General features: G+C 41.9%; 2 protein-coding genes across 2 annotated transcripts; both read right to left on the reverse strand.

Moving 5' to 3' along the window:
* Positions 1-22546: 22546 nt before the first annotated feature.
* Positions 22547-60655, reverse strand: gfod1 (glucose-fructose oxidoreductase domain containing 1). The gene is made up of 3 exons (XM_084048848.1): positions 59782-60655; positions 27254-27447; positions 22547-26695 (listed from the first exon to the last, which is right to left on the reverse strand). The coding sequence occupies exons 1-3, from the start codon at positions 60032-60034 to the stop codon at positions 25949-25951; spliced, it is 1194 nt and encodes a 397-aa protein (XP_083904974.1). The 5' UTR covers positions 60035-60655; the 3' UTR covers positions 22547-25948.
* Positions 60656-66929: 6274 nt separating this feature from the next.
* On the reverse strand, positions 66930-108631 carry LOC311038580 (uncharacterized protein). The gene is made up of 32 exons (XM_084048153.1): positions 108591-108631; positions 105564-105791; positions 104280-104459; positions 103693-103767; positions 103127-103198; positions 102832-102912; positions 101653-101742; positions 99723-99821; positions 99507-99593; positions 98257-98316; positions 93992-94125; positions 92754-92808; positions 92493-92544; positions 92211-92344; positions 91447-91683; positions 89701-89825; positions 85793-85806; positions 82757-82890; positions 81617-81796; positions 79843-79917; positions 79663-79734; positions 79478-79558; positions 77340-77429; positions 75816-75914; positions 75484-75570; positions 74809-74868; positions 74575-74708; positions 74330-74384; positions 73231-73282; positions 72427-72560; positions 71667-71903; positions 66930-68282 (listed from the first exon to the last, which is right to left on the reverse strand). The coding sequence occupies exons 2-32, from the start codon at positions 105729-105731 to the stop codon at positions 68139-68141; spliced, it is 3297 nt and encodes a 1098-aa protein (XP_083904279.1). The 5' UTR covers positions 105732-105791; positions 108591-108631; the 3' UTR covers positions 66930-68138.
* Positions 108632-109759: the final 1128 nt, after the last annotated feature.

The raw sequence follows: 109759 nt of genomic DNA on the forward strand, positions 1-109759 counted from the left end.
TTTGATAAACTGAACATCATTAATGTTCAGTTTTCAATTTAGATATTATAAACATGAAGATACAGTATAATACCTGCATTCTGTCGTTTCAGTGCCTCCACTTCGTTGGACAGCCTTGCAAGGGTGGCTGAAATAAGCACAGCATTGATTTAGCATTAATTCAATCATAAATACTCATGCAGTTTAATTTAAAAGTGCCATCAACTTTAGCGGGTAATCTTTCCCATGTGTTTATGGATCAAACATACAGTAAATTAAATTATCAAAACGGTATCTATTGTCTGAACTCAACTGAAGTAATTAACACATTTTCTACACTGCATTCACTGAACATCCTTCTGTTACCTTCACTTTCTTGCTTCAAATCCTGCAGCTCTTTCTCACTAGCATCCAGTCTGGTTTTAAGGCCTTCCGTCTGGTTATCACTTGCACTCAATTTTGCAGCCATTTCTGAAAAAGAAGAAGAAAAAAATCACAGAGAATGTTAAACTTTTAAACTTGAGATATTTCAAACTGTACATTTGTAATTTCTTCAAGCTTCCATTTTTAAATCCTGTTTTGCACAACAAGCAAATAGTCTATTGATCATGCACTAGTGGTTCTCAGTGTAGACATGATTTTGTTTTTTGGGGGGAGGGGCCCCCTAGATGACAGTAAAGTGACAATTTAAGGACTTTTAAGACCATTTTAATACCCCCCAAAAAATGAAATGCATATCTGATATCTGGGGAACATTTTTTTAACAGCATTAATGTTCAGTTATCAATTTAGATATTATAAACATGAAGATATAATACCTGCATTCTGTCTTTTCAGTGCCTCCACTTCGCTGGACAGCCTAGCAAGGTGGGCTGAAATAAGCACAGCATTAGTATTAATTCAATCATAAATACTCAGTTTATTAGTGCCATCAATTTTAGTGGATATCCCATGGATTTATGGATCAAACATACAGTAAATAAAATTATCAAAACAGTATCTAGTATTGTCTGAACTCAGCTGAAGTAAGTAACACATTTTCTACACTGCATTCACTGAACAGCCTTCTGTTCAAATTACCTTCACTTTCTTGCTTCAAGTCCTGCAGCTCGTTCTCACTAGCACCCAGTCTGGTTTTAAGGCCTTCCGTCTGGTTATCACTAGCACTCAATTTGGCAGCCATTTCTGAAAAAAAAGAAAGAAAAAAAACTTTTGAGCCATATTTCAAACTGTGCATTTGTAATTTCTTCAAGCTTCCATTTTAAAATCCTGTTTTGCACAACTAGCAAATATAGTCTATTGATCATCCCAACCTGCATTTTCTTTTGCCAGTCCTTCCATCTCTTTCTTTGTGATGCCCAGGTCTAACCGAAGATCGGTCACTAAGTTCCTCTGCTCTTTGGCTTCTCCCTCACTGACTGCCACCCTGGCCTCTGTGTTCCTCAGCCTCTCTCTCTGTTCTACCACGGTGGCTCCCAGGCTATGAACCATGTCTCTAAGACCTTTCAATTCTGCCCATATATCAGGTGGCGAGGGGGTACCTAGTTCAACCTTGCTCTCCCTCTCCTTGACCCATCCACCCTCTCCCTGAGCCCCAGCCTCAGACAGAAGGAACAGTAAAACAAGCAAAGCCCCACGACCCATTCTGACACCAAGTCACTGTAGATATTGTGCAGCTGACTTTTATACTCAACCACGTTCTAAACAAACAGTGGACAAGGTACTGTGCAACCTGCACACTAAATAAAGTCAAGGACCATCTGAGAGATCCAACATCTGTGGTACGTGATAAGAGTGGACAAGGCTGCATATCCTGGCTCTGAAAAGAGCGAGTGTGAATATATTTATTGTAATCAGCTGTTGTTATTTAAAAAAAAAAAAAAAACATGTTCTAGAGTTGTTTTTCTGGTGTGGTGCTTCACTGAGTTTAAAGTGTGCCTTGAGATGTTCAGATGAAAGAAACAATCACTTAAAAATAGATCGATATTCCTTCAATAGACATGAACCACAAATGTTTTCTGCACATGCACATTCTCAATCTAAATGTGTTGATGCCACTCCAGCTTTTATTCTCACCACTGACCTAAGTAGAATCAACTTTATTGGCACATCACAGTCTACAGGTGTAAATAAAATTGAGTGAAATGTGTGTTTTGTGCAAGCTCCATTGTTTTTGTTACTTGCAGAGAGAAGAAAAGAAAAAGAAGAGGGGACCAGGGGGGGAAGGGAAAAGAAATCAGACAGTTAGAGAAAATCATGTCAACGTGAGGCAAAAATAAAGAATATCTACATACACGTAGCATATAGATCCATAAGAAAAGGCAAAGAAAAGTCCATGGGCAGCCTGGTGACAGTCGGTGATCAGGCCTTAAGCACATACACCATTGAGCCTGCCTCAAAGTTAAAGGAACCCCAAATTTGGCATTTGATCTTCGCAAGCAAAGAACCAGGCTCTCTAACAAACAAACTTAAATCATAGAGAAAATGCCCTCAGTTTTAGTCTTTGTCAGTACTATCCAATATTGTTCTTTTAAAATAGCAAAGATAACCAGTCTACACAATATATTTTTGCTATTATTGAACAATTTTGATTATCAGTTATTATTGTTATTATTATTGTATACATTGATTAGTTTGATTAACTGTTGCACTCCTAGACATGTTCTTCCCATGTTCTGTCTGTCTGTCTCTCTCTCTCTCTCTCTCTCTCTCTCTCTCTCTCTCTCTCTGCACATTGAGGTACTTATAAATCTATCCAAGTGTGCAGTCGCTTACAGAGCAATCACACATTGGAACTGTTTAACAAATCATATTCTTAAAACATACACTAGACTAAACTATAGAGCCACTTTACAAAACAACAACAAATGAGTATTGAATGCAATCAATGATATGACCCTGACATAAGGTTTTCATCTTATCAATAAATATTCTATTCTAAGTTTCACTCCCAATCCAGTGCTGTGCCTGTTCTCCTGTCACTTTCTCTGCTATCTGACCTACTTCTTATTTGACACCTGTCATTGTTTGTTTTGTGCCCAAACTCAGTCTGGTTTGTCTGTCTTTTTGTTATCTTATGAGTACGGATTAGATACGTTTGGGTACCCTGCCCACAGCACACGTAGGACAGTCAATTTTGATTGAGGTGCAAAATTTCCTATACAAAATTATAAAATAAAACATTAAATCCCATGTAGGCATAAGATACCCTACAACAACCCCTTCCATATATCAAAGGAACACTCCATATGAATCCAATAGTCACAGCATTATTCCACTCCACATATGGTCTAAGTCAGGGGTCTTCAACAGGGGCCCAGGGGTCCGGGACCCCTAGGGGGTCCTCAGAGTTACAGGGGGGCTGCCAAATCTTTGAGTAATAGGATTTTCTTTTTTGCATTGAACCATTAGCATCCCTATTTTCGGCAGAGGTTTGGCGTAGAGGGAAAAAAGCACAAACAAAGTACAGAGCCAAAGGTCAAGTTTTGAGAGTTTAAGTGGTTAATTGTCTGAAATAAACAAAGAACATTAATTTACTCAACACTGATAATAGTAAATTAAGCTATCTATGAAAAAGTTTAATCTGCAACACAATTTTAAACAATATGTAGTGGGGTCCCTGCCCACAGCACACGTAGGACAGTCAATTTTCATCTCCCTCTCAGCTAGGGGGTTCTTGCTGAAGACCCCTGAGCTAATAATGACCAGAGCTCATCATTCTGTGTATATACCGACAGTCACAGACCAATACTCTATTAAACACAACCATAACAACAGCCTATTACACACTGTCTCCAGTGCTTTTCCCTAGGTCTTCTTACCAAAATATGCCCCTCAATGCAACAATAACAACAAGACTCCAAGATAACTGCTATGGTGTTATAATATATAATATAATATGTAAATGCTAATGTCAGTGCAACAACAGTAAAATAGATGTCAACAGCAACTTCAACATAATATGTAATCTTATGTTAAGTAACATTAAACAACTATAAGAGACTAGTAGCTATTATGTTTGTGTTGGGATGTAACAGTACCACAATAAACCACAGACAAATCTGCTATTATAGTATAAAGGAATAATAGCGATAATTAGTGAATTGTTAAATAAATGAGTTTATTAAGTTAAATTAGTTAATTATTGAATAGTGACTAATGGAATAATGCAATAAACCTTTGACAGTAAGAAGTAGTGCCTCACTGTTGTTATCATTACAGCTATATAGAAGAGCCATGTACTGTACATTATCACCTGGTGTTCATGTTATGTTAACAAGATAAAGTCTGTAGTACATTGCTCACTTGTCCTTGCATTAGCCTAATTGAATGAGTATCTCCCCTGTATTGCACAATAACCAAATAACCTTCTCAAAAGTACTGAAATGTTTGCATTTTGGTCAGTGATTCTCAGCCTTTTTAATTTCACTGGATGCCCAGTTTGATATGCATAATGGTGAGAGTGTACACATTTGTAAGGAGTCAGGACCTAACTATTAATCTTATTATTAATATCTATCATTAATATTAATGGTTCCTATACTTATTCATCATTTAGCAGGCCTCAAGGACCCATGAGCCAGTGTTCTATGTAACTTAGTTGCTAACAGCAGCAACTTTTTTTTACTGTACGCTGGGGGCTGTGAATACTGAAACATTTGGCTGCACTCTTTTCTAGTAGTGTAGGATAGTTAGTTTGGCTGGTTGGGAAGCTGTGGCCACTGTGGTGCATTGGCAAAAATGCAGAGAGGCTTCTTCTTCTCTTTGAGGGAATTTATTATAACACTGGATTACAGAAGACTGTCCAAAACACAGTCCCAAATTGCAAATAATAAAATAATATGTATCTTCTGAGGTACAGTCCAAAACACGATTCAAACAAGGAATATTATGTCAAACAAACTAAAGCCCCACTATCAACACACCTGGGCTAAACTAAATTGAACACACCTGGCCCTGTATTGCAATTAGCTGCCAGTCCCTCTCTCTAGGCTGAACACAATTATCAATAAGGTCACTGTGGGTACAAACAGACATGTCCGTTTGCTGGCGGAAAACGGGTCGCTACGAAACGGAAGCTCTTGTTCCGGATCCGGCCATTTCTGTCTGTTACTCAATGAAAATCGGAACACGGATGTGCTTTTTCCGGACCGGATCGCGTCCGTTTTATCCGTTTTTTTTTAACATGGGAGTGGATGGGACTTCCGGCCGTTCGGTCGGTCGCGAACGGACAAAAACGGACATGTCTGTTTGTACCCTGTGACCCACATTTCTTGTCTCTCTCACTTCCCGTGGTCTTTGATGGCCAGATGTGAGTTATTAGGGGCTAGAACAGCTACTGTAAATAATAATAAAGAAATTGCCGGGTTATTGTGTAAAAAAAGACATATCTAGCCACCTGCCCAAATGCCCCCGCCCACTGTAAAAAAGATTGCGAAAATTGCTAAAACTATGTTTCCTAGGCTGTGTGTTTTCCACTTCCTGTCGATTTGATCCAATGAAATCCAATGAAACTGGTCAGATGACCAATGATATCCAATGAAATCGACAGGAAGTGGAAAACACAGCCTAGGAAACAGGTGAATAGAAAGGGGGTGCTCCTTCCATTCCGACATCTCACCACTCCGACTAGTGGCTTCCGCGTGCGGTTAAGGTTAGGGTTAGGGTTAGGTATAGGGTTCGTCAACGTCGGAAAGGCGACATGTCGGAAAGGAGAAATGCACCCAATAGAAAGCAGTAAATGAAAATGTTTTAACACTCATCTTTTATTTACTTTAATTACAAGCTAAAACATAAACCTAAAAAAACAAAGTTATGCCACACCCCCGACCCCCGTGGTGACAACACGTTGCCAAGCACTATATAGACAGGAGGGATTTCAGAAAAAAGGCCTTCTATAAGGAGGTTAGAGGCATTTGGGGGTAAAAGTTGGGAACAAGGCCATTTTACATAATTCAAGGGTGCTGAATCAGAAAAACACTGTTCCCAAGCAAAATTCTTAGTGCTTAACCTCCTAATTTGCATATCAAAATGGCTGCCGATTTTGAAGTATTTCTTAAATAACTCTATAACAAAGCAATCAAATCTGACAAATAAAGTGTATATATTTATATTCTGAGGGTCAGACAATGTGTGGAAGGTATTTATAATGTAATAGATGTAAATAAATGTAAATAATGTAAATAAATATGCAAATTAGAGGCCACTATTACAGAAAACGGTTTCGTACTTAAAGTGATCCATCCGCATCCCCCTTATTTTATTTTATTTCTACTTATCTGTATTTTTACCATCCTTAGGACATCTAAAATAAATATTTAGATGATGTAAAAATCCTGGTACATTTGGCCCCTGATGACCAAAAAATAAATGTGACGTTCCATAAATACGCTATCATGGGGATTTCTGCCTTGTATAACTCACCCCCAGGAGGAGTTAGAGCCACAGAACTGGTACTGATAACTGAACACAAACTACTTTCAACACAACTATATAGAGTGGGATGGGGATGGCTATAGGTACACTTAGATGGCCAACAGGGAAAAAAAACTATTGCTCGTGCACACACAAGCTATTGCCCGTGTACACAGTGGTTAGTCCCTATGGGTTTAGGATCTACAGGGTGGACAAGAGCTTAGTACAGCCTAATAGAGCCTATTAGAGTCTATTAGAGCCTATTAGTACAGCCTAGTACAACCTAGTCTAGCCTAGTCCAGCCTGTTCCATGCTAGTATAGCCTATACCACCCTCCCCTAGTCTGTTCTCCAAAAAGGCTGGACTAGTCTTGGATGTACTAGGCTGTACTGTACTAGACTCTACTGGTCTCTAATAGGCTGTTTTAATCTCTAGTAGGCTTTGCTAGGCTGTACTAGGCTATATTAGGCTTTACAAGGCAGATCTGTACTATGGTCTACAAAGGTTCATGCAAAACTATTGCTCGTGCACACACAAGCTATGGCCCGTGTACACAGTGGTTAGTCCCTATGGTCTGAGTATCTACAGGGCTGACAAGGGGCTAGTAAAGCCTAATAGAGACTATTAGAGTCTGGTACAACCTAGTACAACCTAGTCTAGCCTGTTCCATGCTAGTATAGCCTATAGAAATGATTTCATGTGCATGACATAAGCAATGCACAACACGTCGTTGCAAATGCCGGAAATCTGGGTTACGATGCACAGCCATGTGTGCATGTCAGCAACGAAGTGATGATCAACCTCCTTGTATGAATGTGGTCTAGTGTCTAGACTTTCGTTCAACAATGGCCAATACAGAGTACTAAACCGTTATCTGTTATGGGGGGCGCTATTTTGCATATTTCAGAGTAGGCTGATTATTATATTATATTATCATATTATATTACTTACAAATTCTTTACTCACATTGTAGAAAATGTATATAGACACTTCATTTGTCAATTTTGCTTGCCTGGCCACAGAGTTATTGAAGATAAAGGTGTGAATTTGCCAATTTGGCAGCTATTCAGATATGCAGATTAGAAGGTCAAAAACTAAACATTTAGCATGGGGAAAAAGTGTGTATTTTAGATGTCCTAAGGATGTCAAAAATACAGATAATTAGAAACAAAATAAGGGGATGCACATGGACCCGTTTGAGTACTACGGTAAATCGTTTTATGTAATGGTGGCCTCTAATTTGCATATTTATTACATTATTTACATTTATTACATTACAACTACCTTCCACACATTGAATGACCCTCAGAACATAAATATATACACTTTATTTGTCAGATTTGCTTGCTTTGTTATAGAGTTGTTTAAGAAATACTTCAAAATCGGCAGCCATTTTGATATGCAAATTAGGAGGTTAAGCACTAAGAATTTTGCTTGGGAACAGTGTTTTTCTGATTCAGCACCCTTGAATTATGTAAAATGGCTTTGTTCCCAACTTTTACCCCCAAATGCCTCTAACAATCACATATTTCAGAAATCCCTCCTGTCTAATAGGCTAGTAGTCTAGTCCCTAAAGCGAGAACATTGGGTTGCTTGGAACGCACTTCCAGAACAGATTGAAATGCAAAATCAAGCTCCAAAAACAACTGTAAATCCAGCTAGCCCAAAGTTTATGTCGCACACACACACATAGGCCTACACACATCTATGATAGGAATAGTACTGAGGGCAGATGATCTTTTGGGAAGTAGTAGATCAGTAGTGTCACGAAAAGGTATTGACATTTTCAAGTTTTACTGGTTTCATTGGTTGTAATTGTCTTGTTTGCTGTCATGTTTTTGTGATGTGTGTAACCCCACGTTTTGTACTTCACATGTTGGTTATCTGGGTCAGTGGTTCTCAACATTTTCAGGGCGTGACCCCCTAAATAAAAATATTTGAACTGGGGACCCCCACCCTGACAAGCACTTGGAATTGTAGGAGTTTGGGCATTCAATTTAGTTTGACTCTGTTGGACAGATAAATATTGTGAAAATAGCAGATCTACAAGGTCGTTGCGAGCTTGTAAATCGTCTATTTTCACATTTTTTTTCTCAACATTTCTGATATTATTCGACAATTTGGCCAATGTTTGACCAGTTTCATAGTATAGTTAGTCGATTACTTTTGATGCAGTAATGGTCATTTTCTTTTCATTTCTTTTTTTTTTTGGTATTAAAAGGTCTTAAATTATCACTTCACTGTCATCTGGGGACCCCTCTAAAATCATGTGGGGACCCACAGGTTGAGAACCACTGATTCTAGGTATTGCTCTTGTCATGCACTAGGGTTGTACATGGCAAAAGAGGGAGTCCACACAAGGTCAAACGTTTTAAATTATATTTATTGTTCTGAATTAAGTAAAGAATATAGATAATCAAAAAGCAATCAAAAGTATGAGGTGTGAACAAGTCAGTAATCAGTAATGTAATGCAATGTATGGATGTGTGTAATGTGCTGTGCGAGTGTTGTATAAGGTGTAAATGAACTGAAAACAAAAGGGTTAGGCCCCACAGGCCAGCTAGCAGAGATCCTGCTATCAGGGAGGAGAGAGAGAGAATGAGGGGTTGAGGGAGAGCTCTCTATATACTCTCCCAAACCACCCCACCCAGCTGCACCCAGTTGATCTAACGGCCTGCTCCACTCCGCCCTACTCACTCAGGCTGCCGGCTAGCCATCAGTGAAGGCAGAGGGGGCAGGGCCGTCACACCCCCCTCCATAAGAATGTGGTTCCACCACATTAACTATAGAAATACAAAAAAACAAAACAATTAGCAACCAACAAAATCAAAGTGTCAACATTTTCCTGTACACTTTTCTATTAAAGCAAAAATAGCCACCTCACTATCTTTCAATTATTATAACCAAGCCCCTACAGCCCAACATATCAAATTTCAAACTCACCATTACTAAGGTTTTACCAAAACAAATTTTCAACTGTATGCTATCCATACAACCACCCACTCACCCCCTCAGTCACCTGTAGGAACAGAATTAAGAGTGATGAGTGACAGTGCATCCATAACTACCTGTTACTCCACTTTGCCACACCATCCTGCCTCAGCAACCTTGTATACAGGAGCAATTTAAGAGAGCCGAAGACAGGATAGTCTATAGTGGAGAAAACAAGACATTTACGTTAAATAACATAACAGTTCAACACATAAGACTAATGTACCCGTGACAGTGCATCAGCAATCACGTTTTGAGAACCTTTAATATGGCGAATATCCATGTTATAGGGCTGCAAAAATAATGGCCACCTCATTAGCCTCTGATGAACGGATGTCAGTGTATTGTGATCTGTCAAGCATTGAGAACTGTTCAAACAACCATGTAAGGTGAACTCTGAAGTTGCACCCTTTTCTGGTATAACTGTTGTAGCAAAGGACCTAGCCACTCTGGCAGTACAAAGAGAAGCATTTATAGTTCCCCCATTTCCCCCTTTACCAACAGTTTGACTTGAGTAACATGGCTTTGTCACCTGTCGCCTTGTTTTAACTTTTTGGTTTTGGTTTGATGAACATTTTTTCTGAACTGACCCAGGCCATTTTCGAGTGATCATATTTGGTACCTGATCTGCCCACACTCGCTCTCCGCAGAGATCGTTACCAAGAATTATGTCCACACCTTCAACTGGCAACTCTGGCCGCACCCCCATGTGAACTTCTCCACTCAACAAATCTGAAACGAGACATTTTATGAACTGGAACTGGAAAAATACCCATTCCTTGAATTAAAATAGTCTCTCCCGTGTCTGTTTCAGACGAAAACGGCAACACAGAGGCCCTCACAAACGAATCAAGTGTACCACAGTCTCGCAGTACCTTTACTGGCACTCTTTTGTTGCTTCCTTTGACCGCTAAGAACCCCTCCGAGATGAATGGTCCATAACCATTCATCCACGGCTGCAAGAGCGTACTCTGCTGAGGCAACGCAATTGGCCTGAGTGAATTGGCCAATGCAGCAGGTCTAATCTGTGAGGTGGAGACATTTTCTTTAGATCTGAGAACTGGACATTCATTTTTCCAATGTCCATTACCTTTGCAGTAATGACATACACCAACTGAGTTGTCATTCGTGTCTGGTGTCACTCTGTTGTCAACTCTGTTGTCAACTCGGTTGTCGAACCTGTTCTCAAACCTGTGGCCATGAAACTCTGTTCCGGTCTTTCCCCAGGGAAATCTCTCTCTGTACACGTTCTCTGTACTTTGACCACTGTAATTACTCTTGTGAATTAACACATGCTCATCTGCTAAAACTGCTGCCTCGGCTGGAGTTTTTACCTTCCTCTCTGTAACATACGTGGCGACATTAGCTGGTAGAGTGTTCTTAAACTGTTCCATTACCACCAGGTCAAATAGTTGTTCGAAGTTCTCAACGTCTGATGATGAACACCAGCGTGCAAATTGTGTGGTCAAATCTCTTACAAATTCCACATGAGTCTGTTTGTCACATTTTTTCCAGGTACGACATCGCTGCCTGTATGCCTCTGGCACCAATTCATACATTTTTAACACTGCTGCCTTGACTTTTACATAGCTCCTACTATCCATAGGACTTACGCAGCAAATGCCTCCTGAGCTTTCCCTGTGAGTATAGATTGTAACATTAAGGCGCGATCGGTGTCTGGCCAATTACGTGCATCTGCTACTCTGTCAAATAATAAAAAAAATGTATCAGGATCCTTTTCATTAAATTTGGGAAGTAATCTGAGGTTAGTGCCAATGTCAGAAGTTTTTACACTCCCTCTCCTTTCAGTATTACCAGTGAACAGTGCATCTGATGATAATTTCCCTTGTTGGATCATGTCTAGCTTTTTGTATTCCACATCTAACCTAGCCATCTCAATTTGTTGTTTTATTTTTTCCACTTCCAACACATGCTGCTGTTTTACCAACACATGCTGCTGTTTTAACAATAAAAGCTCCTTTCTCTTTTTGAACCCCACACTGGATTCTCCCACAACTCCATCTTCCTCATCATCTTCCTCATTTTTCTCATCATCTTTCTCAACTTCTTCAACTGGCTTAAGGATCCCCTTTTCCACTAAGCCTGTCAACATACTGGCCTTCACAGGTGCCTTGAGCTTTTCTGTCACATGAATGTCATAATAACCGGCTACCAACATTAACTGTTCCTTGGTACAGAGGTTCAACAGTTCCACTGATGGAGTTTTAACAAACTCTTCCATGACTAAAATTTGTTTGTGCAGATTACTCAAAGCCGAAACTCAGTGTTGGGACTGTGTAAAACAAGAAGCATGAACGTCACAAAAATAAATAGGAACAAACCCCCCCCTAACTTATCTAATATCCAGTACTAGTCTACCTAGCTACCTTAACCTACCAGTCGGCACCCGAGCATGAGGAATTGTCCCCTCCAGCCACCTAGTGTGACCCTCAAGATCCGCCGCTATTCAAACAGTAACATCAAAGAACCACATCAAAGAAAAAAAACAACCGGTACCCTACCTGACACCGGTCGCTCAGGTATTTGTTCCCAACATTTTGTTTGTTCACTACCCCCTGTAATACCCATCCCAACACTTACCTTGTAGTCTGCACACCGGGGCACAATGCTCTCTCTCCCCAGCTCCTAACAAATCGAACAAACTTGTGTGAAACTCCCAACAAACAAATTCCAAAGCAATTTCAAATCAACTGAACAAGTCTAAATTTTCAAACAAACTAAGTGACTTTTGAGACGAGCCCCCATTTTGTCATGCACTAGGGTTGTACATGGCAAAAGAGGGAGTCCACACAAGGTCAAACGTTTTAAATTATATTTATTGTTCTGAATTAAGTAAAGAATATAGATAATCAAAAAGCAATCAAAAGTATGAGGTGTGAACAAGTCAGTAATCAGTAATGTAATGCAATGTATGGATGTGTGTAATGTGCTGTGCGAGTGTTGTATAAGGTGTAAATGAACTGAAAACAAAAGGGTTAGGCCCCACAGGCCAGGTAGCAGAGATCCTGCTATCAGGGAGGAGAGAGAGAGAATGAGGGGTTGAGGGAGAGCTCTCTATATACTCTCCCAAACCACCCCACCCAGCTGCACCCAGTTGATCTAAAGGCCTGCTCCACTCCGCCCTACTCACTCAGGCTGCCGGCTAGCCATCAGTGAAGGCAGAGGGGGCAGGGCCGTCACACTCTTTCCCACACCTTGTCTAGCCAGTAGCTACTGAGTTCTCTGGAGCTGTCCAAGGTCCTGAACCTCCTCTCGCTGCAACAACCGTTGGAAGTGTGCATGCAAAGTGCACTATCTATCTATCTATCTATTATCTATCTATCTATCTATCTACTGTATCTATCTATCTATCTATCTATCTATCTATCTATCTATCTATCTATCTATCTATTTATCTATCTATCTATTACACACAAAACCTCTGTCTGTCTGTCTGCCTGTCTGTCTGATGCTGAATGAGTTGAAGGAGGCCGAAGAATGTGCCGACATTGCTGAATCCCAGGTCAACAACCTAAAACTTGTGATGCTGGCAATGTAAATAGGCACACATTGATTCATCTTTTCACAGGGAAAAGAAGCTGCTGAATAGCTTCTTCAATTAAAGTAACCATAAGAAGTCATAAAGTATTATAAATATAAGATTTTTTGTCTCCGCCAGAGGTGGAGAGTATGTTTTCGTTCCCGTCACGCTGTGTCCCCCCCCCCCCCCCCAACCAAGCTAACATTGGTCAAGCTTCACGTGACACGTGACAATATGTTGTCACCAATGCTTTTGATTGGCTAGCGAGACGCATGACGAAATAAAATCCTATAAATAGGTGTGTCACTTCCAAAAAACATTTATGTTTTTGGAAGTGAGGTAACATTGGTCAAGCTAACGGGATCAAGCTAACATTGGTCAAGTGACACGTGACAATATGTAATATAAATAGGTAAGACAGGATTAATCAGGAACAGTACTGGCGGAGACCTGTGCTCCGAGGAGCACATTTTCTAGTGTTAATTCTTGTTTTCATTATCTCTGTCGGGCCAAAGGCCGGGGCGAGAGATTTTGTTTTCACCCCTTTCTGTGTGTCCAGCGCTATACTATCGCAAACTACTAGACTACTAAGCAAATATCTGCATGTTGCCAGTAGGCTAAGGAAGGGGATATTATCCATTTGAATTGTGAATGTAATCACATGGGTTGCAATACCTTAAAGAGGTGGTGCCATGGTTTTGCACCTTTTCTGTTTTTTATGTGTCTATGAGGTTGATAGAACTTCATTAAGCCCCCTGGTGCTGTTTTTATGGTGTTTTATGTCTTCTCTGACTATTTTGAATTTCTTCCTGGAGGCTGAAACCTTGAGGGTCAAACGTGCCAATAGAAAAACAGCGCTTTAGTGACATAGTAAAAACATACCCTCCCCCTCATTATCATAACACAACAGGTGTGGGCATGAGGAGGAGGAGGGACTAGGACAGGTGGGTGGTGCTAAGGTGGTGGAGGAGGTGCTAAGGTCAGAACCAAGTATATACTTAATGAACTGGAGGCGTGTCCACAGAAAAACATAATTTTAACACTTTCTGTACACTTTAAAAAAAAAAACTTCCTCCTCTATAACCATAATACCTGATGATTATGTTTTGGGGGGGGGGGATCACTGAAAATCACGGCACCCCGTCTTTAAATTCCAATTCCTACAACTAATTGGATTAAGAAGCTAAGAAGTAGCTTGGGAGAAATTGGGTGAAATGCAAACTGTCTGTATAGCTTTGATGTACACAGCTGTAACTGAGATGTGCGAGTTTGGGTACTGTCACTGTGCACGATGAAATGGTAGGCTATGGTGGAAGAGGAAAATGCCCTAAAATGGGTTATTTATATAGCTCCCCCAGCAGAGGGAGCCAAAGATTGAATGATTTGTTTCATCTTACGCAAGCAAATGAAATATGACTTCCTCTAGGGTTGTCCCTGCTTCTTAGGTGTTGTAAGTGTTCGTTTTTGGTTGAAAGTTATAGTGTATGTTCAGTAAGAGGGGTCTCTCCGGCTCTTTAGGACAGTGGTTCTCAATCTTTTTCATGTAAAGGGCCTCAAAATTATGTAAAATATGTATTTGGTTGCAGACCCCCCTCTGAAAATATTTTGTGCCAGAGACCTCCATACAAGATTTGTGTTAAACTGTTTAAAAATACCCCATTTTTAGAACCACTACTTAAGTAAACAGAAAATACATTTTCAGGTTGGTCACCAATTTCATCCATTTAGGAGAGAGACCCCCACTCCCCCACTCCCCCACTCCCATCACTCCAATTTCACTTGTTTATCCTGTGTACATGTATATTCTGTGAGATGGTGATTCTGATTCAGTCAGACCCACCCATGTTACTGAACAAACACACCCTGCACCCAGTTTTAAGTTAGAATCATGATTAAGCACATTGCATCTAATTCCTATATAAATATTTTGAGCATTTACAGTCTACCGGTATGTATGTTTATCAGTACCACTGACAACATGTCTTCTTGAATGGCTTCGACTATTGATTTTCAATAAACTGATTTGGCCTGAACTTCTCACCCTCCATCACACACACTCTTCATGTGTGATATTTCATTATTCTAACAAAAGATCATATTGACACACACACACACACACACACACACACACACACACACACACACACACACACACACACACACACACACACACATGCTCGCGACTTTCTTGTCCTTCAAACATTATTATCTCCACCAGGCAGAGATCTATCTTTGTGTGTGTGTGCGTGTGTGCGTGCGTGCGTGCGTGCGTGCGTGTGTGTGTGTGTGTGTGTGTGTGTGTGTGTGTCTTCATATAGCTAATTGGCCAAATCAGTGTCATATTTCTTGTGCATGCTGGCAGCAGGGCAAGAATCTCAAATCTCTACTATGTAATCCTATACGTCACAGCCCATTGGCTTGGCCTGCAGGGCCTGTGTTGTCTGTGGATGGTGTACTCCCCTGGCCAGTGCTCCCTGAAGCCCTATAAAAGAGTGGGTGCCAGCCATTTCATTCATTGATCACACATCCACACATTGCTGACATTACTGATCTTACTGAATTGCAAACCTCACACTTTTTGTAAGCATTATTAAAGTTACTTCTGTTAATAAATTATTGTTACTTTTAGCACTACCACCGTGTGATCTCCTCAATTTGTGATGGGGTTGTGCCCCTGGGAGGGGCCGGCCGGTGGACCAAGCATGCACGGATTAAAGTGAAAATGCGCCCTGTGCACAAAATCACCAGACCTGTGCACAAAAGGACCACGGCCACGTCACTCTGACTCAGACATGACCATAAACAAACCCGATACGCCCATATGCAGGCACATCACTATGACTCAGACATAACCATAAACAAACCCCATATGCCCATAGGCATAAATGGAGATCCAGAGCCACAAATCTGACCGCTATGCCCATATATGGTTATGTGCATATATGGGACGCGGTCGAGGGAGCGCGGTGCCCGAGTCGTTCGGATATGCTGTTGTCCCGAACCGCCAATCCAACCGATATGTCCATATATGGATATCCAATTGTCCAGAACCACCGATACAGTCGTTTTCACGCATGCATTAATGCCTCTGCAAGATCTAGCAGAATCTGTAGCCTATGGTCATCTGGTAGTTCTTCTGGGCAGCGGCGAGTCTCTGGGGGCCATAGACAGAAATTCCCAGGGGGACCCTCCAACGAAATGTATGGGGCCCTTGAGGCCATTTTGGGGTCCTTTTTTGTTTGTTTTGGGGGGGTTACAGCTATGTTATAACTTCACACGAGAAATGCATACATTAGCCTGCATGCAATGGGAGCAAGATGTTCAACATAACTTGGCCCTTGTCAGACTCCTTAATGAAGATTGTTACTTTGTCAATTGTAACTTCCACTTCCTGTCTCTCATAAGGGTATTGTAATCGTGGAAGTCGATCTTAGTGGATATTTTCAAGTCCCTTAGACTGATGGTACACACCTGTTCCTGACACTCGTTTATCTCTCTCCATCAAGTACCACTGCCAGGGAACTCGTGCGATCCTCTTTTCCTTCCCCCCGTTGGTGAATTTGTGGATCTGTGCGGTTGCAACGCCAGGGATGATCAGACACACCGTCATGATGCCAAATGCGGGCAATATTTCATACCACATACTTTCAGCTTGTATGAAGCCACATGCAAACTCAATGTATATCTGTTGTCTGTCGAGACGCCCTAAGGGCAACTTGGTGGTTTTATCGGCAACAGATCAAAGCTAACAAAATGTAGAACGCGCTGAATTCCGCAGTCACTTCTTGCACCACAGTAGCACTCTTCAGACCTTAATGAAACCAGCTTCTCCGTCAGCAGCTTTTATAGCGGTGGTGACGTCACAATTAGTTCCGACCTCACATTATGATTGGCTCAGACCTATTTTCAATATTTCCAAATATAGAAATGAGAGTGTGCCGTGTTTACCTGTATCTTAGCAACACCTCAGCCTGTGCAGTACGACACAATCGCGGCCTGTGCCAGGTGTGTACGGAGGGGTCGTAGTTACGCTCCATGATTTTGTGAATGGGTGATTCTTCAATTAAGGGAGGTTCTGTCCCAAGCAAACTTTTAAGTTGGACGTCTGGTTGGTGATTGTGGACCCACTCTCTCGGGTCCTCGATCGGCGATACACATGGCGAGTTTGAAGTCGATGGTCAGACAGTTCTCAAATAAAATGTAATCTACATATATGGGCATAAAAGGTACCCAGAAAAAACAAATAACGCACATCCTCCGTATTTTTGGTGCTGAGCTTTAACTGTAGAAACAGTAACAATGCAAAAAAGAGATGAGGCTCGCAACTCACTTTTGTGCTCCAGGGTTTATTCAAACATGACAGCTCATGATACGACGTTTCGACCCTTTCGGTCTTTTTCAAGTATGTATATACTGCCTCATCTCTTTTTTGCATAAAAGGTACCCAGACAGACAGACAGATACAGAGATCTCCATATATGCCCATACTGTATATAGGCATTTGGGTTGGATCGCGACTTTCTCATGGTCGAAAGGTCACATGATTCTCAAGATGCGTGAAGGACATGCAGTATACACACACTCACTCCAATTCCAAATGTGTCTGCTCATTTCTTTGAGTGTCATCACTTCCAATTTCAAGTGTTTATCCTGTATCCTATTTGTGTTCTATCTCCTGACTGGATAAAATTGAAAATGCATTTTATGTTTACTTAAAGAGCTGGAGAGACAGGGAGACCTACTGAACAAACACTATAGTATAGTAGATATATCACTTACTGCACCTTTAATAATGTAACTAGGCCATCTGCAGTGGCTGGAGGTGGTCCCTCTACTCCACCTCTTCAGACTCCACCTTAGCCCGTAGCACTTGCACTAGCCTTCCTTGACGACCTTGAAGGCTTATGCAAAGGCTATACATTTAGATAGCATGTTATGTAGACAGATGCCAGGTCATTTGTAGACCTGGCATCCTATAGTATGTATAGTTTCAACGTACAGATTATTGATTTAAAAATATATATATTATACTGTTTAGAATGATGATAGGTTCTTGGTTTACCTATGATCCTATATTACTATTTCTATGCACTATTACCTCGTGTTTTCCTTGCTTACTGTAAATCACTCTGGATTAAGAGTAATTGTAATTTAATCCCATTGAGAAATATAGACCCTATAGTGTTGGGTAGGACATGTACCCACTGGTTGACAAGTAGGACTGTCTGAAGCTCACAGGGCAGTATCTCCGCACAGATACTATTGGAACAAGCAGGGATTTCCTCCTGGAAGAACAGTAGAAATGTGGTCTCCCACTCCGGAGACCGAGGTTAGAATCCTGTGTAGGCCATGAAACTTACAGATCACAGCTTTAAGAACATGTTTTAAGCTAATTAAATTCAAATGGGATAAGGAGGTGGAAAGCAAAATGGCATTGAATGATAGTTATACAGACCGTGTTAACAGACATAAACAGGACTCTTAACATAATGTAATGTATACATCTTTTTTTAATTCCATAGAAACAGCATTAGACACACACACGCACGCACGCACGCACGCACACACGCACACACCCACACCCACACACGCACAGTTATCCATATGTTCACATTCACACGCACGCTCCCATACAAAACGATGCAGAGCACAGGCGCTGGGAGGTGAGACATTTAAGCAGGGACACAGGATTCACAGAGTGAGTCTATACCCAGGGAAGAAGCTGTGCTCTCGTTCAGCGGATGCAAACTATCATGCCTTACTGCAGTGAGAATTCAGAAGCACTGCTATTTCTATATATACGACCCCCACAGCCAACTCTCTAAAACAGAATATTGTCCTCGGAAGATAAGATAGAAAATATAGATATATATACACTATTCCTACTAGGTAGATTCTCTAGATTAAGACAGATAAATATGCTTCAGAATTCAAGTTACAGTATGTACAGAGGTCCATGCGTCCACAACATACAAACATCACAATACTTAGGATATAGTGAGTGAAATGTCAACATGGCAAGATGGATATTTTTGTTCTTCAACATGAGCAATGCAGCAACATATAGGAGGTACCAGCTTTTACAAACTAGTTGGGGGGAAGGAATTGTTGTGTCTGTGAATGTTTGTTCACGGTAGTCCTCAGTGGTTGCCATGGTAACTATTGCTCTCATCCAGTGAGAAGCAGGTGGGACAGTGGTGATAAACTGATTTAGAGGTCAAATGTTGTATATTTCCATATATTAAAAAACAAGATAGAATGAGAAGATAATCTATACTGTGAGCTACTGTAAACTAGCGTACAATGAGAGAGAGGGAGAGAGATAAATGGATAAATAGGAAAATGAGAGATAGGAGGGGAGGAGACCCATGGAGACCTGTAAATGTCGGATCAATAACAAGCAGAAGAAATCCATCTTCAATACAGTTTGAAAAACATCTTGTTTCCAGTCGGTGTGTGTGTGTGTGTGTGTGTGTGTGTGTGTGTGTGTGTGTGTGTGTGTGTGTGTGTGTGTGTGTGTTCAGATAGAGGGAGAGAGAATGAGGGTGAATGAAGCAAGTCCAGTGTGTTAGTGCAAAAGAAAAAAGAAAAGAAATAAAGAACCCAAGGCAGGACCTCGTTTTGGCATCGTGGATGTTGGTTGCTAGGCAACGGTCTTTGAGAGCAGAAGAAGCAACTCTTTGAGGTTGTTCTACTCAAAATGAACAATTTACACCCCTCCTCCCCTTCCCATTTAATGTGAAAGAAAAAGGCAAGTCCTTGCCTCAACCGTTTGTGAATGCTGGCAGAGCAAGGAGAAGCAATAGTCACCGTTTTCAGCACACAGTATTCAGAGTGCAGACAAAGCAAAGTGATACTGTTTTATCTTCTACTGTTCCTAGACAAGCTAAGCGGAGGCAGGATGACAAGATATTTGCAATATGAAATCTGGACACATTTTGTATTATCATATTGCAGAACAGATTAGGTATATAAGAGACCCACGTGCACCTGTGTTTTGTAATATCTTTCGGTATATTATTAGTTCACAACCCATACCCTATGTTCTTATAGTTTAAATGGCAATGCAGCAAGAGCTCACTTCAACGTCAAATTGATGTCAGAGCAAAGTCATTATCAATTGTGACCTAGAGAGCAACTTTTTCTAATTAAAGTTTTAAAAATAAAAATGACACATAGGAAAGGATAAGACACTGGGATATCAGCCAGCAGCCAATTAACAAAGAGAAATAGGGGAACACATTACACGGACTACTATTTTTAAAAACATGAAATCTTCATAGAGTACTGGGCTCATTGAAATTCCACTTGTTAAATATTCAACACTTTAAAGTAATCTAACCAGATACTGCCTTTTCTGTTCCAGTGATCCAACTTTATCATACGGCAGTGTTGTGCACTGAAAATAGATCTACAAGCTCACAACTCATTGCATCGCAGAGTATACATTTTGAATGCGATGCACAGCTGCTTCCCTCTACAGACCAGAGAGAGATGCCATTAACTGTACACAGTCTCCTGTCAGCAAACTGGATTGGTGTCCAAAGTAAACCATTATACAGGTTACACTATAATCATTGAAACATTACATATTTGACCGCCACCTTGGACTTCTGAACATCAGGTACTTGTAGCATATTTTAGGAGGTGATGTATGCTCATTTTTGTCGTTGTACTTAGTTTTAAGTCTTTTTGCCATAAAATGTAATCTAATTGCCTAAGATGTAGACACTCGACCTGGCAATGAGAGTTAAAAACCCACCACCTCGCTCATCAGCATGACTGCTGCTAAAGCAAGTTAAAGTAAGCTTGCTGTTCCTGGATTGCGTTTGGTCATATTTTGTTTAAAGAAAAGCCCTCGAGACAGTGATATTCTCAGTTCTGATCAGGTAAATCAGCTTTTTTTTTTACACAACTGTATTTTCACTTCATGACACATATATTTTGAATTTAAAGGAAACATAGAGTACAAGTGCAAGAGCAGTATTAACAGCAGTATTAGGTGGACCAGGTAAACATACATTGTTTGGTATGGTAGTATAGGTAGATTTAATTTAATTTGATTTGATTATTTCTCAAATGTATTTTTTTTTCTGGGAACTGAGGAAATGGAGATTCAGTAGTATGTAACACATGATCTGAATGAAAGAATATTAACTTTTAATGTTAATCTTGTAATTGTCTGTGTTAATGTAATATTTTTATGTTATGTGTGGACCCCAGGAAGATTAGCGGCTGTTATGCAGCAGCTAATAGGGATCCTAATAAACTCAATAAACACACATATACAGTATATTGAAAATGCATTTAGAATATTCTAAAACACACAAGGAGTTCTTAATCAAGCTTATAAATCATGTTACTGCTTTTGAGGCTGTTTGAAATCAAGCTGAAACCGGGCGAGGGCCAGATGGCTCTTTTTAATTGTGACTCTATTGGAGGTTGATGATTATGTCCAAAATAGGCCAGGTTCAACATGGTTAACCTGGTTAACAATTATGAACTGATCATTATTATCATCATTATTATGAATGTATTTATTAGATTTTATTCCATTTTCCTATGCTTTCCAATTGCCTCCCCTGGCTGCCTCCCACTTTGAAAACCTGTGTGCTAGCCTGCTCTGTATTAGAACTGCAGAAGTTTCAAATACATCCACCAGAGGGTGAAGTGAGTTGGCAACATAAGCACAACAGCAAAGAAAAAAAAGTGGAACCCCAAAACAGTCTTTGTTCATTGATTGAGGCAGTGGTTTCATTACATTTACATCTTAAAGGCAAGCTGCTAAACCGCTAGGTTTGATTCCTGTTAAGCTTAAGGATTAGCTCTCTGTTTGTAGCTCTGACACTAACTAACGTGTAGTTGATAATGATCAGCTATATCACCTCATGGTTATAGGCTAAAAATAACATATGAAAATGAACCAAAGCATGAAAGAGGTCTTTGTACTCTTGCATTGTCTATTCCAGTTTATTGCCAGTTATTCCATTCTCTATACCATTTTATTGCCAGGCACTTGTCCTACTTAAGTGTTAAATGTTTGTGATAACACAGGATAACACAGGAGAATATTCCTTTGTTTATGGACTTGTACCACTGTCTCTTTGACCATTTCAGCTCTGGCCGCTCTGTTCATTTGTCAAATATTTATATTTCAAGCACTCTTGTCAGACAAAGGGGAAAGTCTATATGCTGTTCTGATAAGGCGCTTGCGATGGAGGAAGCGGTACTAGAGAGCATAATATTTATTACGTTATCTTAAAACAGCGATAGCTTATCAGTGCTGTACTTCATTTTGAAAAAACACACAGGTTTTGCTGAACATACTCAGTCGGACCCCCGGATGACGGTGTTTTATAACATTGTAACAACAATAGCGTGTTGTGCATTGTTGTGGCTAGGTGTTGCTGATCGCAACCACAGCACGCCTGGTAATACAACACCACAGCATGACTGCACTGACCTCGCTGCAGCACATGATGTGACACAATACACAATAAAGAAAGGGCTCCCCAATGACTGCCGAATGTGTCTGCTTTGCCCACTCCAACCACTGGCCAGTGGCCACAGATAACCAGCTATTATTCCAGGCTGATGGGACCGAAATCAAACAAACACTAATGCATGTGCAAACGTTGTTGTTGTTTTTTATGAATTATTCATGATGCATCTGTCTGAATGCAGAGAGGACACGTAAAGCTTTTCACAATAAAACATTTGTTTAAAAAAGGGGAACACTTTGTTCATTATTTCAGACATAAAGGAATTGAGTGCTCCAAGGCCTCGTCTACCTCCCTCCAAATACAGTACAGATCAGTCTGAACATAAACAAAAATAAAACACAAATAAATACCCTTACTCTCTTAACAGTGTTTTTCAAAATGTGTTCCAGTTCCTTGGTTTTTACAAATAAAATACATACAGTACTTGTCTATTTATTTGGACAAATCCACAATAACATTTGTATAATAGTTTCATAACTAAATATCATATTTCAGCACAGTCAGATAACTTAAAACCTTGAGAGGGAACAAGGATACATTTGAGCTGCTAAAAATAAAATAAAAACAATATATAATAAAAAATACATCTTTTGGCTCACGGGTCAGGGTGTTTGCAGTGCTCTTCCTTTAACCGCGTGTTAAATACAAGACTTGGGTCCAACTGTATTGGCACATACTTTTTAGCATAATTGTATTAAATCGTATGCCATTTACCACACAGATCAATAAATAACAGTAACACCCTCACAGTAAATTGCTTATTCAGTAGTCACTTACGGACAATATTCCATGACTGACAGCTTACCTGACAGTATCTGAATTGTCCTGATGCAGGTAAGGCCCTCCAACTCATGCTCCAAACAGATTGCTTAAAATGCTAAAAATGATCTGCCAATGTGCTTCAACCCAGGTCTACATGATATGCATTGAGACTTTTTTCTCTTCAACACATACGTAACAAAAGAATCCAGATTTGTTTCTAAATGTCACTGAGCATTAACACAAATTGGAATAGAACAGGACACAATATGGGTTTTCCTAAAACATGTTAGCTGACCAGGCCAACTATTAACCAATATGTGATCGTTACTCTGCCTGCAGCAATATGTGGTCCTGTCCATCTGCCTGGTAGCAAAATAACTCGAGAAGAAATGGCCGGACTTTCATGAAACTTAGAGGGAATGATCAGTAGGCTGGCCAGAGGAGATGAATAACTTTTGCGTTTGAAAAGGTCCAGGTCATGGCCATGGTCACACGTCAAGGTCAAAATAACATCAGTCACATGTTTGGAATGGAGGGACCAAGATCAAGAGATGTTGGAGCAGGAAGTGTTTGCACTTCCAGGTGCGTTTTTTATTTGTTATTTTATCTCTACGAACAGGTCTAAAGATTTTTTTCCTCTTTGGTGGCTGTCATTTCATCATCTACAGTGAGTACTCAACACCATTGGGAAAGCTTGAAATACGACTGCATGCGTCGTCATTGCTCAAGGTTTAAAAACGGTTTTCCAGTGTATACTGATTAATGATCCATGCCGCCATGACACCTCTCCCAGAAGCCAACCTATGCAACAACATCCCTTCATTTTGCTGCACATTTTTGACTGCAACTGCGTGTGCCTTGGGTTCTCATCTCAAGCAGAAATCCACAGAATGGACGTGATGCTGTAGATAGCCTGCACTAATACCTGGGGGCTCCTCATATAGTTCCAGTGTATCTGTTGGGAGCTTTATAAAGCGTGCTAACATGACCCTGTTAAATGATACCAAGCTTGCCAGCAAGACGACCCTCTGGATTAGAATTATGAGGATAAAACCCCACGTGACTCAGCTTTCACTCACAGCATAGTGCAGGATTGTCTCACCACACTGAATTCTGGGAATTTCATTATAATACTACACAGCCATCTTGGTCAGCAGATAATGGGCATTTGAAATATATATTTAAAAAAGAGGGACACAACCAATAATCTGAATTTATGCCTCATTTGAGAAGAATCTGAAGGAAGTATTAACAGCACAAATTAATCATCGCAAAGGCCATGCATGCATTCCAACTGGCAGTGCTACAGTAGCTTAAGCACTGATGCACAGCTTGGTCTAATTCAGTGGTTCTCAAACTTTTTAATTTCAAGGACCCCCATAGATCAAATGGAACCAAAATGGACCCTTATGGGTCCATTTGGTTTCACTTGAATACGTCAGAGTATACTTGCGTTATTGGACCCTTACAGACCCTTATGGTATTAGGACCCTTGGTATTTCCAGTTGAATACTCTCAAGAGTTACAGACCTGTAAGCGTCCATTTGGATCCCCCCCAAGGAACCATGAGGGCCCCTGCATGGACCCCACTTTGAGAACCACTGGTCTAATTGCATATAAGCACAGCACTATATGAGCCTCTTTTAAATGAAGAGCAGGCGAGGGGTTCTTTCCTTACTAAAGGCAGGATGATGCACAGTAAGTCCACAGGGATTTCTAGCTTAGATATATTGCATACTTAAAGTGACCCATCTGCAAACCGCACCAGCCAAGCTATTGATTTTTTTCCTCTCCCTCTCTGGTTTCATACATACAGAGGCATACATGTACAGAGCAGGCCGAGACAAAGACCGAAGTAGTCAAGCACACTAATGTTCAACATTCACATTTCCAGAGGAGGAATTACAACTATGCAGCAGTCCAGAGTATCGCAAACAGCTTAGTGGCACAGTTATCTTTCCAGACTTCCCTTCTTCTCCGTCTATCCTCCTCACTCTGACCCACAGTGTGAGGTTTTTCATCCAGACGAAGATGAGGGGGGGAAGAGAAGAGAAGAAGGGGCGCGTGCTTCACTTTATATTTGACATGAACACAGCTAGCGTGGTGGTGAAAACCTTCTTTGACGAATCAACAGTGTCTCTTTCAAATGAATTATAGGAGCGAATCCTGGAAAAGAAAAGTTAATCTTTGTTCACATAATCTCATAACCTTTCCATCAGGACGAGCAGGATGAAAGGGTTGTTTTCCAGGGCTCCTATTGGCTAATCAGCTAAATTGGCTGATGAGGTAACAGGAAGTGCCGTCTCTCCCTGAACTGCTTCTTGACAGAGGATCGTCAGTCAGAATTCCTCATAGAGCAGAAGTATGTCTCTTGTTTCCCACAGCTTGATGAACATCTGTCTCAGAAGGACAATGGTCATTAGTCCATTGGTGGAAGAAAGCTTTCTTATAAATAAAAATGTGCCTTTTTAAAACACTTTGCTATTCCTCTGCCTCTGAGACAGGGGTGTGATAGCACTCAGAGCCATACCGAAACCATAACCATCTGTATCACATTACCACTCTCTGCACCTGTAACAGTACTATTACAGATTTGAAGGTCTTGAAGAGATGGATGTGATTATGGGAACCAGTATTGAAAAACATTTCCTACAATACCTCTTTCACCACCACCCCTGGCCCGTACGGGACCATAAGGAGTGGGGGGTCGGCCATCTTGGTGAGGCGGGAGTACCATCGGTCAGAATTAGGAGGACTCTTAACAGTAGAGGGACATCCGACTCCGCCGCATGGCCTCGCTGATCAGGTAGGCGGGGCTGATCTCCGGCTCCTCCGTCATCACCACAATGTTCTGCCACTCCCCGCACTGGTTGGACTTCTTGATGGTGTCCACCACGCAGAGAGCGTAGAGGCAGTCCTCGAAGGTGGCCGCCATCGTCAGCGGCCTCCCATCCCACGTCCGCCTGTCGTCCTGGTCCTCGAAGGCCTGCCGGACGGCCTGGATCATGCGGATGGTCCCGGTGAGGAACGGCGACGGGATGTCGCTGAAGGCCTTCTCCGGCAGAGAGGCCTTCTCCAGCGGCGTGGTGTCCTTCAGGAGCAGCTCCGGTCCGCCTCCTCCGCCCTCGGCCCCTCCCCCGCTGTTCTTTTGCCCGTAGAGGTCGGTGCCCGTCACCGTCAGCCTCCCGACCGTGCCCACCACGATCACCTCCTGCCGGAACTCCCCGGGGACGTTGAAGTTGAGCGTCACGGTGCAGCAGGCGCCGCCCTCCAGCACCATCTGGAAGGTGCAGAAGTCGTCGCTGGTGATCTGGCGGATGCCCCGGATGTGGTCCGTCTGCTTGACGAACGTCTTGAGGAAGCCGTGGACCTTGGCCGCCCGCTGGCCCGTCAGGAAGGTCAGCAGGTCGATGATGTAGCTGCCCACCGAGTGCAGGCCTCCGCCTCCCATGAGGTCGTCGCAGCTCCAGTTGTACTTCTTGCCCAGCAGACTCCCACTGTGGACCTGAGGCACAGAGCAAGGTTATTGTAGCTTTGCATTTTTCATTAGTTTTATGTTCGTTTTCAATTTCCGTTTTGTTTTGAATGTTTTTTAAAGCGAGTTTGCTAGTTTAGTTAATGTCTTCTTTTTTTTTAAGGCATAGTTTCAGGTTAGTTTGGATTTTTTTTTATTTTTTTTATAGTTTAGTCAGGACCACCTCCAACCACTGAAGATGTGCCAGTTATATTATAGACTTAATCTACCATACAGAATGGTTGAAATAACATTTTATTTATTAAAATAAGTCCGGTATGGTAGTTGTAATGTTTATTGGTCTATTAGGAAAAATATTTTTTCGCCAAATATGTCATAAATAACCCAAATAAATATTAGCAGTATATATATATATATATATATATATATATATATATATATATATATATATATATATATATATATCTCATGTGACAATTTGTCATTGAAAAATCTTGAATGAATTGTAATGAATGTATTCCCCCCATCCATCCAAAGATCATAAATGGTGGACAGAATCCCTGCAGGATAAAAGTCTTGTAATTGTACCTGAGCCTCACAGACCAGCAGCTCTCCCACGTATCCTTCCTCCAGCAGCTCCTTCATCCGCACGAAGGCTGGCAGGAAGCGAAGAACATTTCCCATGATGCTCAGCAGCTTGGGGTAGTACTGGGCCGCTGACATCATCCGGAAGGCATCCAGAGGCGTGGCGGTGCGGTCACAGATCACATTCTTGCCGATACCTTCAGAACCAGGAGAGAGGAGATAGAAAACATTTTTTTAAATATATATACGTACATATTAAACCACTTTCAATTAGGGATGCAAAGTTAATCAAATTAATCGATTATAATTTAATAAAATAATCAATCCCTATTCTGGGATGTTTTCACTGGATCATCTATTTAAATAACTAGTAATTTTCATTGTTGTTGACTCTCATATTCAACCAGGTTCAGTAAAGCTCTTTAAAAGTAACTGAGGGAGGGAGTAACACTACACATAAGAAACACAGAGAGGAGAGGAGAGAGAAACAGTAAAGTCAAAGTTTATAATGTCCTCACGCAATCCTCTGGTTGTCCCCTGTAGAGACAATGCTACACAGCAAAATCTCCCAAAATAGCTGACTCAACGATTCTCCCTAGAGCCAGATGGGGCCATTTAAAACAGAGGGAAATCCTTATGATCATGAAACACAATGTACAGTAGCTTCAAAGCTCTGTGTGTGTGTGTGTGTGTGTGTGTGTGTGTGTGTGTGTGTGTGTGTGTGTGTGTGTGTGTGTGTGTGTGTGTGTGTGTGTGTGTGTGTGTGTGTGTGTGTGTGTGTGCGTGCGTGCGTGCGTGCGTGCGTGCGTGCGTGCGTGCGTGCGTGCGTGCGTGCGTGCGTGCGGCTTTGTCAGAGTAACCCATTGTACCCGTCTGTCTGTGTCCCTTTCATGGGGATACCTGATGTTATTAGTATATGCCCATATTCACCTGTTTCCTAGGCTGTGTGTTTTCCACTTCCTGTCGATTTGATCCAATGAAATCCAATGAAACTGGTCAGATGACCAATGATATCCAATGAAATCGACAGGAAGTGGAAAACACACAGCCTAGGAATACTCTGAACATTGGCATGCCCATATATGGGCACATTGGTTGGATCAGCGGTTCTGGACAACTGGATATCCAGGTATGCCCATATATGGACATATCGGAAACAGCATCGGATAAAGGTGAGCCTAATCAATCCTAATTAATCCTAACCTTCAAATATTGAAAACATTTCGTTGACTATACTGCTAGACGTCATAAATAATTGTACAAAAAATGGAATGCCGAGGAGAGAGAGGCTAAGTCATTCAAGTATGACCTTGACCTAGAAGGGCTTATGTGTTGGCAAGCAGGCAGGATGTCCTACAGTCCTTTGACACCTATGTGGTAATACCACACTGCTTAGTGATCTGCATGTACTTTACTGAGGTCAGAAAGAAGGATATTGTCACTGTCAGGCAGAAACCTTGTAACTCAAATTTTCAACCCCCTCGGGCCGTAAAATAATGCCATACTTGGAGTCACACAAGAGTAGCAAAAATATTAGCTTATCTACAAGCTCACAAGCATGTAGATCGGCTATTTTGGCAACATTTTAAACCGATGAAAAGTATTAACAAAGAGTTTGTGACTAAATATTTTTTTTTAGCTGAACATTGGTAGCCTGGGTGCCAGCCTGCTTCGCTACGTTCGGCGGATTTTTTTTCTCTGCGCTTCTCAGTCTGGAATGCCTCCTATCTCCAGGAGGCGGGACACAGCAGCCAAGGTTCGAAACCTACCGTGGCTTCTGATTGGTCTGTGGTGCGGGGCGGGACAAAAAAAACGGTGTGATCGTTTTGATTCGTCATTCGTTTGAACAACATCCAATCAGCAACGACATTGCCTAACGTAACATATGTAGTTCCAGTGTAGTTCTACAAGACGAGTCAATCGGGGGCATTCCAGACTGATAAGCGCAGAGAGAAAAAAAAATCCGCCGAACGTAGCGAAGCAGGCTGGCACCCAGGCTAGAACATTGGATCCATTGGAACACAGGTTCTTTTGTCCATTTCCTGAAAAGTAGCAGTTTTGCGACAATATGTTTTAATGGCTTCCCTTTCTTTTTTTAATCTGCCAGTACAGAGACAAAGACAGGAAAGTCAACGGTGCTATAAGCGATATTGTTTGGTTAAAAAAAAATCACACCCTGTGTGAAGGAAGCGGTGCCTTTGGGACGGGGCTTAACGCATTTCAGTTCGTCCCTATTGGTGGTCTGAGTCCACTTACCAAATTTGTACTTGGTAGCATGCTGCAAACTGGAATGATGGCTGTTTAAAGCCCAGCCAATGGGCAGACAGAGGGGGCGGGGCTTAAGTAATTACAGTTCGTCCCTATTGCTGGGTTTAGTCCATGTACAAAATTTGTACTCCGTAGCATGCTGCGAACTTGAGTTATGGCTGTTTGAAGGCCAGCCAATGGGAAGACAGAGGGGGTGGGGCTTCAGCAATTCATGCTGGTCCCTATTGGTGGTCTAAGTCCACATACCAAATGTGGACTTGGTGGCATGCTGCAAACTGGAGTTATAGCTGTTTAAAATCCCGTGCTCATCCCGTGCTCATACGGGCGGACGGACATAACATACGCTGGGGGTCCCTGGAGCCCGCTTTGATAACTTCATCAATTCATGCTCGTCCCTATTGGTGGTCCAAGTCCACATACCAAATGTGGACTTGGTGGCATGCTGCAAACTGGAGTTATAGCTGTTTAAAATCCCGTGCTCATCCCGTGCTCATACGGGCGCTGGGGGTCCCTGGACCCCTCTTTGATAACTTCATCAATTCATGCTCGTGCCTATTGGTGGTCTAAGTCCACATACCAAATGTGGACTTGGTGGCATGCTGCAAACTGGAGTTATAGCTGTTTAAAATCCCGTGCTCATCCCGTGCTCATACGGGCGCTGGGGGTCCCTGGACCCCTCTTTGATAACTTCATCAATTCATGCTCGTCCCTATTGGTGGTCTAAGTCCACATACCAAATGTGGACTTGGTGGCATGCTGCAAACTGAAGTTATAGCTGTTTAAAATCCCGTGCTCATCCCGTGCTCATACGGGCGGACGGACATAACATACGCTGGGGGTCCCTGGACCCCTCTTTGATAACCAGTGGCACGTGTGGGCAATGAGAGGAGAGATGGCATAGGCAGTCTCCACGTCCGTGTGTGTGTGTGTGTGTGTGTGTGTGTGTGTGTGTGTGTGCGTGTGTTTGTATGTGTTTCTTCTTTGCCGTGCTCATCCCGGGCTCATACGGACGACGGACGGACGGACGGACGGACATACGGACAAAGTCAAGTGTAGAGCGGTTGGCACCGCTAAAAAGTCTTGTTAAAAAGTTAAAGCTTGATATTCTGATAGTAAATCATTGCTACAGAGTGTTTAGTAAACAGAAAAAAAAATATCAGGTGGGGCATTCATTTCCTCCAATCAGAAGAGAGAATCCATTTATCAGTTTCAAATGTGTCTGCCCATTTTTTTTTGTTTCATCACTTCCAATTTCACATGTTTATCCTGTATCCTACAGTATGGGTTCTCTCTCTCCTGACTGGATGAAATTGGTAACTCAACCTGAAAATGTATTTTCTGTTTACTAAAGACAGCTTGAGAGACGGGACCTGAAACCTGTTACTGAAAAAACAAAACAAAAAAAACTCTATAGCAACGATTACTCTATATGTTTATAGAGCTATTTAATGGTTATTTTAACAAAACATATCACTTACAGTACCTTGAGGACAGAGCGAGAGAGAGGATGACATTCAGCAGAGGCTGTTACAGTATAACTAAAACCCCACAATGTTGAGAGTATTAGGTTGCCCCCACAGAGGAACTGTGCAGTACAGAGAGACGAGCAGTAGAAAAGAAAGGAAAATGTCAGACTCCTGGGGGAGAAAGAATGTGACATCTACAGTATGCAAACATGGGTCGTGTGTGACAGCCACTGCATGCCAAGAAATACATGACCTAACATGACAGTGTCACGAGACAAGATAAACCATTTAGCAGTGTTAGTTATAGGTCACAATACCATATGCAGCACCATTTATAAACCCAGGGTATTTCCCTCAAGCCAGGGAGTGTGGAATACAAGGCCCCAAAATACGCTCGCCCCGGGTCAAATACGGCGACCTCGGAATGGTCGCCACCAGGTATTCCTAAACTTAACCTCAGTAAAACTATGCCTAAACCTAACCTTATTCCTAAACTATGCCTAACCCTAAACGTATTCCTAAAGAATACAAGAACCACTGGGAGTGAGCAGTCCGGAAAAGAATGGGGGCGAGTGTGTTTTGGGGCAAGCGTTCTAGTTGCCAGAGTGAATCATCGCAGTTAACCAGCCAGCTACACTTCATCATACAACAAATAGAGAAAATAGCAGATATGAAAGCTCCAAACGTGTCGTGGTGAGACGCGTTGTGAGCTTTTTGATCGGTTATCACAAAAAAATGTAATTTTCACCTGACCAGGTTTAAAGTGGTTAAGGGAATGGGTCCACACAGTAATGCATGCTAACTATGAGAGATAAAATGTTCTCAAATACAACATTATCCTGAAAGCGGAGAAAAGGATTCTTTGTAATCCAAGTGAACCAGAGAGGTGCTTGAACCAAAACACGATTAATGCCAAAATGTCTGTCTGCATTTGCTTTCCATCTAATTAAGTAAAAGGACAGTAAGCGTCCTTGTTGTGTCAGAGCCAGGTCAGATTTTGACTAATGTGATATTCAGATAAAAGTAGGCTAGCAGTCAGTTCCAGTACTCACTGGAGCCAGACTGATATGGGATGTTTGGAACAGACACCACTTCTATTATTTGAATGGTAAATATACCTAATTGCCAATACATTCTTGAAATTCTTACAGTTGGCATAAAAATACACCTTCTCCTGCATGGATCGTACCAATACATCTGTCAATATTTCAATGTATTGAACGAGACTGAAAGACTGTTCAAGTTCCTGTATGGACGGAGTTCAGAACAGATAGTTCACTAGTGTGCCTGAAAGTACATCGTTGATACCGATGTACATCTGTATCATCTAGCTTTACCACTCAGACCAAAAAAACAACAAACATTAAATCAAAAGAAAAAACTAACAAAACAGGAATTTACTGTTTCAAAGCTGCATTACAGGTCCAGCCAAATGACATCTGACCAATCAGCTTTGGCACGGTCACCTCAAAACTTACTTTTCTGGTCACACATAAACAACAGGGGGGGAAATGGCAGACCCCCCCCCCCCAACCCCTGACTCCCTGAGCGTGTGAAAATCAACATACCGCCACACTTCCACTTCTAGCTGGGGTGGCGGTGCATTTTTGGAAGTGAAACTTCTCATGCTAATCCGCTATTAGCTCCGATTGGCTACACCCAGCCACACCAGCATATTAATCCCTCTGACCCAGTTCTGAGGGAATGCCCCCGCGGGATACCCCCGCCCACAGCCTCCCCCACCTTCCTCAACCTCAACCACTCACACACTCACACACAAACACACACAGTCAGCCCCATCGTAGATGCATGTATAACGAAAGTTACATGTTGCAGCTAAATACTGATACTGATTGATAAAAGCTGGGTCTTTACCCAGCTAGTTTGCTACAAAAGTGCAACGGTGGTGTAAGTGCTATTATTTGTGTACAAAGAAAAAAAGAAAAAGATCGGCCTCAATTTGAAAGTGTTCCGAAAGTTGAAGTTAATTTTTTTTCTGCTCTCACTGCTGATTGGACCCGATAGGTAACCCAACCTGAATATGTAATTTTTAATTTTTAATTTTCTGGAGACATGGGAAACCCGTGTTTTGGTATAACTCATCACAGTCTCAGTCGACGGTCCCGTCCCCTCGGGCTACGGGATTGAGGGCTCGACTGTGTGTTTGTGTCTCGTCGTGCAGGGATTTAGAGAGATAGAGATATGCACTGCAGACGCACGTGTACCGCATTGCTTATTTATTCAGAATCAGATACATATTTTAATGTGCTGTTTAAGTTTAAAACGAGTAATGCACTGTCTGGCAGTCATCTTGAGTTGGATAAAGAATGTAGCAGCCCAAGAGTGTCTCACTAATAATAAGGTATGTCCTCATTATGACCACGGGTATGTGAAAATGTTGTTTTTAATTTCATTAGGTCTTTAACACCATGCCATTTTATTTTGACCTACGAATAAATAATACAATACATTACAATATATGAGAAATCCAAAAACCCTGGTGTGTTATCCCATTGTATTAAGATGCGTGCTATTCCACTGTGGCCTTCGCCTCTCGGCTCACTGATGACCTTTTGACAAATTAAACCGCTCACTCTTCAGATCAACAATGACCTTTCATCTCCTCTCTCCTCCGAAAGGTCACAGCTGGCTTAACCAGGTCAGCCTGTTGAGTCACCAGAGCTACAGAGCAGCCATATCTCAGAGAGAAGGAGTGTGTGTGTGTGTGTGTGTGTGTGTGTGTGTGTGTGTGTGTGTGTGTGTGTGTGTGTGTGTGTGTGTGTGTGTGTGTGTGTGTGTGTGTGTGTGTGTGTGTGTGTGTGTGTGTGTGTGTGTGTGTGTGTGTGTGTGTGTGTGTGTGTGTGTGTGTAACTACTGTAACAGTACTGTGATAGCGGAGCAGAGAAAGGTGAAGTGACATTAGATATGCTACAGTAGAACAACAGAGATGACTTCTCAGGTCAACAGAATGCTGTGGCAGAGAGAGAGAGAGAGAGAGAGAGAGAGAGAGAGAGAGAGAGAGAGAGACGGAAAGAAAGGGAGGGGGGGGGGGGGTCATGGGTGCAAGAGTTAATCAAATTCATCTATTTAATCAATTGTGAAATCAAGTCTGAAAAATTATACAAAAATAGCAAAGCTCATAGCCGAGTTTGTGCACCACACAATTGTATATGACAAAGTATAAAACAGGACTTAAGAGGTCAATCAGACTAATGGATTTAGAAAAAAGTAATGGCTAAGAAAATTATTGATTGCAACCATAGGTGGTTAAAGAGAGAGAAAGATGCGACATTATATGAAGAAAAAGAAACGGATGGAAAAGAGAATGGACACAGCCACATGAGACAGAGATCGTAGACCTGAGGCAAAAAGGAAAGGACGTGTCTAGGAGAAGACACGGAGTGGGTTGACATGCTTGATGAAATGTCATTTAGCTAGTCTTGCTTGGCCAGACGATCAGCGTTCGCCACCTACCCATACGTCTGGGGAAATCTACATTTAATGTAGGGTCTAGAACAGCAGAGAAAACCTCAGCGAATAAACAAACAAACAAACCACACACTACTTTGGACGTATCGGTAAGCGGAGAGCTCCGATCATCTGCCTACAGTACATAAGACTACTGTATCATCAAGCTGACATTTGCATTGTGCGCGTGTGCCTTCGCTCCCACACAAGACCCTGATCCCATAGACTGTTTACCTGGCTGCCTGACATAATGCTGATTACACACACTTCCCACAAAGAAATTATGATTTGGCTTAAATGTGATCACGTTCTTTTATTTTCATTTTTTACCTTTCTCAGTTTAGCAGTCAGGATTCAGGGTCAGTCCCTCCCTACCAATGTAGATGTGAGAGGTTAGGGCCATAACTAGCTAACACACACTACGGCAGTGGTTCCTAACCTGGGGTCCGATACTCCCTTGTGGGAGGGCCGTGAGGCCTTGTCTGTTTGGAGGTAGTCCAAATTGTTAACTTTAACATAGCTAACTCCGAATGTTGACTGTCCCAACTCACAATGATGCAACATCATTGTGAAGAAAAGTACTTTTACCACTTTCAACCTGGCATCCCTATTTTGGGTATAACATTATATTGTAAAAAAAAACAGCGTTTTTTTTTTTAGCGATTCAAAAATCGCTAAAATACTTTTCGCTATTAATTGTACGAGGTGAGATGTATAGGGCTTGTGTGGCTAACACGTCTGAAAAATCTGCATACACATGTGTGCCAGCGTACATGTGTATGCGGATGTGGGGAGGTCTCAGATTTAGTCAGATATCAGAAGGGGGGGCTGCCAGGTAAAAGGGTTGGGAACCACAACCACTGCACTTGGGGGCTGATGTTAGTGAATAAGAGAACAGTTCGGTTAATGCTAAGGTGAAGTGGAGCTCAACAGGCAGGTAATGCTCCTGGCCCGGTGGGAGCATAGTAATGGAGCAAAAAAAAGCCTCTAGCTTAGCAGCTCAGTCCCTGAGCATCAATAATGCACACACATCCAACCTAGAGACTTCAAACACTTTGCCACTAGCGAGAGAGAGAGAGAGAGAGAGAGAGAGAGAGAGAGAGAGAGAGAGTGAGACAGAGACAGAGAGATACAGATAACTGTAGGGCAACGGGTATCGCATCCCTGTAATGATAGCGTGGTGTGTATGCCGTCGGCCTGCCCACAGTACGCGCCATCTTGATAAAAGAATACTGTCACAGAGAACGGTGGATTGCATTTTTTAATTCAATTGGATTCATTTGACGAATTTAACCACCCTAGCGTCCCCATTCTGGGGTGAACAGTCTGCGAAAATAGCCAATCTACAGTACAAGCTCACAACGTGTCACAACGCATTGAGAGCTTGTAGATAGGCTATTTTCTGCAAAGAGATTTGGTGTAGAACGGAAAGAAGGAGCAGGCTAATTAAAGAGCTCTGGGGAATCCCAGTCAACTAAGTATATAGGGATTAAGTGATTTAAAAATCACATGAAAAACTACAATAATTGAGGATGCCACAATGAAGTCCTAGTGTACTGAATGGCATGAATGACTACACTGAGGCTTCAGGTGTCTTTGATGAGAAGGAGAATTGACGTCTTGTCAAAAGAAATCACATGCAAGCGGAAAAACTCGAATCGTATCGCTAGAGACCCCAGGCCTACACGTCATCAAGCTAATTGAGATCATGATAGAACACTTTCAGCTATGTCTCAGAAGCCATTCTGTCAGATCCTGTGAAAGCTAATGGGATTATTATGAGTAATAGGCTACTTTGACATGATAGTATAAACATAAAACATTAACGTTGGCAATCATCTCACTTATCTGCCAATTATAATAAATCAACGACGATGTCAGCTCCTTCACGCCTTGTTTATTGAAACACCTTATCCTGTTTATAATAACGTGAATATGCTCTTATCCTGATTATGAAAAAGCCATACTGTGTGTGGGATGTGTTGATATCCACCTTGGCACTGTAGTATGCTCTAGTGCTCCAGGTTTCATTTCAATTAAAATTTTGGGAGCTATTATTACTATAGGCACTAGCTATTAACTATTTATGTCACAGGCAGAAAGAGATATAACACACTCATTCTAACAATGAGTCATTTCCAGACCATGCCACTAATGATTGTGCACTATATAGAAATAGAAAGGTGTACTGTAGTAGCATGGATATTTCCAATCATAGTAACATTGTGCTGTGTGAAGTAATCATTCCATGGGCGCCTCTGTGACATGTCTGCTCGATCAAAGATGCCTTGGTTATTGTATCCATAACAATAAGTGTCATTGAGTCCCCCTGCAAAATAGGTGGCTGTGAACGAAGACATCTATACTTTTATATCAATGCTCTTGCTAACACACACACACACACACACACACACACACACACACACACACACACACACACACACACACACACACACACACACACACACACACACACACACACACACACACACACACACACACACACACAACAGGCAATAATGATAACCATAGGATGATTGGACAATTAGTTAATAACAGAAAGAGGCAATTTTATCAATAGAGGACATTTGAATCTACTGTTTGCTGAGAAGGATGGTAAAAATAGAGACCTGACAGGAGAGAGCTTATGGAGAGAGGATGAAAGGATCAGAGGAAAGGGGAGAGAGACAGAGAGAGAGAGAGAGAGAGAGGGGGGGGGGGGGGGAGAGGGAGGGAGACAGAGAAAGAGAGAAATTGACAGATTGGTACAGAAAGCCAGGAAGAGAGACAAATTGGTACAGAAAGCCAGGAAGAGAGACAGATTGGGAGAGACAGGCAGGAAGAGAGACAGATTGGGAGAGACAGTCCGGAAGAGAGACAGATTGGAGAGACAGGCAGGAAGAGAGACAGATTGGGAGAGACAGGCAGGAAGAGAGACAGATTGGGAGAGACAGTCCGGAAGAGAGACAGATTGGAGAGACAGGCAGGAAGAGAGACAGATTGGGAGAGACAGGCAGGAAGAGAGACAGATTGGGAGAGACAGGCAGGAAGAGAGACAGATTGGGAGAGACAGGCAGGAAGAGAGACAGATTGGGAGAGACAGGCAGGAAGAGAGACAGATTGGGAGAGACAGGCAGGAAGAGAGACAGATTGGGAGAGACAGGCAGGAAAAGAGACAGATTGGGAGAGACAGGCAGAAAGAGAGACAGATTGGGAGAGACAGGCAGGAAGAGAGACAGATTGGGAGAGACAGGCAGAAAGAGAGACAGATTGGGAGAGACAGGCAGGAAGAGAGACAGATTGGGAGAGACAGGCAGGAAGAGAGACAGATTGGGAGAGACAGGCAGAAAGAGAGACAGATTGGGAGAGACAGGCAGGAAGAGAGACAGATTGGGAGAGACAGGCAGGAAGAGAGACAGATTGGGAGAGACAGGCAGGAAGAGAGACAGAGTGGAAGAGACAGGCAGGAAGAGAGACAGATTGGAGAGACAGGCAGGAAGAGAGACAGATTGGAAGAGACAGGCAGGAAGAGAGACAGATTGGAAGAGACAGGCAGGAAGAGAGACAGATTGGGAGAGACAGGCAGGAAGAGAGACACAGAGGCAGAGAAAACAGCTGCATCGTGATGACCTCTCACTCTGCTGCATGGCTGCACAATATTCTAATGAACACCCATCCTCTCTGTGCACAATATTCTAATACACACAGACATCTTCATGTCAAATTAAAGCTGATCCACAAGCCCACAGCGCGTCACACCCACAACACCCACAACACGCTGTGGGCTTGTAGATCAGCTATGTCTGGCACGTGACGCGTCTCGGGGTGAAATGGTGATTTTATTTTGCCGGAACGCAATTCTAATGACGTCACGCGCACATCGCGCACATTTTATTTTACCTTAAGGTAGGAAACATGTTTGTATAGGATATTACTAGTTTTTTTCTTAGTTTTAGTTTTTTTAAACTAATAAAATAATTCAAGGTATGTCTTGAATTATAGGAGCTGAAACTAAAAGTTTGCTTTGAACAAGTATCTTCCTCTTCTTCGATGATGGCATTGTTGTGTGCAGATACTGTAGGATACAAGCAGCAGCGGGTACTGAAGCCATTCAGCCAAAATGCTGTGTTGCTTGCCGTGTATGCGAGGAGTGAGGATGCATTTGCACACTCACTTGTAAACCTGTTATGCAAAGTAGCCATTTGGGTACTTGGTTGTAGCTCATGAATCGATGGGGGGGCGCGTTCTATCTCTGACGCGCGTGCACATCTGTACCGTACTGTACCTGCACGTGAAAAAAATAATGCCCCCACGCCGCGTGAAGCGACCAGTGCACCGCTGGAAATGCCATGCAACGAATGTAAATATAAATCAGGCTCCAGTGCAGAGACCTTGAAAGGAGCAAGACGTGGATTCAAAAACAGTATAGTAGTGTGTTGTTTGTGCATGTGTGTGTGTGTGTGTGTGTGTGTGTGTGTGTGTGTGTGTGTGTGTGTGTGTGTGTGTGTGTGTGTGTGTGTGTGTGTGTGTGTGTGTGTGTGTGTGTGTGTGTGTGTGTGGCTGCGCACGCACGTGTAGAATTAATACTGGTGTTCTGCACACCTGCACACACAACACAAAGAGGTCAGAGGTCTAAGGACCGTGCACAGCAACAATAATACTAAGGAAGGAAGGACAGGAAGCGCTACTGTAATCTACACTACAAGTGTTTGCCAAAAATAGGGTCGCGACCAATTTTGGGTCACACAAACTTAATTTTAATTTTAATATATATATATATAATCACACCCACACATACATACACACACACACACATATATATAAATATATATATATAGACCAATTATTTGTTTACTAACAGTGAGACTGGATGCACAGGTGATTGTTTCACGCAATCAATTCTCAATTATTTCGGGGTGCGCTGGTTTCAGCACACCCCAACCCCCTCTTGTGTATTGGCTAGTGAGGCGTGTCCTAGCGAGACCTGATAGAATGGGTTTCATTGCGCGCATACTGGTTGCACGCATACTGGTTCTTATCAGTGTGACGTCGTCTGTTAAGGGGTCTATACACACACACACACACATATAATATACACACACACACACACACATACACACATACACACACACACACACACACACACACACACACACACACACACACACACACACACACACACACACACACACACACAGTACTCGTCTAGTGGACAGTTGTGAATGTATTTCAAGGCTGAAATCAAGTTACAGTAAATTAGATAACAAAGGCCCATGGCAACAGCTGGACTGAGGGGAAAAACCAGGTGGCTTAACGAGGATGCTAAACTCTTCAGTGTGACAGCCTAACACAATAGACCCTCCGCTCCAGAACGCCACAAATAGATCGACCGGGGAAAACCGGTCAGTCATGATCCTGACACTAGACATCAGTGATGCTACCACGTGTTTCTCCAGTCTCCACCAAGACAGAGGGTCAAGAGGAGGTTACAGAGACTGGATATTGCAGTGTCGGAACGTAAAAGGGTTTATACCAGTGTAAAAATTGACCCGCAAGAGAAACAAATTTGGATTTTTACTGTGGTGACATGTTGTAATATAATTTTAATGTCCAAAATCGTACTCTCACTGCCTCCGTATCTACGTTAGACAGAATATTATGAATTGCAAAAAATATTCAGTGTTATGGCTTGGTAATCACTTGCACTTCCCTACTAACCCCCCGCCCCGTCCCAATTAAAATCTCAGTGGAATCAAATTCTGAGCTCCCCGAGCGCTCCCACCTGTCCTGTACCAGACAAGGGATGCCATCTGCCAACTCCCATACATCTCAGTGAGACAGATTTGATTATATATTCCCACAGTTTATTCTATTTTAATTCACCGACACTAGATTCCTACACAGATTCAAAGCAGTATATATACTACACTGATGTATATAGAGCATAAATGGGTAGCTGCCCCTGACTGTGAGTTTTGGAAAACAGGCTCAAAGCAGAGATATGGCTTTATACCATAACATATCTGCCAATACAATGACCCATGTCCACATCCATCGTAGTTGTCCTTTGTGATGGGTCTGCATGTCCAGCATGCATGTGCACTGGGGAATGGGGTGTGTACTAGTGATCTCACAGTCACACACACACACACACACACACACACACACACACACACACACACACACACACACACACACACACACACACACACACACACACACACACACACACACACACACACACACACACACACACACACACACACACACACACACACAGTGTCATCCAACACCGAGTCAGCGGAAAATTAATTAGCTCTGGCATTAAGAGCTTCAGGAGGCCTCAGCATTCTACAGATCTCACACAGGTTTGTCTAAGTATACTATCTTTCTGGGGACATCCAAAGCATTTTCATGCCATTTTAACAGAATGACCCATCTAACTCTAACATTAACCGTAATCACTGCCACACTGAACCTCACAATCTCTAACCCTATTTAAAATATGAAATCTTTCTTAACCAAAGAAATTACCCTTTTCTTCATGGGACCAGAGAGTTCCCATGAGGTCTACACCCGTTTGATCCCCACAACAACAATAGTAAAACAAAAGACAAACACACATCCCCATGCTCTTTGCATGGGGAGAAAATAGGCTGATAATGGCTAACATTGAAGCCAAATATTCATGTGATTTAATTAACGACATGAACGGTAGCTTCCCTATTCTGGGCATGTCATAATAATCTGCCATTGGGTAAATAGAGAAAAATTTGTCAAAAATGCAAATGTGATGCATTGTGAGCTTGTAGATTGGCTATTTTCGGTTAAGAGATTTGGTGTTGAGGGGGAAAAAAGGGAACCAACTACAGATCCCTAGGGGACCCCAGTCAACAAGGTACAGTATATTGGGTTTAAGTGGTTGTAAAAAAGGTTGTAAATATATATGACCCTCTTGACCCTTTATATATATAAAACAGCATGTGTTGTTGAAAATTGATCGTTTAGAGTGGCGTGCTTCTAACCAAAAGGTTGCCGGTTCACTTACCACTGAAGTGCCCTTGAGCAAGGTACTAACTCCACAACTGCTCCAGTGGAGCTCCCAGTGTGAATGTGTGTCGCGGTATGAGTATATAAAGCAGGATACCTTGGATAGATACACAAATAAAAACAGTAACCTAAAACAAGATCAGAGGCAGAATAATATTGTCCAGCAACATTGGATGTCTAAGACCAGTTTAGACCATTAGGGGTTCCAGTGCCGTCCAATACTGGTATGAGATTGGTCTCAAAGCAGGATTCACCAAATTATTGATAATTCAAGGTACAATGTTAACAAGTCAGAAGCTAAAGTAGATTTTCAGTTGTTTTCAAATGCAGAAAGATCACAGTCCCTTCATCAGGCAATTATAATAAATGCATGATGGAAATGTGATAGTGTAAACATACCACTGACAGAAATACGAAAAGAAAGGATGTGGCATTCTGCACAGGTTTACAGGTAAAACAAGGTCACCCGTTCTTTTCCAAAATATTTCAGAAGATGTTAGACCTAAATGCTTTTATACTGTACTTTTATAAATCAATCAGGTCTGTGTACAGAGATCCAGTTGCTCAATAAAGAAGTGGCCTTAATTTACTTCCACTCCAATCACTAAAATGTCAAATACAGAATCATTTTACCATGAAAATATTGTCATGTAAACAATATAATAAACAGAGAATGGGTATTCTTATCCTGCAAGTGCCTTGTAGTATCTATTCACTCTGGACTGAATGAACTGAAAATGAAATTATGCCTGAATGGTATATAAAAAAAATGTACGTAGCCTGAAAACTTGGCTACAGTATATACTGCAATCAATTTTCAAACTGTGAAAAAGTCAGCGAGCCAGTGAGTTAAAAAGCCAGGGAGCACATCAACTGACTTGGCAGACGACAGGAACAGAGCAGAAAAGAGAGCCAGAGGCCCATAGTAACAGACTCATCTTTCTGCTGATTATCCCAAATTGAATCTACCTTAAAGCAATTACAAAGCACGAGAGCAGACGGAGGGAGACAGAGACGAGAGGGGAACCAGACATTCTTGCCAGCATTGCTTTCTTGTCGGATTTGCCGAAAACAAGCTTCCCAGTTGACTAATTGGCTCTTATTGTGCGGCTGGTGTGTCTCCTCAGTCCGAAATTTGCATGCAAATAGCATGCTTTGATAGCATTGATGGATGAACTCCTCTCTGACGGCAGAATAACATTTGACTTGCCTGTCGCCTGAAACAAAAGCGGCACGGAAAACAGCGTCCCTGAACGGCAAAGGGAAAGGCTGTATTATGTTCTGAGCCAGGGGCTGGTATGACTGGCAATAATTATATGGGGTCACCGGCAATAAAAAGACAATATGCAGTTTGCACTCATGCGTATTGTGCTCTACAGCAGATTACAAGTCAAACATGAAACTATACTGGGAAACACACATCTACTAAAGCAGTAAAGCTAGATATAATAGCAATTACTGTACCCCTGATGCACGTTGGTGGTAGGCTCAGGTCCATTAGTAAATGGTAGGGCCTGTGGTACCGGTGTCAAAGAGCATTAGCCTCACTTATAGCCGGCTTTCCCCTTCAGTTAATACTCTGATGCTGCAAGGAGTTTAGCATTCCCAAATGTGTGTAAGTGGTGCCATTATCCCATGTTACAGAGCGGCTGGCTACTATAAGAGATGGATACTAACTCTCTCTTTAATTTCAAAGACCCTCAGTCTGATATGCATTAGGCCACAGACCGCCATTTGATATGCTTTTTATCTCTAGGAACCCAATCTACAGTAAATACCATTAAATCCTCAACGTTAATTCAACTCTGAGAACATAGACTACAAATGGAACCAAATGGACCCAATAGGATCCATTTGGTTCCATTTGTACATATTCAGAGTAACAGACCCGTAAGTGTCCATTTGGTTCATAACTATCAATCATTTAGCTAGGGACCCCCTGGAACCTCTTCAAAGACCCCTGGGGGTCCCCAGACTCCATATTGAAAACCAGTGCACTTATTTTAAACTGAAAATGCATGAACACCTCTAAAACATAGGCTATTTCATGTGTTTGTGTAACGCCCAGGATTAAAAACCGGGTCTCCTTTTAGTTAGGGATGCTAAAGCCAAACATCTTAACCACTAGCCTCCTAGGCTAAGAGGGAATCCCCCCTTGGCCGGGGAGATATTAGGCACTTGGTATTCAGGCAGAGGCTCGGAGCCACTCTGCTACATTTTGCATGTGTGTTGGCACATTTAACTGATTCAATTTGTAATTTGTAATTCAAGCGTTGTTATGATAATAAATATATGCAGAGTTATTGAATTGCATAAATTAACTACACCATTCAGCCCTCTCCAATTAATTATTGTGGCACCATAAATGTCACAATCATTATAGGGTGGCAAAATGGTTGCTATGGTGCTCCATTGTGTGGCTAATTGGCCACCACAACAGTGTTCACGGGTATGAGCATCCCTGCACATTATGCCAATTGATTTCACACTAGGAGTCCCAGAGAATTAGTTGATTGCTTCAAACATAAGTAAGAATCTAACGAAAGTATGTCTTAAAGTGGTCAGCATACAGTAATGACGTACATTTACTTGAGTACTGTACTTAAGTATCTGTACTTTACTTGAATATTTGAATTTTTGGATTCTTTCAAAGACAAATATTGTACTACATTTCTTGACAGGGAAATTATTAATTAAACACTTAAGCCGTATTTCAAATATAGTGAAAATAGCGGATCTACAAGCTCACTATGTGTCGCATTACAACATATTGTGAGCTTGTAGATCTAAAATTATTCACTATTATTGATATATGATTCTAAATGCATGGAAAATCTTTCACTTTTTGGGGAAAATGTCTAGATTTTGCAACACACAGCAATGCATTGATATAAAAGAAATGCACTTTGTAATTTGTGCTTTTGAATACATTAGTATTTTTAAAAGCATGCTTATTAAAAAAAAACAAGTACTCCAGTACAAATTTGACAGAGCAACTTTCAGTTGTAGCGGAGTAATATTTAACCAGGAGTATCTATACTGTGACTCAAGTACTGAGGTTGGGTACTTCGTCCACCACTAAAAACATCCATGCTAGGTACACTTGCCAGTGCCCTTGACCAAGGTACTGGCAGTGGCATTAAAACTGGAGTTGGTCCCTGAGCGCTTGCACAGCGTCCTTGCCCACTGCTCCTTAGGATGGGTTAAATATAGAGGACAAATTTCCCCACAGGAACAATAAAGTGAAATCAAATTAGATATCTTCCTTTCGAAGACACACACATGCACGCACACAAACACTCTACAAAGAGCGCATGACTTGTCACACGTGATATTGAGTTGATTCCTAAATCTTATTAGGTCCCTACTATGACACAGGAGGTAGCAGAGTGAACGGATTATATAAGCTACTCACTGTTAATTTAACTCACAGTTTAAAATTATTATTTTTTTAATTAACTGGAGCTAATATAATTATGTAACTTATCATCCATTCAATACTTCACTGATACCGATTGTCGTTTGCACGGATATTGTTTCTAGTGTTATCAGTGTATTATCTTCCTCACTGACACTGACTGTACAGTGCTGTTACTGTACTGATGTATATTGTTGATACTGTATTGATACTGTGACTATATAGATATTGTTAGATTTTTCTTTTTTTCCCCCCTCACCGTTTTTGCTCAGTGCTGATACTGTATCCGGTACGGTCCTATATTCAATGCCGCTTTTTAATATTGTTTCTTAACTCGTAACCTTAGTTATCTTGTCGCTACTCTTAGCTGTCTACTTTTTCCCTCTGTATCTGTACTCTAACTGCTGTGCTTAATGGCCTGTCTGTCTGTCTGACTTTTCAATTATGAATGAACAGGGCGGTACTGTAGTTTCAGAGTAAAACAAAGTGCGATAAAATATAGTTTACGCACTTCTCGCATGTTGGAAAATACGTTTTGAGAGGCCAAACATGTATGTATTTCCCAGGTTGCAAAACACATTCCCCAATTATGCAGATTTGAAAACACTTTTTACCCCCCCCCCCCCCTGCTTGAGCACAGTCCAATTAAAAGTCAACAAGTGTTACAGGCAGTCAGGGTCAGGTGATGTCTTCATTAACTCACGTCCACCAGAAACAAATGACCCCTCTTTAGCCCAGGGGTTCTAAAACCTTTTAGTTTCAAGGATGCCTAGTTTGGTATGCATTTGATCACAGACTCCCAGAATCTCCCGGAGATTTACAGACCTTAAAGGGTCCATTTCGTTCTTCTTAACTATCAATAATTTAGCTAGGGACCCCCTGGAACCCCCTCAAGGACCCCATTTTTAGAACCACTGCTTTAGCCCATGATGATCTTCAACTAAAATTAACTTCCCTCTTTTATTCACTGCAAAAAGATTACTGGAAGGACAGATTAATCAGGACAGTTAATCCAAGGAAAATCTTCAGGGGGAACGCTCGTTTTTGGTTCACTCACCACGTCCTACGCGCAAAGTTTTACAACAAAGGCGTGCTATTTTAAATCATTTGCGATTAGAGAACAAGGTCGGCGCTCCGATAGCGAGGCCCTAAGGCTTGTGAATAGCGTGCACTAAAATCAGTGCTACCTCCATGGGTTCAGTCAATCGCAGTGATTGGGGGCAGGATTTTGAGGTGATTTTTGCTTTGGGATAAGCATAGATGCTGGAGGGTCGAACGGAGGGGGGAGAAAAATGCTTGGTTAAGGTGGTGTTGTCGGCATGGTGATGACACCCCTGTGCATGTGTCATAGCTGGGGTCAAAGGATGAGCAGGGGGTGGGTGCAGTGAGAATAGAGAGACCATCAGAATAGTGGGACTTTATTTTGGCAATTCAAAGCAAAGCAATACACTATCCAACACTGGTCATTATGAAACAGAGAAGCCTAATTATTCTAGAAACTATGAAAGGTTAACAGAAGAAAGTTAACTGTCCAATCTTTACTGTGGTCACTGATAATAAAGGGGTGACCATTTGTGAACAAACATAGCTTGAAAGTCATACAGTACTTGCACATGACTGAAAACACAACTGAGTGTGTAGACCTGAGCCTTATATGAATGTGAGGTTCTGAGTCACTGGCATCATGAGACTATGAGATAAACATTGACATTAAGTCACCCAAGTTAACCGCCAACAACAGTTCAGACATTGCTAACTGGTGAGACAGGGGGACGAGTTTGAACATCCTGTTTCATATTGCCTTTACCACTTTCAAAATAATAATAAACATTTTCGAAAATAGGCAATCGACAAGCTCCATTTTTGTCTGTTGCGAGTTTACAGATTTGCTATTTTCACCATTTGTCGTACGACGAAGTATACAAGGGTTAAGTGGGTAAATGCTGCCTTTGTGAATCTGCCCATGGCCGTTTGTTTGAGGAGGCATTTGTCCGGTTGTTGTGTGCTCTAATTTGCTTTGGCGGAACATGTGTCTCACTGGCTCAACTTTGGCCTGGTACGGCCAGATAAGGGAACAGTACAATGATTCATTTATTAGTCTGTCGCTCTGTGGCGGAAGATAAACACGGGGGGAAAATAATGCACAGCGTCTCTGGAACGAAGCAGAAATAAACACATTGAAACAAGGACAGAGCAAAAACAGCAGTAGCTGGAAGAAAGGAGATAATGACACACGTGAGAGAGGGGATAGGATATTGTAAACGAAGCTGATTCAAAATACACGACATTGCTGAGCACGTGGCACACACACCAAAGACCACTGAGAGACACACAGCCAGGCACCCCATGAAGCAAACAGCAAAGCACCTCAAATCTCTCACCTCTCCAAGAAAAAATAACAAGGTGCTATCTAGTGCAGTGGTTCTCAAACACTTTAATTTCAAGTACCAAATGACTCTGAAAGTGCGAAAATTGAACCATTTTTGCACTCTCAGAGTTATAGAGACATGTAAGGGTCCATTTGGAACCCCTTCAAGGAACCCTGAGGGGGCCTGGACCCCACTTTGAGAAACATTGTTATACTGTAGTAGTGGGTGGTTTGTCTGAATAGCTGCAGAGATAACCCTCCCTCCCTACTGCATACAAAAATCCTTTCTGTCCATCTCCGGTCAATATACTGTTAGTTTGATATCTGATTACTCTGCATGAATAGAGAGATTGTTGCCTCAAACTGAGCTTCATGGCCATTAGACTGCTATTTTTGTCTGCATTTAAAGTGTATATTCTGTGTTTGTAGATTTTACTTTTTTACATTGTTGTGTAAACCTGCTGGCTTTGCCTGGCTTACTATTCCACTGGCAGGTCGGCGGACAGACTGAAGTGGGACCATCTGCATTTGATTGCCATTCAGAGACCTGTATTGCATGTTGTCAGATACCCTCCCACTCTCCTGTCTCTCTGTATTGTCCTCCTATGATGAAAAAGCAACAAAAAACTGTCAAATCCCAGAGAGAGAGAGAAAGAAAGCCCTCTCCAATTCATTATTGTGGTAGCATAGTAAATGTCAGTCACTACTTCAAAAAGGAGGAAAGTGGAGGAAATATTTCAAAACTGATATTTAGAGCCCAACCACTACAACCGACTTATTTTTGCTCATGTATAGTAGGTTAGTCAAATAATCAAGAAGCAATTATTTTCTCTGTATATAAACAAATTGGCAAATCATTTCCAATTAATCAGACTAATCTAAATTGATCGAAGTAACTTGATGGTTTTAGTCGGTTCAAGTCAGGGCCTTGAACCTCACATCAACATCAACGTTGACGACGTACACAAATACATTCAACATATTTGTTGAAATGGTCTCTCCATTTTCCCCTTATGCATTCCACAGTACAGATATGTGTACATGCGCCATTTGCGTACATTACCTACAAAAAAAGACCTTTCTCTTCACTCTATCCTCCTCACTAACCAAGCCACAAAAACATACAAATCAGAGTGAAGATACGATTCCCACAAGGGACCTCGGCACCAGCTGTGTCATCTGATCAGCAGCCATGACTGCTGCCTCTAATGTCTCCTTGGTGTCACACGTGCACCTGCCTCCTGTCCCCCCCCTCCGTTCCCTTGTGACCAATTAGGAGAACACGGGCAGGCCCGGTCCCGAACACAAGGCACGTAAAGAGACATCTGAGCGAGACCATTATGGAACAGGTTCACCTTGGGGAATAGGGGGAACAGTGAGGGCAAATATCAGCTGAGGACACAGAGACAGACGGAGACGGGACGGATCAAGTTCACAGTACAAAACGATGCAGCGATGTAAGGCCATCCGTTATATCACCTGACCTCTGTTTTGAGAGTTGCACAATCAGTGTTTGCCCACACTGATGACGGGTGGATGGATGTGGATGGATGGATGGATGGATGCATACATACTGTACACACACACACACACACACACACACACACACACACACACACACACACACACACACACACACACACACACACACACACACACACACACACACACACACACACACACACACACACACACACACAACACACACACAGACACACACACACACACACGTAGACATTTTAATTGTTTTTGAAAGGCACACAAGAGACAGCCAGACAGTCACAAGTACAGACTGACAGTTGTTGGAAGTATAACCTACAATATTATCTTTCCCAATAACCACACTGATCATGCAAGCATCCATGTTTTGACATGCCAAGCCTGACGAACTTAACAATAATGTGCAACCAATACTCACTGAGTCGTGTGAACACACACACACACACACACACACACACACACACACACACACACACACACACACACACACACACACACACACACACACACACACACACACACACACACACACACACACACACACACACACACACACACACACACACACACACACACACACACACACACACACACGCCTTTGCTCAATGTCACTCCAATGATGAGTGGGTGTGTTTCAGCAACATTGGCCTTGTCCTGTGAAATATCTTCCGGGGTGTTGCATCAGGGTGCAGCAAGGTGTGTTCACACTCAGTTCACACACTCAGATAAATCATCTTACATGTGATGACATGAATGATTACATGCACTTCTGTAATAATAATATTGTGGCTTAAGGTCATTATCTCCACCAGGCCGAAGGAGGGTGCTGGAGATTAGGTTTTTGCCCCCATGTGTCTGTCTGTGTGTGTGTATGATTTCGGGGCTAACCAATGCAAACTACTGGACTGATCAGTGGCACATTTCTTGTGCACGTTGCCTGCCAGTAGGCCAAGAAAGTCAATCCTTAGGTATTTTACACATCGCTTGTTGAGGAGCCTCCATAGAGCACACTTCCAAAAGCACTTTCACATCTGACAATAGGGAGCCACAAATGCAAAATTGTGAACCACATGTCAGAAACGTAATCTTTCCCTTCGCGGGTTCCACCGCCTGTCACCCACAACTTGCATCAATTCGGGCCAACAACACTTTTCCATTTCTTGAGAGGTGAGATGTTTGATGTGCTTTGGCTGTCTGCTCTAATTGCTTCATTATTTTTATGTCAACTTGGACAGAGATGGGGGCAGATGTCATTCATATTCCTGCCCGAATTTGTGTGCCCAGTCTGGCCCTGTACAAACATAACAGACACATAAGGCCTTAATCATAGCTGCCCCCCCCGACACCAAAACAATCAGTTGAAGGGGTTTGAGTGAGCATGCCGGCAGACCAGCAAGGAAATTAAGTTGTTATTTGAAATGAATTGTCATTCTGAGATGCAGACCTTTTCTCTTGACTGTTATGGCTTATGGTTCTTCATACCCATCCGCCCCCAGCCCCCCATCAAGTTCAATAGCACATGGAGAATCATGCCTTTACTCTGAATGGAGAAAAGGCAGCATTTTGGATGGAGATGGGGGTTGGAGGGGTTGGATAGACTTTTCTCTCTTCTTCAGGAATGGATGTTGACTGACTGAAAGAGCTTCCCCGCTCTGCCATTCATTTGACAAAGGCAATTTCACAGGACTTTGACAGGCAGACTCACACACATTCATACATATACACGCTCCCAGGCTGTCATTAGCATGTTAATGGAGGTCCAAGACAGCAGAACATGAAGGAGTGATAAACTCTTTGTACTGAACCAAGCAGGGACCTTGAGAAGGAAAGCTTGGGAACTGGGAACACGCGCGCACGCGCAGTCGTGCACGCACACGCACGCGCACGCACACGCACACACACACACACACACACACACACACACACACACTACTCTGAAGAGGTCAACTGAAGGTGATAAGTGACCAAAACAGCTACGAAGAGAGCTCAATCCCAAGGTCATAATCCATGACAAAGGCTGACCAGATGCACTGGGAAATCAAACTAAATCACATATTATAGACAGGCTCTATTATCTTCACTACAGCCAGTCATGCTAAAACATTAATCAGTTTTACTCTCACATACATAAATCCAACTACATTATTTGACTATTACTATTAGCCAACCACAAAAACAGCATTACACAGTCCAAGCATTTTGACTTTCTCCTCTTACAAGTACGTGTGCAACAGTTGAACTAAACAATGTAATCGATTCTGAAGAATTATCGATTTTAATAAAATTATCGCTAATCCACATTTTCAAAAATTGGCAATTTTAAAAAAATATCAAAAAGCCAATTTTTTTTACAAGCTGACAACGTGATGTGATGCATTGTGAGCTTGAACATCGGATGTTTGCTATTTTTGTGCGACACTTGTAGGTATAAAATAGCGCGATTAACTGGATAATCAGACTAATACATGTTGTTGATTATAAAAACATCTATTATACTTTATTTGTTGATATGTACAGTATATTAAAAACACGCTTCTCGATTATTCAATTAATCGTAAAAATCGATAATAATCGTGAAGAAAATAATCAATCACTGCGGCCAAGTCCAAAAACAAATTGCAAGCATGCTTGAATGCACCACCAGTGGGAAGTGAAGTTGCATAAGACTGTCAGTGTGGTGGGAAGCTCCAGTGGTGATGATGTCTCCTCCTGGTGTTGCCTTTTACAGTGAGGGAGGCTATATATAGCACTGCACCACAGGTCAACCCTCCAGCTCATTACTACACCATCATCATACACAGTTTGACATTCAACTCCCAAAGCAAACATCACAGTCTGCGGCATCCCCGCCAGACTGTCACAACAGAGGCACTGCGAGTAAGCCTGAACAACATGGACTAAAACCATCCGGGGTTCATTTTTACACTATCAAAAGGTCAATTAACACACTTGCATCATCAGTCATGATACTGTACTCCTCAAAGTCCCACGCACCCGCTTGAAGTTAAAAGGTGGCTGTGACTTTTCGGTCGCTGCTCCTAAAATTGTGGAACTGCCAACCTCTACTGATTAGGTCTGCACCCTCAGTCCTTGGATATTTTTAAAAGCAGACTCAAAACGCACCTGTTTTCCCAGGTGTTTTAAAAAACCTCCAGCCTTCATGGAGAAATGGTTGGACACTGTGCTCCCACATTTTAACCTCAGCTATTTGTCTTCCCGATTGGATTCTGTATTTGATGCTTTTTGTGTCTTTGATGTCTTGTGTGTTGTGAATGTGATTTTCATGCTGAGCAGCACTTTGGTTGGCCTTTGGTTGTATTTAAATGGGCTTTATAATATATATTGACTTGACTTCCCCCCTCTGGTCATTATTTTGTATGTTTTATCTCTGCTTCAAGTCAGTCATGAATTAAATACCTGAGTGAGTCCTCTGTCATGATATAGCACCTAAATATAAAAGGCTTTCAACATGTCCGTGATGCTCCAGTGCCTCATTCATTCCTTCATTCTGCTGATATGCCCTGCTATTGAGACCTGCCGTTAATTGTTTGATGCGCGGTGGAACTCCTTTTGTTACATGGCAATTGTTGTTTTGATTTGATTTGATTTTGGTAAAAGAAACACAATATCATATCGGATATACACATGAAAGCATAATAAAACACTTGTTTACCATGTGGTCCTGCACATAGCAACCATTGTTTCTTCCAACTGGGAGGATATGATAACGGGGAATTCTGAGTATTCCTTGAAACTTGAAAGGCCTTTCAAGGAATACAAGGAAAGAAAATGTGTAGTTATGTAATTGTATGCATAAGGACCAACGGCGGCTATTCTTGGACTGGCCCGTCTGGTCCAGTCAGCAGGGGTGAGGAAGTGTCTGGCTATGCGGTTGGGATGGACAGTACACTCGACCTGTTACCTGATATCCTCCGTCACTGATGACACGAGAGAGAGAGAGAGAGAGAGAGAGAGAGAGAGAGAGAGAGAGAGAGAGAGAGAGAGAGAGAGAGAGAGAGAGAGAGAGAGAGAGAGAGAGAGAGAGAGAGAGAGAGAGAGAGAGAGAGAGAGAGAGAGAGAGAGAGAGAGAGAGAGAGAGAGAGAGAGAGAGAGAGAGAGAGAGAGAGAGAGAGAGAGAGAGAGAGAGGACAGAGAGAGAGAGAGAGAGATGAATGGCAGAGAGGTGGTGACACAGAACAGGAAAAACGCACTGAAGCAAGTGAAAGGAGGAAAAAAGGTCACCTAGCTAAGATAAAGAACAGCTATAGTGTGTGTGTGTGTGTGTGTGTGTGTGTGTGTGTGTGTGTGTGTGTGTGTGTGTGTGTGTGTGTGTGTGTGTGTGTGTGTGTGTGTGTGTGTGTGTGTGTTACGAGAAGCATTTCCGTTTCATGTATGTCGTTTTTTGTTTTTTCACTTCAGCAATAACAGAACTTGTTTCATTTCTCAAACTGTGTGGTAATGTGAAGGTGATATGAAGAAGTGGCACCCGCCGCTAAGTTTCTACACCTTACTTTCACACTCAAATTACAAACAGGGGTTTTCCGTTTGTTGCAGTCCTAACAGCTCAAATACAGACTAGGTCATGTGCTACACACGAGTAAAGGCGTGTGTGTGTACAACTCTTTGTGTGTGTGTGTGTGTGTGTGTGTGTGTGTGTGTGTGTGTGTGTGTGTGTGTGTGTGTGTGTGTGTGGGTGTGGGGGGGGGGGGGTCACACACTGAAACCCCCCCTATAACTTCCTCCACCCACTTACAAAATAAACCAGCATAAAGGAAGGGAAGTGCACCTGAAACTCTTGCTCATGTTACAATTCAGTCAAGCACTCAGATTCCTCCACAGTATCTGGCCCACATTATAATACAATACACACTAACTATGAACTTACAACTAGATGGTAATCGCAATGCATTTTGTGTCTTATTATTATCCCCTCTAGTCTTTTATACTGCTGAGTTGACTGTACATGACTTGTGCAAAGCACACAGTAATATCCAGAGTTGTAAATTCCAACAATGAAATCAATCAATAAGAGTTCTTATCCAGTGTCCTTCTTCGCAGGACCACTTACATTTTGACAAGAATAGCAATATAACACTTTCATGAGCCTCAGTCGCAGAGACATAACTGCATGCAAAATACTTCTGCTTTAAGTTTTAATCATAAAGTATATTATGCAACAGATATCTGTCATTCCTCTTGCTAAAAGAAACGATGTGCGGTTTATCAAACCGGCCATGAATGTATTGCTTTACTTTAGAAAAGTGTGGATCCTCCACCTGTCTGTCTCCATATATGGTTTAATAAAAAGTATTTATACATGGCCTCAGAAAAACGTGTTTAATCTCAAGAGAAAACCACATCTATGATACATGCTGGACTGATTTTAGCAACTACATGGAACATACCATATCTCACAGTCTGTGGTGGGTTGATGAGTTACTGTATATTACACATAATTATGTATAATTTGGTTGAATGTTGTATTAATGTGTACAACTGATGTTATTTCTATTTAATTATGGGCCTTGTCTGGGGAGGGTGTGGGAGGACTGGTCTTGTGGGATTCTTACTACATTTTGTATTTTTATTTCTGCCTGATATTTCATCTGTTACTCTACTGTTGATGTTGCTGTTTTTGTTTAAAATTCAACAGGGTTAGCAAGTTGGGAAAAAAAGTCATACTTATAATCACAGTTTTTCCACATTTGAGACTTTTCATTTCACAGTGAGGCTGTGCCACACACCAGCTCTCAGGCCTGGGGAACATTGGAATTGCTAATATATTCCAGGGCATCTATAGCGAGAACAACCAGAGGGGCTACAGTGGCTTAAGAAATAACACTTTCACAAGCAGGCGGCCAAGAAATGCTTGGGGCTCACGCAAGTCTATTCTTTGAAAGCAAAGTCCTGTGTGTGTGTGTGTGTGTGTGTGTGTGTGTGTGTGTGTGTGTGTGTGTGTGTGTGTGTGTGTGTGTGTGTGTGTGTGTGTGTGTGTGTGTGTGTGTGTGTGTGTGTGTGAGCAGACAGTGTGCTAGTTCTGGTTCTCAGAGCAGCGAATTCCCTGTGAAAGCCTGTGTGACATCAGATGCCTCAGGAATGCTATAGTAGTAAAAGGGGGGAAAACAGGCAGAAAGAAACCTCTATTGAAGGAGAGATGTGGCTGAGCAGGAAGGACTGGTTTTCTGTAATGAAACCGACTTCTCTCAATTGAAAAGGGATGATCCCTCGACACAGGTAAACCTGACATGCATGTGACCCATCTCTCTGACTTGTGCCAATGTCTTCCTTCTAGCTCAGAATCCTGAGTTTTTTTTATCCAGAATCATAAGCACTTCATAGCCATATCAAAACATCCACAGAACTGACTGAACTAGATGCTAACCGTGCTTGTCCAGCATCTCATTATCGTTGAGTCTTTGTTCAAATGTCTATTTAAAAATGTATACTTTATCCCAAAGGAATAACTGGCAAATAAAGACTTTTTTTTGTTTAACTTTTACTTTTTTATAGATTAAAAAAATAAAACAAATTTTAATGTTGGACACTTTATTGTCAAATGCCTTCCATGCCTTAAGTCCACATTCCTATGTGACCGAGATTAGACTGCTGATCAACTTCCCCTGTGATGTAAGCAAGAAGCTTGCAAATAGCGATAGCAATGCCGATGACTATCACCACACCACACCACACCTACTGTACGCCCTGACAGAAGAGGAAGCTGCTTTAGCATTCCTCTTTGACCAGACTTTCTAATCACCACGATGACACAGCTTTCCTGGCGGTCATTCAGCATTACTCTTTGAGATGGAGTAGTCACCTCGCCTTGAGTCAAACAGCATTTGCAAACAAGTTTACGGTTTGTTTTGACAGAATATATAGACAATCGTTAGAAATTATTAGAAAGTGAATTTAGTATACCTAGAGCACTTTTCTGTGATTTATTGACTGACGGTTTGAATCAGTCCTGACTCTGAGACAGTTAACCCCCACTCATCCAGCGAGCAGGTTAAAACAAAGATGTTAACAATCAGCCTACTTTCAAATGACAATTTCCCCTACACCAGGCTGTGGCTCAAAGGCAGAGGGAGATCAGGGAGTGGATGGGAAGGAACAGGCGGTTCTGAAACAATGCGACCACAAGGAAATGGGTTGAGAATGGAAGAGAGAAAGAATGGCCACGGTGGCTGCTGTGCAGGTTGAGCTGAGTTCACTGTGACACACCATCAGCCATTCATGGCTCAGCAGGTTCATTCAGAGGAGAATGTGGCCCAACAGCTGTCGTCATGCGAGCACCAACGTGGAAGGGAAACTAAAAGGAAGGGCCATCGATTGGGATTTGTTTTGCCCGACCGCAAGGAGGGGGAGAATGAGGAAGTGAGCCTGTAAGCCTGTTGTACTTGAGGTGTGCGTCTCTGTGTGTTTAAGAGTACAGTGCATCATCATGCGTTTGTGTGTGCATGCATCCCTTTGTCGGCGTGTGTATATTGACATTAGATGATTGGTATGAACAAACACTGCCTACTGTAACCGAAGCCTTTCCCTTTCATTTGCCAAAAATTCCACTCTAGAGAATCGACCTAAGCAAACAATCCAACAAGGCTACAGTGTGAATGTGTTGCTGCGGCACTGACATGACAAAGCAGAAGTGAGAAGTTTATATTGAGTGTTGTCAAGATACCTTATGGAAGCTTTCAAAGGCATTATAGAATGCTCCTCAGTACGACGCACCTGATACAAATTAATACAAATTTACATGAATATAGTAAAACACAAATTAAGGGCCAATTAAAGACCATTCTGGTTGCCTGCAAAATAATTACCTTTTTTTTACCTTGAAAAGATTCTTGGTTTTGATCAATCAACTACATAGATGTAATTTAACTATATTTGAGGAGTATTTCTGAGTATTTGATGTCTATAGTGGGCATGCATTCTTAAATATCTCAAACCAGCAGTAACAGGGCTAGTCTTTTTACTGTGGCTTACTTGACATGCACTGGTCCAACATTGCACTAGATGTGAATTACACCTCATAAATTCAAATCAGCCCAGCCTGGACAGTGACACAAGATACACATGTTCTATAAGCCTACACTCACCCTCATCACCTCTCCCACACACACAGCGGTCTGCTTTTCCTGTCACAACCAAGTCACGCTGCTTGCCAGAACTGTGACAAATGATGCGTGACAATTGACAAGTTAAGCAGAGCATCTCTACAGTTAACACAGTCATAGCAGGCATTAGTTTCACCTTAGATACACCAGTTCTATATGACAGATAAAATACTGTACATGTTATTACCGTCATGCTGTGTTTTAGCCATTTCTAAGTCTCACCTAGTTCACAAGTAGTTATTTATTACTGCACAATGCAAAGAACAAGTGATCCCCATGCCAAAAACAACAGTTAACGAAAAGCCTATTGAGTGGGTAGTCCTTCATTCCTTGTAGTAAGCAGACTGCACTGAAGGAACCATATGTTGTCTACTTCACTATATTATGAAAATGGATCGAGGTTGCTCACAGATGTTGTCTGTCATTGCATTTAGATGCTCCCACTCAGCACCTCTCCTCTACAGCTGGGTTCCATCAGCACCCTCCAAGCATGGTGGGCATTATGGGAATTCCCATTTATGTACGCGCATAGGTAGCTAGTACATAAATGTCTAGCTAGTCAGTCTCTCTCTAGTACAGCAGTAGTAGTCATTTGGAGGTTATTGGCATAGGGCAAGGACGCACATTTGAAATGAGCACAGTAATGATCATGTTTATCGTCAGCGCAATTAATGGGTTTGCAAGTTTGACGCAGCAGTCAGTACAGCTGGCATTAACCATCTTATATACTTCGTTAAAGAGGGTTCCCCAGGGCTCTATTCTAGGTCTGCTTTTCCCTTTTTCTCCACAAAAATAGCCGATCTACAAGCTGACAACGAATGGTCGCCCCAAAATAGGGACACTATGGTTCTTAATAGACTGAAAAGGTAGGCCTAATTAAGTGGGACAACCCGCCACCACAAGAAAGAACACTGGATTTTATTGCATTATATTCCTCTAGATTAGAATAGGTCATCTGTCCGCCCTATCCAGTCTGTGCGGTCTATGCGGTGAAGAAAATAAAGGGGAAGAGGGCTGTAAATGCTTGCCGGTTAGACATGGCTGTCATTAGGCAAACTAATCAGTGGAATATTGTTGTCACACCCACATCAGGAACACCACACCCACGGTGATGGTATCGCTTCACAATAGGGAATCTCAGCCCTGGATAGAGCTTTCATTAGCGCCTGCGTGGAACTCTAGTGTGCAAGTTTACCAAATTATAAAATAGAAGCCCCCTGGCCTGGCTTACAGTACGGATGTCAATGTTGCATTATGTATGCTGTTCCACAGATGATGCCTCTAAGAATAGTTGAATGTATTTGTATTATGTTGAAAGAGGACTGCAAGACACCTCAGAAACAGACCGGTTTGAGATTCTATGAACCAATTTGATTAGCTGCTAACCCTGTCGCGTTTGGTTGGAATGTCAGGTCTTTACAGTGCAGAGACCAAAGGCACCTACATACCATTTCTTTAAAACTGTACCACTTCTCCAAATTGAGCTCTCCAAAATAAACCACATTGCTCCAGATTTAAACTAGAACAAGTCCTCTCTCTCTCTCTCTCTCTCTCTCTCTCTCTCTCTCTCTCTCTCTCTCTCTCTCTCTCTCTCTCTCTCTCTCTCTCTCTCTCTCTCTCTCTCTCTCTCTCTCCATTGAACATATTGATCTGGCTTAACCTGTAACCCTTATTTGGGAGAGAATGTGTATGGCATTGGCAGACAGACTAAATAGAGCTTTATGCAAACTCAATATCGATGCAAGACCTGTGCTATATCACAATCATCCTATCCCAGAACGCTCGCTGTCAGTCCAAATCCCTGGTCGGTTAAGAGAGAACACACACACACACACACACACACACACACACACACACACACACACACACACACACACACACACACACACACACACACACACACACACACACACACACACACACACACACACACACACACACACACACACACACACACACACACACACACACACGATATGAGATTGCAAACTGCAGCTATACAGTACAGCCCTACTGGGCTGAGCACCTTGCTCAAGGACAGTAGGGCTTTCTTTATCCTTCCAGTCACAGCTGGAATCCACGCTCCTGTCAGCATTGAGAAGGATCAGTTAGCCGACAAGAAAGATGCAGATAGTTGCATACTTAGTACTGACATGAGTCACATCTGTGACGCACAGCCACAGTCATTAATTAGCCACACCTCATATTACCAAAAAACACAATCCACCATAAACTCACTGTAGTACATTGAGTTGATAGTATAGTGGACAGTAGGCTACTGCTGCTGTAGGCCTGTATGGCATTATTCCACAATAGGTCACAGTCTACAGCAGGGGTCTTCAACAGGGGGTCCTCAGAGTTACTACAGGGGGGGAGGGGGGTGCACCAAACCTGTGTGTGATAGGATGCATTTTTTACAGTAACGTAACCACAAACCACTTGAACCCTAGCATCCCTATTTTGTGGAGGACGTTTAGCCAAAATAGCTGATCTACCAGTGAGCTTGTAGATCGGCTATTTTCGGCAAAGAGGTTTGGTGTACAGGGGAAAAAAGCAGACTAAGTGCAGAGTGAAAGATCAAGTATACTAAGTCTTACTATTGACTTTAAGTGGTTCAATGTCTGGAAAATACACACTAAAATCAAAATCCAACATACACTGATGATAGTGCTGAAGTGCTGAAATCTATGAACATTTTTAATCTGCAACACAATTTTATACACTATGTAGTGGTAGTGGGGGGGGGGGGGGTCCCTGCTTCATCTCTCTCTCAGCCAAGGGGGTCATTGACTTGGAAAAACGTTGAAGACCCCTGATCTACACCATCAGCATCCTGTTGTGTGGGGGGGTACCACCAGGGGGGGGGCTCGACTCACCCAGCGTCTTGACGGCGATCTGCCGCGTCAGAGGCGGCGGCAGGTTGATGCACACCAGGTCCACGTCCTGGTGCAGCAGCACGTCGTCGATGCGGCTCGTGTAGAACGGGACGTCCATCTCCTGGGCCAGCTCCTCCGCCTCCTCCTGCGTCCGGCCCCACAGGGCTCGGACGGAGAAGCCCTCGTTCTTCAGCAGCGGGATGATCACCCGGGCGGTCAGGCTGGTGCCGAACACGCCGACCCCGGGAAGCATGGCTCCGGGGCTCCGATGATCCTGATGATCCACGTTGTTTAGTTGTTATTATGATACCGGGTGAACGGGAGATCGTAAGCTATGGTTGTTGTTGTTGTTGTTGTTGTTGTTGTTGTCGTCGTCAGGATGGCCATCCAGTCCACCTGCGTCCTGCTGCATCGACCCGCAGCTGTTGTGCATTCTCGCATCGGCTCAGATCGGTGATCGGTCACCCCGATTGCACTAAAAGAAGCCAGAATTGCCAAAACGCAATAGACCCACCACCACCACTACTAATATATAACAAGTGTGAATGTAAAATGCACGATCCGGTTCTTCAGCCGTCCGTGTCTGACACCGATCCACCGTGCACTGTGTGTCTGTGTGTCACAGAGCCGCCGGACTGGAGGAGCCAATGAAGGAGGACATGTCACCTTCTAAGCTGTGTTGTTCCTGCAACGCCCTCCTCCTCTTCTGACATTAACATCATTGACATCGAGGAGGAGGGGAAATGAGTCAGAAATTCCTTTCAGTATCGAGACGATCAAACGATCAAGGCTGTCAAAAAGATAAACACTCTCCTCTCCTCTGTCTGTCTGTCTGTCTGTCTGTCTCTTGTGCTGGGCTGGTATTGATGTTGCAACCCAGTTCTGCACTGTGTGTGTGCAGAGCTGCTGCTGCTGCTGTTGCCAGGTCGGCTTTATAAGCGACTTTCGGCTTGTTTTTCTGTAAACGTTGCTTGTAAATATTGGTAGTTCCGTTTTTGGGGGGGGCTTGTTTCTAAAGTGTACTCGCTTATTTAGGCTTGCTTCACAATTTGTTTGAATTATTTTAACCAGTGGTTCTCAAATACTTTCACTTCATATGGACCCCCAAATTAATGTATTTGTCCCCTAAGCCCCATCAGAACATGTTTTGTGCCAGGGAATGTTTCAAAAATCTTCAAAATATTCCACATTTAATTTCAAGATTTTTTTGAAATAGCAGATCTACAAGCTAGCAATGCGCTTCTTTTGGGCTTGTTTTCCTAGACCTGGTTGCTTATTTCTCTCACAAAATTTGGCAACACTGGCTATAGCATATACACACGCACGCACACACACACACGCACGCACGCACGCACGCACACACACACACACACACACACACACACACACACACACACACACACACACACACACACACACACACACACACACACACACACACACACACACACACACACACACACACAGTGCGCTCTCCTCTCCTCCCCGTTTTAACCCTTTCACTACAGCCTGCTTCACTGACTTCAAGGCACTGTCTTGACTGTGACTGGTATGGGGAGATGCAATCTACATTTATCGCCTAGTAGACCTAGTTGACGTCGACGACTGGTTTACTTAAAGGAGGGAATAGGTAAAATTCTCAAGCTTTTTAATTTCAAGGACCCCCAGTCTGATATGCATTAGATTAGGCCATACGGCCCATCGACCCGAGATGATTTTTATTTATTTCCCCACTTTTTCTCCCCTATTTTGTCGTTATGCCAATTGATTCCTCCCCACACACATTTCTTTATTATTATTATTATTATTTTTTAAAGATTCGTTTTTGGGGTTGCCATTATTATTGACTGGACAGTAGGCTGACAGGAAATGGGGAGAGAGAGATGGGGAGTGACCATATAGTTAAAAATAAGGGGAGTGACATGTAGCAAAGGCCATCTAGTAGGCCTGTATAGGCCTACTAGGTGCCCGGACCGCTACGCCAGCGGTTCGGGCCCCCCCCCACACAATTCTGACTTGTCACTGCAGTCATATCCTACTGACTCACCTGCCAGTGAGGAGCCCCCACCGGGAGGACGTAGAGCCTATGTCCTACTCCTCACGCCGAACACGGGAGGCAAATAGAGTGCACCATGATAAAAAGGACTCCATGGGTAAAGACACCATTTCCCAAGACGTGTCACATCAGAGAGCTGAGCTACTTAGAATTCCACTGCAGGGAGCAGAGAGAGGATTTGAGTTTCATCATGAGGAGTCTTACTGCAACAGTTTCCCAATTGTATCCTTTTGGTGTGATTGTTTGTGCCTAACCTAAATATAGACAGCCTCACCCATTTAAAAGAAATGAAGTGCATCTCTCTTCAGGGTGGTGCAACAGGGAGTGCAACAAGTAGAAAGGAGCAACCCTGTATGGTACTCCATTAGGCAATATCCTCCTACACTAGACTATTGCAGTGCCCACCATGGTCCTCCTCTGTTCACAGACAATTGACAGAATTATCCTCTTAAGCCCTGCTTTATACTTAGTTGTACAATGGTGTCACGGAAAAAATGGCAAAAAATATCCAATCTAGCTTGTACATCGGCTACATTTTTGCTATTTTTCAATGTTTAAAACTCTCGCCTATATATGACATGCCCAAAATAGGGACGACAGGCTGAAAGTGGTTAACAATCTATTTTAATCATTAATTGATGGGGGGGGGGGCTAACTAATGGAAGTCAATTGGGGAACACATCCCATAATTTCAATGGAGTGCAATCCCTTCAAATATAGCATATCTTTCTCTCTCTCTCTCTCTCTCGCACGCACGCACGCACGCACAACAAGCCTCATACGCACACGCACACACACACACACACACACACACACACACACACACACACACACACAGTCGGCTAGGGTAAGCCTAGGTCTTGTGAAAGTGCATTGTACAAATAAGGGCACAACTGTCAACATAGTGTTTCTCAACTTGTCCCTATACCATTGATTAAGTCAACACTGTGCACATGTGTGCAGAGCAGGGGGGGTGTTTAGGGGTGTCAGACTTTGGACTATTATGTGCAGATTATCACAGATGTGAGAGGCTACTGTGGGCCATAAAGGGTCAAAGGTCAATCAGCACCTACAAAAGGCCTTCCCTTTGTCTTTACAAAATGTCGCTGTTGGACAGAAACCTTGTATCTCCGCAATTCCTATTTTTTATGTTTTTTCATACACAAATGTCCTATTTTATACTTTGTTGTTGTATGGCAGTGTTACACAAAAAGTAGTGGAAATGGCTGATTCAACATTGTGAGCTTGTAGATGAAAATCACGAAAGTGTTTGCAGCCAGAGCATGTTTTCAGAGTATGTATATTTTAATGATCAATCATTTGATTGTGTTCTGGCTTGGATCAATGGAACTATCACTTTAAGTTCCCATTTATTGGTATCACCATTAAAACAACATTTTCAAGGTTTTTAAGAAAAAAATATTTTTTTTTACTTTACATTTTTAATTATAATGTTAAATTATAATAATTAAAATTTTAGCATTTTGCCAATTATTTGGGGGCCCACTTGCAATATCCTCACACCTCAGTGAGCCCAGCAATGGACCCCGGCCCACATGTTGGGAATCGCTTGTCTGGAAAGTCATCATTACATTCTCACACGTTGACTCTGTTGTAATCTCTCTGGCTCTCTCTGTGATGGTCATGCTCCAGTTCAATCATCAGATGCTTATGTCATTTGTTTGTGTGAAATGCAGGCCATGTGACCAGTATGGGGCAGGGCTATTTAGTGCAGGCCAGGGTACTTAATTGGGGGTCCAACTGTGAAGAGGGGGAACCTAGTGAGAAACAAGTGTCCGACCTAGAGCAGTGATTCTCAACCCTCTTCATTTCAAGGTTAGTTAGTTAGTTAAAGTGTATTTCGGTCATAACTCATAAACCATACACACATATGGCATTTCGTACAATAAAAGACAAAACAATTTAAAAAAAAAACAAAGCAGCACAAGACTGCTAGACCGAAAAGGTGTAGGCTGAAGCTTTTAGCTTATAGTGCCTACCCTTCTTGCTTTAAATAAGCTAATTAAAACAGAAAATGTATTGCATAATACTCAATCATTAAAGAAGACAATATTTCTATACTTTAAATAATTACATAATTAACAATTATGCAATTAACAAAAGGTCCTCCTAAATTTGCCAATGCATTAGCCCACAGACCTCCTTTTGTTACAGCTCCGAAGGGGCCAGTCATCTAGGACACAGTTGAATCAAGAATCAATAAGGTTTATTTGTCGCTACTCGGTACAGGAAGCCAAATGCAATTTTGGGAGGTCAGTATGTATGTATGTATGTATGTATGTGTGCGCGTGTGCGTGTGTGCGTGTGTGTGTGTGTGTGTGTGCGTGCGTGCGTGCGTGCGTGCGTGCGTGCGTGCGTGCGTGCGTGCGTGCGTGCGCGCGCGTGTGTGTGTGTGTGTGTGTGTGCGCGCTTGTGTGCGTGTGTACTGTGTACACATGTAAAGACCCAAATCTGAGAGACATTACCTTGAAATGTCTAAAAGAAAAAGGCATCTCTTGTAACAGTATATGAGAGACGTGTCAGACTCACACCCCAGACACCCCCTGTTCACCACACTGCCCTCAGGCAGCCTCAGTCAGAACTATACCTACTCACACGGACAAATAGATTTTTTAACAGAGCTTTGGACAAGATGCTGTGAAGCTCACTCCATAAACACCAACTACCCTGTTCCTAAATGTAGTATACAACTACTGCTAATTGCTGCTAAGCTGTTAAGTGCAATAACTGTTATTGTCTGAATTATTTGATCTATATGCCCCCCAGATGCCCCCCACAGACCTCCTTTTGATGGGATTGTGTCTCTGAGACTCCAGTCTAAGATTAAGATGGTTAAGATTTGGTCCAGAACTGTTTATATACTATAATCACAACTCTGTTTCACTGTTTTCTAATTGTACTTGTAATTGTAATAATTGTGAAGTTTAACTATCGGTCACTTCACTGAGAAACCCTTGGAAACACCTCAAGGATACTTAAGTTGAGGGTGGGTCCCTCAGAGTCACTGTCCTATGGTTCTCAACCTTATTTGAACTTTTATGGACCATATTTTAAACAATCCCCAAGGACCACCCTACCCAACTCCACCACCCCACAAAAAGATGTATATATTTAGTATACTGTATAATAGAAGGTATGTCACCATAATTTCTATTTTATATTATTTATACATTTTTAATAAAAGATTTAACATTAATGATCTGAATGCCGGATTTATACCTGTGCTGGTGGATTTACAAGCCCACAGCCGCACTGCAGCGCAATACGTTGTGAGCTTAAAGATCTGCAATTTCAGCTTTGTGTATTAATTCAAAATCTTACATTTTAAACATATTTGTCATACATTGATACAATATATATATATTTTTTAACATTTTAAAATGTTTTCCCATGGACCACCTGTAATTATGCCCCCGGGGTCCATGGACCACTGCTTAATAAACAGTGTCCTATAGGACCTTTCTAGGGCCTAGAAAGGTCCTATATCCTATAGGACACTTCTGAGATTATGTAACATGCGTAGATGTCATGATATACAGCATTGGTTCTCAAACCTTTTCATGTCAAGGACCCCAAAGTTAATATGTATTTTTTTCCGCGGACCCCCATCAGAAAGTATTTTGTGCAGGGACCCCCATACAACATTTGTGTTGTTACAAATGTATCTCCTTTTTTCCACATTACTCAGACCTACCGCTTACCAGATTCCAATCTCTATGTTTTGTATGTTGCCTTTAAATTGACTATTGCATTACCCACTTAAACTCTTGGGGGGACTAGTCTATACTAGGCCCCCTACTTTTTTCCCTCTACACCCAATTTCTGTGGTGAAAATAGCAGATCTACAAGCTCACAATGTGACAGGTTTAATGTGGTTAAAGAAGTAAACAGAAGGGAAAATGTGTTGCTTGAAGCCATCTGAAACCAATCCAACCTACAACATTCTGTGATCCTGTAGTGTAGACTCTAGGATCACTGAATTTTGTAGTTTGGATTAGGTATACCTAGACAAGAGTAGGCCTATATGCCGTTGTTCAGGTGGAGGCAGCCCTCTTGTGGACAAAATAAGTAAACATTGATTGCTCCAGCCCTATCACAAAATGAAATTGAGCAGAGTTCACAGAGTGCTACTATATTTTGATATTTTGTTGCCTTCAAACTTTTCCCATTATCTGACTGACAATGAAACCAAAGCTACAATAAGCCCTGAGAGCCTACAATTATGGCTCTGAGTCTGAAGACCATAATCATATTGTCTCACAAAAAACATACAAAACAAAACAAACAAACAAACAAAAAACCTAATATCAATGAATAAACATCAGGTGTATTGATTTGAGTTAATGCCATGTGTTCAACAGCCATGCTAAAACCTAGACACAAATGTTTGGAGGAAAGGGAGTGGATGAGCACAAGCATATACTGTAAGTGGGGTAAGGCTGCAACTATTGATTATCTTCCTTTGGATTAAGTGCTTTTAGGAGGTAATTTAAAATGTATAATATACCATAGGCATATATCAACCAGTCAACACAAAAAAAAACTCTAATTGAGTTTTTTATAATCAACTAAACTGTGATGTCCTATTTTATACTTTGTCATAAAAGTGTTACATAAAAACAGGTGTACCCCTAAAGTGGGGTTAAATGAACATCTCCAAATGGTTTCAATGAATTGGGCTCATTTCAAGAGCTACACGTTTCGAGTTTCACCATAGATATAGCTCAAGAACAAGTGAAACGAGAATGTATGGTTGGTTGGATTTAGATTAATTTGGGAGTCTGAGGACATTTCAAATAAAGACTGAGCCACTATGTAGAATATAAATGTAACTAATTTCACACCTTTAACAGGACAAAACTCAACAGGGGGCAATAGGTAATGTGCTTACGCTCAGGCCCAGGGGCCCAAGAGCTCAGCTATGAATTACTTGTTAAAGGCGTTAGTTATTCATGTCAATCACAGTCCCAAAAGTCAACATTCACTTTGTAGATGTCACAAGAAAGAAACCATCATTATACCTTTTAAGTACATGTTTATATATACAGGACTTTAGAGGGGCCTGCAAAAATGAAGTGCAGAGCAGCACTGGAAGCTATAAAATCCTGTTGAGATGCAGGTGTGTTAATATGGTGTTGGCCAGGGTCCTGGCATGAATGCAATTAAAGGATAACTAGCTTTTTTTTAGAACCAATCTCCAGATCAGTTCATATAAATAAACTGTTATAATTGCTATTCATACAACTCTTACAGAATGAAACATCCAACAAGAAGAAAGTTAATTTGTATACATTTAATTTTCCTGAAGAAAATAAGTATAATTTACCTTCCTTATGTTGGCACTTAGGTACATAGTTTTTATGTACTGCAGAGCAGTCAGCAGATTGGTAAACAATTGTATGCATAAATGTGCCTGTAAAGGTTCCAATGTAAATCCTCATCAATGAATCAAATCAGATGCAGACAATCCAGTTAAACTCTCACGGTAAACATAGGATAATTACAACATACAGTATTGTACCATATACCACATTAAGTATACAGTATAACTATGAATACAGTATGAATTAACACTGACTTTTCTTCCTTTGTGATTATATACTGTATATATTTTTGATATAGACTTCTGTCTTTGCATCGCATTTACCCAGAACAGGCAAGTGCTTCAGACTAACAAATAGCATACTGTAAACCAAACAATTTGTTTGTAGCAAATGGCAAATAAAAGACTATCTATGTTGAAAAAATAAACATTTTATATGTTTTACATCACTATCAATACTAGTGTAGACATTTCTCGGATAATGTAGACGTCTATCAAATTACGTTTTGTTAGACAAGGCATATTCTAAGTCTAACTGAGGATCATAAATCAAGCTATTTCTAATACCTGCTTTAAACAATAAACATCCCATTACAACATACTGTACAGTATTTCGGTCCCATGGTGAAAATGAATTGTAGATATTGGCTAAAAAGTCCAATGCACATGCATGTTAATAATCTGACGATGGCTAGACATATTCTGGCACAAGTCCCTTTGTAAAATGGCGCAACAACTGAGCAGGTAACCACTATGGTAGGTGGTACCAGTTGATCAGGATGGATGGAAGGAATGGTTCTTTGAGTGGTTACAGGGATCAGAGTGCAGAAAGCGCTATGTGCCGCAGAAGCGTTCGGGACCGTTCGAGAACTTTGTGAACTCCTTGTGCTAAGACCTGGTTGTGTTGGGTGCTGGAGTGTTGGTTCCTTGTCATAGTGTGCGTCCCGCTATGGCATGCTAGTTGGTGGCAGCAGGGATTGGGGTCGGGCTGGTGGTGTTGTTGTTGTTGTTGGGTGGAGCCAACTTCATGGCGTTGAAGAAGTCCACCACCTGTTTGGGAACCTCGGCCAACACATTCTGAGCCAGCGCTTCTCGAGGGCCCTGGGGTGCAGAACAGACACAAGGTTAAGTAGCAGACAGGGTGTGCCACGTTTGAGACCAAGATGAGAGACAAATAGGAGACATGAACAGTGAAGAGAAATAACAGCGGCCACCAGTTCAATAGGCTCTATGCACAGCAGCCATATTGGAAAGAAATTGGGCCTCTTCTTACTTCCTTCACCGGTGTTACCAATGATACTAATGAAGGCTCTGTTCCATTCTGGTCAGGGTGCTGATATCGTGCATGTTGGCTCACTAGAAACACTCCATTTTGGTTCCCAAATGGCCCCTTATGGTGGGTGTGTAACTCTGAGAGTGTACAAATGGTACCCTTACGGGTCCATTTGGTTCAATGTGTACACTCTCAGAGTTATAGGGGCCTTTTAAAATAAGACAACCACTATGCCACACTAAATGGAACAGAGCGTTAATTAGTATTATTGGTAACACCTGTGAAGGAAGTAAGGAAGGGGCCCAATTCATTCCCAATATGGCTGCTCTGCATAGAGCCTATTAACCACATGAACCCTAGTGTCTCTATTCTGAGGATGTCCTAATAGGCAAACATTCTGCCTTCTGCCGATCTACAATAGCCGATATACAAGCTTATGTGACGTACAACAAAGTATATTGGGTTTAAGTGGCTAAGGGGAAAAGGTGAGTGAGCAGATGAAGGCAGGTCTACAAGCATGTCAAGAAAGGTGGAGCTTCATGTCATAATGGTACATCGCCAACAGGATGCCATGCATTATTAATGAAAGCATTGATGCAAAGATTAATCTAGATCAGGGGTGTCAAACTAGCAGGCCGGGTGCAGCCCACGAAGGGGTACAATACGGCCTGCGAAATGCTATGGGAAAAGAAAAAAAAGATTCACAGTCATGTATTATTCATCTGTACCACAGCTGATCTCATTCCACTCTCTCGCTGCCATCTCTCACTACCGCTGCCTGTAGCAGGCAGCTTGTTGAGCATTGTGCAATGTGCACAACACCAAGCAGTCCCCAGCCTTTTTCCAGAGCGACTCAGTTCATTTCTCCTCTTTGCATTCTTGTGTGCGAGTCTGTGTATGTCGCTCATGAGAATAATTACAACTGAACATGGACTGGTACAGGACAAAATATCCTGGTTGAACCGTGAGATTCAGAATTGAGTCACATACACACAGGTGCAACATTTTTTTGCCCTCCTGGGAATGATGTTGGTCTGCTTGTTTTATTACTTGTCACAACCATGCACCAAATGTAGATTAAAGATTGTGAGCTGTGCATACTTCAATTCTTTATCTTCATAAAAAAAACTAGGTACAAATGCGTAGCCTATACAATTTGCCTCTTTGGTTCTACATTTGTGTCTACTAATGTTTGAAGTAAATTGGTTTATTAGGGTGGGGCTACCAAAACAGCCAAATACTGTAGCATCACAACTTTCATTTAGTCTGACTGTACGTTTATGCTGATCATAAAAGGAATGCTTGCTAGGCATTCTTCTTCATAAGAATCTAAATTTGTGAAGTGAAAATGTTTGTAGCTATAGCAGAGACTGAGACACATGAGAGCAGGTGCACTTGCACAAGCCCAAATGGTCTGGACTGCATGAAGTTGCATTTTTCCAAACCAGGCCATTGACCTAAATTGAGATTGACACCACTGATTTAGATAAAGTCAATGCCTAGGGTTTATAACAAAACTAGAATCTCCGCCAGGAGGCATGTGATAATAAGACTCTCAATCTTTCTGACTTAACCCATTAAAACCGGGAAAGCATATGTGTCATTTTAGTTTTTATCTATATACAGTATATTTATAGCAACATCCATTCTTCAGCTCTTATGATTTACAGAGAAAAATTGCAGATATACAAGCTCACAGCGCACCACTTTGTGCCGCGCTCCAAGCTTGTACATCTGCTATTTTTGAAAAATCTTGAAAGAGTTTGATTTTTTTTTTTTTTTTTTTTTACACAAATCTTCTCTTCTGGGGGTCCCTGGCACAAAACCTTTTCCGATGGGGGTTCGAGGCCAAATATATATCATGTTGGGGGTTCTTGGCACGAAAACGTTTGAGAACAACTGATTTAGAAGGCATTTGTAGAATCGGCCTCAGGTCTTAATGGGTTAAGACAGCTTGGAATGAGGTGAATGTGTGTGGACACTAAGCGCGCTATTTAGAGAACTATGGCCAGTGTTGGGTGTGTGGACACTACCGCACTACTTGTTCAATGAAAGCGCTTCGCTAATGAAAAGCGACAGCTCCGACTAAGTTGAATATGAGTTGACATCAGGACTCTCGTCATATGGTGTTTTGGGGTATGTTGTCAAATGTACAGTATGTAATGTATATGTTGGTGTTAATCAAATGTGGCCTTTCGCCGGCATGTTTCAATGTGTGCAATTGTCTACTTCTGCTATCTCCCATTAGGTGGAGGGACAGGAGTATTGTAATTGGCTAGTTGGTAGTAGGACGCTTATCCCACAGACAGGAGGGACAATTGTGCAGCAATATAATTATAAAATGACATTGCTGTTGTTTGCTGCTTTGAAAAATATTTGAGAATTGAGGTCTTAAACATATGACGCCGATTGGCTTAGTTGAATTTGAGATGAGCTGTGGGCAGACACACACACAGACAGACAGACAGACACGGATGAAAAACATGAATCTCCTGGCGGAGATTAAATATTTGGGCTAACCCTATGAAGGTTTGGGGTCATGAGGCCGAGGCGGCTTCAGTTTGAATAAACTGAAGAAGGAGGCCACTTGTTGAGGTAACTCGGCCAGTACGCTTTGGGCTAGAGCCTGGCTGGGAGCCTGTAATGACATGAATACACAAGTAGTAGAGATAAGCTAGGTGACAACTGGGTACATGGGTTGCGGATGATTTGGGCTTGGAAAATGGTGTTGAACAAGGACAGATTCGTAAAAATACAATAGTTCAAATTAAAGCAATCACACTCTTACTCCAAGATAGAAAGCACATGCAAAATACTGTAGCAGAGTGCAAGCATATTGAGAACAGCTGAAATCATAGTAAAAGCTAGAAAAATGTGCTTCTCAGAGTCGGAGCACAGGTTTCCGCCAGGCCATGTAGTATATGTCAATCCTAGCCAACGGTGCCGGAGATTAGCTGTAGACAGACAGACAGACAGACAGACAGACAGACAGACAGACAGACAGACAGACACACAGACAGACACACACACACACACAGTGTCTCGGCCAAGCCTTCGTCCAGGCAGAGACAACAAACAATTTATAGCTTTTCTGTTTAAATCTGTCTAAATTCGGCTTAAATTTCCAACAACCACCAGTACATCTTTCCAAATACACACCAAGCCATTCATCACACAAACCGAAATGACTGTCAGTTCTAACTATTGCTTACGTTCTGGAACTGCCTGAAGGGCACAAACTGAACGATGTCTCGCATTGCGGATTCGCCCGTCAGAGATCGCAGGCGACCATCGTCTCCATCCAAGAACTCCATGGCGGTGAAGTCGGCCGCACCCACCCCGACGATGATGATGGACATGGGCAGCCGGGAGGCGTTGACGATGGCACTGCGTGTTTGGTCCATGTCTGTGATCACTCCATCAGTTATGATGAGCAGAACAAAGTATTGCTGCCAAGAGAGGAGAAGAGTTATGATTTGTACTTCATTGCATCAAACGATTTACAAGCTCATGCACCACATAGTGAGTTTGTACATCTGCAATTTTAGCATTCAACACCATCGTGTGACGTAGCATAAATTATGCATTATACAATAAAGGAACATCACTGTTGGAACACGACAGCATATCGAACAGTAGGACAGATCTTTCATGGCTTTCATGAAAAAAAGAAATAAAATGTCACCCACAACAAAAGGAGAGGTCACATATCTCCGGTGCCATTTATTTTTTGGAACACATTTAAATTAAAATAATATATACGTTCTTACTGTATACTATAGGGGCACTAGACAACATTCAGCCACTAGATGTTGCAATCATGAAGCCTTCAACATTGTAAGGCGATGACTTCTGAAATATTTTCAAAAATAATAGATCTACAAAGCTGACAACGTGTCGCGATGAGATCGGCTATTATTGATGGATTGATTTTTAATAGGGCTTAAGTGATTAAATACGTAGAATACTCACTGAAGCAGTGGTCTGCTGGAGGGCCTGTTTAGCGAAGGTGGCCACGTGGTTGATGATGGGAGAGAAGTTGGTTGGACCATAGAGCTTCACCTGGGGCAGACACACCCTGTAAGCCTCCACCACCCCTTCTACACCTACACAACACACACACACAGTCCTGATTAAACCAGGTGTCGTGCAAATGAAAAAGGTTCTATAGCTCGCCTCATATGAGACCCCTAAAAAAGGTTCTATATGGTTCCTTAAACCATATTATCGTTGCTGTCGAGCTGAAACCTCCTCTCTAAAATTGTTTGTGTTTTTCGTAAACTAATGACCTACTTGATCACAGTACACTACAGCATCACACAAAAGTATTGAAAGTAGCAGAACTACAAGCTTGAAATGCAACACAATGTGTTTTGAGCTTGTAGATCTGCTACTTTTGCCATTTTTGAATTTGAATCCTGAAAAAGTAACAGTTTTGGACATATGAGGTTTCAACCCGACAGAGACGTTATACAAGTTAGTTCTGAGCTTGCATTCTGAGAGGCAGTATGAGTGCCAATATCTCCCGAATCGCACCAATATAGTAAGCCGGGATCACACTACTCAACATTTTTGTCTTTATGAAAATGTGATAAATAAATTACTACAGCAGCTGTCTAACCTGGTAGTGCAGATAACAAGCATTACTGGGGGGGTTCCCAAGGACTAGAATTGAGAACCTCCAGATATAATCTTCAGTTAAGAGTGTAGATGATTAACAACTGAACCTGGACAATTGCTCAAGTCAACCCTGATATGCCTAAATTATAAACATACCTGCACAGAATGGGTTCGCTGGGTTGAAATTGAGGGGGAACTCATGAGAAACCTGTGGAAAGTATTATGTAAAGAAACAAAACAATCAGACTTGTCATGGCTGTTCAATGCAAACCCTATGAAACAAGACATAGGCTTCTAGTTTGAAGGTGGTAAACTGGCAAAGGGTTTTCTCAGACTTCCATGCAGGAGCTAATTCAATATCCCATCAATGCTGAGATTCGGTATTGATGCGATGGTTTTGTGAGGCAAAACCATTGCGTGGATGTGGCATTCCTGATGTTGGTGCGCCAGCAATATTCCACGGACAATGTGGAACTTTCATAGCATATCTAGCCGTAAAACAAATATTATATCCCAGGGGCCATCTTCCCCTTTATTTGTAAAACATGTATACTGGACAGAACACACAACTGGTCTTGTGGTGGGTTTTCCATTCTCATTACATACTGTACGCCCGACGACATGAAATGGCGTGTTTGATGTCATCAATCGTGTCGCAATGTCAATATTTTGTGGAGAAACACACAGGTATTTTTTGCGACACTATATTATTGAACTCCTCATATCAGAACAAGGGAATTTAAGTTGAAAATGGGCAACATTTGACTTAAAGGCAGGCTGGTACCGCCTGCCGCCTTCATTGCGCTGCTGATAAATACCAACACTTACCACCCTTAAACTAGGGATTTTTTTCTTTTTTTTTGTAGCAAGTAGCAAAAGCTTTGAAATGTCATAAAAGAAAAGACCACAGGGTCTCCAAAACCAGTAGGGTTAATATTACAATCTGCTATTTAGATTATGAGATGAGATATCTTGTTTGCAAAGTTGACATTTGGTCTGAGGAAGGCGCTAAATGTATGGTTCATGGCAATCGGCTATTTGATTTCCAATATGTTGTGTGTATAAGTGGAAATTCTAGCCTACGGGTGGTGCTAGAGTAAGGTACATGAGATCACCCGAACGAGTAGGGGTTATCCTCTAGGGATATGTTGACATAATATACTGTACCACCCACAGAGCCCTGCTGCCAGCGGGGCTAAAAACAGCAGTTTGCAAGTGTTCAGATCAATATATTCATGTGAGAATTCATGTTTACCTGCCATGAAGGAGGAATCTGGGCTCCGAAGCCGAAGGCTGGGAACATCTTGTCACTAAACAGGGCAACACAGACCATCAAGGAACAGCATTTAATGCAATTTAGAAACACTTTCTGAGCCAAGCTAATCGACAGCAGTATCTCAATATCTCCATTGTGAACAAACACGGTTTGGTTACTATTACCATGTCACATCACTGCTCTACCTTAACTTGGTTTCTTTGATAGAAAACCACACCAATCACCTGTCATAGTCCTGGATAACAGTGCCCACGGACCAGATAGCAGAAAGGTACTCATTGACACCCTGCGGGCTGATGTAGTGGAGAGACTGGGGGGACCTGGGGTCCCCGTTGGAGCCGGTGAAGTCAATAGCCACCTGTCAAGAAATGAGAAGGGGGTGCCGACATATTTTAGTTATGGATGTATGGAAGGTGGATGGAATAAATCTAATTATTACCACAGAGCCCAGCACTCACAGTGAAGTTGAGCTGACAGCCTCCCATGATGTAATCCAGGAAGGTATACTCCTTCACCACCTGAAAGGTTAAACATAATGCTAGTAACTCTGCCTGAAACCTACAGAATATGTCGCGTGGACGGGGCGATTCCTCTTTGGCTGAGCAGTATGTGAAACCTGGGTTAGAATACACTAGATATTATATATTGTATCATAAAGACATACTGTTGCAGCGAAACACTAAGGTAGTTTAGAGACAGCATGATAAAATGATATTGAATATTCATACTTGCACACAGTATTACAGTAGTATGTCATTTAAAGGGGCACTAGACACCATTCAGCCACTAGATGTCACACTTTTACAGCCCCTCTATTACATAAGGTTTGTTATTTCCCTGTCACAATCAGGCCTGTGAACATGTAGTCTGCATCATTGTAAGAATATATTTAGGATAAAAGAAAATACCTTATTGAATGAAAATGTATGAATAATGACTGCTTCAGCTTAAGCCTTACATAGGTAAGTAAAACAACAATTCTGAAGTTTCTTTTTTTTTTCAAAGCTCTGTGGATGTATTAATTTATTTTTGTTACACATTTTCTTTAAAATGTAAAACAGGTGTCCAGACTGACCAAACAAAATAACTAATAAAGCTATATATAATATATCTTAACTAATAAAGTTCTGTACCTGGCATAGCTTAAAACCAACGATGCCGGAGTTTTTATAGCTCTTCTTCTTCTGTTTCTTTTTACTGTTGATGCATTCAAACTCCGCCTGAGGGGGAAGTGTGTGTTAATGTGTGTTGCACATTGTTCCGAATTTAGCAATGTGTAAGCTCCTTTAGAGTCCAAACAAGAACAATAATGGCAAAAGCAGTTCCATTTATAGACAAGAGAAGAAAAAACACAAACATACACATGACACACGCACACACGCACACTCACACACACAGACACTCACGCATGCATGCAAACGCAAACACACACACACACACACACACACACATCTCTTCATCTGACCGGAGAGGCTCTATCAGCTTTCTGCAGTTGTGTCAGTGTGGTCTCGAAGGTGCCGATGAGGTCATGTGAGCCGTCGTTGTCATAGTCGTAACACTCAACCTGGGTACAGACAGAAACACTTAGCAATATGGGACTGAAGAGCCAAACATGCAAACAACAACAACAAAAAACCCACTCTGTTTACCCCAGTGGTATTCAGTTATGTGTCATGGTGGCCAACGTGGATTCAGGTTTTCATGCCAACCCCAGGTGGTTTCACTGATAAGTGTGTTACTGTTCTAGTGACGTGACTTTTTGAATGCTAATCCGGAACCGTGGGTTCCTATGGCACATCTGAATTTGCATTAACCCCCAGAAGTCCCTCAGGAGCATTAACCCCCAGTAGTCCCTATTCTGGGGTGAAAATTCAACAAAAAAAGCAGATCTGCAAGCTCACTTGTGATCTTGTAGATTGGCTAATTTTGGCGAAGAGATTTGGCGTAGAGGGAAAAAATGGGATGACCAAGTAAAGACCGTTCGGAGACCCCGGTCAACTAAGTATATAGGGTTTAAGAGGTCAAGGAAATAAGCTCTGTAGCAAACAAAGGTCATGATATTCACATCACCACTACTACTACTCACACATGCAATAATTTAAAGTAAACTTAAGGGAAAAAAACACATTCAGAATTCACAGCTGAGATATCAACAATGGTAATGTATGTAGAACAAAATGTGAAACTCTTAGACTTTAAGACTTTTTGTTAACTACACAGCTTATTTTCTGGATAAATTAAACCCCCTATGGAAGTCACAGCTGAGATATCAACAATGGTAATGTATGTAGAACAAAATGTGAAACTCTTAGACTTTAAGACTTTTTGTTAACTACACAGCTTATTTTCTGGATAAATTAAACCCCCTATGGAAGTTACGAGGACACCCATTGCTAATGGGTCGTCCACACCAAGAACGATACCTATAATAATAACTACAAATATATTAACAAATCATTATAATTCAAGTAAGGTCATGGGGTTGGACCTCCATGGCGCATGTTGGAATACCACCAACCTGGACCCAAAACTCACAAAAACAAACTCATGCAATGGAAACCATCCAAAAACAGAATGCTGCGTAGCACACGGAGAGTGAACCTTGCAAGAGACCTGCAAATGTCATCTACTTTCCATCGACTTCCCTTCACCCAACAAGTGATGGAGTGTTGGACAAAGACAAACACAGTGAAACCGTGGGCCACTCACTTGTTCCGCAAAAAGAGGAACCCGCTCTCTTCCTAACATGATTGCATCAGAAATTGAAAAAGAAAAGGTCTGATTTCAAACTAGCATTAAACGCACTAAAAGCCAGTTCATTATTCTATAGCTACTATGCCAGATATACGTTTTCTCTCTTGAACGGAGAATATAATAAAGGTAAAATCATTGCCATGCAAAGCAAAATACAAGCCCTGGAATTAATCATAATGAATAGATAAATAATTCCACAAAGATCAATACAAATGTTGTGTGTTGCATTTTGTACCTTTATTGGTTTGTCCATGTCTCCTCCACAGAGAGACTGCAGTTGGATTTTGAAGGGTTTCCATGTTGGATTCAGGTTGTTCTGTACCACCTAAGAACATTTTTTTAAATACAATTAAAAAATGCAACTTCCAAATGACTCTGATGAAGACACCTGTTTTTGAAACGTTAGTCTTTTTGCACCATCAATAATAAATTTCCAAATTGACCGTGTGCTACACAACTCATTTCCATTTAGTTAAGATCAATCAGTCCCATTTCTGAGAGACAATCTAGAGTTGCCGTTTAATTATTCATTTTATATTATTACAGAACAAAAACACAGCTGACATATATGTGCTACGCAAAGCAACAATCGCAACGTTAAAATAAAACCTCTTCTATATTTGTGCAACAAGACTGTGTCCATTGTGTCAAAAGTATTACTAATTTACAAAGCTGTTTATACGTACTGTAGCATTTAATCCCATATTCAGTCAGTGTATCAAAAATAATGCCAAAACCTTATTATGACAACAGCTTTTATTTTGATAATGTTATAGAGTAGGATTACAAGATAAAAATCTAACAGACAGTGTAATGCTGTCATCTGGCAAACTGATCAAATAAATCCAGTTTGTTTGCCTGTGTGTTGCATGTTTTCCCCTCTCTCTGCCCTCAGTTTACTATCTCTCTATTGTTCTCTATAAAAGAAAATGCAAATGTCCGCTAATAATGGAATGAGACAGGTCTGTTTCAAAGTGTAATGCTTGTAACATAGATAAAACAAGATAACACACACACACACACACACACACACACACACACACACACACACACACACACACACACACACACACACACACACACACACACACACACACACACACACACACACACACACACACACACACACACACACACACACACACACACACAGTGCAAGGAGTCGGTGAGTTAGTTAGCTGCAATACCAGATCTTCCCCTTTTTTTTGGTCAAATATCTTTCTGGTATTTTTTGTTCCATTCGGTCACCCACCATTTTTTCATTTCTACAAGAATGGGTTGGGGCCAAGACGCAAAAAGGACAATGGGATGTTTAAAACATGTTTCCATTGTATTACAAAGAAAAAGAATAGAACACGCCCAGGTTTGACAATGTTTAGACCTTGGGCTCTTCACCGGGTTAAACTCAAGAAGTTGTTACCACATCCACAATAGAGTAATATTGTGTCACAACACAATAGAGTAATAAGTCTGGGTCAAATAATATACACACAGTATTAAACATTTACATATTGTGCAACAGTGGAAGAACAAGTGAAAAGAAAAACATGATTACGGAATCTGAATAGATTTACATAAGCTTCATCAGGGGATTGAACATGTTAGATGTCCCTGACGAGAAGGAGATCTGAACACACTGCTGCTACAGTGACAATCCTTTTGGATTTATACATTGGATTCTACTGTACAGTATGTGTCCCAAAGGCATGAATGAGGACGTCCCAATTCATCACTTTTTGTAACTTCTTGTTTCCCAGCCATGATTGAAGCTACCTGATTATGTAATTCTATTCAGATTTCAGCAATCATGTTTTCTCTTGTGTTTTCCACTGTTGCACTATATGTAAATGTTTAACACTGTATATATTTGATCCTGTGATTACTCTATTGTGTTCCACGCATCAATAATTACATGAACTGTGGGTGTCTATGTATGTGGGTGTAGAGGTACACACTTCTTGAGTTTGACGTGACGAAGAGCCCAGGCTTGAAACAAAACATAATAAATGGTAGTGGAAGCATATGAGTGTGCAGGTTTTCCCACTATGACTTGTTTTAACCTAGCACCCCAAAAAGCCATAATGCGTATTTCATTATCCACTGTATTACAACATTGTTATACAATGAGAACCCATCCTTTCCTTAAACTTCCTGTTACAAGAGATAAGGACAAGAGATAAGGAATCCCCACCACCACCATAATTGCAGGAAGGACTTCTGACTTCCTCAGGGTGAAGAGACATTACAATGCATTGTGTGCATAGAATAGCACAGTATGCACTACGTAGCGTGCGCACATACTGTACGGATGCCATTCAAATGACTGCATAGCTACAGCCACTAGTGTCAGCTGGGTGAGTCAATGGGTTTTACCTCTGTTCTGTGGGCCAGCTGCCATGCAGTCTCTGTCTGCTTGTAGAACTCCAGGTATGGGTCAGACTTGCCAAAGAAATCCTGCAATAATATAAGGAGGAACATAACCGTTTTTTTTTCTGGTGTCAATGAAATGACCATTCTTAACTCAGAAGATAAAGGCTATAGTCAACGATGTGTTTTACCTTGTTGTCAAGCTTCCTGGCTTCCACCTCAAAATTCACCACCCTGCTGTCATTTATTTCTTCGGCACTGATCTACAGTGACAGAAATACAGAGAGTAAAACACCAACAATAACGCGCACACACACACACACACACACACACACACAGACACGCACACAACTTCTTGCTCGCATACTCACAGTGATGGTCCCTTTTCCAGCAGGTCTGTTGTTCTTCAGGACCAGCGGTCGGGTATATTTTTTACTGGACACCACCTGCAAAGGCAGCAGCACACAAGAGCATGATAAAAGCTCTTATCTGTAGCAGAACGATACATACAACCCATAGCAGGCTCCCACATAATTACAAAGCAAGCAGGCAGAATCAACATATGGACTCAGGTTTCCCCAAGTCTAAATAGTGGTGACTTGTGATGTTGGCATTTGAACATGTGTGACAACAAGAGAGTGGGGTCTTATGACACCAGCTGAACAGGTTCTGCCACTAGCATGGTTGTCTGGATATTAGGGATGTGCAAAATCTGGTACAATATTCAGTATTGGTATAATGAAGGAAATGAAGGCTATTCATGCCTTCATTTCCTCACGACTCGATTACTGCAATTCCCTCTACACCTTAGAACAGTCATCTCTCAGGCGCCTACAGCTGGTCCAAAATGCTGCGGGCCCGCCTTCTTACTGGCACAAAAAGACGTGAGCATATCAGGCCTGTCCTGGCCTCACTTCACTGGCTCCCGGTCAATTTTAGAATTAATTTTAAGGTCCTTTTATTTGCTTTTAAATCTCAACATGGGCCAGCTCCACTATACCTCGCTGAGCTCATAGAACCATACACTCCAGCCAGGGCCCTAAGGTCTGCTGATCAGTCGTTACTGATCGTCGCACCAACCAATAAAAGGACCAGGGGTGGCCACGCTTTTGCTGCTGCCGCCCCCCGCGCTTTGGAACAACCTCCCTCTCCCCATCCGATCTGCCCAGTCCATTGGGGTTTTCAGATCCCTCCTTAAAACCTGTTATTCTCTCTGGCTTTTAATTGCCCTTGATCCACTATTGTGTCTTAACAATGTACTGTATCATTCTGTCTGTGCGCCAATGGGTGCTTATTGATGCATTGATGCTTTGTTTGTCTCAACCTTGTACAGCACTTTGGTCAGCTTCCGCTTATTTATAAATAAAATTTGCTTTGATTTGATTTGATATAATCATTCGGATACTGCACAAACACACAGGATAGGAATATTAGAATAAACATTTACAATATGATTCAATACAATACGTTTGTCAATATCTAGCCTGAAACATCACATACATAATTACTTATAGCTACACTTGGAGCAACATACAGCTAAGTGATGCAACAGCATTTGTCACATAATGGCAACAGTAGCCAATCAACTTCCTGTAGTCATGTAGTCCTTAATCACTTTCTGGTGTCCATATTTTGGGCATCATTATAGGCCAAATCGCTGTTTACATCTCTAAGCGTTGCTCCAAGAGTGGCTTCAAGTATTTATGTGATGTTTCAGACTACATTTGACAAATGTATTGTATGTATCTTCTTTTAGTGATCAAGTGATTGGCTAAGCGAATCGCGAATAGCTAAAGTAAGTGCCTGATTCACCAAACGAACTCATTCCGCGTCACCAATGTTAAGTGGCAACGTGTGTAATAGAACAGAAAGTATGAGAGCTGTGGTCATGGGTGACGGAAGCGAACAAAATATTTAAGCCAACCAAGAAATACAAAATATATTGATAAGTGGACATAGAACTATGACAATGTGTGAGAATGTGTCAGTATCAGGAAGAATTTTGTGCTGGTGCCAGGATACACTCAGCTGAAACATATATTGTACCAGGTGTACAGTGGTAAAGAAAGTACAAGAACTACTAATCAGTGGCTAACTAACCAGAAGTGATAGAGCGTGTCTTCAGGAGAAGAGTCAGAAGCTCACCTGGCCCATGGTACACTCCAGCTCCCCCAGGAAGTCATCATCACTCAGGTCTACGGTCTTGTTGTCAATGTCATAGATGCCAAACTTCAACTTTTGGACGATCTCAAAGTAGTAGTCGACCACAAACTTTTTGGCAAACTTTGGACTGAGGCAGTTCTGCACTTTCTCTGTGCGGCCCAGCTGTTGGCAAAGGACAGAACTTTTCATGTTATGGTTTCAAAACACACAGACGGGGGACACCCGTTGCACCATGAGCACATGTATTAGTCAACAAGTCCAGGCAGTATCTCATCATGATCTTAACTTCCGTTCCGTTGTTTATTATGCACTGACAAACTCAAGCAGAGCAACTCACTTTCGATTCACACAGTGACAAATTTTCCATTAAAAGGTTAATGTTTAGCAATCCCCGTGATCACATCACAGCAGGGACAACTTAGCCTCGGTCCCAGCCTCACTCATCTGTGAACAGAAGAGCCTGGTCACGACCTAAAGCAGCGAGTGTCTAGGAAGTCCTGAGTGGACAGGATTTCTGTCGTACGCGTTTTCCCTCGGAAACGATATTTTTTGACCAATCACAACACTCGTTTCATTCACGGAGAATGTCAACAGATTTGTAAAGCATCAACGTAATTTCCTTGGGTGGTACTTCTGCCAAATTCAACCATTTCCGGTTGTCACTTCCTAGACAACCAACAGCCCAGGTCTTGCCCAGGGTGGGGACAACTAGTGTCCTAGCAGCAACGCTTAAGAGAAAATGACTGATTTCACACAGCCGACCAGTTTTTCGAATAGTTGTTTGAGTTCCACTTATAATAGGATCAGTGTTGGAATTCGATATTGACAGTCAGTCTAATAGTTTTTATTAGGGATATATTCCAGAGTAGTTTTCAAGTAGGATTAGCTTTGGGATTCCAAATGGTTTTGAGGTCAGGGTAGTACTAGTACCCCGCCCCAATGGACAATGGAGAACAGCCGGAGACGTGTCATTGCTGCATCTGCCTCCCTCTCTCTCTCTCTCTAAATACAGTACACAAACTACTAACACAGTCATCTTTAAAACAAAACAAACTCATTCAACATTGCACTGATCTTTGTTTCAAATCAGTAATCGCATAATAATGTTCGATCCCTCCTCACCTCATACCACTGGGACTGTGCGCTGCTGGTGAGCAACACGCACAGAGGGTCAGACTTTGAGCCAATGTCTTTATCCAGAACATTGTCACAGCTGACAGTCAGCTCCACCTTAGTTACACACTGGGCAGCCATGTCTGTTAACACACAAACATAGACATGAGTACAGGGAAACCCTGTTTCCTGTACTCACTACAAGCTGTAGGCCTGTCACAATTATTACATAATCGCCTAATCGCAATTATTTGAGATAATCACAATTATTTTGCATAATCGTTTCCATGAAAATGAAAAATGTTCATACATTTTGAAACATTTTCCAAAAATAGCAGATCTACAAGCTTACAACAAGTGACGTGTTGTGTAAGCTTGTAGATACTATTTCCGCTATTGCAAAACATTTGTGAAACTATAATATTATCAAATGTGTCAGTAAATTCTTTGTATGTTTACATTATTTGTCATATCTGCCATGTGCAATTTGTGATTATGAATCCTAAAAAACAAACAGAAATTAAACAAAAAAAATTAAATGTTCAATGCCAATAACACAATTAAATTGTTAATCGCAATTATTTTGTGTGACGATTATTAGTCAATTTAAATTTGTAATCGTGACAGCCCTAACAAGCACACTTGTACTAGGGCAGAGGTCTTCAACAGGGGGTCCGGGACCCCTAGGGGGTCCTCAGAGTTACTACAGGGGGTCCGCCAAATCGTTGTGTGATTTTTACATTAACCACTTCAACCAAGCATCCCTATTCTAAGGAGAACTTTAGCCAAAAATAGCAGATCTACAAGCACACAACTCTGCTATTTTTGACTAAAGTGGTTTGATGTAGGGGGGAAAAGAGCAGATTAAGTACAGAGTGAAAGGTCAGGTTTACTAAGTATTGTTTAAGTGCAAGGTTAAATGTCTGGAAATACACATTAACATGAATCCAACATGATAGTGCTGTGAAACAAGTCTATGAAGCTGCCTATGAAATCTATGAAAAAAAAAATATTTTATACAATATATAATGGGGGTCCCTACCTTATCTCGCTTTCAGCCAAGGGGTCCTTGGCCTGAAAACGTTGAAGACCCCTGTACTAGGGACTATAGAGGAGTAAAAAGCAGGTTCAAGTGAGGCTGACACTACTTTCTGCTGCATGCATCACACCTCGAGGTGTGATCTGACTGTATGATGCATGCAGCAGAAAGTAGTATCAGCGCAGGACTGTGTCTGATGTTTAGTCTGCAAATGTTTTGTTTTACTTTATTTGTTTATTTAGACGGGACACCGCATATTAATGAACATTACATGACACTGCAACATAAATACACCGTATTTAGCAAATATGCTATTGCTAATTTAAATCCGCAGTACCCACAGAAAACACATAACAAAAACAGGCAGACGGTTACGGTGGGAGTGCATCACAATCACATTACATTACACAGGGAAACAGAGCAAACAACATAAAAACAAGAACAAAAGGTACAAAGTCAATCTATTTTAAGGCTAAGACCAAATCAAGTTCCACTTAACTCGTGTAGTATTACACTGGGAAATTAGCAGCGTTTTTACAGGCCAATATATATTTGTATACTAAAGTGAATTGTGTATAAAGCGCAGCATTGCTTTCAAGTAGTAGGACGCGTTGTCAAATAAAGTGCATGATTATAAATACTCGCAAGTTTAGTTATCAAGAAACCTTTTTTTAGATTGTACAAAAATTATCCGTAATATTATACGTAGATTACGTACCAAGACGGACACCGCTGTTTGTCGTAAACACACACACGGCTCTGTGAGTCAGTTACAATCAACGCGGAGGCAGAGCCATTCAAAGGGTCTTATTTACGAGCTCATTTCCCTGGTTCTGTCATGGAAACAATAGACTGAGAGAACGAGAGCAATCCATGGTCTCGAAGGGCGGATCCAAACCCAGGCGCCCGGAGCAGGCGCGTCCTCCGATTGCTTCACCAATCTATGTCCCCGCCTCCCCCCCCCTCCCCCCTCCCCCCCCCCCCGGTCTGTGCACGGAGCAGGCTGACGTCACCAAATTTAGAGCGACGCCCCTCTGCACTCTGAATGGTTAGGAGATAACAAGCTTCAAAGACCATCGTTCCTGCATCGTTCCCCCAGACTTTTTTCTTTTGTAACAAAAAAAATGGCTGGGTTTCCGAGGCTATGGAAACAATGATGAGGTAAATAACGTACAGTCATAATACGGTACTCAACAAGCATCCTATAGGCCGGAAGGACAGTGGCGCGGTGATTGGCTAGTTAGTTGGTGGCCAGAGCCTCGAGTGCTAGACAATCTAGACGTTATTTATTTTACAAAACTGTCTCTGTCACTGTCTCTCTTTTACAACACGTAATGCCATCATGTTAGCCTTGGATCAAGGCTATCATAGACGTATTTTTTTTAATCGATTTTGACATTTGCATCATAGATACGAAAAGTGAAAGTCAGACTCGATCAATAGTCTTGATCTATCCTGAGATGATCAATTACAACTTGAACTTTGAAATTATTCAACAGGGGTCTTCAACATTTTTCAGGCCAAGGACCCCTTAGCTGAGAGAGAGATGAAGCAGACCCCCACACACTACAATACTGTAGGCCTATACAATTGTGTTGCAGATACAACTTTTTGTTATCAACTCTCCAAAAATAGCCGATCCACAAGCTTGTAGATCTCCTATCTTCGGCTAATGTTCACATCCCACCACACATATTTGGCGGACCCCCTGTAATTTCTCTGAGGACCCCCTTGGGGTCCCGGACCACCAGTTGAAGACCCCTGGATTACATGATAACATTTTCTTGAATGACAGAACCTACTACAGTAAATTGGTTGCCATGCGCCGTTGCCTGACAACCAGAAGTAATCACAGCGTCCCTCTGGGCTATGGGATCTAAAGCCTCCCAAGTAACATAAAGTGGGTGTGGTTAGAGAACCGTTGATACATACAGCTATGGTCCGAATCATACTACTACTACTACTACTAATAATACAAATAACGTTGAAATAACACTCAAACTCACCCGTCGGAAGAGGTCTTTGTTTAATTCAGTCGTTACACAGGTAGTATAAATGAAGACTAACTATAGCGGAGTTCTTCAGAGACTTCCAGGCAGGCAGCTGGGCCGAGATGAGAATGTGTGGGGCGGAGCTAAATGACGTATGGGTGCGCTCGTTTATGATTATGTCATGGATCTCCCCGTTTCCCCTGCAGCGCACCTGATTGATGGATTGAATACTCTATTAACAGTTTGCAAAGACACACACAGGGAAGTAGGCCTACAGTTCAATATAAGGTCTGTTTAGAGGATTTTAAACCCAAGAATGCACTGTGGGCTTGTTTCCATTGGGGTCCTTTCTCCTTTGTACTCAATAGGCTGTATGCACAACATAGAAATTGGGCCCCTTCCTTACTTCCTTCACTGGTGTTACCAATAATACTAATTAAGGCTCTGTTCCATTTAGTGTGGCATAGTGGTTGTCTTATTTTCAAGGACCCCCATAACTCTGAGAGTGTACAAATGGAACCAAATGGACCCGTAAGGGTCCATTTGGTTCCATTTGTACACTCTCAGAGTTACACACCCACCATAAGGGTCCATTTGGGAACCAAAATGGAGTTTTTCTAGTGAGCCAAAATGTCGATATCAGCACCCTGACCAGAATGGAACAGAGCCTTCATTAGTATCATTGGTAACACATGTGAAGGAAGTAAGAAGAGGCCCAATTTCTTTCCAATATGGCTGCTGTGCATAGAGCCAATTCAAGTCAAGAAGAAGTTTGACAGGTACATGGGTGTCTTTGTGGTGTAGTGTATCTTGTAGACCAGTCATCAGGCAAGTTGCTGTACTCTGTCCTCTACCCTGAGCCATCTGACCCTAGCAAAGTGAGCAGGGGTTAAATGAGTTGTATAGATGTAAGGTCAAGTTTGTTTTGGGATGTCTGGGGCCTTGTTTTTAAGGCCTTTTTGGTGGTATGGGTGTTCACTCTCCATTCCGACATCTCACCACTCCGACTAGTGGCTTCCGCGTGCGGTTAGGGTTAGGGTTGGGGTTAGGTATAGGGTTCGTCAACGTCGGAAAGGCGACACGTGAGGTGCATGCATAGTCGAAGTGACATTGAATGCATGCCCCTGCTAGAGTCCTCTATGCCTGCATTCTTACTGACCAGTAATTAGTAACTGAAGTTGTCAAATAATTGTAGTGGAGTAAAAGTACAATATTTGCTTCTGAGATGTAGTGGCGTAGAAGTAAAAGTACAGAAATACTCCAGTAAAGTAAAACTTACCTCAAAATTGTACTTATACAGTACTTGAGTAAATGTAAAAGTACATTATCATGATTATTATTATATTAATAGACTTATGCTGTATCGAATTGAATACACAGGACCTCAATGGAAATAAGCCCTGGGCTTTTTGGGTTATCTGTTTAGCATCCCTTTGTAAAATGTTAAAGTATTCAATGTAACCTCTCCCATATTGTTTTTATAAGGTGTAAAACTCTGCCTACATATCCTTACACAGTATTTATGCTTTATACCCAGAGGTGGACTAAGTACTCGACCCCAGTACTTGAGTAAGAGTACAGATATTCCTTGGTCAAATTTACTCCACTATAAGTAAAAGTAGGTTTACAGCAAACCTCCATATATTATGTTTTATAAAGAATAACTCCTTTTAACAGGTCATTCAAGCAGTCTTGTTTCCAATGAGAACCTGTGAGCAATTAGGGGTTAAGAGTCTTGCTCAGGGACAAATTTCATTTCATCGATACATATGCTGGCCTGGCCTGGAATCGTACCTGTGGCAACCAGGGCCTCTGGCTCCCTAGGTGGGCTCACTAACCACTCAGCTATATATATATATATATTAAAGCCTACATATATTATGCTTTATACCTCAGCTTAAATCATTATAACACACACACACACACACACACACACACACAGTAAACCTTTGCTTGTATGTTATTCTTCTTCTCCTCCTCGCTTAAGAGAATAGTATGCAACAGTAAGGACACCCCAGGATGAGATAAACAATTTTATTGATTAGATAGTGCAGTAGACGTTGAAAGTTTGTGTTCCTTTAATTTCAGAACAGGCATACTGTACATTGAATAGGAGAACACAAGAAGCAGCAAAACTAATTAGCAAGCAATAAGAGTTACTGTTAGAGATTTTCCCCGCAATAATACTGAAATAAATAAATAAAAGAAATTACTATAAGTCCAGTTTAACTTCCCAAACTGGAAGGGTTAGACATGGGTTACTATGCATACAATAAAGACATTAATAATGTAGATGTAATTGGCACAGTGGTAATATTTGCACAAATAACAGCCTCATTGCACAAAGATACAAGGTGTTACACCATAACACCAACAGTCATTTATTTGCAAATCTATTTGCATTTGTACTTTCGTACAAAATAAAAGTCTAATTATTTTGTTAAAAATAAATCTAACAAAGTGTACTAACATATTCGTTTGTCTCTGTTAAAAGGTTATATAACTTATTATGTAGAGTCTGTTCACGCTACAATATGGAAATATAAACGTAATGATGCCTTTACAGTTTGAATTTACTAAAAGAAAAGAAAAGTAACACGGTATTCAACAAAGCTGTATAAACTAACATGGCAAAGGCATACCGCTATTTCTAAAACAAATGGGCACCAGCTACCATTCAGATATGCTAGTAGCACCCAGGGGACATTAACTGTCACAAATAACCAAATACAGAGTAATTATTGTTCAGCAGCAGAGGTACAAAATAGCAATCTGTATACTAACAAAAATGGCACCGTTATGTGTAAAAAAAATGTTCTTAAAAAGCGCATTATTATCAAAGTCCTGTTAATTGTAAACATTGTTTAAGGCTAGTTAGTGTATTTGGTCCAGCCTTACTGGATCAACGTGTGGTAATTACAAATCATCTTCATGCTGTGAAATGTAACAATTTTAAACAAGAACACTAAAATAAACATTGCTGGCACTTAAGTCACATGAATTGTATCTAATTACTCATGTTAATAAAGGAAAGTGGCTTTATATTATGATTAGTATACTAAACACTACCATGCTCAGCTTAGATGAAGACGTGACTTTTAAATTTAAAGGCTAACACATGTGGAATGTGACCATGCCTGACAGATTCTCTGGTGACTTCTAGATGTCGCATACGGTAATATGAAAAACTAAAGATTGTCAGACCAAAGGGGAGTGATATGGAAAACATGCAGAGGATGCAGGTCCTTTGTCTGGGGGTGACATGCTTGGCTGGGGACGTGGAGTTGCTTGAAGCCAAGATGGGGCACCTGAGCTAAGAGTTCCAGACAGACAGATGTGGATTTCTAGTATTCTGGTAGAAAGATTAACTGATTTGCAGACAGGATGAAAAGTGCAGTCCATTGGCTATATATGGGATGCTTGGATGGATATGTGCAAAATGAAAAAAATAAACAAAAACACAACAACTAACAATTGCATTTTGTGCAAATGTTTCATTATATACAAACATAGGCCAAAAAAACAGACAATGTTTTCAGTGTCCAAAATAAATCCAAGATATATGTCAGACCATGGATTTCTGGATTCCAAAAGATATTTTGAAATATCATTTTTGGCCAATTATTTGTACATTTTCAAATGTAGATTTGAGATACTTGCATTGGTTTCACGGGTACTGACATGGATATGCTTGACTAACGATGTGTGGGTCAACTTGTGACCCGCGGGTCTCATGGGTAAACCCAGAATTAGTCCACAATTTGGACAGATTCGGATCAGACTTTTTCTCTCCGTTTTGAGATGTTGGGTGGGTAAATAGCACCGGGCACCATGTTGGGTGGGTAAATAGTTTGGCAGGCACCACGTTGGGTGGGAATATTGTTAGAGACGATGTAGTTACTTGAAGTAGGAGTGTTTAGGACACCACGGGAGGGGCTGTTGCGGAGGGGCTGACGCCCGGTGGCTTCAGCTTCATGGTGTTGAAGAAACCCATTACCTGACCTGGAACCTCAGCCAAGACATTCTGAGCCAGTGCTTCTTGAGGACCCTGTAGAGACAGAGACAGAAAGAGAGAGAGAGAGAGAGAGAGAGAGGGTGTGTGTGAGAGTGAGGTGGAGGGTGGCGGCATGTGGTAATATTTGACGGTTTAGTCACCAGTAGCTTGGAAAACTGTAACCATGGAAACAGGCCAACTGTGAGATAGCAGATAGCAGCCATCTACAAGCAACACGTTGTTTAAGAGTTCTTTCCAAACACAGTATATCACACATCACAGTGACAAAGATCAGGCAACTCCTAAAACACTATACAAACAGATCTGTTTGCTGCATATAGTAATGAAAGTGCACATATAGAATGAGATAACAGATGGTTAAAGAGTGATTAAACATTAAGAAGAAACTTATGAGGCTGCTGCATTCTACTACTTATGTTCGTCCAAAGTTTGTCGATTATGACATGCCCAGAATGTCAGAAGGGATGCTGGGGTTAATGTGGTTAAGCCATGCAGCCTTGCATACAGGCAGAGCAGAGAGGGTTGGGGGGTTGGGCACTGAAGCTGACTCATAGCGGGATGGTCCTACTGTACATTTCTAAGAAGGCCTGGGATCGTTGGGGGGCTTCAGCTGAAATATATTGAAGAAGGAAGCCACTTGGTCAGGCAGCTCTGCCAGTACACTCTGGGCAAGAGCTGCAGTGCCTGCCTGCAATGAGATATAGATATGTGTGACAAGATGCGTGCATTACATTCGAACATCAATATAGGCCTTGCAACTTGGAACGATACTAAAAGTAGGTGGTGAATGTACAGTGAAAGATTTAGGCCTCTAGCAGACATTCTTATCCAGAGCGACTTACGGTCACGTAAGTAAAAGTAGAGTGCAAAGAAACACAATGGAGTGCTTCTAGTAACTAGTATACCAGGTTAACATAAAACCTAGCATCTGTCTAAACAACATATCTGAATAACATACATAGTATTTGGAGGTCAAGCAAACAGTATCCAAAAGTTTCCTAGGGCATTATGGGCATCACTTCTTGTCAATTTGGTCCCTGATACCTGATCAAATCGACAGGAAGTGATGCCCATAATGCCCTAGGAAACTTGTGGATACATCCATATAAACCAGCGGTTCTCAAACTATGGTTCGCGACCCAAAGTGGGGTCGCGGGAAGGTGCCGTTGGGGTCGCGCCTTAGCAACCAAAAAAAGCGACCAGCGTGAAGGGGACTGTGATGAATGCAATTAGTGTTCATTGAGTACACCCTTAGTCTAGTCAGGCAGGGTTGTTATATAAGCCTGACCAGCTATACCCATTCTCATTCACTTTAAATGGCAGAAGCCAAAGAGAACTGTGAGAGTTCATGACAGGGACGACCACTTGACTCCTCATACACAGACGGGGGGGGGGGGGGGGGGGGGTATATGGGGTCGTGGTATAAAAAAGTTTGAGAACCCCTGATATAAACAACAGTGAACAAGTAACCAGTCCAACATATCTGCATAGTATAACTAGCATCTATCAAAAACATAGGCGTCATGGAGGGATACAAGGAAAGAGTTGCAACTTAAGTGAGGTTAGCTTTAGACACAAGCCATATCAAGAAGCCACAGCACTCGTGCAGAATGTGTAAATGCAGAAGCCTGTGATGTTTAATGCTGTTGCTTACGTTCTGGAACTGTCTGAAGGGAACAAACTGGACGATGTCTCGCATCGCGGCTTCGCCTGTCGCCGAGCGCAGGTTACCATCGTCTCCGTCCAAGAACTCCATGGCTTCAAAGTCGGCCCCGCCCACCCCGACGATGATGATGGACATGGGCAGGCGCGACGCGTTGACGATGGCACTGCGTGTTTGGTCCATGTCTGTGATCACTCCATCAGTTATGATGAGCAGAACGAAGTATTGCTGCAAACAGACGAGAAGTGTTGGTGAGAGGGGGGAAACATTAATATTTTCTTTTAATACATTTTGAGCAGCCGATTATTTGTACTGTACCTTTTTCCTCCCCAATTTAGTCCTTACGCCAATTAATTCCTCCCTGTACACTACTGTTGTAACCAACTGGCTCACTTGCCAGTGAGGAGCCCCCACCGGGAGGACCCAGCGCCTTCGTCCTACTGTTACTGCACATACACCTCAGCCCGTAGGAGTAGCATAGACACGTAGCACATGTTAGCATAGATGCTCGACAAATCCGGATGCACTGTGGTGTATTCGTCCCCTAGACTCCGTGGTGGTGGGCAGGTACTTTACACTCCCACCCACACACACACAACCGCCCCACCCATCCATCCATCTATCCATCATCACCCATTTGTCATTCACATTATATCCCAGTATTAACTCATACTGTAGTTGTTGCTTAGATGTGTGAAATGAGTTTAGGCACAAACAGGACTATTTCCCTCTACTTGAGATTGTCAGCTACTCACCGAGGCGGTCTCCTGCTGGATAGCCTGTCTGCCAAACTGGGCTACGTGGTTGATGATTGGAGCAAAGTTTGTTGGACCGTACAGCTTGATCTGGGGCAGACATTGCTGGTAGGCAGCCACAACCCCTTCTATACCTGAAACACATCACAAAATATACATCTACCTATTTATCTGTGTATGATAGGTGCTTCAAAAATATTATTTCATTATATTACATTTGCACACACATATTTAAATCAGAAAAACTGAATTAATCTGGCAACTGGCTTTGATTTAACCTACCTGCACAGAATGGATTTGACGGATTGAAGTTGACGGGAAACTCATGAGAAACCTGTTAAGTCACAAATGAGCCTTAGGCATCTACAACAGACCAAAGCATCCTAAATGAACAGAGTCGGCAGGATTGTGGAAGAAAGAACTAATTTAATTCACAAGATTCATTGAAAAGTAACTCATGAAATTGGAGTAAATACTACATACATATCTTAAGTACTTATATGGGAAACTCAGTATTTGCACATAGATTTAGCATTTCAGTACCTGCCCTGTGGGAGGGATCTGGGCTCCAAAGCCGAAGACAGGGAACATCTTGTCGCTACACAGGCAAGACAGAGTTAGGTACAGTAGTTAGTTAGGTACAAGCCAACAACCTACTGCTTGTACTGTATATCTAAATTAATAAGCTACTACAATCACTGAGCTTAAAACTATGCTACAGTATCTTACTATCTTAGATTCTTAACATACACTTTGCACCCATCCTACTACCAGTAAGACTCCCTAATCGGGAGATAAGCGACCGTAGGTCACATGTATACAGAAGAGGGCTGTAACGGCGATTGGTTCCTAGTTGTGTGGGTTTGTGGGGGCAAGCCCCCGAGTTACGGCATTTTATGTGAGCTGCAGTGGCAGGGGGTCCTCCACTGGGGGCGCCACCACTTTTGCATCCGTTCTGGAGCACCAGGAGTGGGTGGTCCCCGGGAATGCCCCGTGAGCAGCCCCGTTGGGGTGGTCATTTGGTAATTTGTCCACATGTGCTCATTTTTTACACTTGGGGGTCCCCGAGGCAGCTGGGGGTCCCTGGAGCTCCGGGGGTCCTTGGAGGGTGTAGTTTGGCAGGTAAGGAGTGTGTGTGCAAAATGTGGCATGGATCGGGGCAATGGGTGCGGAGATATGAGCAGGGCAAAAGTGTGACGTGTGTGACGGAGTGACGGAGTGACGGACGGACACCTGGAGCAGCTTTCTGTAGTAAGTGCGACCTGCGGTCGCAATAATTCTAGTAACCTCTGTCTGTAGTGGTGAGTAGGTGAGTACGTGAGTACGTGAAGATACCCGGTTCACCTCAGTGGCTGGAGCAATTGCTCTGATTTTGCACACCATTACCGTCTGAACTTAACTGTGAAGCCCGTTTTTCAATTTCATCAAATCTCAGCTTCTTATTAGCGTTTTAGTGTAAAACACTGTCGCCATGGTTACGGGGCTGCCCAGCTATGGGATGAACTACCTCCCGGGTTGCCAGATCATGTGCGCATATCCCCCCACGGATGCGTCGACCGGGTATGGTCTAGTTGTTTTAATTTGTTCAATCATTCACAGAATACAATGTTCAATAGTCAAACTATGTTCAGTCCTGTATGGGAAACATGTTCTGGCCAATATTATATGAACCAGGGACATTGCATTGATATTGTGTGTTGTTGCTTCGTTAGTTAGTTTTGCCACCAGTGTGCACAACACCAGCTGTCTATTTATTGGACATAGAACAGCACTTCAGTTACCTGTCATAGTCCTGGATAACACTGCCCACAGCCCAGATAGCTGACAGGTACTCATTATAGCCCTGGGGGTTGATGTAGTGGAGAGACCTGGGGGTTCTGGGGTCGCCGTTGGAGCCGGTGAAGTCTATGGCAATCTGGTGAGGGGTTGATTTGAAATGGTTTAGAAGTTTTAGAAAGCAGCTGTTTGTTTGGTATAGATAACCGGTATGTGACTCTATGGGGTGATCACACCGAGACATGTTGCAACAGGCGCTTAAAAACGCCCTGGCAAAACAGCACATGGGACAAGAAATGATTAAAATCAGACTATCAAAATAGAATCTAATATCAAACTTGTCTGCATTTCAACTGTTCCACTGTTCCTACCACACCAACCTGCATCAAACAGGAAGGAGGGGTGCGCCTTGCACTTTTAACCACATCTAAAAAAAAATATTTTTCTTACTCTGTAACCTTAACTGCTGTGCCGCTGCTGGGCGAAAAAAAATCCCCCGTGGGATAATAAAGGTATCTATCTCTCTATCCATCTATCTAAAACCTGCAACTTGCGGTGCAAAAGAGCAGCGCACGACAGTCACATCATACCATAGGAAAACAATGGTTTTGTTGGTAACCCGTTTCTAGCGACGAATCTCGGTGTGATCATCCCCAAGGAATGAGATTCAGTACACAAGCAAAGCACATAAGCCCCATTTCAAAAACAGCAAAGATAGCTGCTATACAAGTATTTAACAGCTCCCAGCTGTGTATGTGTGTTAAACAGGGTGATTCTGTATACGAGCACCAATGCACGATCAAGGTTTAAAACTGCATTGTGCAATTGTTTTTGACAATCAAACAGCTTGAAAATAATATATGCTGTATGAAGGTTTCATTGAGACATAACATTAATGAGCAACATGTTCAAGCAGCCATGCAGTTTTGTTCACGTCCTTTCTAAAGCATGTTGTTGCCAAAATAAAAACCAGCCCAACTCTAAGCTCCTCAGGGCTCCCGTACCACACATTCTCATGAAATTAAATGGCTATAGGGTCCAAAGGGAAGCAGACACATCCCAATAAAAATGTGCATTGGAGAAGGAAGGGAAGTCCACACCCAAGACCCGCTTGGGTTGAAACGTTGTCAACAAATACATTTTCTACTGGGAGCTAAGACACCCTTCCCTTCCTTCTCCATTATCAGATGTAATCAGGACCATCGATTCAAGTCACAGTGACACTATCATAAAATACTGTATATTCCTCTGAGAATAAAAGTTATAGCTGCTTTGTTTGTTTTCGCTGCAGATAAATTGACCAGTCACGCGACGTGTCTGATCAAACGAATAGATGAGACGATAAAGAGCGACTGAATGATTTATCCCATTAAGACCTGGCTGAGGCCAATTCTACAAATGCCTTCTAAATCAGTAGTTCTCACACTTTCGAGATTTTCAAAAAATGTTCAAAAATAGCAAATGCACAAGCTTGTATAACCGCTATTTTGAAATAGCCAACACTTAAATCTAAGATGACACAGATGACAATGAAACGGTAATAAGGGCAGACTTTGGGAAACAAGCCATGATCAAATGAATGATAACTACCTACTGAGCCATTGAATAGACTAGAAGTTCGGGCCGCTGCGCAGCCCTCACATCTAGCGTCCGCGCGACGTCGCACTGTGTAGGTGTGTACATGTAGTGTGCAAGGAAGTAGTAGTGTTGAGTAATGTGATTGAGGCAAGAGAAGTATTGGGTATGAATGTAGGCGGGTTGTTGTTGATTGAAATGAGATTGCATTGTTTGTTAGATAGCATGGTTTATTGGCATGGTGTGATGTCGGACAGTGTTGGTGGCAACATGTAAATGTGAGAAAGGCAAAATAGCAGTGAAATGAAATGACATCCAGAATAACATTAACAGTGAAGCATTAATCAGGAGCAGGTGTACAGTATGTTGCATTGGGGGGAGAATACAAACAAAGGCAATGGCAATTATGTTGAAGAATGAAGGTCATTTGTCACTATGCAATCAGGGAGTAGCAGCACATGCAAAGTGTTTGAATGAGCATGTTTGGATTAATAAAAGAGTTCGGGATAAACAACGTTGTCAGTAATTCCCTCATCACTGTTCACAATGAAAACTTTGACGGCGCTGGCTCTCTTTCCCCTGGAGAAGGCTGTGTAGAGTTGGCCATGAGCGAACACAGGTTGAGGCAAGTAGATGCCAACTCGTTCGTTCTCTTGCCCCTGCCCCTTATTGATGGTAACAGAGAAAGCTAAGCGGATAGGGAACTGTCGTCTGATGAAGGTGAAGGGAAGCTCCTCATCTCTGTCATAGTGAGGTATCCTTGGGAGGAAGATTTTTTCACCCCTGTTTGTGCCAGCTGCAATCTCACACTCAATGATTTTGTCCATCATCTGCAGTACCACCATTCTGGTGCCATTCTTGAGAGTGCGGTCGGGACCTGCTTGCAGGTTTCTCAGCAGCATGACTGGGGCTCCTACTTTCAACTTGAGGTTATGATCAGGCATTCCAGAGGGTGTCAGTGAATTGAGGAATTCCACAGGCATGGAGTCCTTGTGGTCGTCCTCCAGAATTGTGTCGGCTGAAAAGTAGACTCTCTGTTCTGTAGGGAAGTCTGCCAGGCATATGTTGTTGATTTCTCTAATGTCATTATTCAGAGGAATGTATACAGTGCCATTGAGAAGGTTGTCTTTGTTGACACATCCAGTTTGCAAGTCAGGAAAGGTGAATGAAATGAGAGTTTGGAGATCGTGAACCAAGTGGTGGGGTTGAATGCGGACCTGCCATTCTGTGTCCTCCTCGTGTGGGAGTGTTCCTTCCCCTAATGCAAGGAGATAGTGGGAGAAGTCCTTCTCTGCTGCGTGTGTTCTCATGTTGAGGTTTAGCTTGTGGTGTTTCATGTGAGGATAGAGTGTTGACATCTGGATGCATGCTGAAACTATCTGGGGCCTGCCTGCTCTTTTGATAACGGGGAGGGTTTGCCTTGGGTCTCCACCTCTCTGTGTCGTTCTGTGTACTGCGTAGTAAAGTTTCCTGTTGTCTCTGTGTCGTTCTGTGTGCTCTGCGGGGGTAGGGGCTACGTGCAGTAGAGGGGGTAGGGGCTACGTGCAGTAGAGTTGCAAGGCAACAACACGTGGACGTGTGTGGCATTGGTAGCGTCGCTGAGGACACTGGCATTGGCCAGGGCATCCAGGTCCTTTATAGTGATGGCTGTGCCCCTGTCATTATGGTGATGTCAGATAGTGTCAGACATCTCCATATATGGAGCTGCCTATATCAGTTATGCCCAAATATGGGACCGTGATGGCTGTGCCCCTGTCATTATGGTGATGTCAGATAGTGTCAGACATCTCCATATATGGAGCTGCCTATATCAGTTATGCCCAAATATGTGGGTTCTCTGATGTCAGACCAAAATAAGCACCCGGAAGTGAATTTCGCGCTGGGGAAGAGATTTGCATAGTATTGGGGCATAATGCGTTTCATATTTATTGTACATCATGGAAGTAGAGTAACGGTATGGGAAGCAGCCGGTTCAGAGGCAGAATATTGAGGAATTTTGGGGTAAAATGTGGAGTTAGTTGGGCCATGTGTGTGCGTGGAGACCGCGCACACACACATGTGTAGCCCCATGAGTTTGGCCGTCAATTATAGGTGCAAGATAGAGTATGTCAATACTGACTTCAATCTATGGTCCTGATTATAGCTGCTAATGGCCATTTAATGTGCTGATAACATTGAAAGTGGGTGGTGTATCCACGCTAATCTTGCTTTGGCTGCTATAATAATAATACTTTGCGTGTGTGTGTGTGTGTGTGTGTGCATGTGCGTGAATAGCAGAAGGCGAATTGACACACAATGCCATGATAGTGGGTAGAGAGGCCGTCTGCTAGCCCAGTAAAACATGACAAAGTGTCCCTTAGCAAGACACTTAACCCATTACAGCTCTCCTCAAGCACTCATCATCACCATCTGCTGGGTGAAGCTGAAACGGAATTTCCCCTGTGGGATCAATAAAGGTCTACCATCTCCTTCTTTATGGGTCAGTAGTGGCCATCACACAATGGGGCTTTAAAACCAAAGATGACTAAACATAAAGAATCAAATGAGTCTGTCCCTATTGTGGTCATAAATAATAGGCGAACATTCAGTGAATTTGACTGACATTCGTCAAACATAGCATTTTTACAAGCTCATGCTGTGAGCTTTACAAAGCTCACAGCATGTGTGCGTAGTTGTGTGTGAACGCAGCACTCACCGTGAAGTTGATCTGACAGCCTCCCATGATGTAATCCAGAAAAGAATACTCCTTCACCACCTGCATTAAAGTAAAGGACACATAAGAAACAAGCTTACATTCAAACCATAATTCATATGCAAGTCTCAGTCTCATAGAACTAAACTAGATTCAACTGACCAAACCAGTTGTCTTCCTTAACTGGTATACTGGTAATCAAAGCTGCAATCCATACCTTTTGAAAGATATACAATTATTATTTTAACCAATCTGAATAGTAGATGTTAATAAAATATAACTAACACAACTGCGGAATTATTTCATGAACGATAGAAACACTGACAGCCAAATCAAAATCCGCCAGAAGGCCATCTTCTGCAGTATCAGTGGTAGTTTTGTCACTAGGGTGCATCACTGAGCTAATAAACTATGTTACAGTATCTTACTAACTTAGATTCTTGTCAACATACACTCCGCAGCCATTGTTTTAACTTGTTCACTGAGTGCCAAGCCAATCATTCACAGAATAAAATGTTCAATAGTCAAACTATGTTCAATCCTGTATGGGAAACAAACAGGAAACTGTGGTACAATTATTAAGATCAAAGTTTCAAAAAAGAAGTAGCACAGCAAACCAATGTTTCCACCACACAGACTTCTTCTGGGTATGTAGGAAGAATATATTTTTTGAGTAACCAAAATATATCATTATAATATAATAATATAACATAGTCTACTTTACGGAATTTTAAATTGAAGTAATGTTCTGGCCAATATTATATGAACCAGGGACATTGCATTGATATCGTATGCTGTTGCTTCATTAGTTTGTTTTGCCACCAGTGTGTGCACAACACCAGCTGTGTATTTAGTGGAAATAGAACAACACTTCAGTTACCTGTCATAGCCCTGGATAACACTGCCCACGGCATTATTAACAGATATGAGGAGAAGACTATGAATAGCTAGCGATGGCTGGTAGGGTATCTGGCATTATGTCAGGGAGCCTACAATATGGGGAGCCTCCTTATAATTCATAATCAGAGTCAGTTTATCCATATAGCCTAAAGCCTATTGCCTGTGTCTTTCAGCACCACGCAGGAGATCTCTCTCTGTCTCTCTTACACAGCTGGACTGTTTGACTGTTTGTTGCCACTGTTCACAGAACGTTGTCGTTCATCAGTGTGGAAGCCAACATACATTTCGTTATAGTTATAGTTATTGTGCTTGGTGCGAACGACCCTTTCAAGGCAAGTGACACTTAAACTTACCTGACACCGCTTTATAATTATAACACCAGAGTTTTTATACGACTTCTTCTTCTGCTTCTTTTTACTGTTGACGCACTCATACTCTGCCTGAAAGTTAGAGAGGTTTGTTATGACACAGGTGGCACATGAATCGTTGATTGACATACCTTTACTATGTAGAATACATAAAGTATACACACTTCTACTGTACATGTATTACATGCACACACAACTCACCGCGTATTCCCGTGATGCCTCCTCAATTTGGGTAAATGAGGTCTCAAATGCTCCTATGTAGTCGTGAGACCCACTGCTGTTGTAGTCGTAACACTCCACCTGAGTACAGAAACAGAAAATGTTCATCCTTTCCACTGGATCTCGGAGAGGCTTGAATTATGAAATGCACTCCATTTTCACTCATCGAGTCACTATCAATAAAAAAATAAAGCATGCTAATAGGAGAGCAGCTTAAAATCGAATGTAATCCTACTAAAATGCATTGCCAGTGGACTATGAGAGAGACAAAACCAAATCTAGATCTGACACACACGCCACGCTAAACAGAAAATGGGTATAGGCACGAAGAACCCATCATCTAGAATACACAGATCCCCATTCAGATTATGTGAAACAACCATAGTCCTTTTAGATTTAATTTGAAGATTAATTTCTCATTAGTCTGGTACAGATCTGTGTGATGGAGTACACACACTTGTGCTTATACAGCAATGTTGTACAGTATATCCCAAAGGGGGGCTGGATGTCCAATTTGAATGGGTTTTGTGCATCCTGTACAATTTATGGCACATTTTGACTGCTTGGTACCGGCTCAACTCCACTCAACTCTACTGTTCATTTTGGTTTTCCATTAAGCAAAAGTACCTGACACTTTTCTGGTATCACCTACTACACTGATGTTTCAAGCGAGCTGAAGTCAAACCAAAGTTGACATGTAAACACTGCAGACTAATCTAATTAATCAGATCGCCACTAGCGTGATTGCTTTATGGCGGACTCCCCTATACTGCATGGGAGCACACAAATACATTTACAACGCGAGCCGTTGTAAACGTGACATGAAATAAATATTGAGCAAATGCATGTTTTTTGGACTGTACAGATGAAGACAGCATTAGCATTAGCTTTAATTTTAGCATTGTTCAGCACACTGCTATGCAGAGGGTTGGATGCTGCAATGACAACCAGCTACATTGAGGTATCTGCAGTCTGCAGTGGAAAATCAATAAAGCGAGTAGAGTTGAGCTGAGCTGTACCATGGCACCATCACTTGGGAAGCAACATTAGGAGTAATGTCTAACTAACTAGCCCAGCCTGGGACTGAGTTGCATGGAGACCATATGGTGCCAACAAACAACAGGATAAAAGACAAAATAGGTCAGCACACATCTGGAGGCAAACTGCATTAGGAACAGAGAAGACTAATTCTCTGATGACAAAGCAGTCATTCTGCGTGGAGTCTCTGCCGTATGCAGACTCAACAATACAAGCTCATGGGGGATGGCTGACAGTGACCCATCTACAGTAAACATGGGTGCGGTTGCTGGATGCGACTTAAACTCAGTCGTTGATTCTATCACAGACACAGCATCCTTCATGTGAACGACAGACACAGACTGAGGATGGGTTGACTCACTTGTGCCGTCGCTTGGGAAGCATCCCTTCCTCATAAGCATGCTTTAAGAAGGTGTTAAAAAGGGTAAAAACACATCAACTAATTATGCCGGTATTCATTGGCTTATTTGTCCTAAGAACACTTAATTCACAGAAGCCAATGCACCAGTGGCACTAGACACAACCCTTATATAAGACTAGACACGAGATATAAAGGACCAACTTTATAGATTGTTACAAATCACAAAAAGAAAAATGATGGAAGCCCTTTTTTTCCATGAATGTATATTGATGTAATTTTTGTCATTTAAATCCACTTAATTGTAACGAAGTTTGTAGAAAAAACTAAACCGGTTTTGAACATTCAAGCAGTGTGTGTGTGTGTGTGTGTGTGTGTGTGTGTGTGTGTGTGTGTGTGTGTGTGTGTGTGTGTGTGTGTGTGTGTGTGTGTGTGTGTGTGTGTGTGTGTGTGTGTGTGTGTGTGTGTGTGTGTGTGTGTGTGTGTGTGTGCGCGCGTGCTCGCGTGTGTCTGTACCTTTATGGGACTCTCCGGGTCTCCTCCACAGAGAGATTGCAGGCGGACAGTGAAGGGTTTCCATGTTGGATTCAGGTTGTACATCACCACCTATACAACAGGACAGGTTGTATCACAGTGATTAATGCACACCACAATGGTTAATGTAACGTTTCTTTATGATGATGGTTTTTAGGAGCCTGTATGAAGTAAGCTAAATAGCCTTTTTTCTGTTCCATTTACAGTAGAACCATTTTGGTTAGAGTGTAGAGCAAGGGTGGGAAACCATGTCTTTACAATCGACCGGTTGATCTGATCTTGACAGGTTTTTTGGTCGATTGCGGAGCAATTTGAAAACCCAGACAAAAACAACCATTCAGTCAGTCCGCCATCCAATCACGCTCAGGCTAGCTGGTTTGAGTGTGAAGCTGAACAAATCATATCAGAGGAATAGAACAGTGCAAATTAACATAGGAATGATCGTGGCAATCAACCTGGCGTGTAACCTATTAGTACTTAGTACTATTTTTAAACCACAGCTAACAAGACGAGATGGGATCAGACAACAGTATTGAGAATGACATCCGGAAGAAACGCCAAGTGACAGAAGACACACGCCATTTCTACCCTAAATGTGGAGATGATTTTTTTGTCATGTCGAATGGAACATGTATTTGTCTCCACTGTAACAACTGCACAGTGATGGTGAAGAAAGGGAACTTGGAAAGACACTTCATGACAAAGTGACAAACCACAAATCAGCCAGTAGGAGTATGTGCAATGACCAATATCACCCTCCCCGCCCGGCTTCCCTCCCCCGAACACGGGGCAATTGTGTTCGCATAGACGCCCGACAAAGCCAGACGTACCACGGTGGACGGTTCATACGAACGTCACGCAAACCCGGCGTGACGTTCGTATGAAATGATTAGCACCGCTGTAAAAACAAATGGCAATTTCACTGTCTGGCAATGGTAGATCTTGCCAGCCTTGGAAGAGGGCAAAGGGATCTTGTGCCCAAAACGATTGCCCACCCCTGCTGTAGAGCTTAAATAGTCCAAGACACAGCTGCATAAATGCGTCGCTGCACATTTTACATACACTGGCACAACACTTTCTAGCTATCACATTTCTTCACCATGTTAAATTAATTATGCATAGGCTCTGTGAAATGTACTAGTCTATGATGCGGTTGTCCACCTCTGTCCTGTGAGCCAGCTGCCACGTCGTTCCAGTCTGCCTGTAGATTTCCAGAAAAGGGTCAGACTTTCCAAAGAAATCCTACAAATAAAAACAATAAAAACAAGAAGTTGATATCAAATATTACTTGATTATTCACTAAAGAGATTTTCAAGATCAGATACAAGTACAATAGTTCCTTCATAGAATCTAAAAAACAAGACAGATTTCAAACACACTATAGTATACTCCAATAACAGAAAACACAACACTTGTGAGTGTTAAACAGAATCCACAAAGGTACCAAAGAGTGTACCTTTTTATCCAGTTTCCTTGCTGCCATTTCAAAATGCACCACTCTGTTGTCTGTTCTCTCTTCAGCACAGATCTACAAAACAAACAATTCAATTAGATATGTAATCAACATGCACATACAGTAAAGATGAAGCTAAGTTAAATGTGTCACTCATGTGCCATAATGTACTAAAATTAAATGGTAAATGGTGCATTTTATATTGAGCTTTTCTCCGTATCAAAACACTTTACCATGTGTATAACATTCACCCACTGATGGCAGAGGAAACTATCAACCTGCTCCTAAGGAGCAGTTAGGTGTTCAGTGTCTTGCTCAAGGACACACTGACACTAACCCAGGGGATTGAACCAGCAACGTTCCGTTTCCCAACCGGCCACTCTACCTCCTGAGCGACTGCCGCTCCAATTCAGTAAACGATACATGCAAATGATTTGACAGTGGATTGGATCACAAAATATCACAGCTTGCTGCCATGTTTATTTTGCGTCATCTGTAAGTATTATCAGATCTAACTCACCAAGCACCAACCTGGCAACACAATGAATATGAAACGAAAAGCTACTTACAGTTATGGTGCCTTTGCCTGCAGGCGACTTGTTCTTCAGGAGCAGAGGCCTGGTCAGTTTACAATTGGACACAATCTGAACAAACAAACAAATACAAATAAAACAACAAAATAAAACACCAGGAACTGCTATCAATACTACTAATACAGGTTCTGACAGCTGTTTTAATTTGATGCTTTGCCCTGATATCGTTCATTGTTGCGTAAAAGCATGTTTCTTTATGAGATAGAGCAACACATTTATATGGAGCATTCATGCATTGTCTTTACATGTTTTGCAGAATAACAAGATTATAAGCTCTATTAGAAAACCCTAGATGCCATGCTGCTCCTAACAGCCCAGGTAGTAGTTTTCTCGGTACAGAGTACAGACAGGTTTCATGGCAATCCGCCCATTACATTTTGAGATATTGTGTGCAAGTGGAAATTGTGACCTATGTGTGGCACTAGAGGAAAGGGGTCATGGGGTCACCAAATGTCATCCTCCAGGAAGACAAAATTTCTGCCACTAGTGGAGCTAAAAATAACCAAGAACTGGTGAAGAACAAATACAACCTTTATGTTATGTATACAATAGTTATAGCTCACCTGGCCCAAGGTACACTCCAGCTCCCCCAGGAAGTCATCATCACCGAGGTCGTAGGTGGCGTTGTCGATGTCGTAAAGGCAGAACTTCAGCTTCTGCACCATCTCAAAGTAGTAGTCGATGACAAACGTCTTTGTAAACTTTGGGCTGAGGCAGTTGTCGATTCTCTCTGTGCGGCCCAACTGATGCAAGCAGAAGTACAGCATCAGAGTCAATGCTTTGTTTTTCTTCAAACATCTTTTCTCCTTTGGATCCTTCTGACTTTATGGTGTTTATGATATGACACTTTAGATTATTTTTTAAGCCAGGCCGATTTATAACCATGTTAATGTTTAACCACTTTCAACCTGGCTTAACTATTTTGGGCACATCATTTATAGGTGAAATTCTTCCAAACATGTAATGTCAGTGGCTCAGTGACAACTACGTACAGTATGTCACTGACCCATTTGAAAAATATTGGGAAAATAATGGCAGCGTGCTTGTGAAATATGATGCTGAATGGCCTAGTAGTAGTAAGACTACGCGCGGACAGACACACAGGGCCAAATGCATGAATCCCCTGGCGGAGATTTATCACGTGATACTGATGTACAGTATGTGATACTGCACAGCAGTATACACAGTATAATTAGTCATACAGCAAAGCATAAATCAGGATCAAGTGCTTAAAGCATTTGGATTAAAAGGTACCCTGAAGAGACGACTTTGGTCTTTCAATAAATACAGTAAAGACAGTAATAATCTGATTTAGAGACTACAGTATATAATAGCAATGGTAGTCACTCATTACAAAGGGGAAACTTAACTCATTGAGTGCCCAAATTATTATTATCTATTTCTGGCCAATACAATTTTTATTTTTTAATTTTTTCAAAGTAAAAAAAAAGTGTTTGGAAGCGAGACACAGCCTTTTTAAGTTATAAGTTAAACAAGGAGTGGATGGAGCTGCAAATCTTCAGATGATGATATCTTGGGTTCAAAAAAAGTTTTTTTCTATTTTTTTCAAAAACACGTGAAACACGTTAATGGCACTCAACACCATAGCGCTAAAACACGTGAAACACGTTAATGGCACTCAACACCATAGCGCTAAAACGCGTGAAACACGTTAATGGCACTCAATGAGTTAATTGAGTAGCCTTCTCAAGCTAAGCAAGGCCAAGGGTTTCTGAATTTGCATGTGTTTTGTGTGTTGTGTGTGTGTGTGTGTGTGTGTGTGTGTGTGTGTGTTTTCTGCTGTGTCGCGTTGGGCTATTTCTGCCAGCGTATTCTGACCTACTGACCTCATACCACTGGGAGCCAGACGTGTTCATCAAAAGGACGCACAGAGGGTCTGACTTAGAGAACACATCCATGTCCAGAAGGTTCTCGCAGGACACCGTCAGCTCCACCTTGGTCATACACTGTCCCACGCCCTCTGGGCCTGCAAACTGAGGCCCACCCGCTGCCATGGCTGCCTGTAGATAGGACACACAGAGACACAAACAGCCCGCGTACACCGACGGTTACACCTGCAACAAGGGCAGACAAAACAAATACCCACGAGTCAGACAACAGGTTATACACTGTAACTGTAACACTGTAACCACACAGGCTTTCTGTTTGTTTTACAAGCAGAGATAAACACAGCTGCATCTTTCAGGCCCTAGTTAATGGCCGTCCATAACTATGACTCTAGTATACTATTCACCAATATTTCAGGTGTGGACTCTGCCATACACAAACAAAAATTAACTATACATTTAGAGTTATAGTAATAGTGCTTGTTGTGGATGGCCCATTACTCAGGTCATCATTCTCTATACCAAAAATACAATAGTGGCCAAAACATATACACTTTGATCATTTTTATTCATAAAAGAGCAGAAGGATATTTTGAGAACAATGGAAGAAAAAAACATCAATCACTTTATGCTAAAACCCTTGTGGCTCCTTGACAGAAAAACAGTCTAGTGCCTCTGATACATACAATAATCTAGTTGGATTAACTGACTTCTTGGTTAGTTACTAGTACATGTGAAATGGTGTATAATCTACAGAATAGCACTTTACAACATGCATTACGTCATGCATGGAAAGTATTCATGGAAAGTATTAGTAACCATGCAAGGCACAACCTGCTCTTCAGGAGCTGTTAGGGTTAAAGGTCACTTTGATACAAAGCCAGGAAGAGTCTTGAAATAGTTCCATACCTCCTTAGCCAGTGGTTTTAACCACTGGGTGGGTAACTATAGTTAATCTGAAGTGACATTTTGAACCACATCACTATAAAGTAAATTGTGATATAAATTGGGTGTACAGTGACATGAAGCCTCTTGTAATCTCCTGAATCCTATTTAGATACACCACGCTTCATTCATCTATGCACAGGCGATCCCCCTTCTTTCAGCATAAGCTGTGCATTATAATGTTGTTCATGGACTATAGCCTGGATGCATGGGTGAACACAGTGGTTTCATGTTGAGTCAACCAGAGTCCTGAACTAGTCTCATTTCCCCTTCTATGAATGACCTAGCCATGGTTCACATGACGCTTGTATACACAAGCGTCATGGTGCCAGTTGCCCCTGGGTTTTCGCGGATTTCTTTTTGTTTAGATTGCCAACTCTCACATGTACATAAACGTTCAGATTTCAAATATAAAGTGCTTACCACAGAGCCACGGATGTTACCTCGCGATGCGGACCACATTAAGTACCCGTATCTCCCGTATTGTTCAATAAAAAGCATTTTAAGCCCGTCGCCGGCCATTTCCTTTTTTCAGGTTTTTTTTTTTTTTAATGTATCAGAGTGCAATACACCTGTCGCATGGTTGAAAGTATCGGAGAAAATTTGGAGAAAATGGCCGGCGATCGGATTAAAATGCTTTTTATTGAACAATACGGGAGATAAGGGTGCTTAATGTGGTCCGCATCGCGAGGTAACATCCGTGGCTCTGTGGTAAGCACTTTATATTTGAAATCTGAACGTTTATGTACATGTGAGAGTTGGCAATCTAAACAAAAAGAAATCCGCGAAAACCCAGGGGCAACTGGCACCATGACTGTCATGGAATGACAGTCATGTTTCAGGGCTATGAATGACCTAACCATTGTTGGAGTGTTTTTTTGTGTCATGTGGTAGCCGTGGTGGAAAGTAACGAAGTACATTTACTCAAGTACTGTAGTTAAGTACAATTTTGGGGTATTCTTTACTTTACTGGGGTATTTCCAATTTTCGGTACTTTTGCTTCTACTCCACTACATCTCAGAGGCAAATATTATACTTTTACTTCACTACAATTATTTGAAAACTTTAGTTACTTTTGTAGATTTTGATTATTATTACAAAACACACATTAACCACTTCAGCCCTATATACGTTTAGGCCATTTCATAATAGCAGATCTACAAGCTCACAATGCATGCATTGTGAGGTTGTAGATCTGCTATTTTCAAAAGATTGTTATACATTTGAAAACGTGTAAAATGGGACCTTCTGCATAATGAGCACTTTCTACTTTTACTCAGTAAATTTTGAATTCCATTATTTTACTTGTAACTGAGTATTTCTACATTGCAGTATACTTTTAATTAAGTAAAACATGTGAGTACTTTTTCCACCACTGTTTGGTAGGCCTATCACAAATACCACAATAATTTAGATAAATTAACATATAAACACACACGCACACGCGCGCTCGCACGCACGCGCGCGCACACACACACACACACACACACACACACACACACACATACACACACACACGTACGTAACGCCCAACTAATTGGTTGGATGAATTACTTTACTCTTTTTTTCTTTCAATACATTTCAACCAAGACAACATGCAATTTTCACCAGTTTCTGTCAAACAAGCTAGTAACAAAATACATATAAACCAGTATCTGTAAATCAAGTGATTTCGTAACGACGATGGATCATTTCGTCATTTAGAATAACGTTAACATCGTTAGGAGATCTGGCACCTTTGGCAAGTAGTAGAAGTAAAAAAAAAAACACACGCACAAAAACAATAACGTTACGTTATCCAAAACATTGTTTAGGGTAACGTTACACAAAGACACACAAAACACACAGTATACATAGTATTTGAATGAGTCATATTGACAATAATATCAAAGATTTGTTTATATTTGGAAGTCTGCCCACAAAATGCACTCAGACAGTTTTAGCGTTGCGTTAGTCTGGTTAGAGTACGATCACGACAAAAACATACATTCACAATGTCACTCGAGACACAATAAAACGATCAATTGTAACAAACTAAGCTAAAATGTCCCCCAAAAAGCATAGAAAATAAGAAAATCTCACCCTCTTCAGTCTGTGAGTTCAGTTGTTAGCAACACCCATGACAGGAAGACTGGTATGTGGTGGGCGGGGACTTCTCTTTAGGGTGCGTTTGTTCAACGTTACAGGGACACCCGGCCGCTGAAGAAGCCATATTGGAAAGAAATTGGGCCTCTGCCTTACTTCCGTCACAGGTCTTACCAATTATACTAATTAAGGCTCTGTTCCATTTACTGTGACACAGTGATTCTCACAAAATTTCAAGGACCTCCATGACTCTGAGAGTGTGCAAATGGAACCAAATGGACCCGTAAAGGTCCATTTGGTTCCATTTCACTCACAGTGACACACTCGTAGGGAGCCATTTGGAACCCCTGCAAGCAACCATGAGGGTCCCTGGACCACACTTTGAGACCCACTGGTGTAGCTGTGTTTCCAGTGAGCCAACATGCACAATATCAGCACCCTGACTCTGTTTGACCAGAATGGAACAGAGCCTCAATTTGTATAATTGGTAAAACCTGGGAGGGAAGAAAGTAAGAGGCCCAATTTCTTTCCAATATGGCTGCTGTGCATAGAGCCTAATAGACCAATTATTTGTTAACCAACATTGAGACTGGACGCACAGGTGATTGTTTCATGCAATCAATTTCCAACATATTGTTTCGGGGTGCACTGGTTTCAGTTCATTCAAATCAACCTCCTTGTGTGTGTTGGCTAGTGAGGCGCGTTCTAGCCAGACATGACAGAATGGGTTTCATTTGGTGCCGGCCCGGTTCTTAACAGTGTGAAGTCGTCTGTTAAAGGGATAGTTCACCAAAAGAAATACTTATATTCTATCAATTACACACCCCATGAAGCCTTGAATTCATCGCGATTTATTTTGTTTTTGACGCATTCCTGAGCCAATAATTTGATGACATTGCGGAAAGATGCAAATGTCTCCGGTAGGAGACTCAAAGTTGACACTTTGAGTCTCCTACCGGAGCCGCCGCCGGTCATCAAATTATTGGCTTAGGAATGCGACAAAAACTAAAAAATATCCATGAATTCAAGTCTCCATGGCATGGGGTGACTAATATATAGGGAAAAAAATTTTTTTGGGGTGAACTATCCCTTTAAGGGGTCTACACAAAGCAAGGCTACAGACATTCAAGCATTGGGTCAGACTACAAATGTAGTCAGCTACTGAA

Source organism: Gymnoscopelus microlampas, assembly GCF_963454915.1.
Source record: "Gymnoscopelus microlampas genome assembly, chromosome: 22".
NCBI lineage: Eukaryota > Metazoa > Chordata > Actinopteri > Myctophiformes > Myctophidae > Gymnoscopelus > Gymnoscopelus microlampas.

Bases quoted from the DNA above. Each gene is read 5' to 3' on its own strand.
- gfod1 (XM_084048848.1), bottom strand. From the start codon at position 60,034: ATGCTTCCCGGGGTCGGCGTGTTCGGCACCAGCCTGACCGCCCGGGTG. The intron at 27,448-59,781 runs GTGAGTCGAGCC...CTGGTTCTGAAG, and splicing joins GATCGCCGTCAAGACGCTGG to GTATCGGCAAGAATGTGATC. The intron at 26,696-27,253 runs GTACAATTACAA...TCTGTGCCTCAG, and splicing joins TGCTGGTCTGTGAGGCTCAG to GTCCACAGTGGGAGTCTGCT.
- LOC311038580 (XM_084048153.1), bottom strand. From the start codon at position 105,731: ATGGCAGCGGGTGGGCCTCAGTTTGCAGGCCCAGAGGGCGTGGGACAG. The intron at 98,317-99,506 runs GTAAGTTTAAGT...ACTTTAATGCAG, and splicing joins TAATTATAAAGCGGTGTCAG to GTGGTGAAGGAGTATTCTTT. The intron at 92,809-93,991 runs GTAACTGAAGTG...TTGCCTGTGTAG, and splicing joins GTTATCCAGGACTATGACAG to CGACAAGATGTTCCCTGTCT.